This window comes from Trifolium pratense, linkage group LG1, assembly GCF_020283565.1.
Source record: "Trifolium pratense cultivar HEN17-A07 linkage group LG1, ARS_RC_1.1, whole genome shotgun sequence".
Lineage (NCBI taxonomy): Eukaryota > Viridiplantae > Streptophyta > Magnoliopsida > Fabales > Fabaceae > Trifolium > Trifolium pratense.
In genome coordinates, this window is record NC_060059.1 from 13,637,336 (window position 1) to 13,780,627 (window position 143,292).

Below are 143,292 nucleotides of genomic sequence, written 5' to 3' on the forward strand. Positions count from 1 at the left end.
TCAATGGCGGACCTCCGTATCCACAACAAGCCATAATAGGTTGTTTAAACCCTGCAAACATATAATCATACAATTTTAACTACTATCGTGAATTTTGGTGAGGCAATAATGAAATTTTGCTAGTTATACGTACCATGTTGTGAGTGGTTTGCAATGAGGTCTAATTTTATGGAAAAAATATCAACATATGTAACATTTACATCATGATATTGTCCCTGCAATTTACTGCAGAGAGCTTGCAGATGTAGATTAAAGGCTTTAGCAGCTTGGTTGTGCGCACGAAGACATCCTACTTTATCGAGCTTTGATGTATCCGCGCCAAATGTGGCAACATACTGAGCCAAGCATCCGACTGGACCCGTGTTATGTATCCAAAAATTCCTAGCCCCACTGTCATACAGTCTCTATCGCACAAATAAGAGTGTGGATGTTAATTTCGGCAAAATCATTTTTATATTCTGGAAGTTTAAGTATATTTTGAATAAAAAATGTAACAAATTCATTGTTCACCATTCACCAACCTTTATTCCACTTTCAAATTCCAATAGAATTGTTGGAATTAAAGAAAGTATTTGGTCCAAGTTTTTTGAATAAAATGCGCCACCAATATCGTTTTGGCCTATGTCAAACATGTATAGCCCCTTCTGGAAGTAATCTTCAGCCGGGACATATTCATCAAATTTCTTGCCTGAAACATTATTGTGAAAACTTTCTTTAACATCAATGAATTAGATAACCAGCACATTTGGTTTCGACACTAAAGTAATGTACCTGCAAGCAATTCAACAGTCCGAGCTTTGAATTGCAGAAACTGAGATACCTGAACACCAAAGCCGAATGGACTGATCGAGCCTGCATTTGCGGGAAGGATAGTTGAACCTGCTGCTGCAAAGTTACATCCGTGATGGAAATTCGGTGAACCCACTAAATTCAAATAGGCATTTAAGAATGGCAAGCCCATTGCATCCACTGCAACAATAAATCAAAATGTCATTAGTCTCGATTCTCAAACAATATGAGACTTTTTTTATATCCAGAACATATATATATATATATATAGTTACAATACTATAAGAAACTTTCATGATAGGATTAGAAATTTACTTAAGAAATCAACTATGAGACGGCCATCGCAGAATCTCCCAGATGAAGTTTTGAAGTAATTTTGTCCGTAAGGTGGGGGAAGTTGAAAGCCCTTGGCCGCAGCTAGTTCGCCTGTGTCTGAGTTTGAATCACCAAAGTTGAAAACTGCTGGGTAATTGAAGTGTACAGAATTTGCCACAACTAAAGATATGCAAAATAACACAACTTGGAAAGCAACATCATACTTAGAAGCCATGCCACACAACCAATATATACGTATCAGATAATAATTATTAGATACATATATAAAAGGATACTAGCTAGTTAGAGTGGTGCTTTTATGCAAGCTATTGCACACCAAGTTGGTTGCTTCAAGTTCATGCTTTTTTTTTTTTTGTATCACGAAAATGATATATATCTTAATAATATTTTATTTTAGATATGAGTATAAAATCATTTAAAAAGATATTTAGAGGATGGCATGTTATTCTCAACTAGCTTTGAAGTATCAAAATCAAAGAAGAAACAAAGAAAGGTTGGTTATGTCGTTTAAGAAAAAAACATGATTTATCATCTTGCATTTGGATGCACAATTTATGTGCATTTTGTCTTGACTTGCTTGCATATGCTTCACCTCCATTGTCTATCTCCCCCGTGAACCTTTTGAATCGACAATTAAATTTATATTAATATTGCTAAGACTCTTCCTCGTTTATCTTCTGTTTTATTATATTAATTTTGTATAATACATGAGCCAAAATACATAGATAATATATATGTCACATGGAAAGATAAGCTACAACACGATCCTTTTATTTATTTGGACTTCTCGTGAGTTTGTTGAGTTGCACCACATGCCAAGACAGTACCAAAAATTAATATATAGTATATAGTATATAACTATTAGCGATCATGAACTCGAATTTGACATGACAGTAGAAGTAAATCTAAGGTATCTGTTCCTCCTAGTAGATAGCTGATTGTATTATCTTTGTTCCAAAAGTTATGCGGGACTTTAATATGTACATGAATAGTTGCCTCCAAATTGAAGTTAAGAGAGGTCATGAGTTCGATTTTCACGATATATGCGGTCAATATTCCGAACTCAAGTCTGCAGTACCGTATTTTTGGAGGGAGACTTTAATATTTATCTGAATAGATGAGTAATTCCGGTATTTGACAACGATTAGCCAAAATTAGAGGTGGGAATAGGCTAGGCCGAGCTAGGCTTTGCCAAGCTTGAGCATGGCCCGTCAAAAAATCGAAGGTCTGAGCCTGGCTTGTCGCCTATCATAGGCTTATCTTTTAGGCCTGAGCCTGGCATTTTGAAAGCATAGTGTGTCATGTTAGTCTGTTTAAAAGCCTATTTCACATGAACATATTTAAATAAATAATTATATTTATTTTTAAATATATACTTATGAACTAATAAACCAATGTCCTTTTGATATTTAACGTGATATTTCCGAGACTTTGACTATATATGTCATCATATTTCAATTCTAGTTTATAATATATATATATATATATATATATATATATATATATATATATATATATATATATATATATATATATATATATATATATATATATATATATATATATATATATATTGATTTCAAATGCGTGAATGTTTAAATTAATTTTTTTTGTTAGTCTTGACTGTCAATTTGGATTACAGTTCATCTTTATTCGGAGCAAACTGTTTTATCTGCTTATTTTGAGCATCGGCTCACTTATCCAGAGGAGTTAGAAGACTCCTCAGTGTCGTATTTGAGGGAGGGCGAAGAGGGCGACGGCCCTAGGCCCCTAGAAATTAGAATTCGAGGAAGATGTTGAACACGAGAAAGTGGATGCAGAAATCGATGAAGTAGTTGCTGAGCACGAGAGAGTGCCCGATGACCTTGTCCTTGCTGAGCATGAGACAGTGGATGCAGAATTCCATGAAAAAGTTGCAGAGAAGGAGAGAGTGCCTGAGGTCCTTGCCCTTGCTGAGCATGATATAGTGGCCGAGGAGGAGGAGGAGGACCTTGCAAGAAACATAAGGTCACTTCACTTAGTTTATATCGTCTATGTCTAAGAGTTTCATACTAATTTATTTTTATTTTTTTGTTTGTCAGTCTCTGTGATTGGTAAAACTTTTGTTTCACAATCATGACGTTTTCCTTATGAGGAGGAGGTAGGAGCTACTAGTGCCCCGAAGGAAAAGAAAAGGTAATCCTCAGCCACTTTGTAATTATACAGTTTCAAAAGAAATATCCTACGCATAGTATAGTTACTTGTACAATAATGTATTCTGATTAAACAATTCTTTTATGTATTAATATCCTTGTACAATAATGTATTCCTTATACAAATAAACAATTGTTTTATGTATTATTATAAATGTGTCAAGATAGTTTATGAAAAAATAGCTTATAAAAATACAATTTATGTTACTTTGAACTAATAAATTAACATAATAAAAACTTATTTATTTGCTCATAGGCCACCAAAATCATAGAAACGGGTAGAAGAATCCGAGGAAAATGTTGAACACGAGAAAGTGGATGCAAAAATCGATGAAGTAGTTGCTGAGCACGGGAGAGTGGCCGATGACCTTTCCCTTGCTGAGAAAGGTGTGTATATATATTGTCCATGTTCTAGATGTAGATCGTTAACTTTATATTAATTTGTTTGATTTGAAATTCAATTTGTGACTATGCATCGGTTTGTTTATAGAACGTAGATCGGTGCCTTTGAATATTATTTCATTCTCTTTTTAGTCTTCACCGTTGATTTTGACTTCTTACTTTCTTTTCATTTCTTTTCGGATGATTATGATGGTCCTGATCCTGAAGAACATGACTATCCCTCTGAGAGTGAGGATGCTGACTTGATAATTTAGATCTGGATCTTGACGATGACTATTGTGATTGGCTTGAGTTTTAAGATCATGTTTTGGAGCAAATTTCAGTTGAATTTTTACATGAAGTTCCAGAGGAACCCCATATATAAATATATGTTGATTTCAAATGTGTGAATGTTTAAATTAATTTTTTTTTGTTAGTCTTGACTGTCAATTTGGATTACAATTCATCTTTATTCGGAGCAAACTGTTTTATCTGCTTATTTTGAGCATCGGCTCACTTATCCAGAGGAGTTAGAAGACTCCTCAGTGTCGTATTTGAGGGAGGGCAAAGAGGGCGACGGCCCTAGGCCCCTATAAATTAGAATTCGAGGAAGATGTTGATCACGAGAAAGTGGATGCAGAAATCGATGAAGTAGTTGCTGAGCACGAGAGAGTGTCCGGTTACCTTTTCCTTGCTGAGCATGAGACGGTGGATGCAGAATTCCATGAAAATGTTGCAGAGAAGGAGAGAGTGCCCGAGGTCGATCGTCCTTGCCCTTGCTGAGCATGATATAGTGGCCGAGGAGGAGGAGGACCTTGCAGAGAAACATAAGGTCACTTCACTTAGTTTATATCGTCTATGTCTAAGAGTTTCATACTAATTTATTTTTGTTTTTTTGTTTGTCAGTCTCTGTGATTGGTGAAACTATTGTTTCACAATCACGACGTTTTCCTTATGAGGAGGAGGTAGAAGCTACTAGTGTCCCGAAGGAAAAGAAAAGGTAATCCTCAGCCACTCTGTAATTATACAGTTACAAAAGAAATATCCTACGCATAGTATAGTTACTTTTACAATAATGTATTTTGATTAAACAATTCTTTTATGTATTAATATCCTTGTACAATAATGTATTCTTATACAAATAAACAATTGTTTTATGTATTATTATAAATGTGTCAAGATAGTTTATGAAAAAATAGCTTATAAAAATACAATTTATGTTACTTGGAACTAATAAATTAACATAATAAAAACTTATTTATTTGCCCATAGGCCACCAAAATCATAGAAACGGGTAGAAGAATCTGAGGAAAATGTTGAACACGAGAAAGTGGATGCAAAAATCGATGAAGTAGTTGATGAGCACGGGAGAGTGACCGATGACATTGCCCTTGGTATATCGTTAACTTTATATTAATTTGTTTGATTTGAAATTCAATTTGTGACTTTGCATCGGTTTGTTTATAGAACGTAGATCGGTGCCTTTGAATATTATTTCATTCTCTTTTTAGTCTTCACCGTTGATTTTGACTTCGTACTTTCTTTTCATTTCTTTTCGGATGATTATGATGGTCCTGATCCTGAAGAACATGACTATCCCTCTGAGAGTGAGGAGGCTGACTTGATAATTTAGATCTGGATCTTGACGATGACTATTGGGATTGGCTTGAGTTTTAAGATCAAGTTTTGGATATATATATATATATATATATATATATATATATATATATATATATATATATATATATATATATATGTGTGTGTGTGTGTGTGAAAAACTAATAAATTTATAATTTAATTAAAGTACAAATTCTAATATATAAATAATAATAGTAATAAAAATATTATTCATATTAATTTAAATAGGCCGGCCTAGTATTCTAAACGGCTTTTTTAATGGTCTGCAGCCTGACCTATTTAACTAAATAGGCTTATAAAAAAACCTTAGCCTACTCTATTTAAAGAAATAGGCTAGCCTGACCTGAGCCTATGTAGGCTAGACCTTAAGGCCATGTAGGTCGGCCCGGCCTATTCCTACCTCTGGCCAAAATACATCATGCACTTATTTAAGTTAGATGGTTGTTTGTAATAAATTAGTCTTTAAATTGAGCACTCCCTACAAAGTCAAAAACTACGGTGAAGAAATTGGGGTACAAATAGCAACTCCTAGTAGAATTGTTCAATGAAAACGAGAACAGGCCCAATTCAAAGATAAATGGGCCTAAAGTTTTCCAGGCCCACAAAATTACACATTCATTCATTCATTTCCATCTTCTAATAAAGCTTAAACCCTTGAAAAACCAGAACAAAACCTGTAATCGTTGTTTCTGTATATCGATTTCAATCGAATCAATAAAAAAACGTTCATCACTGATCGCTAACTGTAACTGTAACGTTCATGAAACGAATTTGAAGCAATGTCTTTGAAACGATTACAATTAGCTCGCACACTCTTTCGTTCATCTCAGATTCAACCAGAATCTTCATCCAATTTGTGAGTTACACTACCTTTGCATTATGCATTCCAATTTCATTTTTTCAATTTCAACACATTATGCAAAAAAATTCTTACTATGATTGCGTTGCGTTTGAATTTTGAATTTTCAGGTTTGGTAGCTGCAGAAGCTATTCCAATGCTTTAACAAACGGTAATCTCGCAATCTCTTTTGTTATCGATATTTTTCTCTGATTTTTTTATCTGTGAACATGAATTGGACTTTAATTTTCTGTGTTTTGTGTTTGATTAGGTTCTGATTGTAGTTTTAAGAGCTTCCATCCTAATTTGTTTAAAGGCAATCATGGATTTTCATCTGCTAGTGTTAAAAATTTGACACTTCGATCTACGATGGTAAATAGTAAAAGGATAATGTTGTATTAAGATTCGAGACTTCGAATTTTTGGTTTTTGGGGTTTTGGCTTTGATTTCCTGATTTTTGTGTGTTGTCTTGTTTGTTTTTTAGGCTGCGGAGTGTTCCAATTTCATGAATGATAGAAGGATGTCAACTGCTGCAACGCAAAGACCTTCTGCACAAGTGCGGGGTGTGGTAGGCTCTCTTAAATTTCTTCTTTTTTTATTTATAGTAATGATCAAAGTGTTTTCTATTATTCTTCGTCGGCTATAGTATATATTATGTACATTACACCCAATGTGTACTTTTTGTATTGGATTGATAAAATTTATAGAATGACTTTTGTTTTGTGGAGGATGGTAGCTTTTTATTAAGTTCTTACTAGTTATGGTTTTAAGGAAGATATTAGGTTTATTAAATTTATAGGATGACTTCTGTTTTCTATTATTTTTTAGGTTTAAGTTCAATCTAGTAATGGTTTAAGGAGATATTAGGTTTATTAATTTTTTAGTAAGGCAATGCTGTCATGTTTTCAGTTGATTTGTTACTATATCTTATTATCTCCAACTTATTCCCTTCTTGTATTCCATATTATGTATCAGTTATTCTTTTATATTTTAATTGACTTACTAGATTTAATATCTCATGTTTCTGTTCTGTTCAAAATTGGCAATTGAAGTGAAGGGTTTCTTCAAACAACAAGTAGTTTATTCTACAATTAAAGCATCAAAAACATTTTTTAACATTCTAATATTCTGAAACTTTTTTAAAAGATTAATAGCATACTAGCATTTTAAATGGAAAACCACATGAGAAGCCTATGTCTTTTCAAATGGACGGTAAAGTGGATATGCTAGATGTAAGCACATGCACCATATATGTGTATTGTGCTCTAAAGTCCAAAACAGTCTTCCAGAGAGTTAATGATATAGATGGTCTTTTAGGCAACCCTCTCATTTAACAATTGCTTTGTCATTATAATACTCTTTAAAATCAATATCGGTTGCTGCCAATGATTTTTTTATTTGCAGACCAGGTATTAATTTTCATGCTTTACTGACATATCATTATTGCAGGGAGCACAGATAGCCGTGTCAAGTCCCGGTTTTATCTATGAACCTTACGAACCTCGTGAGAAAATCCCATTTTGGCGAAGGTTAGGTCACAATTTTTTTTTTCCGAGTAAACCACCAATTTGGTTTCTGTCTCTGTAACTCGCTGTCAAACAGGTCCTCGACTCTTTCAACATCTCAAATTAGTCCCTGTCTCTGTCAAACATATTTCAATTTGGTCCCTCCATGAATATCTGTTTCACATACTGTCAAATAATTCCCTGTGGTCATCCACTTTCTATCAAAATAGTCCCTGACATTTTCACTCCATATCGGTGCATTTAACGGTGTTAGAAAACAGAGGAACCAAATTGAGAAACGTTTAGCGGAGACAGGGACTAATTTGATATATCGAAAGAGTTAGGGACCTATTTGAGAGCAAGCTACAGAGACAAAGACCAATTTGGTGGTTTACTTGTTTTGTTTCTCTATGGCTTTAGCTTCTTATTTCTATTATACATTCCTTCCTCTAGGTAGCCTAAAATAAATACTGCCATATATTGTTATATGATATGAATCTGTTCCCTAAAATGTAAGCTTGCATATCTTTTTGTGGGATTTACATCTTTTCTAGGTATCTTCATTTGCCAATATGATGTGTCTTCAAGACATGTATAGCATTGCAGTTACATATAGACTATTATAACTATGCATCCTGGTCTTCTCTATAATTTCTATGATATTTGATGTATCAGGATGTTCACTAGAAGTGGTTGGAAAAGAACGAAAGACGACATGATTCTGGAGGTAAACTATAGCATATTACTTTGTTACTTTCTGTTTGCACTATTTCCCAATTTTGGAACCAAACTATATCTATGTAATAATTTCCACTAATCCAATATTTTCATCCGCACTCCCTTTCTATTTTACACCCAATCTTGGAGAACTGCAGCATACTGTTTCTCTAAATAATAATATTATTTATTATAGAAAAAAAAATGAATTAAAGTCATGTAGAAAGTACCAAATCCTGGATAATGACAATGGGCCTTTCTTCTAATCAAATTTTGGTTTTTGCTCTGCTACAGCTCAAAAATGCTTATGCCATTGCAAAATTAAGAAAAACAGGATATTCAAAGAAACAGTTCTACAGAGAGGCTGTCAGTTTGTACAAGGAGGTATATAACTGCTATATTACGACATGTACTCTCTGCCTAGCTTTATTTTTTATTACTCACAAGAGGCGTGTTTCACAAATCAAACAAAGTCATTGTGTTCTGTCTATAACTCATTCTTCCATACATTAATAATATTTTACTGGTTGCCTGTTACTAATCTATGCAATTAATTAGAAATCAAGGAGGACAACATTGTTGAAATCCAAACTAGGGAACCAAAACCAAACTTATTTAAAACCAGAAGGATACAATACAGAAACAGCAGTCATATATTTTCCCATTAGGTGAGGTCAGCTAGTACCAATCAACTCCATGAAGTTGTCATGTTTTTGTTCCCAAAAGATAGACCATTTACCTCTAGATTTGAAACTAGAGGAATCAAAATTGTATTAATTTAATTTTCTACTAGTGAAAAACAATTCATGACAATCATGAAAGATAAATATTTTTCCTAAATGATACAGTTTTGAAACATACAAACTCTTTTAATTGTTCATTTATTGCCATATAGTGATGAATTCAAATCCTTAGCCATTTGAAGAGACTGTCAGTCTGATGGAGCAGATACATAAGTGGCATTTCATTGTTTGTTCAGTAAACAAATATTTGTGGCTTTGCCACACCTTTTGAGTATGAAGATTTGCTGCATTTTGTTTCTTTTGCAAAAATAGATTGGTAGAAACCATAAAATAGAAGCGAAAACTGAATGGAACTGATGCTGAATTTTTTTAATTCTTAATAGATTGATCTGTAATCTCTCTCTCTCTCTCTCTCTCTCTCTCTCTCTCTCTCAATTTTCCATTTCTCTCCTCTGGCTTCATAATAGGTTCATATATTTTTACCAGCCAGAACAATTTATCATGATTGGTTCTTGTTGATTTCCTTCTTTTGCCTTGTAGTATGCATTTCATTCATTTTGTTTTAACTTTCTTTTGCTCCATGATTTCATTTGGCATATTCTTTTTCTCGCTTCTAAAAGGTTTTTTTTTTCTGCAGATAAACACACTAATAGCTAATGGTGACAAAAAATTATTAAGGAAAGCAGTTACCGAGAAGATGTTTTCTGTATGCTTCAGTTCCTTATTGTGATTTTATCTAATGTGTATTATTTTAGCTAAGACACAGCTATGTACATTTTTCATCAATAATTTTCAGATGTTTGTTTAATTTCCAGACACTTAAGAATGAAATTAAACAAAGAGAAACTACTTGGAGCCAGGTTTATTGGGAAATGGTTGAGCCTATTGTTATGGTACGAACTCTGCGTGCTCGTATGGTGAGTATTCTTCTTCACTTTACTGTGTTTTATTTACTATTTTAGTCAAGATGATGTGGCAACTCCAAATACGAGAAAGAACACCTTCCTATACTGCATTGGCTCAACTTGTTTGTATGGATGTCTGTTTAACCTGTTAGGGCTATGCAGAAGAGCAGATATATATGATGCCGAATTGTACTAATATACATACAAGCAAGCACACATGCCACATTACATATTCTGAAAATAATAATATATATATATATATATCTTTTCTCTGTATTGTTAATTTATGGAGATTTCTTTGTCTTTACAGATTGGAGTTGACCGGAAAGACCTAAATAAAGTATTTTATCAGCTCACTCTTGAAATTTTGGCTAAACAAGTATGCTTTACACATTAAAATTAGTTTCATTACCGAAAATTATATACACTTAGTTTCATGAGTACTGGGACTTCAAAAACTTACGACGAATTAATGTTATTTTACTTGCAGAAATTTGAAGCATATGACTCAAAAGGTTCTGTTGTTGCTGGAGATAAAGACAAGGAGGTAAATTTACTCAATTGCTTTGCTTCCATCCTTGTATTGTAGTGTGTCTGGATATTCATTTTCTCTTTTTTATTTCTGCCAATTAGCAGAATGCATTAGATCATCAAGGCAAAGATAATCTGTTCTTTCTTTATCTTATATATTCTTCCACGATTATTGTATAAAAGGAATAGTTTATATTTACTATTTTGTGGGATGAATTATTCTATGAAATGGCAACCTGCTATAGCAGAGAGAACTTTATACCGTGGGTGCATCCATCAATTTCCATATTTTTACGCCAATATCAATTGTTTCTCAAGCTCAGTGTCCTACCCTTTTTTTAAGTGCCAGTTTTCTATGTTTTCCAGGTTCTTGTCCGTGATATATGGGTATTTGAGAAGTCTACGTTTCACCCTGGAGCACACTGGCGTCTTTGTGGACGGATATCTCCAAAAGCATCATAGCTATCTCCATGAAAGAAGGGACCAAATTTTATGGTAGTTATATATGTTCATATATTGTAACTTATTACTGTTGAGCTGATTTGCCACAGAAACCTTTTACTTTGTTCCTTTAGAGTCTTATCTTAGAGAAGTTTTGTTTTAGGAATAAAATAAAATATAGGTGTGTAAACCTATCCAAATTTTGTTTTTTGAATGAAATTGATTTGGAGATTTTTCCCCTTTCTCTTATTCTCCTTACAAAAGAAACCTTGAGGGAAAGGTTTTTGCTAACATCAGCATAGTAAGAATTGAAAAGTAAACGTGGAAGAATGGTCAAAGTGATGCTATTCTTCCAAACCCACGATTCTTTCCACAAATAGTAATTAATAATTCCATAACATGACAACCTTGCTAATGATTTGGAAGGATTAACTAAAACAAGCTTAAAACTTTTTGTTATTGTATTAGTGCTGATTAATTTCATTGCTCAAATGTTCCCTTCCCACGCTATAAACATAGATTATGGGAGATGCAAATAATTAGTAGTGATGCCTTTTTATATTCTTGCTTTCTACTGTCAGATTCAAAAGTAACCAAGACTTCTTGATTAACATCCCTTCCAAGAAAAGCAAAGGATATCTTCCAAAGATTTTCAATATCTATTTCCTAATGTAGCCATCTACATTCTTACTACCAAGATTGGGATTAATCTATATTTTTTTCCACCCTTCCCATTTTCCCTTTTGACACTTTTATTTATCTCTTGATAAAATTTTAGCAGATGGACCAAAGAGAACTCCATCTTCAACATCCGGGCATCTGCTACAAGCTCTATAATTTCATTACTAAAACTCTGGCTTCGCAAGTGTTGAAGACAGTCACTTTAGGGTGTTCAACGCATTATAGTTATACTTCAACTGCACCAAGAGCTTCTGATTCTGAAGTAGACAAGGTGGTAAGGTCAAAGACACCATATAATAAGGCTGAAGATAAGGATTCTCCATGCATGAAAACTAACGAGATGGTTAGAGACGACATGGCAAGATTGCCAAAAAGGATGTCTCTAAAGAAATCTGTAAGTATAAATGACAATGTGGAACATATTCTGCCAAATAAAAAGAACAAAAAGAGGAGCAAGTCCTTCCAAAAATCAAGTTCCCTAGATCAGGAAGAAGAAGACGAAGAACCAAAGCCTTTGCGATCAATTCTGAAAGTGAGTTCCGATCTCAAGGATTAATCCAATTAAATTTGTTGATTATATATTATATCGGTTGTAATAATATTAGCAGTAATAATATATGTTACGAAACAGCAGAGTAGCTGTTATGAATGTGGTGCGTGCGTTGTGGGCTTAATTACAATGTGAAAAGAGGGCTATGGTGTGAAGAGAACTATCTTGAAATAAGTAAACATCAAATGCAACATCATCAACCCTTAACTAACTTGAAATAACTAAATTACATTCACTTACGTAACTTAAGGGACCGATTTGATTTGTTTCGAAATTATAATGATATGACCACATTATTATTGCATGGAGAACAACAACACTTCGTAATTATTATGCATCCAACACACGAAACACCTTTGACCTTACAAAGAGAAGATAATCAAAGCTACAACTAACTTTGACAATTAAAGACTTGGAGAGTACATTAAAATGAAAATGCTATTGGTTCTACAAGAAGTGGTTCTTTCTTCGTGAGAGCAAGAGCGAATACCTCGCTCATATCTACATGTTGCATACTTGAACTTGTTTCAGGTAGCTTCCAATCAAACCAATAAAGAAGGCTAGCAAGCACAGATTTAACCACAGCTAATGCAAAATTACTTCCAGGACAACCCCTTCTCCCAAAACCAAATGGGATAAACTGAAAATCTTGACCTTTAAAATCAACTTGGTTGTGTTGAAATCTCTCTGGCATAAACACTTCAGGATTTTCCCAGTTTTTAGGGTCCCTTTGTATTGCCCATGTGTTTACATATACCATTGTTTTTGCAGGAATATCGTACCCTTTCAGTTTCACGTTAGATATTGTTTCTCGAGGAACCAAAAGAGGACCAGGAGGATGTAATCTGAGAGTTTCTTTCACTACACACTTTAAATAGTGCATTTGATTGATGTCACTTTCTTCTACTTGTAATTTATGGCCTACAACTCTTCTTATTTCTTCTTGTGCTTTCTTCATTATGATTGGATGTCTCATGAGCTCTGAAAATGCCCATTCTAATGTTGTTGCTGTTGTATCAGTTCCTCCCACAAGCATGTCCTAAAAATAGTACAGAATTAATTTTTCTTTGATGAAACCTTTTAATGCATGATTGGACAACTTGCAAAGGAATGAATGACGTACAACAATTAAAAATAAAGACATCTAATATAAAACAATTTTATAAAATAAGTGATAGATTCTCATACAAAATTAACTTTATTTTTTATTTTGTTTTGAGATCAAATTGGTTAGTTTATTTTTTTTGTTGGTAGATAAATAAATGACAAAGTCATTATAAACTCAAACTCATAAGTGAGGGAGTCGGAGTTCGAACCCCGACCAACAATTTTGATATTTTTATCAGTTGAGTTATGACTTGTGGACGGAATCGGTTAGTTTGTATCACTATATGAATGCAAATATGTACTTTAAATTTGAGTAAAATGAGAGAAAAGCTAGATAAGAGATAAACCTTTATAATTCCTTTAATATCATTGTTGGAGAGCTCAAACTCAAGCTTGCCATCCTCTCTTAGTTGAAGGAGAATATCAACAAACCCTTTCTTCTTGAATTCATCATTTTCTATCTTCATTAATGCCAAACGCTCTTCAATAACCTTATCAAACAAAGCATCTTGTTCTTGAAAAGACTCTTTAATTTTTCCAATTTTCCCACTAAGATTATCAACCCAACTCAACAAAGGGAAGTAATCTCCAACAAGAAATGCTGATAAATAATGCAAAATCTTCCTTGATAACTCTTTCACATTGTTGTCTTCATATTTTTTACCAATAGCACATTTACAAACAATATTGTTTGCTGTTGAAATAAACATGTCACTTAAATTCACACAGGCATTATTTGAGCTAACTTCACGTAGCTTATTCACCAATTCATCAACTTCTTCTTTTCTATTTTCACCAAATGATTGTACACTTTTCATGCTCAAAAGTTCTATAACACTTATTTTTCTCTTTTGTCTCCAATTTTCTCCATAATGTCCGAAAACAATTTCGCTACACCCGTACAAGATGATTTTTGCAGCTATATTTTGGGGTCGGTTTGAAAAAGCTACATCATGATTTTTCATCATTTCCATGGCTACATCTGCTGATGAAATCACTAGAGTTTGTTTTTGTCCGAATTGCAAAAGCATCACGCTGCCATATTTGAGTGATAGGTCTCTAAGAGAACGGTGTGGAAGTGTGCCTAGTTGATGAAGATTACCAATGATTGGTAATTTTGGTGGAGATGGAGTCTGATTTAAATTGGTTTTGGATTTTCTAATTGCAAGCTTAAACACAATCAACACACTTAAAAGGAAGAAAATAGATAAACAAAATGGAGAAGAGAAAACTTGTGTAATTTGTTCATGTGTCAATATTTTGTGAGCCATTGTTGCTTTTCCAAACACAGTCTCATGGATAATTCATTTTATAGCATGTTTTTGTTGGGTTGGGTATGGGTGCAGGCGTGGAGCCATGTGAAGCAATAAATTAAATGCATATGATAAAGAATTCTCCATCACATGTATCAATTTTTTTTGGGAAACACATGGACAGATCCATAAATGGATGAGACAGGGCCGAAAAATGTAATACTCCCTCCGGTCCTTTTTATAAGGAATAATTTGGAAAAAAAAATTGGTCATTTTTATAAGAAACAATCATTAAATTTATTCTTACAATTCCATTTTTACCCTTATTAAATTGTATCCATTCCAAAGTTATGCATTAATTAGAGTGATATATTCCTAAGGATAAATTAATACACCAAGGTTAGTTTTGGAATAGATTGTAAAATTTTAGAATTTTTATTAAGAAAGATAAGGTTTCTTGGTATGTGTGTTTTTTCCAAATTGTTCCTTATAATAAGGACCGGAGGGAGTATTAAATATTAAATAAGTAAAGTCTGAATTCAGTAGCAAGATGATTAAGTAAAGTTTGACAAAAAAAATTTCCTTCAAAAAATTAATAGTATAATTTTAAAAGTAGTGCATTCCATTTTTATTTCCTTAATCATTGCCCTAAAAACACTATTTAGCATGACCTTAAATATGACTAAAAAAGGAGGTAGTATAATCATTTTATTCAATATGACTACACATATATTAGTAGTATTGTAAGGCAATGAACAAGAGGGAGGGAGGGGCCCAAGTCCCTGCTTGCCCCTGCCCAAGTCCGTCCCTTACACATGTATCATATTTTTTTGGTTAACCATTGTAGTATGATACATGTTTATCATGTTTTTATCACGTTGTTTACGTTGGAATTTGGTAAACAACCGCTAGTTTAAGTGTTTAAACTCGCGAGATCAACTAGTAAATCTCAGGACAATTTTGTGTTTATTCGTTTTAAGAAAACTGTTTGAATGTTCGTTTTAATAAGGAAACAAACACTTAGGAATTAAAATGTTTTAAAGCATACAAGAGAAACTAATTCGAATCGCCTCGAAGTAGCAGTTTCTCGAGCAAGTATCTGAATTTAAACTTGGAGAAGATTACTGGAAAACAAATTGCATTGAATGAAAAGCAATTACAAATAAAGATGGTTCACAAAACATACATTTCTCTTCTGAATTCCGTTCGTTCGATCGCTGAGTACTTAGAATTTTAGAGAGAGTGTTTGTATAAAATTTTGTGACCCCGGTTCTGAATGAAAAACTACTATAAATACTACTACAAAGTGGTAACTGTTTCTTGATCATCTGGACGCTCCTCGATTTTCCACGTCGACCACGTTCTCCACTTTCATCTTCCCTTCCTTCAGCGCGCGCCAATGCCTTTTGGGCCGCTCGTTGTTTCGTCTTTGGGCTTGGCCCAACTCTCTATCAGTTCGATTTCGTGCTTTCGATAGCCTTCTGGCAAAACCAAAACTGGACGCGTTATCCATATCTCTCGAAGCGCTCTTTGGCTTCGACCTAGTTGGCTTTCGACGCCAACTTTGAAAGTTTTATTTTGACAATATCACCTCCAAATAAATATTGGACCCACCAATTATATTTAATTGATAAATACCAAATTTATATCCAACAAATTGCCCCCCAAAAATGCCATTTTCGGCTGTGTCCATCGCAAGAGGAAGTGGCGTTTTTGAAAGTATTAATGGATATCTTTCTTTTCCATTTATCTCTCCTATCGTTTAGACTGCCATTCAAAACTTTGGATTGGCTCCAAAACTTGTTTTTTCTTTCCACCTGTCAAGGGGTATGGACACTTGTCAAAAAGGAAGTTGAAAAATTTGTTATTTTCAACAGACCGCGTGCCTCTATAAATAGCTATATCCTCCCTTTATTGCGCTTTCTCCAATTTTTTGCTCTGTCAACTGTTCATCTTCTTCTTCATCTTCCGCGATTCTTTCTTGAATTCTTGCTTCCAAAAGACTTCTTGTTTTCACCTTTCTGCTCATCACCCAGTCATCAACTTTCTTTTCACTCGGATTTTCCTCAACTGTTTCAAACAACCTGTGATTCCCAAATTTAACCCTAATCACCATTCTTTTACGCCATCTTTATATCTTCATCAATGGCGTCAGGTTCAGGTGTTGGAAAATTCCTTCCTTACGCCGGTAAGTGGACCGCCGCCACTCTTTCCTCTTACGACACGGATGTGGTTCCAGAGCCATCGTTGCGTCTGGACTTACAAAAGTTTTGGGAAAATCAATTAATCTTTCCTTATTCTGTTGATAACCTTGTGCATGCGTTTGGGGGACCCAAACCAAGTGATAAAAGTCGGAATTCCAAGGTTCTGTCTATTTTTCCTGTTTATAAACCTTGTGCTCCTAGGGTTTTCATTAGTGAACCCTATAATTTTAGCTATATCAAGGCGCCTAACAGAGTATTTCGATCGGCTCCTTCTTTGAATGACCAATACCTTGGCTGGTTAGACAGGGTACAACGTGACAAAGCTGACATTTGGCAAGCTTGTGGTATTTATGACCTTATTCAACTTTCTCGGACAGGCCTTAAATACCAGCAAGAGATGATTATTGCTGCTTTACACTTCTTTGAGTCTTCCACCAACACTTTCCACTTCGAATGTGGCATGATGACTCCTACACTGCTGGATGTTGCTGCCATTACTGGCTTATCGCCTCTTGGCGACACTTATGATCCTTGCAAAGCTTCCGACACCATCAAATTTGACTTTCGAAACAAGTCTTACTCTAAATACATCGTGGAAAATCAAAAGACTAGCGATGAAGTAAGTGACGAAGAACACGTCGCTTTCCTAACCTTATGGCTATCGCAGTATGTCTTCTGCACTCAATCTCTCCAAGTAGCCAAGAAATTCATCCCTATGGCTATTCAACTACATGAATGTCAGCAATTCAACTTCGCTCGACTTATCCTTGGATGCCTTTACGAATCCATGAGGGATGCTTGTGAACACCTTAAAAGAACAGGCGATGGATCCACCTTTTTAGGTGCTGGCCCCTTCTGGTTGCTGCAATTATGGCTAACTGCCACTTTTCATGCTGAACTTGACCTTTTCTTGCCTGAGCCATATTATGAGGAATCAAGAACGCGCTGTCATACCCTAATTTTGTCCTACCCACTTCACATGCACACTCTCCATCTCATTTTTATTTTTTCTTCATTATTCCCACATTCCCTTATTTTATTAAGACATCCAAAAAAAAAAGTGTTTTTATAAAAATAAATAAAAACAACACAACAATAGCAAAAGCTGTGTTGCTGCATCCATCCCCCACCCCTTGTTGTTTATTTTTTATCTTATATTATTATTATTATTATTATTATTATTATCATCAAAAAACAAAAAAATGAAACAAGAAGGACAGCACAGTGCACGTTCCCTTTCCTCCATGAACAGTGCTGCGCCTCTCCCTACTCTGCTGCTAGCCTCACTCTCTTTTTCAACTTTTCATCAAAACCATGCTGAATCTTCACCAAATTCACAAGCAAGCATGAAGGACCAATCACTTCATTTCTTCTTTTATCTTTGCAAAACCAAATTTTCAGCCAAAGCATACTTTAATCAACACTCAAAATTATCCAATGGTCATAGGCATTGATCAATTGATCCTATAAATTGATCCAAACGAATCAGAACAAGGGGTGGACAAATTGAGAGGCGATTTTAGAAGGAGGAACAGAGACAGAAAAATAACCAAAAAACTCTTTTTTTTCATCACTTTTCCAAAATCCGAAATTGACTCAAACACCCTCTAACCTTCACTTTTCTTCACCCAAAAGCATCCAAACACTTTCAGTAGATAATAACCATCGAAAAAACGAAGGAAAACCGTCCAGAAAAGCCTACCCAAAACTCCAAAATTGCCAAGAAAAAGGGGTTAACAAACCCACTGATACAAAGCTCAGAACAAGTAGGTTTCTAAACGTTTTTTACTCATGAACACCCACTGAAGCTTTTCCATTCGTTAATTTTGCTTAAGCTTGCTTAAATCATATTTTGGTTTTTTGAGTTCTCAAGTTGTTGTTCCGTTTTTTCAAAATATAAGCCTCCACTGTGAAATCTAAGCATAGATTCATGACCAGTGCGAAAAACCGAGCAAAACGGTATATAAACTTTTAATTTTCGGAAAAGTTTTGTTGATGTTGTTGTGCAGGGCCGAGCTTCATTCGAAGCTTTAATGGCCGCTGTTGTTGTTGTTCTTCACGTGAAGAAGATGATGGGAGGTTGAAGACGATGACGTGGCGACGCGTCATTGGCTCCCTCCCAAATTTAAAACGCGTCCGTCAGATCTAGTGTAAGGCCGAGATCTGTTCTAGGATTTCATTAAATCCAAGCCACTTGATTGAATCAGAAGGCCCAGATCCGTGATAGCCTACCGTACACTTTAGTTCTGACGCTGCGCTAGATTGTTTTTTTTTTCTGTTCATTTTTTTGGACGAATTGGATCTCGGGCTGGGCCTGGTGTTGCGGTTTCCTATTGCTTCACCCCCAGACCCCAGTTTACACCCCCAGCGGCGGTTTATTTATTTTTTTAGTGCTTATTCATATAAGTGCTTATTCAAATAAGAGCTTGTTGTCTATACTTTTTTAGCTTGATTTGTTTCTTCTTCGTCTTGTTTAAATTTATTCAATACTAAATCAATAAATGGAATGAAAAAGGAAGGGACTGACGTATGACTTTCTCTACCCGAATGGTTTCGAGGCCCTGACGTATGACTCGTGTCTCGGACCATTCTCATTCTCAAACCTTAAAACACGTAAAAAACATCTCTTAATCTTTTCTTTTGATTTCGTTAAATCAAACTAAAACGACTTAAGATTAAAAGGATGAAAAAGGAAGGGACTGACGAATGACTTTCTCTACCCGGATGGTTCCGAGGCCCTGACGTATGACTCGCGTCTCGGACCATCCTCATTCTCAAACATTTTCACAAAAACTCATAAAATCAACTCAACACACTCAAACCTTTTTCACTGCCCTCGCGCGCAGTAAAAGTAAAACCCTCTTCACAAAACGGGTGACGTTTTCGTCCATTCTCCGTAATACAAACCACGCTTAAGCCTCCGAAGTGCGAGCATACAAGCAGCGTTTAATACGAGAATGCGACTTAGACGTCATGCGTCTAAAAGCAACCAACCCACAAACATTTTTTACCCTGAACTACGAAACCCTGATTTTCCCATTGCACCTGGGAATACGTAGGAGCAGGATTCAACATCTTGTCGGGCACAATAATAAAAAACAAAACTTTTTCTCTTGTATCCATAATCATAATAATAATAATAAAAAACAAACTTTTTCTCGATGAAGCAAGAAACGAGTAATCAAGCAAACATTAAAAAACACGTTAAAGCAAACAAACATTTCCCTCTAAAAGGTTCCCGTTGAGTACAACGGATGTGAGGGGTGCTAATACCTTCCCCTCGCATAACCAACTCCCGAACCCATTTCTCTACCCCTCAAGGTTTTCTCGATATTTTCCTTTCCCTTCTTTGGGATAAATAAAATTCGGTGGCGACTCTGTTACTTTTCGAGTGTTCACACTCGAGGTTTATTTTTCGCGCCGCGACAGCTGGCGACTCTGCTGGGGACTAAAACCTTTTGAGAGTTAAGCCTAATTTAGGGGGTTTTCGCTTGTTTGCTTTAATGTATGTTATTTACATTTTTGCTTTATTGCTTTTAATATTATATTGCATATTTGCTTGGATATTATCTGCTATATCTGTCTCTTCTGCTTCATCTCCTTTCTTTTTCCTTTTGCCCACTTGGGCCGGTTACTTGGTTACTGAGTGAAAAGTCCTATACCCGGACTTGAGGAAAACTTAAGACACATCGGGGGTTGATTGCTAGCTCGCCTGACGTATGACTCGAGGGTTGGCATGATACTCCCACTTGGGGTAGATTCGTCTTAGGGATATCGGTTCGCCTGACGTATGACTCGAGGACCGAAACGTTCCCTGGATGGATCCGTGACCTTGGGGACCTTTTTAAAAACCTATGACCTTGAACCTCTGTTTAAGAACCGAGTCGATGGTTGCGTTATGTTGACTTTCCCGGTTGATGTACCAACTTCACCTAGAGGAGGTTTATCTTTAGTAGATGTTTGTTATGAGCCGTTGCAACACGAACGTCATCTCCTAAAGATTTACCTATGAATTTAGGAACGGTGTCAAACCTAGAACAAACATGTGAGAATGGGATGGGTTGCAGGTAACTCTGAGCCATTGGCCTTCAAAATTTACACCTAATCTGTTACGGTTCGCTTGATCTGCTGCATGGAATACTACTTGCATTCATGCATTCGTAACAATAATCATGCATGTGCATTTTTGTTTTCAAGGAACTAAACAAACACTAGTTACATAAGCATAAAGTTCTTTCAATCATGGGAAGTAAAAGTTTGAATTTTTCTTATATCCCGGAACGCTTATGATAACAATGTGTCTACGGTTCACTTAAACCAAAATGACTAAAAAAAGGAATTAAAAATTTCGCATGCATTTTCATTCATAAATTGCATCTCATTCCATTCGTTCATATAACCAGTCATATTCCCGACGCCGGTATTTGACAAGAAACGTCTCAAGACTAGTCATGGAGAATTGGCAAGACCAGCACGATGCTTTGAAGGGCGAGGTGGCACAATTGACTGAAAAATTGGACAAGGCTCTTGAGTTGTTGATTAATCTGAACAAACTAGCGCAGCCAATTGTGGTTGAAACCGCGGTTCTCGCACCCCAAGGAGGAACTTCAGCAGTAAACACGGTTTGGCCAACTTTTGGTTTGCCCGTTGGGTATACTCCACAGAATCGGGTTGAAGTTCAACAGTCTCCTCAGAATACCCAGACTAGAGTCCCTCTGGTCCAACAAGGTTTTGTTTCACAACAAGAGAATCTGGATGATCCCATAAATGCTTATCAGAGTCTAGGGTTATTTGATGATGTGCCAAAGGTTAATTCTAATGTTCCTCAGCTAGAGGAAGCTCGACAGAAATTCAAGGCTATTGAAGACCGTCTAAGCATGATGGAAGGAGCTGATCCCTTAGACCTTGCCAATATGTGCCTAGTTCCAGACTTGGTGCTCCCGCTAAAATTTAAGGTCCCTGACTTCGAGAAGTATAAAGGCCTCAGCTGTCCAAAGAATCATTTGATTATGTATAGTCGGAAGATGGCCTCCTTTGCTAAAGATGACAAACTCATGATGCATTGCTTCCAAGATAGCCTCACTGGGGCATCACTCAACTGGTACATGCAACTGGAGGGGAACCGAATCCAATCATGGAGAGATTTGGCAAATGCTTTCATTAAGCAGTACCAATATAACATTGACATGGCTCCAGATCGTACTCAGTTACAAAACATGTCTCAAAAGGAGGGTGAGTCATTCAGGGTCTATGCTCAATGTTGGAGAGAGTTGGCTGCACAAGTATGTCCTCCACTCTTAGAAGCCGAACTAGTGGACATATTCACTAACACTCTGCAAGGGGCGTATTTTGAAAAGATGGTTGGCAGTGTTTCAACTGGTTTTTCTGATATGGTGAAGATAGGTGAGAGGATTGAAATGGGGATCAAGAGTGGTAAGATTCAAGCTACTGTGGGCAATCAATGTACCTCAAAAGAGCCTGCAAACAGTTTCACCAAAATGAAGGAGGAGGAAACTAATGCTGCCACTCCCAAAAGAAAGGTCTTTGATCTGATTCCTATGTCATATAGTCAGCTTCTTCCATATCTAGTGCATAATGGAATGGTAACTCCTAGGGCTCTAAAACCCATGACACCACCGTTCCCGGCTTGGTATGATGATAAAGCTAGTTGTGAGTTTCATATGGGTGCTGAAGGTCATTCCATTGATAACTGCATAGCATTCAAACATCTAGTACAAGAGCTCATCGACGGGAAGGTCTTGACTTTCAAGGATGGCAAGCCAAATGTGAAAGATAGTCCGCTGCTAGAGGCCGTCTAAAAGTTTAAAGGTTGCCAACCGGTCAAAAGGGAATCAAGCTCAAGGATTGATTATCATTAGACTGTTTTCATTTTTGTAATTTTCCTATTTGCAAGAGTTTGATTTGTGTTTAAACTTGTTTATTCGCAATAGTAATCATAATGGAATAATAATGCATGTTTTGAATTAATCTTTTCATGTCCATTCACTTTTCTCTTCTTCTCCACAAAAGCAAAAATATATATTTCACTCATTTCATTCATTATCGAATCTGTTTGAACAAAGATTGGAGGGAGGATGATGAAAAACGAAATAACCAAAATTGCTACAGTATGCTTTCGGATAAAACTTTGTTGATGATGTAAGGCATTGTTTCAAATCCCCAAACACCGGAGAAATAAGGAAGATAATCCGTAGTCACCCATGTTGAGCCTAGAAGTTGGTGTTTCTTTCTATACGAAAAAACCCGCAATTTTAACCCGGGGCAGGGTAGTGTTCAGTTAATTCGACCATGCGTTCGAGTTTCAAGAGAAGAACATCTCATTCGAGGATCAATCACATTTTCTACCTTGAACGCATCACACAATGTCAAGAAAGTAATAATAAGAGAGTCAAAAAGAGAATTTATTTTCCTCCACCATTGTCGAGGCAGTCACAATTCTCCAACAAAAAAAAAAAGAGAAAAAAAGCCTGCTAAGTCAAAACTCAAAATGACTTAGGCAAAAATTAGGGCATCCCGGTGGACTAAAAACTCAAAAATAGTTCAGGCAAAAATTAGGGATTACAAACAACAAAAAAAGCGTCACCAATGAAATCAAAGTCATATGACCAAAACAAAAAGTAAGTGACTGTCGCGTCAAAAGATATCATTGACCTCTAAGCCATTGTATCCTCATCATCACATTTCCAAAATCTCTTGGAACTTGAGAGCATAGGTTGAATTAATTGAACGTAGGACTGAAGAATATCATGGAGAATGAGGTGGGTTAAAATAAAATTTTGTGCCTTATATCCTTTTATTCAAAAACCGTGAACCAGACCACGTTACAACCCTCAAAAGACCTAATTGAAGCAAGGTTTATTTCGAAAGCATAAAATAGCAAGGTTGCGTTAACCTGACTCCCAAGATCTGTTGTTAATCATCAGTGTTCATGCTCTCACACCATCTCCCACAATATCCATCCATTATACATCAATTTCATCTCAATCTTGATTTCAAAACTAGCATACACATTGCATTAGAATTACTATTTCAAATAAACAGGTTTATCTGCAAATCAGTACTTAACAATAAGGAAGTTTCAGCTATGAGCAGTCACCAAGTGATCAGCAAGAAGTTCTGTCCAATCTGGGGCAACTATTTCGAAACTTCAATCAACCAAGAGGCATGTTCCCTAGGAAGGCTATTCAATGTGGGGAAAGTGACCCAAGATCACATCATGGCAAGCTGCATCAAAACCCAGGTGTTCAAAACCTAACGAACTGGTTCAAGATGTTCCTAATTAGGGGCAAACCACCTTGGGATCCTGACAATCAAGAGTGAACCCTTGTGACTAGGGGCACCTGAAGATCTCGTTGGTCCGGCCAAAACATTTCAAGAATGGGGCAATCAGGGTTGCACCTCCAAAATGCCAGTTTGTTCAAAGAACATACCTCCTAGAAAAGGGGCACCAATATCAGTGAGTTAGCTAATCACTTCAAAGATGCAATTGACTAGGGCAAGACAGGTTACACAGGGGCAACTCCTCCTCATACCTTCAAGGCGGCCAAGCCAAATCTAGCATACATCCGCAACTGTTGAGTCCGGAATGGGCGTCGGGATTATGTTGACACAACATCAGGCCACATTTCTACAAAAAGCCTTGAACATTCACCGGTTCTAAACCAATCCTCACCCACTGCAGGGGCATTCATAGTAACATGCAAATCATCGCATTAATCATCTTCATGCATTAATCATGTCATTTCATTCTAGCAAATCGACATCACGCATTAATCATGTCATTTCATTCATATGGTATGCCCCATACCACAAACTCAATAACCTCGAGACTAGACAGCAAATCAAATATCCTCAAGCAAAAGTCCAATTGTTATTGGCACCCATTCAAAAGTCCAATCGTTATTGGCACCAACTCAAAAGTCAATCGTTATTGGCACCAACTCAAAGTCCAATCGTTATTGGTACTAACTCAAAAGTCCAATCGTTATTGGCATCCACAAAAAATCCAATTGTCTTTGGTATCCCATCAAAAGTCCAATCGTTATTGGCATCCACAAAAAATCCAATTGTCATTGATATCCCATTAAAAGTCCAATCGTTATTGGCACACCTCAAAAATCCAATTGTTATTGGTACCAACTCAAAAATCCAATCGTTATTGGTACCCAGCAAAAAGTCCAATCGTTATTGGCATCCACAAAAAATCCAATTGTCATTGATATCCCATTAAAAGTCCAATAGTTATTGGCACACCTCAAAAATCCAATTGTTATTGGTACCAACTCAAAAGTCCAATCATTATTAGCACCCTGAAAGTCCAATCGTTATTGGCACCAACTCAAAATCCAATCGTTATTGGTACCCTTCAAAGCCCAACCTCGCTTGGCACCACCCACAGCCTAATCACCATTGGCACTTGTTTAAGCCCAATTGTCATTAGCATCCACTTTGCAGCCTAATCACCATTAGCATCTGTTTAAGCCCAATTGTCATTAGCACCCACTTTGCAGCCTAATCACCATTGGCAATGTTTAAGCCCAATTGTCATTAGCACTCACCTTGCAGCCTAAATGCCATTGGCACCTGTTTAAGCCCAATTGTCATTAGCACCAGTTCGTAAAAATTCAATTTCTACGCATCCCAATAATCATCACATGCACTAGTCATGCATTCCACTTCATGCATTTCATTACATGCACCAACAATGTGCCCAACAAACAAAGACATATCATGCATATCATGAGTCAACAAATTCATCTGCGTTAACTTTGCATCTTTAGGCATTAAAACATGCATAAACATTCATTGCATCATCCAAAGCATGCATGCATAAAAGCAGATTCAAAAGGTTTCTCCCCGCAGAGTACAACCTTCAGTTTTCAATCTCGAGCAAGGTAGAGTCACCTTTTCCCCAACAAGTCTGAATTGAAAGATGTCTAGCTTTCTCCCCAGCGAGTCTCTTGAAGAATCCTTAGATAGGATAGCTTGAAAGTACATCCCCAGCAGAATCTCCTAGAAGAGTATCTCCTCATCAATAAGGATCAACCTTCAGCAAAAGTGGTTGAACAAGATTGTCTTATCCTTAATGGGATCTCAAGATCACCTTACTTGCAAAGCTCTCAAAGCAGAGTCTCCAATTGCAAAACTCTCAAGGCGGAGTATCCAAGTTGTAAAACTCTCAAAGCGGAGTATTCAAGTTGCAAAACTCTCAAGGCGGAGTATCCAAGTTGTAAAACTCTCAAAGCGGAGTATTCAAGTTGCAAAACTCTCAAAGCGGAGCATCTCGGTTTCAAAACTTTCAAAGCGAAGTGGCGAACAAGTGTTGGGTTTCAAAACTTTCAAAGTGAAGTGGCGAACAAAGTCAAAGAGATCGACCTTCAGTGTGGGCGGCTGAATAAGATCAAAAGAAGATGGACCTTCAGTGTGGGCGGCTGAATAAAATCCAAAGAAGATTGACCTTCAGTGTGGGCGGCTGAATAAGATCAAACCAAGGATTGACCTTCAGTGTGGGCGGCTGAATAAGATCAGAAGTGGATCGACCTTCAGTGTAGGCGGCTGAATAAGATCAAACCAAGGATTGACCTTCAGTGTGGGCGGCTGAATAAGATCGAATCACGGATCAAAGGATTGACCTTCAGTGTGGGCGGCTGAATAAAATCAGAATCTTCTCTACCTTGAGTATCCGACTTTTCCAGGGAAGTGGATCTCATTCTTTATCATCATTAAATTCATTTTTCTCCATGGAGCAAAATTAGGGCATTTGTATTTAATTACCTTGCACCACAAGAATATGAAGACAAATGTCATACATATTCATGGGTCCAAGATAATTAAATAGGGGCAGCTGTCATACCCTAATTTTGTCCTACCCACTTCACATGCACACTCTCCATCTCATTTTTATTTTTTCTTCATTATTCCCACATTCCCTTATTTTATTAAGACATCCAAAAAAAAATGTGTTTTTATAAAAATAAATAAAAACAACACAACAATAGCAAAAGCTGTGTTGCTGCATCCATCCCCCACCCCTTGTTGTTTATTTTTTATCTTATATTATTATTATTATTATTATTATTATTATCATCAAAAAACAAAAAAATGAAACAAGAAGGACAGCACAGTGCACGTTCCCTTTCCTCCATGAACAGTGCTGCGCCTCTCCCTACTCTGCTGCTAGCCTCACTCTCTTTTTCAACTTTTCATCAAAACCATGCTGAATCTTCACCAAATTCACAAGCAAGCATGAAGGACCAATCACTTCATTTCTTCTTTTATCTTTGCAAAACCAAATTTTCAGCCAAAGCATACTTTAATCAACACTCAAAATTATCCAATGGTCATAGGCATTGATCAATTGATCCTATAAATTGATCCAAACGAATCAGAACAAGGGGTGGACAAATTGAGAGGCGATTTTAGAAGGAGGAACAGAGACAGAAAAATAACCAAAAAACTCTTTTTTTTCATCACTTTTCCAAAATCCGAAATTGACTCAAACACCCTCTAACCTTCACTTTTCTTCACCCAAAAGCATCCAAACACTTTCAGTAGATAATAACCATCGAAAAAACGAAGGAAAACCGTCCAGAAAAGCCTACCCAAAACTCCAAAATTGCCAAGAAAAAGGGGTTAACAAACCCACTGATACAAAGCTCAGAACAAGTAGGTTTCTAAACGTTTTTTACTCATGAACACCCACTGAAGCTTTTCCATTCGTTAATTTTGCTTAAGCTTGCTTAAATCATATTTTGGTTTTTTGAGTTCTCAAGTTGTTGTTCCGTTTTTTCAAAATATAAGCCTCCACTGTGAAATCTAAGCATAGATTCATGACCAGTGCGAAAAACCGAGCAAAACGGTATATAAACTTTTAATTTTCGGCAAAGTTTTGTTGATGTTGTTGTGCAGGGCCGAGCTTCATTCGAAGCTTTAATGGCCGCTGTTGTTGTTGTTCTTCACGTGAAGAAGATGATGGGAGGTTGAAGACGATGACGTGGCGACGCGTCATTGGCTCCCTCCCAAATTTAAAACGCGTCCGTCAGATCTAGTGTAAGGCCGAGATCTGTTCTAGGATTTCATTAAATCCAAGCCACTTGATTGAATCAGAAGGCCCAGATCCGTGATAGCCTACCGTACACTTTAGTTCTGACGCTGCGCTAGATTGTTTTTTTTTTCTGTTCATTTTTTTGGACGAATTGGATCTCGGGCTGGGCCTGGTGTTGCGGTTTCCTATTGCTTCACCCCCAGACCCCAGTTTACACCCCCAGCGGCGGTTTATTTATTTTTTTAGTGCTTATTCATATAAGTGCTTATTCAAATAAGAGCTTGTTGTCTATACTTTTTTAGCTTGATTTGTTTCTTCTTCGTCTTGTTTAAATTTATTCAATACTAAATCAATAAATGGAATGAAAAAGGAAGGGACTGACGTATGACTTTCTCTACCCGAATGGTTTCGAGGCCCTGACGTATGACTCGTGTCTCGGACCATTCTCATTCTCAAACCTTAAAACACGTAAAAAACATCTCTTAATCTTTTCTTTTGATTTCGTTAAATCAAACTAAAACGACTTAAGATTAAAAGGATGAAAAAGGAAGGGACTGACGAATGACTTTCTCTACCCGGATGGTTCCGAGGCCCTGACGTATGACTCGCGTCTCGGACCATCCTCATTCTCAAACATTTTCACAAAAACTCATAAAATCAACTCAACACACTCAAACCTTTTTCACTGCCCTCGCGCGCAGTAAAAGTAAAACCCTCTTCACAAAACGGGTGACGTTTTCGTCCATTCTCCGTAATACAAACCACGCTTAAGCCTCCGAAGTGCGAGCATACAAGCAGCGTTTAATACGAGAATGCGACTTAGACGTCATGCGTCTAAAAGCAACCAACCCACAAACATTTTTTACCCTGAACTACGAAACCCTGATTTTCCCATTGCACCTGGGAATACGTAGGAGCAGGATTCAACATCTTGTCGGGCACAATAATAAAAAACAAAACTTTTTCTCTTGTATCCATAATCATAATAATAATAATAAAAAACAAACTTTTTCTCGATGAAGCAAGAAACGAGTAATCAAGCAAACATTAAAAAACACGTTAAAGCAAACAAACATTTCCCTCTAAAAGGTTCCCGTTGAGTACAACGGATGTGAGGGGTGCTAATACCTTCCCCTCGCATAACCAACTCCCGAACCCATTTCTCTACCCCTCAAGGTTTTCTCGATATTTTCCTTTCCCTTCTTTGGGATAAATAAAATTCGGTGGCGACTCTGTTACTTTTCGAGTGTTCACACTCGAGGTTTATTTTTCGCGCCGCGACACGCGCCAAGTCGAAGGTACAAGGCTAGCAAGGATGGTTCCCAGGGAAAGAGGCCTTGGTTATGATGTGGCTTTCCAACAGTATTTTAATACTTTTCTCAACCTGAAGAAGTTCAAGCCTAGCTTTGCTCCCTTTGTGGATAGACCACTTGGTCCTCCTTGGTTTACTCACAGATTTCCTTCTCCACCAGAATTTGAGATGGTAACCAACAGCATTTGGAATGCTTATTTGATGCCTACAGTCTTGTCTTGTCGAATTGGTTTGACTTCTGGAGATTTTGGGTTAGTTGGCTATTTTCCGAACCTGGTGTCTCGCCAATTTGGCTTAACTCAAATACTCCCTAAGAGCATATACCTGGAAGAGAGGGAGGTTTGTTTAGGCAAGCATGGCATGACAGAACCACAGTTTCATTCATTCTTGAACCACTTCAATCAACCTTCTTATGAGCTTACCCCATTCGACTTCGCTCCCTCACATGCCTGCACTAGGGAATTCTTTACCTGGTGGTCTCGACACTATGAAGGACGCCTGGTTGACAAGACTGCCTTGCTTGCTACTATCTCTAATGGGTTCGACTCATCTATTTTGAACAAGATTAAGTCAAAACTGAACGCCAGAGGTATTCTTTTGGTTTTACTTTTACTTACATAATTTTTCCCTTGCGTGCTTTTCTCTTATGCGCACTTCTCCAATGCAGGGAGTAAGTCGAAGGCAGGTTCCAGCAATTCTAGCAAACCTCTTCCTCCACCACCTAAAGTCGAACTAAAGGTAAGCTTTCGCCTTTTTGTGGCTTCTCACACTTTTGTAAGATTTCCATATTAACTTTGATATGCCCTTTCCAGATTGCTTCACGCAAAAGGCCTCATTCAACTGAAACTCCCTCTGTTTCGAAGAAGCAAAAGCCTGCTCCAGCCACTTGTTCGAGTGCTCCAGATGAGGTATCCATTTATCTAAAGACTTCTATTTCTCTTGTCTTAAATGCGAACTTACTGAACTGTGGCCTGTAGGATACTCCTGTTCTCTCGACCATCCTTGAGCAAACTACCGTTGCCAACACTCAAGATCTCCCTCATAATGCTGAACCCATTACTGATGGGAAAAAGAAAAAGAAGAAGAAAAGGGAAGAACACCAACCCCACCAAGAAGGTACTCCTGAGCACAAGTCCTCTGAGATTGAGGCACAACCTGATACTCCGGCATCACCTGAGGACCCTCCTTTAGAACAATCGGAGAGGAAGAAGAAGAAGAAGAAAAAGAAGCAGAAAAAGTCTCCTGCTGCAGCTACTGTTGTCGAGGCTTCTGCTACTGCAAGAGAAACAACTTCACAGCCTGAAGCTTCTGCTCCCCCTCAAACCCAAGTAGGCCATTCTTACTTCTTGTTACTTCTTCAGCTCTTGATTGTATTACTCATTCTTTCATGGTTTCATTTGTTTCAGCCGATCGATTCTGCTCAAGATATTCCTCAAGATGAGCCTGCTCCTAGCAAAGCCGCTAAAGGAGTGGTCGAAGGACCAAGTGGTACGCATCCTGAAGACATAGCAGAAAAACCTCCATCTCATCAGCCTGTCGAAACGGCCATCCTTACTGAAACCTCATCACCACCCCAGGCTCCTGGTTCGCCTCATCGCGCTTTCGAAGATGATATCCTTAAGCCTGACAATGAAGAAAACCAACTCGATCAAAGCCTACCACAACAGAATCCTTTAACAAACCCTGCCCAAGTATTGGCTGATAATGATCCTCCAACCACCTTTCCAGCTGACCCTATTGCTAATACTGAACAAAGGCCAACGGTTGATGGAGAACACTCCACTACCAATCCACCACAACCAAGTGGGTCAAACCATGAGTCTAGTTTACCTAGTGCTGGCACTTTCGACTCTGATGATGGGAACTCCTACATTGGTGATTCACTTGGTGAAGGGGGAACTTCTGTGTCGAAGTCACTTCCTACTGTTATCTTGCCAGCTGAACTTGCCAAAGAGTTAAAAGATTTAACTCCAGTCGATGCACTCAACAAGCTTTTATCAAGTCATGGGGCCTCTAGCTCCGCTGTTGAGGACACAGGGGGTGAGGAAGATATACTTGAGCAAGAACAGTTTGAGCATGAAGTCAGGTTTAGGCGAGAAATTCTTAATGGGGATATGTTGGGCCTGCTTGAGCGTGACTCCTCTATATATTACAACATCAAAGCTCTTTTTCGCAAGCTGCAGAACCCTAGGACTGACGAAGCAATGTTCCTTCTAGTGACTCAGGCTGAAACCTTTTTAGAACAGTTCATTAGTCAATCTCAACTCCTAACCAGGACTAGCAGCCTTCTGACGTCTCTGCTCGTAACCCAGCAACACCATTTCGAACAAGCTAATAATTGCAATGCAGAGGTCACAACTATCAAAGCTGCCTCTGATGAAGCTCTTGAGCAACTTGTGGCTTGTGAGAACAATATTGCTCAATGGCAGTCTGAAATCGAAGCGCTAAAGGAAAAGGTTCGACAGGAAGAGGCTAAGATGGAAAAGCTAGCTGCAGTAGCTATCGAAGCACAAAAGGTTAAGCTTGATGAGCTAGCACGTGAAGGCATCCAACACTACAACAGTGGTCTAGCTGTCCAAAAGCGAGTTGAGCACCTTGCTAGTGATAAAGAAATGCTACAACGTAAACTGGCGTCCATTCGAACTCAGTATTACCAATTTCAAGCGGCCAATCGAAAGCCTCCTTCGACATCCCAGCAACAATCTTGACCTTATAAATTTTCCTTTTAGTCTTAAGTTTTTTCTTATTCTCTTTTGGATGTCGTAATTGTAAATCTTCTAACACTAGCAACTGTCAAACAATTTCGTACATGCTTTTTGAATGTATGCCCTTTTTGGCCTTTTCATGCTGCATGTTCATATATTGGCTGAATATTTTATTCCTTTATTGTTGCTTGCTTTCCTTCTTTTGGGTCATTATCCCAAGCCTCATTAATGGCATTTTGTAAGGAATGAAGCGAACATGTTTCCAAAGCAGTCAACATGATTAACTACACGGTTTTGGGCATTAATGCTTTGGCATTTCCCCATGCAAATTGACCATGGTTAGTTGTAACTGCCTAGCCATTAACGCGTATTAATCCTTTTGTAAATACCCACGCTTTGCAACTCTTTTGTTCATCACTTTGCACAAATAACGCATCAATACCTCTCCACAAAGAATGGATAACAAGACAAATCCTCCTTCTTCTACCCCGGGCTCAAACATGCTACGTCCTCTTGGAAGGGGACGAATCAAGATTCCAGCTTCCAAACCTCCACGCACTAGAATCCTTCGCCCTCGGCCGGCATCGGCTAAGGTAGTAGAAACCATCATTCTCTCTTCTGACTCCTCAGGCTCTAGTTCAGATGACGAAGATGAAGACTACCTCAAGTTCCTCAGTACCCTGGAGCCTGACGAAGAATACCCAGGAACTCCGACTCCTTCTTCTGAGGATGAAGACTCTCAGATCTCAGAACTTTCCAATTCTGATTCAAAGGATGAGGGAACTCGGGTTCAGGGTAAACCTTAAATGGTTATCTTTCAACATTCAACCATTTCTTGTATTTTCTTGAACATTCTTGAATGATTGGTTGTATTGTTGATTTTATATGAAATAAAACTTGATTCTTGGCATTTCCTTTTACCATTTCGCAAATTTTATTCTTGCGTTATTCATTTTTTATGGTTATTTCTTGCAACATTGGCTTGTATTTCTTTAAATATTTGCCATTCATGTTGACTGAACGTTTCTCAGGAGTTAACTCTTCAATCTCATAAGCTCCATTTGACAAAACTTGAGAAATCTTAAATGGTCCTTCCCAATTGGGTGACCACTTTCCAAAGACTCGATCTCGTCTGTCCATGGGGAGGATGAATTTCCAAACTAAGTCTCCTACGTCAAAGAGTTTGGATTTAACCTTTTTGTTATATGCTCTAGCAGTTCGTTCCTTTTGTCGAATCAAAGCATCTAACGCCTGCAACCTCTCCTCATCCACGTCTGTTAATTCATCTAACATTATGTTCCCATAGTGATCAGGAGGTAGTTCCCATTGCCTTTGCACTCGAATTGACTGCATCATTATTTCAACAGGTAACACAGCATCGTGACCATATGTTAGTCGAAAAGGTGTCGAACCTGTTGACTCTTTAGGAGAATTCCTACATGCCCATAGGACTTGGTCCAAGGTCTTATGCCAATTCTTTGGCTTTTGAGCAACGTGCTTCTTAATTAAACTAATTATAACCTTGTTGGCTGCTTCAACTTGGCCATTTGCTTGAGCATAATAAGGCGTCGAAGTCATTAGCTTAAAACCTAATTGTTCAGCAAAATCTTGCATCTTTCGACCAACAAACACCGTTCCTTGGTCCGTAGTGATCGTCTCAGGAAGCCCAAACCTATAAATAATATGGTTTTGGATAAAATTGATCACTGTTTCCTGATCCACGTTTGTTAGGGCAACGGCCTCTATCCATTTGGTAAAATAATCAATCCCAACTAGTATATAACGTTGGTTCTTGGATGACGCGGGCCTAATCTCACCAATTAAATCTAAAGCCCAGCCTCTAAAAGGCCAAGGTTTGATAATCGAATGCAACTCACTGGCAGGGACGTGTTGTATCCCTGCGTGTTTTTGACACTCTTGACAGCCTTTCGCATATTCTATGCAATCCTTAAGCATGGAAGGCCAATACAAACCTTGTCGAAACAAAAGCCATTTCATTTTGTGGCCTGCTTGATGGGCACCACAGGCTCCACTATGGGCATTTGAAACTGCTACATACGCTTCATTTTCATTTAGGCACTTCAACAAAACCCCTTCAGGAGTCTTCTTAAATAGCTCATTTCCCATGATTGTGTAATTCAAGGCTCTATACTTAACCTTCCTATTGGCTATACCTGTTGGATTTTCTATGTATTTAACAATGGGTTGTCTCCAATCCTTGTCAGCCAAATTGTCAATCACGAAGACTTCAGTCATTACTTCATCAAAGTGTGCATCAGCCATTTCGGACTCCCTTTCGACATTTAGCTCATTTGCCCCCAGCTGATGGGGTATTACCTCACATGAGATTAGTTTTTCTTTAATTTCAACTATCTCATCTAATTTTTTCCCTGTTACCTTATAACCAGAAGCAATTTGGGCTAAGTCATTTGCTTCTTGGTTTTCGATCCGAGGCACGTGTTGAATGTCACACGAATCAAATCGTTTTAGTAACGAGAAGGCAATGACAAAGTATTTCATCAAATGTTCTTGAATGCATTTGTATTCCTTTGCCAATTGTTTTATTACTAACTCAGAATCTCCTCTGATTTTAACATGTTTTGCCCCCAAGTCTAAAATAATCCTTAGACCTGCAATTAAAGCCTCGTACTCGGCTTCATTATTAGAGCATGTTCCATTAATCTTATACTTAAATTTTGTTGGAATCTTTAAAGGAGAAATGATTAAGATTCCAATTCATGTACCATGTTTGTGCTTCGAGCCATCAAAGTACAACATCCAAGGTTCATGTTCTACATATGTTATTGGGGTCTCAGCCACCGAGTGGTCAACAAGAAAGTCAGCCACTACTTGACCTTTTACAGCCCTCAGGGGTTGGTAAGTCAATGAATATTCAGTTAAAGCTAAAGCCCATTTCCCAATTCGACTATGCAAAATTGGTTTTAATAACATATGCTTAATGATGTCAAAATGAGAATAAACATAAACATGAACTGGTTTGATATATTGCTTAAGTTTGGTACAAGAGAAATACAAACATAGACAAAGCTTTTCAATTGGACTATATCTAGTCTCAGCATCATTCAAGATTCTGCTTAGATAGTAAATAGCCTTTTCTACGCCATTTTCATCCTCTTGTGCGAGCATGCTTCCAATAGTCGAATCTGATGCTGCGATGTACAACTTCATTGCTTTGTTTCGAATAGGAGGCATTAAAGTTGGAGGCTTCGACAAGTATGCCTTGATATCATCAAATGCCCTTTGTTGTTCCGTTCCCCATTCAAATACATCACCTTTCTTGAGCCTTAGCAGTGGAGAAAAAGGTTGAGCTTTGCCACTTAGGTTTGATATAAACCTTCTCAAGAAATTGACCTTTCCTAGCAAAGATTGAAGCTGTTTCTTCGTTCCTGGAGGTTTTGTCTCCATGATAGCCTTTGTCTTATTTTGGTTAATTTCTATGCCCTTCTTATGCACAACAAAGCCAAGGAAATCTCCTGCATGTACACAAAAAGCACATTTCAGTGGATTCATTTTTAATCCACATTTTCTCATTCTTTCGAACGATTTTTTAAGATGTTCGATATGTTCATCCTGGGAGGAGGATTTCACAACAATATCATCAATATAAACCTGCATAAATATTTCGATAAAATCATGAAAAATTAAGTTCATGGCTCTTTGGTACGTTGCTCCAGCATTTTTCAATCCAAAAGGCATCACCACCCACTCATAGGTGCCTAAAGCACCAGGGCAACGAAATGCGGTTTTTGGCACATCATCTTCGTCAATAAAGATTTGATTATAACCTGAATAACCATCTAACATACTCAAATATTCATGCCCTGCTGCTGAGTCAACTAACATTTCGGCTACAGGCATGGAATATTCATCCTTAGGTGTAGCATTATTCAAATCTCTAAAGTCTATGCAAACCCTAAGTGATCCATTTTTCTTAATAACAGGAACAATATTAGCTAACCATTCCACATACCTGGTTGTTCGAATGAACTTGCATTTGAGCAACCTTTCAATTTCTGCTTTGATCTTTGTCATGATTTCCGGTGCAAACCTCCTTGGAAGCTGCTTTACAGGTTTCTTATCTGGTCGAAGGGGTAGCCTATGCTCCACAAGATTTCTGCTTAACCCAGGCATTTCGTTATAGTCCCATGCAAAGCAGTCTCTGTATTTCTTAAGCAACTCGACCATTTTTTCTTTTAGGGTTGGGTCTATATTGGCACTAATGTAAGTTGGCCTTTTAACAGAGCCATCCCCAATATCAACTTCCTGCAAAGGATCTTGGGCTTGCATTCTCTGAATCGAACTATGTGGATCTTTCTCAAAACCCAAAGGCTCATCATCATAGATGCAATCTAACCTTTGCTTTTTCCCATCATTTACTTCACTAGCCTCCAAGGCCAGTTTGTCCCTTAAGTCATCATTGGCTTCGACAGCCATATTTTCTTGAACATTGATGGCCTCAAGAGCCATTTTGATTCTATTCTCGGCTGCGTAAGCCGTAATTCGATCCCATGCTGAGGACTCAATCATCAAACTCATCATGGTTGACCCATCCAGACACTGGTGGGTATGCATCCTCACACAAGGGTTCCTCTATGTCTTCCCTTTCCCAACAAAAGCCATGGGTTGGATGCAACTTAACTGAGTGGTATACATTTTTTGATACCACTTCATTTGGATCGAAGGCAGCATCTTGCTCACCACAAGGAGCAATCAAAGCCAGGTTTTTGTCGAAGTTCTGTAAAGTCACAGTGCCTGTCTCTGAAACATATGCACTTTGATCTGCTTCTACATTCTCGACTAAACCATCTTCTCTCCAGATGATTAATCTTTGGTGCATGGTTGAGGGAACAGCTCCAACACCATGTATCCATTCTCTGCCTAATAACAGATTGTAATTAGGTTTGGCAGCTATGACCATGAACAAGGTCTTTCGAACTGTACTACCAACACAAACTTCCAATTGCACTGCCCCCAGGGAATGCCAGTTTTTCCTTCATAGTTGGCCAACACCACATTGTGGGAATGAAGGTCTGTGTCATAGAGACCTAATTTCTTCAACATGAAGTGTGGCATGATATTCACCACAGCTCCTCCATCCACTAAGACTTTATTGATTCCCACATTATTGACTTTTGCCCTAATGAACAAAGCCTTCAAGTGGTTCTGCATTCCCAGATCTGGCTTTTCGAAGACAGCTTTTTGCTCTTCGACACAACCATTTTGCATAACATAGTAACACATTGGCTTATGATCAGCCAAATTAAGGGCTTCGAAGTCCTCTTCCAACTCATTGACTTCAGTAGGCACATCATATTCTAGTGGCAGAATAGACACCACATTGACCATGACATCAAAATCAGACCCCTCATCTAGGAGATCATCATCCTCCATGTCATCCTCATCTTCTGCCCCTCCTTGGGCATTTTCAGCTATTGGCTCTTCCAATATTATGGAAAGCCTCTCCTTTACTGGCCTCTTGGCCATTTCAACCTTTCCAGCCTTCTGGGTTGCAATAACCTTGCCCCAGCCTCAGCCTCTTTTGCTGTCAACTTTTGTTTCCTCTGGAACCTTCGCCACTGAGTGCGGGTCATAGGATTTTTTCCTTTATAGTTATTCCTATAAGAGTATTTGTTGACTTCAGTGGCAGCATTCACTGTTTCCTTCCCAGCTACCACTTTTGAACCCTTGGGTTCAGCTACAATGTTCACGTTAACATTACTAGAGCTTCCATTTTCCATCATCCTTCGATTAAAAGTGACGTACTGTCCACTCACCCATTGGTTAACAGGTGCTCTCCCAGATGGTTTGAAAGTGTTTTGGGGGCCTAGCCTTTGCTGGATCGAAAGGCCTTTGGTAATAGGTTTTCCCCAATTGGCCCCTTTGTAAGGCCAAGCTTTTTGATTTGGCCTAGATTTTGGCCATTTTCTCTTGTTTTCAGCATAAGGTACAACACTTTGAAGGCCTGCAGTAGCCTCTTTGTCGCACACAGCACTGCATCTAGGGCAAAGCATCACTTCAGCATTCTTCAGCTTGCACCTATTTAGGAAGTCCACCAATTCTTCCTCAGTATTGGGGTACACCTCACGTACCCTCTTTTCATACTCCTCTTCAGGCACAACCTTGATTGGAGCAACAGCATCTATCACTTCAACCATGTTGCAGTCATAGACTTCGACATAGGTAGCGTCTGCAGGTGGCAAGGGGTCTGAATCTACCTTCATTGGAGGCTTTGCCTTATCAGCATACTTCAGCCTTCCTTCATTCAGCGCTTTTTGCACCAAATCCCTGAAAACAACACATTGATAAGTTTTATGTCCCAAATAATTATGAAACTTATAATAACCTCTTTTCTTTCTTTTTTCTATTGGTGGTATTTTCATATCTTTTGGCACAATAATTTGGCCGTCAGTCACCAATAAATCAAAAATCTCATCACATTTAGTAATGTCGAAAGTATAAGTCTTCGTAACAAACTTATCATTTTTTGGTTCGATAGGATTTTTTCCATTCGACGGCCTCAACAATTTGCAAGTGTAAGGAGGCCCGGGCTTTAATTCCGCCACATTAATATCACTATCATCGAAATCTAAGTATTCATCACTCATTTCATAATCAATTTCATTATCATAGGAATCAACAAAACCTATTTCTTTCTTTTTCTGAAACTTAGAATTTCTAACTTTTTCAGCTTTTAACCTTTCGATTTGTCTCACTCTGTCAGCCAACTGTGACATGTCTCGAAGGTATTGGGTATCCAATTTCTTTCGAATTGAATAATCTAACCCACCAGCAGCCATTTCCACTAGCTCGTGTTCAGGCACTTGAGTAAAGCACCTGGACTTCAGCAAACGAAACCTATTTAGATAGTCATCAATTGACTCTTGGTTTTTTCTTTTTACACTGGCTAACTCTTTCAGACTTATCTTGGTTTGGCCCATATAAAATTGCTCATGGAAAGTCCTTTCCAATTGGGCCCAACTATGAATCGAATTGGGAGGCAAAGTTGTAAACCAAGTAAATGCATTCTTGGTAAGCGAATTAGGAAAATATTTCATTCGCAAATTTTCATTATTCGCCAAATTCCCAGACTCAGCTAGATACCTAGCAATATGTTCTACGGTTGACTCATTAGTGTCCCCAGCAAACTTAGTGTATTTTGGGACTTTCCAACCTCTTGGTAACTCGGTTTGCAGCACGTATTCAGTGAAGGCAGAGACAAAGTTTGGCCTTCGACAACCCGTGTTTAGGCCGTTTTGGGCCAAAATCGTTTCGACCATGTTAGCCAAATTGTGTTGGCCAAGCAAATTATTGTTTTGCACCTCTCGCACTACCTCGTCAGGATCCTGGTTCCTCCTAACCATTACCACTGGGGGGTTCTGATGTACCACTTGTGGATTTGGGTTCATAACAGGAGGGTTTTGATTTACTACTTGAGGCATTTGATTAACCTCGTGAGGATAATAGGTTTCCTCTTGTACAACTGGCGTAGGTGTTGGGTTAGGAACTGTTTCAGTAGCCACATAAGTTGGCCTTTGCTGCACTGGAGTCGAAGACATTGCAGGTAATATTACTTGTGGAGTAATGGGATTTACTCTAGGAGGTGGTGGAGGTGTCCCAAAAAAATCTGCAATTCGACTCATTTGAAATGCCAACATTTGATAACTCTCGTTGGTATTCTGAATTAATGGATTAAACACAGTACCAATTTGTTGTGTTAAGAGATTAACCATTTCATGGTTGCTCTCGTCCATTTGCTGTCTCAAAGACAACACAGACGCAGTCGTTAAGGGTGTGGCAGTTACCCTTGACGAAGTATACCTATCAGATTCGAAACTTGGCATCCCTAAGCCAAGTGTAGGGGGAGGCCCATACATAAAACCCTGACCTGATGGTGGTTTCGAACGTCCAAAACCAGCAGTCACGGACGGAATTGCCATAGTTGGTATTGGCAAAGTTGGAATAACATCATGCACAGTCGAAATGGTTGGACTGGAGAATATTGGAACATTCACCAACTCAGATGTTACCAAACTTTGTGGAGGTGGATCGACTCCACCACTCGAACTTGCTTCGCTACTCATCGCACTAGAATTTGGAGTTTTACTAGGATTAGATCTCTGAGTAGTTTTAACCATAACCTAACTTATCATCAGTTATATGCAAGTAACAAGTTTTTATTCCACAACATAAAAATAAACACAACTTTAACAAACACAAAACCAGTCCCACCGGGCGTGCCAATTTGTTTACGTTGGAATTTGGTAAACAACCGCTAGTTTAAGTGTTTAAACTTGCGAGATCAACTAGTAAATCTCAGGACAATTTTGTGTTTATTCGTTTTAAGAAAACTGTTTGAATGTTCGTTTTAATAAGGAAACAAACACTTAGGAATTAAAATGTTTTAAAGCATACAAGAGAAACTAATTCGAATCGCCTCGAAGTAGCAGTTTCTCGAGCAAGTATCTGAATTTAAACTTGGAGAAGATTACTGGAAAACAAATTGCATTGAATGAAAAGCAATTACAAATAAAGATGGTTCACAAAACATACATTTCTCTTCTGAATTCCGTTCGTTCGATCGCTGAGTACTTAGAATTTTAGAGAGAGTGTTTGTATAAAATTTTGTGACCCCGGTTCTGAATGAAAAACTACTATAAATACTACTACAAAGTGGTAACTGTTTCTTGATCATCTGGACGCTCCTCGATTTTCCACGTCGACCACGTTCTCCACTTTCATCTTCCCTTCCTTCAGCGCGCGCCAATGCCTTTTGGGCCGCTCGTTGTTTCGTCTTTGGGCTTGGCCCAACTCTCTATCAGTTCGATTTCGTGCTTTCGATAGCCTTCTGGCAAAACCAAAACTGGACGCGTTATCCATATCTCTCGAAGCGCTCTTTGGCTTCGACCTAGTTGGCTTTCGACGCCAACTTTGAAAGTTTTATTTTGACAATATCACCTCCAAATAAATATTGGACCCACCAATTATATTTAATTGATAAATACCAAATTTATATCCAACACACGTTTTCAATATTTGAAGAACAACTAATTTGAACTATACATCTTCGCTTCCGGTACAGGTACACTATATATTGAGGTTTGAGGGTAGTTTGACAATTCCTATAGATCCGTAAATAGTATTTAATATAGAAAAATTAGTAAACATTATTTGTAAATTTATCACAATTGTCTACCTCAGCAAATGTACCGATACATAATTTAAATAAAATCTATACCGAAGATTCACCTCGATTAATAGAATATCTTCTCCGATTTTAAATATATGCAAAAACTTTTTTAAAAAATCATTGAATAATTAATAAACTTAGTCTATAAATCAGTTGTTTTAAGGGGAATATAATCCAAATTTATTAATTATTCAATGTGTCTGATTTTTTTTCCTTTCTTATATTTGAAACTGGAACTGTTCTTGACCATTTATGTTAAAGGCATAATACACCTTGTGATATAACTCTCCATGGTACCAATAGTACATACACGTCTCCTATTCCACTCATGTAGTAGAATCACCACTTTTCATGCATATTCATGCCACGGGTATGTTGGGATTCGCGAAGAGCAGCACCTTAGGATGTTAATGACCAATCGTATCCTGACGTACATGTAGGTACCAGAGGAGATCGCTATGATCGTTACTGTATCCGTATTGAAGAGATGCGACAAAGTTTGCGGATAATTAATGTTGCAATGTCCTAATAAAATGCATAGTGGCATGATCAAAGCCGATGATCGTAAGTTATGGCCTCCATCATGATATCGAATGAAACTATCCATCGAATCGTGCGCCATGTGAAATGTAGATCATCGTCGTTTTAACCGAGACTCAGGTTAAGCTCCGTCTCGGAACCTAGTGGGGTTAGGAGTAAAGCATCTCAAGGTTGGCGCATCTCGTTGGGCGTGGAGAAGCATTGGGAATCTCCATTTCTTTCTTCCGAGTCGTTTCTTTTCCCGTCCCCCCGTCCCGGCATAGCACTTCGCTTCCGGTTCTTCGGAAGAATCAACTGATTTCTCCCTTCTTCATTGATCTTGGGGAAAAGGAATCGTCTACCGGTTGGCAAGCTAGAAATCAAGTAAGTGTCTTGATGAGGATAACTAAGCTGACACGCCGGAGTTGGCTGCTGGCACAACAGGGCGGGCGGACCACTGTCGTCCCATTCTTGAGTGAGCTAGAGCGTAGCCATCTTATCCACCGAACTAGCTAGAAGCTATCGCTGCTTTGCCTATAAATACACGTGCATATCCACAATCAAGGTACACACATTTCACCCAATTCATACACATTTCCCTTGAGCAAATATTGACTTGAGCGTTGGAATTCTAACAATCTTACAGATACCTTTCTCCTCTATGCCTGAAGCTCATCACCGCTACAAGCAACGCCTTGATCTGATCAAAAGAGTTGTTCCGTTCGGAGCTGAAACGAAAAGTGTATCCTCAATTCATTTTGTTTATGGAATGTGGCAAATATCGTGTATGCAATATTATTATTAACTAGGATAGTTGTGTGTAACAAATGGATTGTGACTATGTATTTGATTGTGATTAATGAAAATCAAAGGTATTTATTTTCTAAATTCCAGAGCATGTCGAAAGCAAAAAAAAATAAAAAATAGGACATACTATAGCGCTTTTTGCACGGTCGCTATTAAAAGCTTACCTAGATTATTTAAAAAGAGGACATATAATAGCGCTTTGGGACACGGGCGCTATTAAATATGTATCTATGACAGCGTTTGTAAAGGAAAGCGCTATTAAAGCGTCGTTTCAAAAGATATCCTGGGCAGTGTTAAACAACATACTATAGCGCTTTTTACTAAAAGTGCTGTTAAAAATACACATTTGATAGCGCTTTAAAAACGCTATTATAGGCACCCAGACTTATAATAGCGGTATCAGTAATAGCGCTTTAAAATGCTATCAAAAGTCAAAATAAGCGCTATTAAAGGGGCTTTTTTGTAGTAGTGATTGAAGCACATGTTTTAGCGGTTGAAAGGTTTTATTGTAAGTAAGAGATGCAGGTTCGATGGCAAATCTGTATATTTTTAATATAAAGCTGCAATAAAAAGAAAGAGAAAATGAGGGAAAAAAATTTGGTTTAGGGTTAGCTTATGTTAGCAAGCTTATAATATAAGAGATTATCGGTTTTTAATTGTTTAAATTGTGCAATGAAAATTGATGGTGCTTAATTGTCGTATGAAATCTTTCCTATGAAAGTTGATGGAGCTTAACACTTTGTGGACATAATTTAAATCACAATTGGTCTGCTAGTGCATATTATATCAATTGATCATCGGTTAATATTAAATCTGCAATATTAAAAACAAAATAATGAATGTGATTAGTGACATGACTATGGTTGTGTTTGGTTGTATTGTAAAAAAAATTGATTTAGTAGAATTGAGTTTGATAATAACTTTCCAAATTACACGTGATAATAACTTTCTAAATCTCACATGATAATTATTCTCTAAATTTATGATCCGGTAGAAAAAAAATCATTGATCAGGAAAGACATAAAAATATTTCGTGATGAATAATATAGTCAACAATAATTTTGATATGATATACTTTTAAAATTGATGGTGCTTATCAATTATTGCACATAATTTTAATCATAATATGTATATTTGCCGTAATGGTTGGAAATATTGCCTTGCATTGAAGGGTTGTCGGTTCAAATCCTAGTCAAGACAAAATTGTATTATTTTTTAATAAAAATTGCAAGATAAAATGGAGGGAAACATGGAAAACAAATTAGGGTTTAGAGTTTGCTTGTGTATACAAGCTTATAATATAAAAGATATTTAATTGCCATGATTTTAACAACTTCATTGTTTTTTTGAATCATTACTATTTTATTGGCAGCCCACTTTTATAGAACAGAAAAACATACTTACAATCAACAAATGAACATGAAAAGAAGCATGGAGAAATTAGGATTATGATCATAGATTCATAGTGGCGGTAACCCTATAAAGTGTCTGTTAATATACCATCAACAAAATTAAATAAAAGACAACAATATGCTTGTTTTAATATTTTTCATTTTACATTGCTAAACTACAAAAAATTGTTATATGAACTGAGTTTTACCAAGTCTTGATAAGCATGAGTTGCCTTGTGTCTATTTTTTGTGTATTGATAGTTTAAATTTGTTTATAGTCGAGATAATTTTTGTGACAATATGGCTCCGGTTTAAATTTTTCAGCCATCCACAACAATAACATTATCTGCGTATAATATATTAAATTCAAGATGTTATGTTAGTTTTGCATTAGAGAAGGACCTATTGAATCTTGAAGATTTTGCACATATATATACAACAGATAAACTCCTAAGATCAGTCTTCGTGGCGCCTTTGGTTATTATGTGACTTTTTTGTAGGTTCGATTTCTAATTCATGTGCAGCAGTATACCGTACATTTTTTTTGCCGCCAGAAATGCTTAGTTCTAATGTGATTTGAGGATTAAAGACAACTTTTGCTATAGTGACTACATTGCTAACCTTTCATGTCAAAAAAAAAAAGACTACATTGCTAACCTTAAAGTGACTCAGTCAAAAATGAAAATAAAAAATGTGATTTTTTTTTCATAAAGATAGAAATTAAAATTCGCTATTTTTATAGAAATAAAAAACACATTTAACCTAGATAAATATTTACTAATATAAGAATTATAAATTTAAGTCATTAGATTTGGTCAAGTGGTAAGGAGTTTGGGTAGTACGCTATAGGTCTTGGGTTCGATTCCCAGCTCATTGTGAACATAAAAAAGAATTATAAATTTACAACGGCTATTTTGTGGATGCAATTTCACATTATTTTCTTTCCAATCGAGGAATCTAAATACAAATTGGTTTTTTTTGACAACTAAATACAAATTGGTTGTTAATGATATTGTTAAGTAAAATGATAACTAGTGTTACCCAAGCACTAGTCAAGAAACTAAATATGATATGATAAAAGTGTTTTAGAACTTATGTATCCTACTTTTAAAAATGTTAAAATTGTTTTTTTCGACGTAAATCGGGTCCTCTGCAAGAGATTAAGAGTTTTAATACAGCTGCATTCTCAAGTTAGAGATCGAACTCAAAATTTTAGTTAAGTTACTATAAACCCACGTCATATCATCTAAGTGCTGTTAAATTAAAAAAAAAATAATTTGTTTTTAATGTAAAATTTATTTTGCTTTAGTGTTCTTAAGACGGACACAAAAGCAAAAAAAAAAAGGCTTAATTAGTAAATTGGTCCCTTAAAGACATTTTTGGTTTCAAATTGGTCCCATAAAGAAAAAAAGTTTCGGTTTGGTCCCTTAAAGATGCACTGTTTGCCACAATGGTCCCTCCCGTCCATTTTGTCCAAAAAATCGTTAACTATTGTCAGGACTGTGTAAGGTGAACCACTATAGATAGTGGTACATCGTAGACCTTAATAATATTTTAAATTTCAACCCTTCGATTTTTTTGACAAAAACAAGACTCATTAGATCTTTGTTGGCCTATTATATTTAATAGTGAACCACCAACATATGATAATTTTTTCCTTCTATTCATCTTCTTCCCCCATTCTTCATTTCTTCTTTATCCCCATGGATCTTCAATCAACCTTTATCAAACCTAGAAAAAAAATTCTCAAAATTACAAAATCATAACAAAATTGAAACAAAACCAAAAAGGAACAAACAAAGTAAAATCCAGCATGTGTGTAATTGAAAGCGAAGTATCTTAACTGGGATAAAGCAAGAGTTGCTTTTTCTTTGTAATTTGAAGGTTTGGATCGAAAAGCAACAGTAGCAACCATGGAAACAAGGTTGATTACTTGATTTGATTGTTGGGTTGAAGAGAGAGATTAGAACGTTGATTCGTGGGTAAGTGGATCTAAGTTTATGATGTTTGTGTTGTGCGTGGATAAATGGAATCCAAATTGTGTCTTTGAGGAAGAAGTGGATCTAAGATTATTGTGCAATTTTGAAATATTTTATTTGGATTTGTTTTGAATTCTGAAGGTTCTAATGGTGAAGTTATGAAGAATATGATGAAGGAATCGAGGGAGAAGATGAAGGAATGGAGGAAGAATTTGTTGGTGATGGTGCGCTCTAAGATTTAGTGGACATGTAAAATCTAATAGTTGTTTTGTTTTCAAAACGATCCAATGGTTAAGATTAAAAAATATATTGTGGTATATGGTGGACCACCTTCAATGTTGGTCCACCTAATACATTTGTGGTTGATAAATTAACGGAAGGGACCAATATGACTAACGAAGATGTCTTTAAGGGACCAATCCGGACCTTTTTTTCTTTAAGGGACCATTATGAAACCTAAAATGTCTTTAAGGGACCAATTAACTAATTAAGCCAAAAAAAAAAGTAAATTTTGTTCACTATTAGTATTCGGCCTACTAGACCGCCTAATCTTGTTTTGGGTTAATTCTGGCAAGCATCATGTGGTTCCAACCCCTGCCGATCGCAGTTGTAGGAGATCGAACCGTGATCCTTCCCATCACATTTTGCGCAAATTACCACTAAATCAACTATCAATCTCTATCCGAAAAAGTAAAAAAAAAAAAATATTCTAATCATGCAATGGATAAATGCACAAATCTAATTTTACAATCAAATTAATTAACACATAAGGAATCAATCGAAGGTTATCTATTGTAATCTCTACTAAATTCTCAAATTCTTCTGTCTATTGAAATTTGTTTTCAGTTTTCAATTCTTCATCATTCTATGCTATACTAAAAGAATTTAGTTAGCTATTAGTTTCATTTTCAGTTTCACCTTCATCTTCATCTTGGTTAGCTTCATCATCATCAGATTCAGATTGAGTAAGAGGATCAAAAAAAGCATCAAGATACCAAGAACATTGATCATTCCAAGCACCTTTAGGTGCAGTTGCACGCCATTTCTGATCAGCAATCATATCAGGTGACAATCCCCACTCAAGCATCTCTTCCTCTGTATGATGAACTGCCAAACTATACTCTCCACCAGTCCCTTGCTGCATCACACGAAACTCACAGTTTCCGAAATTGTTTAGATGTTCAAATTGCTCAACCGTCCATTTGAACCACTTCATCAGAAAAATCCTTGACGTTAATCCGTGTGAAACTATCACCAGATTCAAATCGTTTGATTGATCGATGTGAAGCCGATTCAAATCAATATCTCTCCATAACGATTCAAAAAAACCTAACAAATCAAATCAAATCAAATTATTCATATGCTGTGATTAAATTAAATTTTCAGATTCAAATTAAGATAATCAGATTCAAATTAAGCGGTTACCGGAAATGCGATCGAAAACATCGGCGGCGGATTCACCTTCAGGAAACCGATAAAAGAATCTACCAAAGCGTTCACGAGTTTCCTTGATGATTTTCATGCGTTCTTGAACTTGAAAGTTACCGAAATCTTGTTCACGAACACGCGATTCTTCTCTGACACCGATGACGCGTTTCTTCGAGAAAGATCGGCCGAGTTCGCGAAGTGTAGATCGGGTGCGGGCGTAAGGAGAGACGTAGAAGTAGAGACGCCAGTCAGGGGAACAGCCTTCGCCGGAAACAACACGGCGGAGATTATCGCCGGCGAGGCGGGCTTGTTGGATGCCTTGTGGTGTTAACTGAATGCTGTGATCTGGTGTGGTGGTGTATGCTGACGTGTCAAGGTTTCCTTGAGACTCGCCGTGACGCATTAGTATTATCCTTTTTGGAAGAACACCCATCTTAATTCTTTGTGGTTTTCTCTCTTCTTATGTTGATTTCAATTTTTCATTGTTTTTTTTGCTTCACTCGATTTATAGTTTTTTTTGTTATTCTATAACTGTTGATGCAATCCACTCTCTGTATGGGAAACCATTTTGAGAAGCGATTCTGGTCAAGCTGCGGCTGCTGTAATGGGTAAACGCGGACGAATAATTTAATCCACTTTTCAACATTCAAACTCAATTGTTTTTTTAATTTATATGATGATTATGGCATTATGCTGTTTTTTAAATTTCAAACAACTATTTGTCAAATAAAAATTGAAACAGTTAAATGTAGTAAACAATTCTTGAAATTTTTGCAATTAACATTTTAAAAATTAAATTTGTTATACTATTTAATTTAAAATTTCTATATTAACATATGATCGTGTAGACCAGAATGATGCGACTTCGCCGGCGTTTTGCGGTGGTTGAGAGCGTTTGAGACCCCTGTTGGAGCGGAGGGGGGTTGTGTACCTGCAGGCACTCCGACGCTCAAGTCAGTATGTGTGTAAGGTTTTCTTAGCTATAAAAATGCGTACCTTGCAAATGGAGTGGAGATGCATATATATAGCCCCCAGCGCTGGGCTAAGGCCCTTGATGGCATTAATGGCCATCAAGTGGCTGCCGGAAAACGGCTTGGAGGCCTTGATGTGCAGTAAATGCTCATCATTCCGGTTTACGGCCGTTACAATACGCAAGGGTATCTGACCGTTAGGACGTGCTCGGATGATGTATGTGTCCGACACCCTCTGATGCTCGAGCTCTAAGCTCGGCCCAGAACAGGAGCCCCCCAAGTCGTTATGCTCGTAGGCGAGGGTAATGACTTGAAGCTTTATCGATTCATCTCGATTTGCCGAACGTACCAGATCCGAGTTGGGCAGCTGAATTTTCGCAGTGTCCCTGTGGTCAAAGTCAAGCTTTGGAAAGGGAAAATCGTTTATTCCAAGTGGTCAATCCTAGGTTTCTGTAGCCGCCTCTCACAGTTATGGGATGTCAGGTGTGGTGACTGGTCCTTTGGGTGGCAAGTTTTGCTATAAATACTTGCTTATCCTTTGGCTTCCCATGTCCTGAGTTTGAAGGCTAGCGATGGATAATAGGGATTCCAAGAAGGTTGTTGCTGATGGCTCTGAGTCTCGAAGAGGGAAAAAGAGAGTGGAAGTTCCTAAGCCTGCACCGGCTCGTTCTCAAAAGGGGAAAGAAGCTAAGGTGATGTTCCCTTCCTCGGATACTTCTGATACCTCAAGTTCCGACGAATCGGCGGATTTCATTGGGGCAATCGAGGAGTTCCTGAGGGCTCATCAATCTCCCCACCTCTATCCTCCTGGCCCTGCCTCTGGTGAAGGAGGGTCCCAGGTTGGGAAAGAGGCTAAGATATGGCCAGAGGAGGTGCTGTGGACTGATTCGGATTCCGCGATTAGCTCAGGTTCCGAGCACGAGGATTAGGTGCTCAGATCCATTTGTAATCCTCTTCCCTTTGTAATGGACTATCATTAATAAAATAATTCTCTTTTGATTTTCCCGAGCATAATTTATTTGCACTCATGCTTTATGTATGCTCTTGATTTAATAATGATGTCGAGCTCATATTCAAACGATACCAAGCAGATTTTTCGATCGAAAACTGTACTCCCTTTTCGAGCATGTTTTCGATTTTACCAATTTGTCGAGGATCACGGTGTTCCTATTCGGTTGTTGCGGCCTTCCCCGTATTTTTAGCAAAGAAGTAAAGGGAATGGAATCCGAGGATCTTGCATTACCTTATTTGGTTGCGATTTTCTCGGGATGTGGTGTCTTGGATTTCGCGAGATTTGCGCGAGCAGACGGGTGTGACTTGAAAGGACGAGTCGCTTCGTTTCCTTTCGCCACGTGTAAAGGCTATGAAACAGCACTCGAGTGGCTATTCTTTGAGATTTGAACTTCGAGGTCGTTTTGGACCGTTGGATTTTCGCGCCTTTTCGTTTCTCCTGAGATCACATCTGGGCCACTTGATCGTGATTGATCCGGACCGTTAGATCGATCCTGTGGTTCAGATGGAAGCGGCGCGAATTTTCCCGTACGGATGCGTTGGCCTATATATAGGAGGGAGGTTTTTCGTTTGAAACTTTACAGTTTCTCACTTACTTTCTCTATCATTTTGCCTTTCCGGTTCAAGCTTTCTCTGGTGGTTTTCTACTACAAACTCCTCATTCCTATCTTCATTTGATCAACAAGTAAGTGTTTTATCCTTTTAATCTTTGAAGATTTTGTTTGGATTTTACTTTGGATTGTTGTAGATGGTTCACGCGGTGTAGGGCTGTAGTATGTTTCCTGTGTAGTCTGGGTAGTCTTTTTGAAGGTTGTAGGTGGTGATTAGCACCCTTTTCCCCCCAAAAGAGGGGTTTTTCGTGGTTTTCCGGCGAGAAATCGCTTGTTTTCACCAACTGATGGTTGGGTTTTAGCTTAGAACAGTGTCGAGCACCATATGCATTTCGTGCTCGGTTGTCTACATGAATTTCGCGTTCGGAGAGATGATTTGTCGCTTTTAGTTTCCGCGTAATCTTTTGTTTGAGATCCTCGCCCTTTCGCTTGATTTGGCGGTGGAAGGGTGGATTTGAATGTCGAATTCATTTTTCCTTCCTCTGCTTTTTCAGGTTTTCTAGATGGCTGAGGGATCTCCAAGTGACTTCGCGTTCATAGATCAACCGCCTTCCTCGTCGATTCGTATCCGAGCCGACGTTTCGTGGGTGGCGGATGAACCTCGAAAGACGGCGTCGGTTTATCAGGACTGCGAGAGTGACATCCCGGAGACGATGTGCACGGATATACAAACTCCTCCCACCGAAGATTTCGAGGTGCGGATTCCCACTGCTCGCCACCGGATCTGCGGCAACTGGGCTTGGGGGACGATTCCTATGTACGAGATTGCCTTTAAGCATCTGGGAATTCGGTTGCCCTTCACAGATCTGGAGGTGTCTATCTTTCGCCATCTTCACTTGGCCCCTTCTCAACTTCATCCGAACTCGTTGGCCTTTATCAAGGCTTTCGAGAAAACTGCAGAGTATTTGGGCCTGGGCCCCACCTTGCCTTTATTCTTTTACCATTTTGGCCTTCAACGGAGCTGTCCTCGGGGGGAACAGGCGAAAGGGAAGCTCGCGAAGGGAGCCCCAGTACCGAGCACCAAGCATGGATGGGTTTCTTTGAGGCAACGGAAACGCCTCTTTGATATGTTCGACGAGTCGGTACGAGGGTTCAAGTCCGTGTTTTATGGAGTTAGGCCAATCACGACGAAAGGTTGGAACAATTTCGTTCGTAGGGGGCATCGCATTGATGAGCTTGGGCAGGAAGTTCTTGACGAGCAGGGTCTCCCTATAGAGGAGGATTTCGCTAGATTTCCGTTCTATTGGCGCAGGGATCATTATTCCATGTCGACCAAAGAATTTGTTTTTACGCTGGGAGCGTTGTCAGCTGAGGAGAGAGCTGATTATAAAAAATTATTAGAGTTTGTGGAGGGCTTGCCTCCGTTCCTTCTGAGTGACTCGAATGGCGAGCCTTTGCTTGGGGAAGATGGTCGAAGATTGACCTGCCCGAAGGTGATCGCTACGAAAGAGCTGCTCGCTTGCGACACCTCGGAGGAATTGACCGTTTTTTGGAGTATGCTCGTAGCTTTCTTTATTTATTTTCTACCAACTGTTATTGCTTTCTCTATTTGCTCGCCTTCTGTTTTGCTAACTGATGCTCTGATTTGTGTAGGTACAATGACTAGTGGATCTGCTGCTCTTCGCAAAGCTCGTGCTGCCAAGAACAAGAGGGAGGCGAGCAGTGCTGCTACAACTTCTTCTGCCCCTCAGTCTCCCACGGCTTCCAACGTGGATCGCTCGAAGAGGACTCGACTGGAGGAGGAAACCTCTTCTCGTCAGGATCATGTGGTTGTTGATCTTTCTGGTCAGGATGATCCTCCTCTCCCCGGACCTCACAGGTTGACTGCTGGTGTCCCTGCTGAAAATTTCGTCCTTCCTCCACTTTACGCTCATGAGAGACTGCTGTCCGGAGAGACCAAAGTGAAGGTTGATCCGGCAGATGAGGCCATCCTCTCGGATATGGGTCCCGAGGGTCTCCGGACTGAAATTGCCGCTCAATCGATGGCTCTGCTCAAATTAGTCGGGGTGGCGACTTTTTTGAATGGCCGGGAATGCAAGTATCTGGAGGAAAGGGACGAAGCTCGCAAGGAGTTGCCGTTGTTGCAGCGGAGGTTGGCAGAATCCGAGGCCTCCTGCGAGGTGTTCAGGGAGGAGCGTAAGACCCTCTCGGCCAACCTTAAGGAAGCGGAGGATAGGCTCAAGACAGTTTCGGAGGAGAGGGACAGCGCTGTGCAGAAGGTTGAGGAACAGAAGGCTATGATTGGCGAGTTGACAGGGAAGTTGGAGAGGCTTCAAGTCACCGGGGTCGTTGAAGATCGGGAGAAGGAGCTCGATCCTCAAGGGGAGTATGCTTCCTCCTCTCGTGCTGATATGCTCGCCAAGATCCAGGAGCTTGAGTCGAACATGGTGGCTGCTGCAGCTTTTAGCTTTAACAACGCAGTAGCTCAGCTTAGGATTCTCAACCCCGGTTTGAACGAGGAGGGTTTAGATGAGGAGAAGGAGGTGAGAGATGGAGCCATTGTCACCCCTCCTGATGATGATGAAGTGTAAATTTGTTTTTCTTCTTTTATTTCGTCCGGGCGTTTGCCCTTCTGATGTAATCGACAATTATGGCCCCTCGGGGTCTTTAACTATCAGTATTGTAATTTATCCACCTGCTCTTTTACCTTTATCTCGTCTAGATTTAGGGTTTGTATGGCGACGTTTTTAATTTCCTCTGAATGTTCGAATCGATCGTTTATACGCTCGACGCTTTTAAGCTTATGCTTTGATTGTCTTTTTGTTTGCGCTCGACCAATTTTGAGGTTTTTAACTTGGTAATTTTCCAAACATTCTATACGCCGAACTATTTGTTTCTTCGCGCTAGTGTGTGTTTGGATGGTGGTCATCGTTGTGGTAGCTGGTACCATTAGATGCCGGGCTTAGAAGGTGCGGGGAACCATTCTAAGTGTTTGGAGATGTTAATCCAAACTAACAACGAGGAGAGGGGCTGTTGTTAAGCTTTCCTCCTCGGGGTGTGAACATCCCATCGCGAGCTGGGGTTCTACCGGGCGTGTACTATGACGATGGTGCTCCGTGGTCTAGAGCTTTCCTCGCCAACATCATCGAGCTCAAAACGTCTCGACTTTGTTTTAGATTTTAAGATTCATGCCCGTACCTAAGCACTCCTCCGTTGTATAGGCGCGCTTCTCATGGGCGAAGACACAGCCTTCGTTGAGAGACGGTTTTGAACTTCTCTCAACTGTAGTATTGTTTGAGTTTTTCGGCATTCCAAGGTCGGGGAACTTCTTTTCCGTAAAGATCTTCCAAATAATAGGCACCGTTTTCGGTTTTGGCTCGAACACGATAAGGTCCCTCCCAATTTGCCGCGAGTTTACCTTCACGAGAATCTTTTTGGTTGCGTCGGAGTACTAGTGTCCCAACGTCAAATTCTCGTTTGATGACCTTTCTGTCATGCCGTTTTGCTATTTTTTGTTTCAAAGTAGCTTCTCGGAGGGCTGCGCCGTCTCGGAGTTCTTCCAAGAGGTCGAGCTCCTCTCTGAGCATTTCATGGTTGTTTTCCCCTTCGAGGGGTACTTCTGTTCGGAAGGAGGATGCTCCGGTTTCTACTGGAATTACGGCCTCTGTTCCGTACGTCAGTCGGAAAGGCGTTTCTCCCGTTGTAGAATGTGGAGTGGTTCGGTAAGACCAGAGTACGCTGTGTAGTTCCTCTGTCCATTTTCCTTTTGCTTCATCCAACCTTCTTTTGAGTCCTCGTAGTATAACCCTGTTCGCAGCTTCGGCTTGTCCGTTCGTTTGAGGGTGTTCGACAGAGGTGAAATGTTGGGTTGTACCTATTTTTTCCATAAATTCTCGCACTTTCTTGTCCGTGAATTGAGTCCCGTTATCCGTAATGACAACTTGAGGGATCCCAAATCTCGCAAGTATATTGCGTTTGAAGAATCGCAACACGTTGAATGTTGTGATGTGGGCGAGAGGTTCGGCTTCGATCCACTTCGTGAAGTAGTCGACAGCTACTATTAGGTATTTATTTTGTCCTGCTGCCGTTGGAAACGGTCCTAAGAGGTCCATCCCCCACCAAGAAAACGGCCACGGGGACGATAGCGTTCTTAGCTCGTTTGGAGGGGCCAAGTGCATATCCCCGTGACGTTGGCACTTGTCACATTTTTTGACATGCTCTTTTGCGTCTGCTTGCATGGTAGGCCAATAGAATCCTGCTCGCAAGGCCTTTCTGGCCAAGGAGCGTCCACCGATGTGTTGACCGTTTATTCCTTCGTGGATCTCGCCGAGGATCGAGGCTACCTCGCTTTCCTCGACACACCTTAGCAGAGGGATGGAAAATCCTCGGCGGTACATTTTTCCATTTAGGATTACATATGCGCAGGCTCTCCTTTTTACCTTAGCCGCCTCCTTCTTATCAAGTGGGAGGTTTCCAGTGTTCAGAAATTCGAACACGGGTGTCATCCAGCTGTTGGCGTCGATCTCGCATATCAGGAATACCTCGGTGGGTTTTACTATGCTTGGTTTGGATAGCGTTTCCTGAATAAGTGATTGATTTCCGCCCTTCTTTTTCTTAGTGCTTGCGAGCTTTGATAAAATATCTGCTCTTGCATTGTGTTCGCGAGGAACGTGCTTGATTTCGGTTTGTCTGAATTTGGTTAATTTTTCTTTGATCAAGTTTAAATATTCCGTGAGTCGCTCGTCTTTTGTTTGGTATTCCCCGGTTATTTGTGATGCGACGAGCTGTGAGTCCGTGAATATTTTAATTTCCTCGGCTTCCATATCCTGAGCCAACCTTAATCCTGCCAAGAAAGCTTCGTATTCGGCTTGGTTGTTTGTGGTTGGAAAGGCGAGCTCGAGTGAAACTTCTATGAGCGCTCCTTCACCGCTTTCGAGTATGATACCCGCACCACTCCCTTGTGGATTCGAGGATCCATCTACGAAGATGGTCCATTTGTTTTTGTTCGGGGTAGATGGTGTGGTCATCTCGGCTATGAAGTCTGCTAGCACTTGGGCTTTTAAAGCCTTTCTGCTTTCGAAAAAGATTTCGAATTCGGACAACTCGAGCGACCATTTTAGCATTCGTCCTGTCATATCCGGCCTCGCAAGGAGTTGCTTGATCGGTTGATCAGTTCGAACCACGATGGAATGAGCTAAGAAATAGTGTCTTAGCTTCCTCGCGGCCATGACTACTGCTAAGGCCGTTTTTTCAATCTGTAAGTATCGGAGTTCTGGTCCCTGCAGAGCCTTGCTCACGAAATAGACAGGTTTTTGCCCTTGCTCGGTTTCTCTTATGAGAACGGCGCTGATGGCCTCCGATGCTACGGCGAGATAAAGATATAAGGTTTCCCCTTCGTTGGGTCGCGTTAGGACTGGGGGTTCGGATAATGCTCGTTTTAAGTGTTGTAGCGCATCCTCGCATTCCTTTGTCCATTCGAATGCGGATTCTTTTCTAAGTAATTTGAATAAAGGTAGCGCGTGTTGAGCGGATTTTGCGACAAAACGAGATAAGGCTGTGAGCATCCCGTTTAATGATTGGATTGATTTCTTTGAGTCCGGCGTAGGGAATTCAAAGAATGCTCTGCATTTATCGGGGTTAGCTTCGATTCCTCTTTCGGTTAAGTAAAACCCGAGGAATTTCCCAGCTTTTACACCGAACGTGCATTTTTCAGGATTGAATCTCATGTTATACTTTCTCGCTTGGTCGAACACTCTTTTTAGATGGGCTGTATGATCGACTTCTTCTTCGGATTTGACGATCATATCATCCATGTAGACCTCGAGCATGTCACCGATTTCATTATTGAAGACTTTGTTCATCATCCTTTGGTATGTGGCGCCTGCGTTTTTAAGCCCGAAAGGCATTACGTTGTAATAATAATTACCGGATTCGGTCATAAACGCTGTTTTCTTTTTATCGATTTCAGCCATTTTTATTTGATTATAACCCGAGTACGCATCCATAAACGATAGTAATTTAAATCCTGATGAATTATCTACTAATTTGTCTATGTTAGGTAAAGGGTAAGCGTCTTTAGGGCAAGCCCTATTAAGATCGGTATAGTCAACACACATGCGCCATTTTCCATTCGATTTCTTAACAAGTACAACATTGGATAGCCAGGTGGTGTACCTGGCTTCCGAAATGAAATTTGCCTCGAGGAGGTCTTTTACAGCTTTTTCGGCAGCCTCCGCTTTTTCGGGAGACTGCTTCCTACGCCGCTGAACAACGGCACTAGCCCTAGGATCTAAAGTCAGCTGGTGACAGGCGACCTCAGGGTCGATACCAGGCATCTCTGCAGCGCTCCAGGCGAACAGTTCAGCATTGTCCTTAAGGCAGGCGATCAGCTGCTTTTTGACCAAGTCGGGGAGTCCAGTTCCAATCTTGATTCCTTTGAGGGGGTCTTCGCCCAAGGGCACCAGTTCGAAATCTCCGTCCGGGATGGGGCGGTAGATTTTCTTTTCAGCATCGGCGAGATCCTTCTGTTTTTCTTCTTGATGCTCCTTTTTTGTGAGTCGAGCATCGATGTCGACGGAACCTCCAACAGTGTTTACCCCCGGATTTTTCTTTTCAGTTTTCTTGGGGGTTGCCACGGTGCTCAGATTCTTCGCTGCAGCCTCGAAGCATCTCCTCGCAGCGGCTATGTCGCCGTTGATGGTGGCGACTTGGCCGTCCAGTGTGTAGTATTTCAGCTTCAAGTGAACAGTGGACGACACAGCAAATAGCTCCGCTAAAGTAGTTCTGCCGATGATGCAGTTGTATAGCGAGGGACAGTCGACGACCATGAATTGCGTCCTCACGGATTTCATAGCCTTTTCCTCGCCGAAGGTGACAATGAGGTCCACGTATCCCCAAGGTTTGGTAGTCGACCCATTGAACCCCTGAAGGTCGGGTCCTACGTATGGAACCAAGTTCTTCTCCGACAGCTGTAGAGTTTTGAATAGCCCCGAGTACATTACGTCGCACGAGCTCCCCTGATCTACGAGGATGCGGTGGACGTCGAAGTTTGCCATGCGAGCCCTCACCAACAGTGGTATCTGATAGTTTGGTGAGCCCCCAGGAACTTCTGATTTGTAGAAGGCCAGCGGGTCGGAGTCTCCCTCAGGTTTGGTGACGGTGATGGGAGTCACCGAGCAAACGTTTTCCAGCTCCTCGAACTTTCTTTTTACCGATCCGAGGGTGATTTTGTTTAGCCCTCCACCTGTTATCACCAGTGCTTTTGGGAAATTTTCCCATGAGCCATTCAGGTGGGCGTTGAAATGCCTCAGGAGCGCTCCCTCGTCTGACCCCGGGGATGGAAGTGGAATTTCAGGAGCTGAGATGGCAAGCGCCTGAGGGACGATGCCTCTGTTTTCCTGCTCGGGAACATCAATGGCCATTGCGACCTCTTGAGGCTCCCGCCTTTGTTGTTGTTGTTGTTGTGCTTGTTCATCGTTCTGAACATATCTTCGGGCATAACCCTTTTGTATCAGAATCTCGATGGCATCTTTTAAGTGGACACAGTCCTCAGTGACGTGTCCATGGCTTTTATGATAGCGACAAAATTTCGTCCTATCAGTATTTGCCTTCATGGGCTGCTGTCTCGGGAAGTGGATCCCAGCCTTTTTGAAGTCCGCAGCGGAGACTTCGGCGAAAATGCGATCTCTTGACGCATTCAGTGGAGTATATGTTGTGAATTTTCCTCGAGGAGGTTTGGAATCTTTTATCCTTTCCTCCCTTTGCTTTTCGTTACCTCTTCGCGAGGTTCCAGCTTCGTCCTTTTCATGGTTCCTGGTTTTTTCTTGACTTTTCGGCCTTCTTATATCTTTGGCCCTTTGTTTCTCCTCGTAGGTAATGTACTTCTTCGCTTTTTCGAAGAATGCATCCAGCGTTTTCGGCTCTTCGATACCGACAGCTTTAGCAAAGTCGCTGTCTGGATGTAATCCCCTGTCGAGGAGGTACAGCTTCATGCTCTCATCGACCTTCACTTCAACGGCTGCCTTGTTGAACCGTTCGAGGTAGGCCCTTAGAGGCTCGTTCTCGCCTTGGATGATGGCCTCGAGGGTTGCTTCAGTTTTTGGGTGACGCCTCGAGGAAGTGAAGTGAGCCCGGAAACGGGCGCACAGGTCCGACCAAGAATCTATGGATCCTGGCGCCAAGCTCTTGTACCAAGCCATAGCGCCTTTCCTCAGAGTTGTGGGAAAGAGCTTACACTTGATAGAGCCTCGTACATTTCTGTACTCGAGGAGAGCTTCAAGATTTTCGATGTGCTCGTCCGGGTCTGTCGAGCCATCGTAGGTATCCATTGCCGGTGGTTTTTCGAGTCCGACCGGTAGGGGGAGTTCTCGGATCCTTCGGGAGAGGGGGCCTTGGTGATTGTCTCTCTCTTCCGGGGATCGGTTCCTTTGGCGACGAGGAGGGTTGTCCCTTCTAGGGGAATGTCTCCTCGGCGGGGTGGAGTTTCGAGATATAGCCTCGTTTCTCCTTTCGCTTCTGTGGCGAGGTGGTGAGCGAGACCTGGAGTAGGTTCTGCTCCTCACTGGTGTGGGTGAACGGCGAGCTGGGCGAGCTGGCGCCGTGATCCTCGACTCGGCAATTGCGTCGATGCGACGGCTTTGTTGCTCGAGCCTTTGATTCTGCTGCTCGAATCGCTGGTTCTGTTGCAGCAGTAAGTCCGACTGGCGGTTGATTGCATTGACCAGCGCAGCCATCATTTCTTGCATGGGAACGCCCGGAGGGATAGCCGCTGCCGGAGTCGCCTGTGGCGGGGTAGCCACAGGGATCTGCGGTTCTTCTGGGTTGTAGGGCTCGTAATGCGCGTTTTGCTCTCCCTGGCCATCTTCCGTTACGGAGGCGAATTGGCCGTCCCCTGGGTGGTACGCTGCGTAGTCCATCGGTGATCCATGGTTCTCCGCCACGTGCTCCGGGATTTGGTGGTTGTTAACGCCAGCCATTGGTCGTGAAGAAGGTGTTTTGAGGAAGTTTTTTAGTTTTTGGTTTGAATAAACAGGGAAACTATCGTTCCCACAGACGGCGCCACTGATCGTGTAGACCAGAATGATGCGACTTCGCCGGCGTTTTGCGGTGGTTGAGAGCGTTTGAGACCCCTGTTGGAGCGGAGGGGGGTTGTGTACCTGCAGGCACTCCGACGCTCAAGTCAGTATGTGTGTAAGGTTTTCTTAGCTATAAAAATGCGTACCTTGCAAATGGAGTGGAGATGCATATATATAGCCCCCAGCGCTGGGCTAAGGCCCTTGATGGCATTAATGGCCATCAAGTGGCTGCCGGAAAACGGCTTGGAGGCCTTGATGTGCAGTAAATGCTCATCATTCCGGTTTACGGCCGTTACAATACGCAAGGGTATCTGACCGTTAGGACGTGCTCGGATGATGTATGTGTCCGACACCCTCTGATGCTCGAGCTCTAAGCTCGGCCCAGAACAACATAGTTTAATATGTACTATAGGGACGTGTTAGCATTATTATTTACTCCTTATTTTATTTTACATAAATCAGGTATTCTCTGCGTGCAATTATAGAAACTAATCTTTCAAGTTTTGTGAGATTCAAATGAGCGGTAAATTCTCCTTAAAATTTTTAAGAATGTTGCATGTCCAAGTCAATAATAGAACCCAAGATATTGATTAAGTTAAAAAAAAATTATGTTATTAACTAGCATTTTTTTATTTTATGTAGCATTAGTGCTATGATGTTTTTCTTTTTTGTTATTTTATGATGTTTTTATATGAAGGTGATAACGAAGACAACTGCCTTAAACCTCACATTTATTTATGCTTTAAATTTATTTTATTTAATCATAGTTAACTTAAAATAAAATCCTATAGTAAGACTTTTTTTTTTTTGTTGAAGCATCCTATAGTAAGACTTATGAAATTGAAATTCAGCTTTTTCTTACAATAATATTTATGAATTTTTACATGAATATTTATGAGTTTTTAATGAGAATAAATTGTCAATGTTTCATAAAAATAGGATAACATCCTCTTATTATCTTAGTCAAGGCTAAAAGGTGAGAATCATGATGCATAAAAAAATTATAATTTTATTTCCAATGTAGTCTATATTTTATACAAATAAATTTATCTGTCACAATGACATCACATTATGTCAATATACTATTATTTTAAGGAATGTCAGACTCAAAACAAAAAAAATTGAATACCCTAGGATTCATTAAATTGGATGGACTTTTGCATTGGTTATTGACCACTTTAAATAGAATGCGTTTGAAGTATATAACAACAAGTCGATATGTCCGAGTGGTTAAGGAGACAGACTTGAAATCTGTTGGGCTTCGCCCGCGCAGGTTCGAACCCTGCTGTCGACGTTTTCATTTTTGTTTTCTATTACTCTTTTTTTAATACAACCAAATCTCTTGATGTCTGTTATTTTCGGACTTCTCTGACTTCCTCTTAGGCTGCTACATAAAACTCCCTCTAGAAGCAATAGTTTTGGTAGAAAAAATTATATTATTTCTTTTCTAAACAAAGTATATAGACTCATTTCTAATATTTGTACCAAAAAATTATATTGATCGCTCCATTTCTTTGACGATTTTATACAAGAAGGATATCAAATGATAAGTATATGTAAATTTATCATCAAAAAGAATGTTTTCAATAGTTTTCTTGTTGACAAAATACATTTGGCAAAAAAAATGTTAAGGAAGGAAACAAAAGAATCTCCATTTTACGATAAATTTGGTCCGATGGCTGTCACTAACCACAAGGATATCGAGACTCTAATCACTCAATATTTCATCTTCGGTGCCATTGCTGGAGTGATGGGCACATGCTTCTCGGTATTGATTTGTATAGAATTAGCACAACCCGACGATCAAATTCTTGGTGGGAATCATCAACTTTATAATGTTTTAATAATGGTTCACACTTTTTAATGATCTTTTATGGTTATGCCGGCGATGATAGGTGGATATAGTAATTGGTATGTTTCGATTCTTATAGATGCACCTGGCATTACCACGATTAAATAATATTTCATTCTGGTTGTTGTCGCCAAATCTCTTGCTCCTATTAAGCTCAGCCTTAGTAGAGGTGGATAGTGGCACTGGGTGACAAATACATCCATACATTTATAAAATGTTGAACAAATTATATGTTAACTTGTATTGTTAATGGCGGCGGAGCCAAAACACTGAATTAGGGTGAAATTTTTTTAAAATGTTAGCAGAAAGACAACACTAACATATATGTTTGTCTTCCTTTTTATTGTGCTTAATTGTATATCTAGTTTATTACACCTAATTATAAAATTCAAATTTTTGAAGTTCTGAGCATGAATTCGTTCTCCAAGGTCACTAATTTTTTTTATCTGCTCATCTATTTTTTATTCGATTCTCCAAGTACACTAAGTCCAGTACAAACCCACTTCATTCTGGTGGCTTCCCATGTAGGCTCATCTTGTCAAAGTGATAGTTATAACTGTCTCCCTATATATAAGGACAAGACTTTAACGCAATACACAATTCAATCACTTCTCGATTACAGCACATCTTGCACTTGTTGTTGGTCGGCCTTAAATAGGAGCTTAAGGTGTACCACTCATATCATGAATTCATCTTTTGTGCGGATGCTTTAGTCAATATAGAGTGTGAGATTGATCATGAGCCAAGTTTGATTGTGTATCAGCATTATCCTAGTCTTGTTTGATAGATATTTTAAAGATCTCCATAAAAAATTGGTTGGTGCATTTAGTTCTTTTTTCAACAAGTAAATCACATCGATCAAAATGCCTTTTATTGATATGTACAAGTCAAGTACAACATAGAACCTATGCTAGTTTTTATCAACAAGAAGAAGAAAAAAACTTTGTTTAGTATTCTGCTGTGAGAAATTATACAAGTTAGAAGTGTGAACTGTGAAAGTTGAGACACAGCACTAACATGAAGGAAGCAAAATAAATAATCAGTTACAAATATATATAGTTAACTTTCATAATTGAAAGTTAAAACAAATTAATTAAAATGAAGCCACAATGTATCATGCAATACCAACTCCACACATGAGCAGGTTGTTATGGCTTCCATGAATATGACTCACAAATTCCTGATGACACTTCCTTCTATACTGTTTATTCCACTCTCTAACCCTATCATCTTCCTCATACCTACTCTCTTCAACCATTTTCTCTTCTGATGATTCTGATTCTACAATAGTACTTTCTTCTTCCTCTTCTTCATTTTCTTCTTCCTCATCAGACTCCTCTTGTTCCATATCATCTATGTAGCATTGATCTGGAACAAGATACAATCTCAACCGTCCATCTTCTCGACTAGCGTAGAGAGGTGTAGGTCTCTTTACTTCCACTTTGTTGAGTTGTAACATTCCGTTCTTTCTCACCGGTAATAGAATAAAACTCGGTTGACCGTTACCACCTAACGAAGAAAGTGGTGGTGGAAATGTATTACTACTATTTACACCTCTCTTCTTCGTCGGACAATATTCACCTTCATACTCATCATTTTCATCAATGTTCTCAAATCCAACACTCTCGGTACAATTAACAAATCGTTCCATTTCACGGATCTTGGGCTGTCCTGAAATAGAGATAATAGGCTTAGGTTTTGATTTGAATGAAACTGAAGGGTTAACAAATTTTAGATTATTATTGTTATTGTTGTTGGTTGCAACACCGGTAATGTTGATCAAGGTAAGAAGAGTGATGAAAGAGTTAAGGTGCTTTTTGAAATTGAATAGATGAAGAAGAAAAGAGAAAGCAAACGAAAGAATGATCTGAAAATACAAAGAAAAAATCATAAGAAAATGTCGTAGGTAGAAAAAGATGGAGGAAGAGGGCGAGGATATTAAGTACCCCCAGCCCTAAAGATAGAGATCTAAAGAGAGTTACATATGGTAATGATGAAACTTATTATCAAAATGAAAATGGTTGAAGAGAGTGAAAGAAAAAAAATGTAATAGAATGAAGGATGATATGTAGTGATGGTGATGGCCTATGAATCCTCCCAAAATGGCACATTGCCCTTTTTCTACCGCATTTTTTAAGACCATCCTCATCCTCACTTTTTTTATTGGTTGCTACTGCATGGTTTGTGTAAAGAGTGTGCATATGTGCGCGCGTGCGATGGTACAGAATTGTGAGCTGTAAAATCTCTAGTTATTTGTTTTCAGCTAATTTTAGCAAAATTATCCACTTTGCTTTCTTTCCAAAGAGATATCATAAAGAATATACCATTTTAATCGTATATTGTCAAAAATATATATATATATATATATATTTTAGTCATATCTATCCACCGACAACCACATGATTTTAAGACTTTTAATATTTTTTTTAAAGATGTTCACAACGGAATTCACACAGTCACGTATTAAGAGAAATGAAAAATTACATGTTTGAATCCTTACCTTAATATATAAAATGTCATATATTCTTTTACCATATAAATTATACTCACTCAACTAAAACTTCAAATATAAAATGTCATATATTCTAAACTGTCCGAGATGTCCCCAAACTAGTGAAAGCATCCTTCATTGTTTTAGGGACTCACTGCCCACTAGTTAAGCATTTATGGATTGCCCTCGGTTATGACAACATAAGCTTTCTCTCAGAGCTTTCGGTGGTAAAGTGGATCAGACGAGGTGCTCTTAGTCCAAATCAGATTTTTTTTCTTAGCTGCACTATGGTGGATATGGGTATGCTAGAAACCTGCTCTGTATGGAGAATGAGATGGTTCCAACTTTCACTTTGAAGGTTAAAATGTATAATTTGGCAGCTCTTCTTAATTCTTCGTTCATAAATATTGCATCGCCGACAGGAGGAGGACGTTGGGTTACTTACTTGGCATCCAGAGGAGAGCACAACCACTGTTCTGAATGTTGATGGGAGCAGTTTAGGTAATCCAGGAATTTCTGGATTTGGTGGAGTAATTCGGAGGTCTGACGGTACTTGGATATATATGGGTTTGCTGGCAATGTTGGTATAACTACAATCATCCATGTATAATTTATTTTTAGCGATATATCATGGTTTAAAGGCGGCATGGGAGAAAGGTTTTATCGATGTTATCTGTTATTCCGATTCAGCTCTTGCTATCCAGCTAGTTAACAACATGGATATGTTTTAACGAATTTTTTTTTTATTTGAGGAAAGAACAAGACTAGCTGGATATATCAACTATAAAAGTCTTGTTCTTTCCTCAATGCTTTTGTATATCACCCGTGGATATGACCTGTCACATAATTATCTTATGATCGACTTGACTTATAAAACATATCATGGTTCAAATGCATAACTATGGTTTTTCTCCTTCTTCACTTGATTTGAGTACTATTAAAACATTCAAATCCATATAATGCTTTGTTTCTTTGATATTAAGCAAGATGTGTAGCACATCATAACTTGAGAAATAATGTGAATGCGGTTATTTTTCATGTCAAGGGTGTTATGTTGACATAAATCGAAGCCAGATCAGTCTCTTACGTATGCCATTCGAGTTAGACGAAGAGATTTGATTGTAACAATTGAAATAACGTGAACAGAGGATTGTAACTACTGCAGGAGGAGCCACCGTTCAAGGCACAAATTTTTATTGTGGGGGTTAGATTCTTATGGTCTTGAGGGTAAAAGTTGTTCAACTAAAAATTGCATTGTTAGTTTAAACGAACGGGAAATTTATAATTTGCATAGGGGGCATGCATGTGTGTTTGATTTTTTTTTTTTTTTTTGTCATGTAGCTTAGTGGCTAGAAAATCTACTATGAATAAGTGGAGTGTCCGGGATTCAACCCCAACTCTGCACATATAGTGTAATGTTTATGCCAACTGATCTAAGCTCACGGTGACTGATTTTGTGTTAATGTAACAATTCTCATTGGACAAGTAATAAAATCCAAACAAAGATTCTAACATGGATCAACAACTGATTGTATTAGGCACGGCACAATATTCAAATATAGGTTAATTATTTATAATTTTATATTAATCATAATCATATAAATAATCACAATATGTTAGTAAAAATGCCAAAACCGATTAAAAAGAAATTCCAAAATTAATAAGCACTTAACTTGAGATGCACGCATGAGTGAATATAGATAATCCAAAATAATAGTATTATCCCAAACAAAACAAAACAAACCCAACGGTTCTTTCCTCCTACGTCGTCCACTTTTAACCTTGGTCGAGAGCATAACTCGCTATAAAGCTTTTGTTTCTGCCACGTGTCTCTCTCTAGAGAATCTACCAATTCATCATCATCATCATGTAATCATGTAACAAAAAAATGAATTAATGTCAATTTTCTGTAATTCATCAATATGAATCACATTAATCAATTTTCACTTCAATTTCTAAATTATAGAAACCTATAACAAAAAGAAACAAAAACAAAAGGTGCTTAGTTTTCATGGCAAATGTGGATGATGCTCACCAGCCAGATAATAGTTTATGGTATGCATGTCTTTCCCTTCATATTATTATTATTATTGTTTATAGTTTATCTATATAATGTCATTGTATTAATCATATATGTTCATTGTAGGAATGTTATGACAAGTTTTGATAATAACTCAAAGAACGGTACTACGGATGAAGCTTTTAATAATAAACATAGGACTCTAGGATCTCTCTTGGCTAGTTCTTCTTCTGCTCAAGGTTCTTAATTTTTAATTGCATCTATTCAATCCATTTTTTTTTTAAAGAGGCTAGGAGTGAAACTCGCAAACACAAAGTGTAGAGAAATGGGGATTCCAGGTTCAAACCCGCGCCCCAGCATATCTGTATTTGGTGCCCCGTAAATGGGCAATGGGATTGATCTCTTCGAATAGTCGGTCCTTGGACCAGATACTGAGTTTTAAAAAAAAACATATGAGGTGTATTTAGGGGACTTATCAATTCCAATTTAATTGTATAATTAATGTTTGTGGTATGATTTTCATTTTATGAAATAGACTTGAGAAATATGGACCTTGAGAAAGAGAGAGATGACGAGGCGTCTCCAAGAGGAGTCTTAGAGGCATGTGTTAGAGGCTTTGATGCTCAGCAATCACCAGAACCGGAAACCAGTTGTTCAAATTCAAGGGCACGGTCGCATTGGGGAAGATTTTTCAAATTGTGGAAGAGAAAATCAGTTAAACGCTTAGCTTCTATCTCTCCTCTTGGTGTGCCAAAGATGCCAAAGTGGAGAAGCAAAAGCACTAGAGAAAATATTGTTATAAGTAGTAATCTACAAAATTTTAGGTCTTCATTGGTGACTTTCAGCCTCTCTGACCTGAGAAATGCAACTAACAATTTCAGCCAAGGTATGTAATATGATGATGACAATACTTACCTCAGTCAATTATATCATACTCCGATCTTGAATTATGTTAACGTGCTGAGACGATCTTGTAGAAAATCTTATTGGAAGAGGTGGTTTTGCTGAGGTTTACAAGGGTTCTCTTCAAGATGGACAACTAGTAGCTGTGAAGAAAATGACTACAGGGAGCACAGATGAGAAAACATCTGGATTTCTATCTGAGTTAGGCATTATTGCTCATGTTGATCATCCTAATACTGCAAAGCTTGTTGGATGTTGTGTAGAGGGAGAAATGCACCTTGTCTTTGAACTCTCTACACTTGGAAGTTTAGGATCTGTTCTTCATGGTTAGTAGTTAAGTTTGAACTCTCATATAAGTGCTTATGTATAATATATTTACAACTGCGCCACTAAACCTTGATATACAAAAAGGTTTAGCAGCACAGCTTGTTGTCCGTCTACTTTTTGTTCATGTGTAATTATCTTATATATAACATGCATTAGCTTGACAACAAAAGATAAAATAAAGTCAAATTGTTTTCATACAAATTATAAGCTGGTTTAGTAAATTTTCTTGGAGAGCTTAGTGGGATATAAGCTGAAAACAGCTTATGAAGACATGTCATAAGTTGTTTTCATAAGCTCTTCCAAGCAAATTTATGACAGTAGATAAGTTCAAATAAGTAAATTCAAACAGGCTCTAAACATATTTAGTGTTTGTTCTCACATGATGTACTCCAGGTTCAGATAAAACGAAAATGGATTGGAGTAAAAGGTATAAAATTGCTCTTGGAATAGCGGATGGTCTTCTCTATCTTCACGAGAATTGTGAAAGGCGAATAATTCATAGAGATATAAAGGCAGAGAATATTCTGCTCACAGAGAATTTTGATCCACAGGTTTATATTGAACTTCATTGGACTGGATGATGAAATAATTTATCTGCAGTATTTTGTTGATACATGTAATGTACTGTGTTTTGTTTTTTCTTATTCCTTTATTAATCAAGATTTTATCCAGATTTGTGATTTTGGGCTTGCAAAGTGGTTACCAGAACAACTGAGTCACCATAATGTGTCCACATTTGAAGGCACATTTGGGTATGTAAACCAGAAAATACTAATGCTAGAGTTTTGTAGGTTCTTATGGTTTAATATATTCTACTAATTACTCTATTGGCAGGTATTTTGCTCCTGAATATTGCATGCATGGCATAGTGGATGAGAAAACTGATGTTTATTCGTTTGGTGTTCTACTTTTGGAGATCATAACCGGGCGCAAGGCTGTGGATGATAATCAGAGGAGTGTTGTGACATGGGTAAATCATCTTCCTAAATAACTTATATCTTATACGATCCAGGAAAAAGACATTCTATCTTGTTTAATTGTATGAGATTAGCCCTTTAAGTAGAATAGGTCCTTTAAGTCTCATTATGCGTACATTGTTACCCCTTTTCACACATTTCGTTACAAAAATACACAGGTGTCTTTTATTTTACTTGCGCAGCAGGAATGGAGTTCGTCGCTTATCCTATGTAGGATAAGTGGCCAACCGTGTTTTTGTCAACGTCAATAATATAACGGACACTTGTAATTTTTCAACGAAATGTGTGAATAAGGATAACAATGCACACGTATTGGGACTTAAAAGGGTCTATGTGAGACAAAAAAACACTAATTTGATACAATTAAATAACTTAAACGACTGCAACATGTATTTCGTCTATTATCTAATGTGTCATAACTTGAGAGGCCTCAGAAGTGTGTTATTTTTTATGTATGGTAGGCAAAACCTTTGCTTGATGCTAATAATATCAAGGACGTTGTTGATCCATCTCTTGGAGATAACTTCGACAAAGGACAAATGGGATGTCTTGGTTTGACTGCATCAATGTGTGTCGAGCAGTCTCCTATCTTACGCCCTCGCATGAATCAGGCAAGTACACAATATGAGCTAGATAATTACACACTTGTTCATTTGAATTGAAATTTCACTTAGCATTACCATCATTAAAATGCAACGAAACAAATCTGTAACATGTTTGGTAATGTGACACCGCCATTTTCGTTAGGCCAAGTAACAAGTTAACTGAGAAATATGAAGCCTTATAAAATTAAGATTGATGATATTTTGTTTTGATGAGTGCAGGTTGTAACATTGCTAAGAGGGCAAGATGCTGTCCTAGCTGCAAAAGCATGCAGCAGGAGGCCTCTCCAAAGAACATATTCAGAAGAGTTACTTGATGCACAAGAATACAACCACACAAAATATTTAAGAGAACTCAATCGACATAAGCAAGTTGCCTTGGATCTTGAATGCATGTAAATGAACTATGTACATTCACTATTACCTCAATTATACCAAAAATTTACATGGACCATACCAAAAGTTACATGGACCAACTTGTATATATAGTTGTGTTGGCAACTTAGTTTTATATAGTTTCCATCTGTAATATTCATCAGACTGCTAGAACTGATCATATAGTTCTTAATCGGGTACCTTTAATTACCCAAATGTATTTGTAAATTGTAATGATATTGTGGATGAGTACAACTATATAGTGACTGAATTTTAATTTTCTCAACAAAAAAATTGACATTTTTTTTATCAAATGGACTAGTGGCTAGACTCACTTTTAAGCGTTGAAAAGTGAGAAATTTCAGATTCGATTTTATGCCCTTGCAAATTGATGTCTCTTATAACTACCAATTAAACTGCAGTTACAAGAAATTGAACTTGAACAACTTCTAAAAAAAGCTATATTGTACAAGCACTGTTAAGCTTGAAACAAACAAACACAAAATTGAAAATGGTAAACATATTCACATCTATGAGGGAAGATCTATAGTAATTATTCACAGATATTCATAAACCAGAAAATGTCATATATATTATAATTTGTTTACTCTAATGTTATATATATTATTGTTGAGAGTGAAAATTATCACTTCGAATAAATAAAATCAATGATCAATCTAAAACTTGAATTAGATCATTTTATTAGATTCTTAGTTTATAGGTTTATATGTTTAAATTGTAACTTCAAATGCAAGTAAGAAAAAATGTCTTCAGATCATTAGAAACTTCTGTTTTAAATTTTCTTGTATTTATAGGGAAGGAAATATTTGTGCAAAGAGAGACTAGCTAATGCAGATTATTTTATTGATGGGTTAGTCTGATGGGATCAATTATCAAGTTGTTTCTAAAGAGGCTTTCTTTAGAGATAGAGTTTGCCTAATTATCGATTTCGTTAATCTTGTTATGGTGAGTTTGGTTTATGTTCCCCCGTCCTTTATTTATTTTATTTTTTTAAAATAATACTTTTTGGAGGGATGGTAGTGGTTTATATTGGGGTGCCAATATAATTTGAATGTCAATATATTACCATGATTTCATCCTCTCCAAATTTGAAGATGTTATCCTTGAGTGCGGATGTGTACATGTTTAGGCAATTTTTTGGAATAAAAATTGATGATTTTTTGGTAAGTGTATCAGATTTGTCGTTCAAGTAATAATATTATAAGTTCGTCTTCACATGGATTGTGTGAATTTCAATAAAACATTAAATTGGAGGTTTTGCAGATTGGTTGTTTAAAACAAAAATAGTTAAAAACGAGAACTTAATTTGACGGCTACATTGACATCATGAGATTTAAATTGGACTCCTACATTGCAACTCTTTTGAATTGATTTCTTTGATTGATGTATTCACTATGATTTGTGCGGGCTCTAAATTTGACGGCTATTATCACGAACTACCTTGCATGAAGCATAAAACTACTATTCATAGAGGAAATCAAAAATGTCTTCTATTATGCATGAATGTCGTGTATCTTCTAACTTCCTCATAAAACTTCTTGTAAGTTCATTTTGTTTTTTCACAATTATTATTCGTCACTTCTTGTCTTCCTTTGAAATTCTTTGAAAGAGGCTTCGTTAAGTAGCTTGACAATCTTCTTCTACAGGTTTCTGCTTAGATTGAAACATAAATTTTCAAATCCTTTCAAAAATTTCTCATTATTTCAAACCATGTCTTTTAGATATAAACATTTACACTAGTACAGAAAACACTTTTTACATCTGACCAAAACCCCATTTTACATCTGACCCCAGTCAGAGGTAGACGTACAAGAAGTAGTAAGTTTACGCTTTTTACATCTGACATTCGCTAGATGTAAAATTATCCCCTTTTACCTCTGTTCTCGTGTTTCAGCTGACCAATTTTATTTTTTTTTATAATTAAATTGGACCTTTTACATCTGACCAAGTCACCAGATGTGAAATAGTAACTTTATTTAATTTTTTTTCTTTCAAAATCCTGCGTTTTTTTTTTTTTTTTTTTATATTTTAAATCCTATTTTGTAATTAAAAAAAACCAAAATAATTACAATTCAACATTCAACCAAAATACAATTACAATCAACCAAGTCATTACAATTCAAATAAAATACCAAGTCTTACAATTCAAGCAAAATACAAGTCATTACAATTCAAAACATCCTAATTAATGTGAATCCATTGTAACATCACAGAAATTAACCTAGCTAGCTCCTAAGCCTCATCATCGGCAACATCATAATCTACCTCGGGATTGTACAGGTCAAGAAAACAAGTAGCCCAGCTGTTTCGCAATTCATACAGCTCCTCCTCGGTTAATGACATGGGATCATCGAACACCTACAATATGTAATATATAATTACTTAAACATACATGGCTCAAATTCATTACGTATACATGATCAACTTATTCATATATATATATATATATATATATATATATATATATATATATATATATATATAAATTAACATACATTCGGGTAGTATCATACTACATGATCTAAAATCGAAAAAAATGCAACACAACGTGAGCTAAAGGCTGCTGCCTCGAGCGCCCCAGTAATGCAGAAAAAATGCAGAAAAATGCAGAAAAATGGATGAAGTTACCTTCAGGAAGCATTGGATCCAGCTTCTGTGATAGTGAAAATTTACTTGAATTGGATCCAGCTTCTGTGAATCTGTTGGGCTACTCTCAGATTTTTTGCTAAAGTCTTCTGAACTCAGACGCTCACGACATGCCAAAAGGAATTGAACAAGCTGTTGAAGAAAGAATTGAAAAATAAAATGTTAATTCAAAATCAACTAGAACCAAAGGGTGAACAAAAGATAACCCCTATATTTCTATTGAATGAACATTGATACCAGAATGGTCATATGGTGAAATATGATGATTATACACTAAAGACGAAGATAAGCAACTAATTCAAAATTTGTTTGTGCACCATACTTACACTTACTTTGGGAAAAATCCATGTAGCCTTCTTTTTATTACCAAAAGTTGCCAATTGATGAACTTTAAAAGCACTAGAAAAATTTAAACATCAACAAAGTTTTAATAGGCAGTAAGTGGACGAGGTAGCTCCCATTGAACAGAACTTGAAGCATCAAAGTTGAGTACTGAGGTAGCTCCAAAAATGTAACACCCAAACCCGTTATTTAATTAACTCTGCCTTTATAAAATCTTTTTCGAAAATACGCAGCGGAAAAATTGAAAATCTGATTTATAAAGCGCTGGTTTGAATATCACAAACTTCATTCAAAGATAATACTAATACATTTATCTAGTAAAATATTCGAATGAACTAAAAACAAAACCTCGCATCGAACGATGCGTTATTAGTTATACAAACCGGATACTTTTCAAATGAAAGCTTAAGACCAACAGAGTATACTAAGAGGACTACATGCATATACATATAAAAACCCCTTTTTCCCGTGTCTCAATCAGAGCAGAGCTTCACCATTGCACTCGGACGAGGCTAACACATAACCTGTCAACCTGGACCCCCAAAGGTCCAGCAATTAACACAAATCAGAGAGTTAGAAAACATAAACATAAATATATATAAGTGTGAGTAGTATACTACACACTTCACACGCTATCATACATTTCTAACTCACGCACATACATCGTCAAATACGACTACCAATTAATCATTCATTTACAAACACATCAATCATATAGTTTCACGTCTTCTCGGACACTACCAAAGTGTACATTTTATAGTCATGACGGACTCTACACTTGTTCATTTTATAGTCATGACGGACTCTGCTCATATACCAAGACGTGGCAACAATCACAGTATTAAACAATTAGTAAATACCAAAGCTTAACACGTACGGAAAACACATTACAATCCAATCAGATAATGTCACATAACAATTATCAAATACATGTGCATTTACCCTAATGCATCTAATGCCAATTATCCAATGTCATGTCATCCCTAGACACGACTAATGCATGTGGTACCAATTTACATTGTTCAGATTTCAGTCATGACGGACTGTTCAGTTTTCAGTCATGTACGGACTGTTCAGATTATAGTCATGTACGGACTGTTCAGATTATAGTCATGCACGGACTCTACATCAGTTTTACATCATGCAGGATGCTGCTATTCACCTCATTTAAGATGAACCCAGTTTTACATCTTGTTGGATGCTGCTATTCACCCCATTTAAGATGAACCCAGTTTTACATCTTGTTGGATGCGTCGGAACTTACCGAACCACCTTATCTCCCTTGGATAAGCTCAATAACAGTTTTATATCATGTAGGATATGGTTATCATCAACCATCTCTCCCATAAAGAGGAGTCACACAGTTTTATATCATGTTTGGATATGGGTTCCAGATCTCGGATAACATAATCATATCTTCGACCACTTTTCATAAACATAAACCATTTTCATCAATTATTGGAATTCACATGATTCCCATAACACAATTATTCATGAATGCATGATTACTTTTAAACACATCAAATACATGACGCTATCTAGCTCGAAGCTATTCATTCACTGATGCGGAAACACAATTCCAACATCTAACACATTAGGATAACACAATATCCTATCACTCTAATCATAATTATTCACATGATAATTATCTGCATAACCATGTTTTATACACATAAGTTTCATTTACACTTATGTCATAAAACACACATCATTTCCTTAACATTGCAAATTAATGCTAAAACATCACATTGCTCACTTTAAGCTACAACTTATTGCATACGCGTTTATCAATCATATAACGATTACCAATAAGTATTAACAGTATCAACATGTATCAATAATCATGTAAGGATACCCTTAAACCATGTTACAAGTGTCTAATTACACTTACGAACATCAACAAAAATTGTTGTCACAGAGGCCTTCGCTAAGCGAAGCCTTAGCGAGACATGGCGAACCACAATCCAGGAAGTCACCTGCTCATGGCGAGCATTGGCGAGCTTCAACGAACTGTTCGCTGAGCGAAGGCTTAGCGAGCCTACGCGAACCTCACCCGGGAATCACCTGCTCATGGCGAACAGATAGCGAGCTTCAGCGAACACGTTCGCTACAGCGAACTCCTGGTCGCTTAGCGAACTACACCAGAAAGAAAATATCTGTTCTTGAGTTTCTAAGGCGGTTTAACATGAAATCCACTCAAAAATCCATCTAGACATGTTATAAATTCTTATAAACAGCTAATTCAAGCATATATGGTATCTATGAACATTAATTAACACTCACAAACACCCACATACATCACACTTACAAATTCATACCAATTTCTTGCATTTTAAGCAAGTTTAACAAAACATGCAAATCATTGATCAAACATCTACATATTCCCACTTTCAACTCCCCAAAGTTGTTTACCTCATCTATCATGAGTTCACTACACATGTTAGGATCAAAAGAATCCATTTTCCATTAAGAAAATCACCCACAAAACCCATAAGAAAATAGAGTGGAAAGAGTTTGGGAGTGGAGGAATCGACATCCTCCCCTCTTCCGAATCACTCACGAATATGTAATCTAACTCTCGTACCTTAGCTCGACGAATCCACAAGCTTGCTCTTCTCTTTCTCTCCCACGAGCTCTCCCTCTCCCTCATGAGCTCCTCCTCTTGCTCTTTCTCAAGAATTGCAACTTATGAGACTATTCATGGTTGACTTGCTACTTATAGCTCTCTCTATTCTCATGGATCAAAGCCCACTTGGCTTAGGCCCAATGCCTATTCCACGCCCAAAGGCCCAAACAACATAACTTCTCGCTCATTAACTTACGTTCTCGCTAAATGATTATTCGCCGCTTAATAATTTAATTATAAATCACGCCCTCGCGTAATAAAATAATTAAATAACGAATACTAAATTTTGGGTCGTTACAATTCTCCCCCACTTAAAATATTTTCGCCCTCGAAAATGGCTCGACTAAGAACAACCTCGGATGAACTCTCTCATCCGACTTTCTAATTCCCAACTTGCATTCTAACCAACAAAACATACAAACTCCAAACCAAACCAAGTTTGACAAAATCAGTCAATCCCAATCGACACAATCTCGTCTACTCATCAACAATAGATCAAGGACAGCTAATCCCTTGATTTGTCGATAGATAGTCAACAATCGTGATGATGGCATAAACCATTCTCATCAAACTACTTAAAACTTTCTCTTAACATCTTACGGTACTCGCAGCACCACTCCAAAACAAAACCACTTAACCCAAAATACTCCGAAAGACCCTTCCGTTGCATACTTCACAACTTTTCAAATTCCATAAGTTCTTAACTGCGTCGAATCTCACTCCCACCATTCATTCGGTAGCACAACTTCTACACTCATTTGTTGTCCAACTTCTCAAGGTTCTTAACACATTCCAAAAATATACTATCTCCAACCGTCAAATTCTTTTCCTTCGCAATTCCCAAATCGTTGCGTCGAACCCCATCATAACTGTTTTATTTTCCAAACAATCTCTTATCCAAATTTCTAGGTTCCTTAACACGACATTTCCAATGTCACTTTTCCGTCGAGGTACTTTTATCCAAAATATTACCTTAGGTCACTCGTCGACTAACTATCATTTCATCGTCCATGATGAAAATATCCAAAATATTTTATTTCCTTACCACATAGTATTACTATACTACTCCAACATATACGATGTTCCCAACATCACTTAGTCTCCACCGACTTTTTCCATTCCATAAATAATTTTCCAATTGCTACAAAACATCTCTGATACTTACTTCAAGCATCACTTCCAAATTCTCAACACACATTTTCCAAACACAACAATCACTTATGTGTGAGATAGTCCTTTCCGCAAATTCTTACTCGACATAAGTCACTTTCTTACGTCTCTCTAATACTCGTGCTCGACACGTTTCCAAAGGCTAACTTTCTTATCCCCAAACATCCAAAGGTAACACTTCGCACTTAGCTTCTCATCAACCTCTAAGGTTTCATCCAATCTTAGACACTAGTTGTCTGATTATCGTCCAAATGGATTCATCTCCTTCCTCTATAAACTTCTTATGAAATTCTTCGATTTGTTATCCCACTTCCATCTTGGAATAACTCTACTACTTGTACAATCATATGCCACCTGATAACTTAAAAAGTTTGCTAATCTTATTATGATATCTTTATAACTTCATTCTCATTCCGTGGTTAACTAACACTAACGGTTTACAAGGCTCCACCTCTATTTCTAAGCTTCTCAAATCCTTCCAAGAAATGACTACTCGGTTCAAACATACTCAACCTTTATAAATCCTTCCTAGGCTCTTCTTGATCACCTAGTAATTCTGTATTTAAATCTCAGCTACTATCAAAAGTTGATTTCCAAACAACCATGATCTCCGTCTTGTTGATTCCAACACAACTCTCATTAGATTCCTCTGAAAACTTTTCATCAACAAAGCTTCCATCTTTATCACTCTTCCTCCTCTTTGAGGATGAACCATCAAGTGAAAGACAACCAAACAATGGAACATTCTTGCTACGAGTTTCGCTAGAAACACCAACAGTCCCACTTATTGTAATCGGGTTTTCAGTCCCCTAACCACACCTTCCATCCTTGACATCAATCTCCCACTTAACTTAACCCTCAAGGTACCCACCATTCGCATACTCGTCGTATGATCATCACTAGGTTTTCTTACCCTCGACGTACACGTCTTCTCCGTTTCCCAGCAACGGTTTTCACCTAACATTCAATCTGCTCCATCGTTCCCCAATGGCCACATTCTCCCTACGGCTAAACAACTTCATTCCGACTCACTCTGAAATGATCATCTGATACTTCCTCCAAAATATTCTCCAAATAAGAACTCCACTTCGAACAATGCTACTCAATCTTAAACAATCCACTTCAAGAACATCTCTATTCGTCCTTACTTCTCGCGTTCGAAACATCTTGGAGAGACAAAATCTTCTCCCCCACTTATCTCAAACCCACCTTTACACTTCCACTAGAACATTCGGTGCAAGCACCTAACCGTCCTATCGATTCCAAATCTATTCCTCCCAAGAGAAATCTAATACCGACAGCATTCACATGCATGTCGTATGCAAAGGGTAAACATAAGGTAAGATATCTAAGCATCTACTCAAAACCCCGGTGCAGTCCTTTTGACATACACACCACTACAAAATACATAAACACACTATTCCCATCTATGCTAATGTAACAACCTACGTAACAACTAGCATACATAAACACAACAACATGTCAATACATATATTTATAACTAAAATATATGTAAGACAACAAAACATCCATGTACACAAGACATCGAGTCAAGTACATGCATTACATTTCATTTGCCCGCATACTTACAACATCTACTCAAACATGTATAAAACATAGCATGTTCTAAAACAAGTTCTCATCATGAGAATACATTCACATAGTTCAATTAAAGAACCACACTAAGTACTAGTAATCAATCTACCACATGTTATAAACAAACATATAACAACACACATTAGGATCTACTTACATCCTACTCCTTTCTCACTCTAGTGAAAAATTCATTTTCACTTACTCAAAAGAAAATAATCTTATGTTTTTAACAAAATCTTCATCACATGCAGTTTTACATCATGCTGGATCATTAACAATACAGTTTTACATCATGTCGGATCATCCACTATTAGCAATAAGCATCTACAAACCAAAAGTTCAAACCACACAAATTTTTAAAACTTTAAGCATAAAAATACTCAACCACTACTTGACTTGATAACTTATAACAATGATAAGTATCAATCGCATCAAGTACACACAACAAGAAAAGACAGACACAACTGGCACACACGCTCACTCGATCTGACTGCACAGACCGGCTCTGATTGACACATAACCTCACAGTCCGAAGACAACTGCTCTGATACCACTTTGTAACACCCAAACCCGTTATTTAATTAACTCTGCCTTTATAAAATCTTTTTCGAAAATACGCAGCGGAAAAATTGAAAATCTGATTTATAAAGCGCTGGTTTGAATATCACAAACTTCATTCAAAGATAATACTAATACATTTATCTAGTAAAATATTCGAATGAACTAAAAACAAAACCTCGCATCGAACGATGCGTTATTAGTTATACAAACCGGATACTTTTCAAATGAAAGCTTAAGACCAACAGAGTATACTAAGAGGACTACATGCATATACATATAAAAACCCCTTTTTCCCGTGTCTCAATCAGAGCAGAGCTTCACCATTGCACTCGGACGAGGCTAACACATAACCTGTCAACCTGGACCCCCAAAGGTCCAGCAATTAACACAAAGCAGAGAGTTAGAAAACATAAACATAAATATAAGTGTAAGTAGTATACTACACACTTCACACGCTATCATACATTTCTAACTCACGCACATACATCGTCAAATACGACTACCAATTAATCATTCATTTACAAACACACCAATCATATAGTTTCACGTCTTCTCGGACACTACCAAAGTGTACATTTTATAGTCATGACGGACTCTACACTTGTTCATTTTATAGTCATGACGGACTCTGCTCATATACCAAGACGTGGCAACAATCACAGTATTAAACAATTAGTAAATACCAAAGCTTAACACGTACGGAAAACACATTACAATCCAATCAGATAATGTCACATAACAATTATCAAATACATGTGCATTTACCCTAATGCATCTAATGCCAATTATCCAATGTCATGTCATCCCTAGACACGACTAATGCATGTGGTACCAATTTACATTGTTCAGATTTCAGTCATGACGGACTGTTCAGTTTTCAGTCATGTACGGACTGTTCAGATTATAGTCATGTACGGACTGTTCAGATTATAGTCATGCACGGACTCTACATCAGTTTTACATCATGCAGGATGCTGCTATTCACCCCATTTAAGATGAACCCAGTTTTACATCTTGTTGGATGCTGCTATTCACCCCATTTAAGATGAACCCAGTTTTACATCTTGTTGGATGCGTCGGAACTTACCGAACCACCTTATCTCCCTTGGATAAGCTCAATAACAGTTTTATATCATGTAGGATATGGTTATCATCAACCATCTCTCCCATAAAGAGGAGTCACACAGTTTTATATCATGTTTGGATATGGGTTCCAGATCTCGGATAACATAATCCTATCTTCGACCACTTTTCATAAACATAAACCATTTTCATCAATTATTGGAATTCACATGATTCCCATAACACAATTATTCATGAATGCATGATTACTTTTAAACACATCAAATACATGACGCTATCTAGCTCGAAGCTATTCATTCACTGATGCGGAAACACAATTCCAACATCTAACACATTAGGATAACACAATATCCTATCACTCTAATCATAATTATTCACATGATAATTATCTGCATAACCATGTTTTATACACATAAGTTTCATTTACACTTATGTCATAAAACACACATCATTTCCTTAACATTGCAAATTAATGCTAAAACATCACATTGCTCACTTTAAGCTACAACTTATTGCATACGCGTTTATCAATCATATAACGATTACCAATAAGTATTAACAGTATCAACATGTATCAATAATCATGTAAGGATACCCTTAAACCATGTTACAAGTGTCTAATTACACTTACGAACATCAACAAAAATTGTTGTCACAGAGGCCTTCGCTAAGCGAAGCCTTAGCGAGACATGGCGAACCACAATCCAGGAAGTCACCTGCTCATGGCGAGCATTGGCGAGCTTCAACGAACTGTTCGCTGAGCGAAGGCTTAGCGAGCCTACGCGAACCTCACCCGGGAATCACCTGCTCTTGGCGAACAGATAGCGAGCTTCAGCGAACACGTTCGCTACAGCGAACTCCTGGTCGCTTAGCGAACTACACCAGAAAGAAAATATCTGTTCTTGAGTTTCTAAGGCGGTTTAACATGAAATCCACTCAAAAATCCATCTAGACATGTTATAAATTCTTATAAACAGCTAATTCAAGCATATATGGTATCTATGAACATTAATTAACACTCACAAACACCCACATACATCACACTTACAAATTCATACCAATTTCTTGCATTTTAAGCAAGTTTAACAAAACATGCAAATCATTGATCAAACATCTACATATTCCCACTTTCAACTCCCCAAAGTTGTTTACCTCATCTATCATGAGTTCACTACACATGTTAGGATCAAAAGAATCCATTTTCCATTAAGAAAATCACCCACAAAACCCATAAGAAAATAGAGTGGAAAGAGTTTGGGAGTGGAGGAATCGACATCCTCCCCTCTTCCGAATCACTCACGAATATGTAATCTAACTCTCGTACCTTAGCTCGACGAATCCACAAGCTTGCTCTTCTCTTTCTCTCCCACGAGCTCTCCCTCTCCCTCATGAGCTCCTCCTCTTGCTCTTTCTCAAGAATTGCAACTTATGAGACTATTCATGGTTGACTTGCTACTTATAGCTCTCTCTATTCTCATGGATCAAAGCCCACTTGGCTTAGGCCCAATGCCTATTCCACGCCCAAAGGCCCAAACAACATAACTTCTCGCTCATTAACTTACGTTCTCGCTAAATGATTATTCGCCGCTTAATAATTTAATTATAAATCACGCCCTCGCGTAATAAAATAATTAAATAACGAATACTAAATTTTGGGTCGTTACAAAAAACACAACATCTTGTGCTGTCAAGAAATCAAGTCCAAAGCACATGTTCCTAGAACCTATTATTGCAATTTTAACCTGAAATGCACATGTAACTATCAAGTCAAAGTAAGTCTAATAAGAAAAGGAGAAATAGTATAAACTTATTTCTATGATGCAAGTGACGTGTAGCACAAAATGCACACAAATACTTGCAGTAAGACACAAAAATAGAAACTATGATAGTAGAAAACCAAGTTCACTGCAGACAAAGCATTGTTAAGGGACAACCAAGTTCACAGACTAATGCAAACACCAACACTTACAAGATATTGACCTGAAGTATATCCCTGACATGCTTCTTTACTAAGTTTGTTCTGCTTGAAAAATAGTTCAATTCTTCCTCTCATTTGTGAAAACATACATGTATTAAACTTTTGTCAACAAGTTGCTGCCAAATGGAAAAAATATTAACAAGACCTGAAATAATAAAGTAGAAATCTATCATATAACTATGTCACCAACTCTGACATTGCCATAGGTAACTCAACTTGAAATTACTTCAGTACCATATTGAATGGCAGCAACATTCCATAAATAACAACACAATTAGAAAAATCTTTGAAATAGAGCTTACCTCTAAAACACACTTCGAAACAATTTGCAACTTTTTAGGAGTTCAAGCTTACCTCTAAAACATGTTGTTCTATCCTCCATGAAGGCTGGATATCTCATGAAAGCACAATGCATTCCTCAAAACTATATGATCATAAAGGGTTGATCGAAATAGCCTCCGAGATCCATGTAATGTATACCTTCTACAAAACCTCAAAATGACCAGGTTGTAAAACCTCAAAATGTACACCATCCTCATTCCTCCCTTTCAACTCTAATACAATCCAAACTGAGCCTGATATAAAAATGATGTGCCAAACTTGTCACAACTTATTCAATTCAATTCTGTTACTCTATAATTATGAAATAAAACACATAAACTCAATTTAAAAGCAGGGTATATAATGAAACTATATACTATAGCATTACCATCTAGTCCCCAACCAATGTACAAGAAAGCGATACTATAGCATCTGAGATTGAGTCTATCCACTTCAAGCTTTGCACCTTGTGATCGACAAGCACTGCTCAAAAGCCATTTGTCATGGATTCTTTGTAAATCTCGATTTTCTGCCAACTCCAAAATGGCAGTTGACAGGTCAACCGCTAATGGTGAGTCTGGTGGAAAGGCCTGAAGACAAATTGGAAGATTGATTTCATCAAATCGAAGAAATTCAATCACTCCCTGTTCAAACTCGGCACTTAATCTACTAGCTTTCATCCAACTACGATCCATACCTATGTTGTAAAATTAAGTTAAAACATTGTAACACCAATTAAAGTATTGATTTCGTACCCGATGGGAATATATCATAATCTTACAATAGGAAACAAAACTAAAAAGAGACTAAAAGATGAAAATAATAAGTGAAAGATGGAGGTATTACAAAGATGGTGACAACACATAAAACGCACAGAATCACAGTGAAAAACGCACATAAAACCCAATATACATATTCACAACCCCAGAATCACAGTGCAAAAAACGCACATAAGCGCACATAAAACCCAGAATACATATTCACAAGCCCAGAAACACAGTGCAAAAAACGCACATAAAACCCCAAAAATTACAAACCTTAACCAAACAAAAAGAAATTAAAAAATTGATAATAGAATCAGTACCTGTTTGTGTTTTCAGTTGTAGGGAGAAAAACGATTTGAGAGAAGCTTCAATTTGTTTCACCCACCTTCGATTTGGGACCTAGGGTTCGCGAACCACCGAGAGAGATGACGAAATTGAGAGAACGAGTGAGAGAGGACGAGTGAGAGTGAGGGATTGTCGTGATTGAGAGAGTTTCGAATCGAGAGAGGAATTGAGAGTTTGTTGTTCTTGAGGATTTGGGAAAATCGCGTGAGTGTTGTTGACTGTTCTTGAGGGTTTGTTTGCGAAGATGTATATGAATCGTACGCGTTTCTCACTTAAGCACTTAACACAGTTTGTCCAAATTTTTTTTTTTTTTTACTCAACATGACATCTTACATCTGACTCTAAATATGGTCAGATATATATTTATTTTAGATCATTTTCGCCATAATTACAATATTGCCACCGCATTCAGTTTTGTTTCTGGTGATATTAGAACCAGATGTAAAATGTTATGTCTATATATTTTTCCCTTCAGTGGATATTAGTACCAGATGTAAAGGCTACTCCATATAGCGTTTTACATCTGACATATGCTCGTCAGATGTAAACTACTAGTGTAATATGTCATATTTGTACTAGTGTTAGTAAATACTAATCGCTTTTTGAAACATTATGATACACACCATTGTTTGGAATCTCAAATACTTTGCAAATACCCCAAACAATTTAAATTCGAAATTTACGTATAACCGATTATATATTATGTTAATGTGTATATTAAACTATTTAATTAAAATTTTTTATGGAATAAAACTACTATTTATAGAGGAAATCATGTCTTCTATTATGCATGAATGTCACATATCTTCTAACTTCCTCCTAAAATTTCTTGTACAAGTTCATTTTGTTTTTCACAATTAATATTTGTCACTTCTTGTCTTCCTTTAGAATTCTTTGAAAGAGACTTCATTAAGTAACTGGCAATCTTCCTTTACACGTTTCTGCTTAGATTTCGAAACATAAATTTTCAAGTTCTTTCGAACATTTCTCTTTATTTTGTACCATGTCTTTTAGACAAAAACATTTCCTAAATACTACCGTTTTTTAAAACATTATAAATACACACCGTCATTGAAATCTCAAATACGTTGCAAATATCGCAAACAATTCTAACTCAAAAATTTAATGTGTATATAAAACTATTTATTAAACTTTTTATAGAATAAACCATTTAATTAGTAATGTTTAAATGATATAAACCAAAACAATAATTAAAATTAGAGGAAAAATTATTTGACCAAAAATAATAAGATTATAAGTTTATTTTTTTTATAAAGATTATAAGATTGTTAAACACAGTTTTAAGTCAAAATTGAGGATTTAAAGCCTGTCTCACGGATTCACCAAAAAAGAACCCTGTCTAACACGGTTTTCTTTATATATTCACACGGTTTCTTGCGTCAAAAAGAAAAATTCTCATGGTTTCTTTATACTCATAGCCTTGTTTTCTGTTAGATTGTTAATTTGTTATGATGTTGTGTGTACAATATTTGAAAGTAAAAGCCATTAAGCCAATAAGAAAAGGTTTCACGTTACATTTGCATCCACTCTAACTCCACCTACAATTACGACTCAATCATTATCATTTTCTTGGTGAACAAGTACAGGTTGTAACTTTGTAAGGCCATTTCAAACATATTTAATATTGGTTCGCATCTTAGATTAAGATATTCCCCTTCCTTGCTTGTCGTTTCTAATCAATATTACTATATGCCTTGTGCCCTTCATTTTTTATTATTCCTCTGACCCCTTTCTCTTCCTTCATAATCATATCTTTTAAAAATAAAAATAAAAACTAGTTTGTTCTCTTCTCTTTGCGAGCTTAACTCAATTAGTAGGAACATCGTATTATGTGTATAGGAGCCGGAGTTTAAACCTCAACACTCTACTTATTCACATTTAAAGGTGATTGATTAGTGTTGGCCTTGCGATTAGAAAAAGACTGAAATTATTTGATGTCAGAACTGATCATGAACCATATTAAACGGTCAAGTAAACCGATGAAAAAAAATAATATTGAACCACCGTATGTAACAAAAGAAAATTAAACCACCCTATCAAAATTCTCAATTAGGCCCCTAGTTTCATTTCATTATCCCAAAATAAAATACCACACGACACCCACGTGCTTTCCAAGTATAATATCCATCTTACCCCTCAAACTCATCAACCAATGATTCGCTTCAAAGCATGAAAACCAGCCACCAATCCCACCTTACAAATCGAAATTGAGATAATGAGAACATATACACCATAATTAAATAAAATATTTACAAAATAGAACAATGCTCGCTAAGGGGTTTGATGGTAATTTTGAAAGGTGGAGCGAAGTTGAAGTTTGAAAATATTGGAAGAGGACATAGAAGACATTATCGAAAATGTCACGGGATCTAAATGACAATTAAGCCAACTAAGACTTGTGATTAGAGCAGAAAGAAGAAACAGAATCGCGGCACTGTCTCTAAACTTGAAAGAATAACCGTCTTCGTTAAGGTCAAAAAAAATTCTTCAACAACCAATTAAAACTGAACACCGGAATTTTCTATCGCCGCCGTGTAGGGCAAATTCTGCCGTCTCTAACTCTTATGCTATATCCGATCGATTGCGTTCCGCGACTTTCGTCGTCGGCGGGGACGGAATTCCCGGTAACTCACCGGTGGCCTTTAGAAAATCAACTAGTTTATTGTTATTATTATGAAGAAGCAAGGAAAGAACAGTTCCAAGAGCAATGGATTTGTTCCTTCTTCTTTCAAATTCATTTCGTCTTGCATTAAGACTGCTTCCTCCGGCGTCAGAACTGCCGGCGCTTCCGTCGCTTCATCTATCTCCGGCGATGGACACGATCATAAAGATCAGGTAGCATTTGATTTTTGAATTTGTGATTTGTTAATGCTGTTTAGGAATGAGAAGTGAAATACACGTGAATTTTGATGAGGAATTTTAGTTCATGAAAAAAGTTGCTAATTCTAGGTTGCTGAGTTTTAACGCCTCTGTAGAAACGTTGTTCTTATTGTGAAGTGATGAGAGATACTGTATTGCGTGATATGAAGTATGAAATGATCGGTTTATCGTTATTTCTTATGTTTTGCTTTGAATATTTGATTTAGATTTATTTATTTTGGATTATTGAATGAAGATGAAGATGTAATCCAGTTGGTTATGGCTTAATTTTTTCGATATGTAATTCAAATTGGTGTTTCTGATGATGATGGAGTGGTTCGACAAGGATTGAACTCCTCTTGAGATAGTAAAGTAAACAATCTCAAAGGTCGATGAATAAATCAACAATTAATATTACTTGCACTTGTGTGGCAATAGAGTACGGAAAAAGCTATTTGGGACGAAGAGATAGATGTACGAGTACGAATGATGCATGAAGATAGTTGGCAGCTTTTAATTGTATTATCAGTTACCCACTTTCGTGTTTTTTGACAAGAATATGTTATAATTGGTTACTACTGTTTCGTCACATATTGTTTTAGACTTTATTGTACCAAATAGTGGTACTCATAGAGTCTTGCTATACGTCTTATAATTGTCGATACATCTTATTATTTAGACTAGGATTAATATGAGACTGGTTTGTTTGCATGACAGTATAGTACGGTTGGTTGATACGTCTTATAATTGTCAATGTGCTGCGATAGAGTACTGCATCGATTATGGCGTCATGTTGGCTACAAAACAATTTACTGACCCCGGACTGTAGTGGTGGACTTGCATTATTTATAAACCAAGATGTCAGAATTATTGACATCTATTTTTTGTCAAGCAGGTGCTTTGGGCTTGCTTTGACAGGCTAGAGCTTGGTCTGTCTTCTTTCAAACATGTCCTCTTACTCGGTTATTCCAATGGCTTTCAAGTTCTTGATGTGGATGATGGCTCTAATATCAGGGAACTTGCCTCAAAACGTGATGATCCAGTTTCGTTTTTACAGATGCAGCCTGTCCCTGCAAAATCAGAGAGCTGTGAAGGATTTCGAGCATCACATCCTTTACTCTTGGTTGTTGCATGTGATAAATCAAAGATACCTGGTACAGAGCAAAATGTCAGAGATGGCCACAAGGAAGATCAAGCTGAAAATATTATCAACTCAGCTACAACAGTTAGATTTTACTCACTAAGGTCCCATACATATGTACATGCTCTAAGATTCCGTTCAACTGTCTACATGGTTAGATGCAGTCCTCAAATAGTCGCTGTGGGTCTTGCTACTCAAGTAAGTTTTTGATTCAAGTATGTTTGCAATTGGTTTTTAGTACCTATACTTTTTCAATGCTTATTGAGGAAATTGAGTTTATAATTGTTTTCGGTTAACATTGGGTAGGTGTTACCAACTTCCTCCATTGGGTAGGTCTTACTCCACTCTGTTAATTTTAAAATATCCAAACATGTGCTTAGACATATTACAAGCTTTCTGGATACTGATACTTCATGAGGCCGAATGGATTACTTATGGTTCTGTTTATAAATTTATCGTAATATACAGGGACTAGTTTTTATTGACATAGCTTATACCTCTCTAATTTGTTATTTTCATTTTTAATTTTCTTGCAGATATACTGTTTTGATGCTCTTACACTTGAGAATAAATTCAGTGTACTCACTTATCCTGTGCCTCAGTTGGGTGGTCAAGGAATGGTTGGGGTTAATATTGGCTATGGTCCAATGGCTGTAGGGCCACGTTGGTTAGCTTATGCCTCCAACAACCCACTATTATCAAACACAAGTCGCTTAAGTCCTCAAAGCCTGACTCCTCCTGCTGGCAGCCCATCAACATCACCAAGCAGCGGAAGCCTGGTAGCTCGATATGCCATGGAATCTAGCAAGCACTTGGCTTCTGGGCTGATCAATCTTAGCGATATGGGCTACAAAACATTGTCTAAATACTATCAAGATCTACTGCCTGATGGATCCAGTTCCCCTGTATCACCAAATTCAAGTTGGAAAGTTGGTCGATTTGCTTCAAATTCTACAGAAACAGATACGGCTGGAGTGGTGAGTATTCTGTTTGAAACGCAACACATTATATTTGATTTTCATTTGCAATGATTCTGGACTGCTGACCAGATATTTTCTTTCTTAAAGTAATATTGGCATATGTATTACAATTTACATGAGATCGTCTATTGGTTCAGCGTAGCCATAGAAGAAGGATTTTCTAAGGTAGATGATAGTTTATGTCAGTGGCAACTGGAAAATAATCATTCTATATGGTATTCATGTTGACTACTACTATTTGCTAATCTTCTGCAGGTTCTTGTCAAGGATTTTGTTTCTAGAGCTGTTGTGGCACAATTTAGGGCCCATACTAGTCCTATATCTGCGCTATGTTTTGATCCGAGTGGAACACTTCTAGTTACTGCCTCAATTCATGGTAATAACATCAATATATTTCGAATTATGCCTTCCTACTCAAAGAATGGATCAGGTTCTCAAAGCAATGATTGGAGTTCTTCTCATGTCCACCTTTACAAACTCCGTCGTGGCATGACATCTGCTGTATGCTGCTATTCTCCATTTTTCTTTAAAGCCTTTGTGTTTTGAGCTTAAATTTGATTACCTGTTTCACACCATCATCTAATGATGTTTTGACACGTTAATAGAGAGTTAACCTTCCTAGCCAGTGGTATTGTTAGTCAAACTTATTTTTGGATTTGGCAAGATATATTTAAATGATGGTGTAAAGAACAGGAGATCAAAATTAAATCCTTATTTTTCTATTATTGCAAAGGATTTTACTCAATCATATATATTATACAGGTAATACAAGATATTTGTTTTAGTCATTACAGTCAGTGGGTTGCCATCATTTCCTCCAAGGGAACTTGTCATATTTTTGTCCTTTCCCCTTTTGGTGGTGAGACAGTTCTTAAGATACACAATAAGGATACAGAAGGACCTGTTCTTTTGCCGGTTTCTCCTCTACCATGGTGGTTCACTCCGCGTTTTACTGTAAATCTGCATCAACAGCTTTGCCACACACCCCAACCTCCTGTTTTTCTTTCTGTGGTTAGCAGAATAAAAAATGTTAATGCTGGATGGCTCAATACGGTTAGTAATGCTGCATCTTCTGCAGCAGGGAAAGTCTCAGTTCCATCTGGTGCTGTTTCTGCTGTTTTTCATAGTTCTGTTCCTCTTGATTCACACAATGCATACGCAAAAGTTCATGCCATGGAACACTTGCTGGTTTATACCCCTTCTGGTCACTTAATTCAATATAACCTACTACCGTCATTGATGGCAGAGCCTAATGAAACTGCTTCAAGAACAGCCCAAGTTCCTTCTCAGATGCAAGAAGAAGATTTACGAGTGAAGGTTGAACCTGTTCAATGGTGGGATGTCTGTAGGAGATATGACTGGCAAGAAAGAGAGGTATATATATCAGGGAGTGCACCTGGTGGACCGGAAGCTGCTGAAATGATATTGGATGTTTCATCTTGTGAAAATTATAGTGTTGGGAATGATGATTCTGTAAAACTTAATCAGGATTGTCACTTCTCAAATGCAGAGGTTCATATAAGTTCTGGGAGGATACCAATATGGGGGAAGTCTGAGGTATTCATTTGATTTATGCCCTGAAGAATCATGTTTGTCTCCTTTCTCAATATTATTATGTTCATTCAATCGAACTATTTCCTCATCAATTTTTAGGTGTCTTTCTTTGTGATGGGTTCTTTTGAATCTGGAGAGCTGAATAAATGTGAATTTCTAACCAATGGAGAGATTGAAATAGAGGATGTTCCTGTTAATGAGGTTGAAATAAGACAGAAGGTTTTGTTACCCGTCTATGATCATTTCCACAAAATTCAGTCCACTTGGGGTGACAGGTAACAGTCCCTTATTTGCCTTTTTGTTGTTGGGTCCACTGGGCAAGTTTTCTATTAAGTTTCCACTCAGATAATTTTCATTCTAAATATGGGAACACTTTCAATTAAATATCAAGTTCTCAAAGTTTTTATACTGGTGAATATCAAGTTCTCAAAGTTTTTTTTTTATACTGGTGAATATGTTGAGTCACCTCTTCAGGGTTATTTAGGATTATTTTTTAGGTGACAGTTTGCATATGGCTGTACTTTCTACATCCTTGCAATTTTGAGTTGAAGTATGGTTCTCCAGTTTACACTTGACTTCTTTTATTTGCTAGGTTTGTTTAGTTTCTTTTCTGTCATTAAAAACACAACTCTACTTTATGTTCTAGAGGGAAATGCTTTATTTGAGTTTATTTAAATATTACAATTAAGAAATCATGGGAGTTTCTATACCTTGTTTGTGTTGAGGAACTATTTTATTATTTTTCCTATGCATTGGCATCTTACTTTTACATGGTTTATATATAGGTCTAATATGAATCGTTTCTTAGTGGCAGTTTAGACTTTAAAGTTTCTCTTTTCCTTGTTCATCCCTTAAAATTGGAAGGCTGCTTATCATCTTTTTCCTTATGATGAAATTTTAAGAACATCTGTGTAACTGTCCTTATAATCACATTGTAACAAGTTCTACAATATTTTTCAGAGGTCTTGTTCTAGGAAGATGCTCTAGCTCTTCATCAGATTCACATGCAACCGAAGAGAAGTTGTCAGAAAATGCTGCTATTTCCCATCCAAAGTTAATAGCACCTGGCTTAACTGAAAAAACAAATGTTGGTAAGATAAGCAAACCTTTTGAGTTACCTTTATAACTGTTGAAGTTATGGGGTTTTAGATAGTGTGGTGTGTGTGTGTGTGAGTGAGAGAGAGAGAGAGGGGGGGGGGGGGGGGGTGGGGGGGAGCTTTACCCATATTCTTATCGGTACAAGACTCCTAATCCTAATTGAATAGGAATGAAAACCAAGATAATAATCGATTATAAAAAAATTTAAAAAAAAAAAGATAATAATTAACATGGAAATTAATTTTCAAATAAGAAAGTAATGATATGTGATAATTATAAGATATTTTTCTAATATTCTATCACTCCTTAAGTTTGTTACAAATATACCTTTTAAAGATGAAATTAATGCCAAAACCACAACAAACCTTCATGACATGATCAGCAAACAAACCAAACTGCAAGTGGAAGACAATATCAAGATATTATAAGATACATTTAACACTCCCCTAAAAGCTAAAGATTACTACTAGCTTTAAGCTTGTCAGAAATACACAGAGAGAAACAAGCACCAAAAATATAACTAACTTTCATGAACAACAAGCAAACTCAAATTGCAACGATATTAACCCAGCACTTATCGCTGTCAAAGACCTATATGGAACGATTTGAAACCAAACATATTGGGCCAACGCTGACAGAAGCTGAAGCCATAATGAACCAAGCTGAAATAACATTGGGCCAATGCTTATGTTATTGAGTGAGACATTGTCCTTAGCTTGAAAGAACCAGCTTAAGTGGGATATCCGGATATGTCATTTGTGAGAAAGAGACTACCAGAGACTATTAATGGAGTGTTAACTACTAAGACCAATGATTAGAGAGTGCCATTGGAGACTACCTTGAGACAAAGTACAAAGCACACTGGGATAACCATGACCTTAGACATTTGGCTAGCAAAAGCTGACAGAGAAGATGTCAATGAACAACTTGGAGGTAAAAAATGTTCAAAGTCGGACTACATAGAATACATAGAAATGTGCATTAACAAGCAGAAACAACACATAATAGAGGTAGTAGAATAGGAGGCTTGACATTGCTGAGATCACTTCAAAAAATCTGAATAGGCAGCTTCTGATGGTTGGGATTTCATAAGTGACAGAAAGTTACTAGGCAAAGATGAGCATATTTTCTAATATAACTGTTGGAAATTCCGCCATCATTGCGGTCCGCCCCCATCCACCTAATTGCGGCATTTGGGTTGCCTTCATTGCAGCCTCCAACACCTTCATTGTGTTGGGTGTGAAGGGGTGGATTTAGTCCCACATTGCTAAGAGATATGGCCTGTGTAACGTTTATATAGCTTGGGCAACCCTCACCTTACAAGCCAGTTTTGTGAGGATGAGTTAGGCCCAATATAAAATTTGACAAGTCCCAAAATTACAGTCCCAAAATTTCAGGAACTCGGCAGCAGAATGCTAATGAGACAAGTCACGGGGAGGATCGAACCTGACTTAGATACCATATTGATAAAGTAACTTGATAGTAACTTGTTACAAAAACTAAACACTAACATCTTTTTATAGGGATACAAGCTTCTAATTTTAAATAAATAGAAAAATCAGAAAACAAATCATAATAATAATAACAAAGTAATATAGAAAATAATTCTATGAGATAATCTAAGATTACAAACTGATTTTAAACTAAGATACTATAACTTAATATCATGATACTATATGATAATTTTAAACTAATTATTTCTTCATAGATCACTTCAAAAAATCTGAATAGTTTACTATTTTTTCTAACTTATTTCATAATTAGTTTAAAATTTGAATGCAAGAACAAAGTGGTAGTTGTAGTTGTGTTGGCATCACCTTCTATTGGAAACTGTTAACACAATTGAGGTTTTAGCAGGTGCCTTGAATTTCACTGATAGTATAACGAAGGTTAAATCATCAGAACATGGTGACAGGTTCAATTCAAGTTTTAGTGGTTGTGATATGAATATGCATGTTACTTGCGAGGAGTCAATACGTGACTCGCCGGACTACGAGCAATTTTTTCAAGAGGGTTATTGTAAAGCATCAGTTGACTGTCATGAATCGGCAGAAGTTACTACTGACGTGGATTGTAGCAGTCCCTCTGGCAGGGAGAAATCTGATGAAGATGGTGACGATGATGACATGCTTGGTGATATATTTGACTTCTCCGAGGAAGGTATGAATCTGAAACAGTTAACCTTTTGATTTTATATAGATTCAGCTTTAGTACTTTGTGTGTGTGAGCGCACATGTATGTTTAACACTTAAAAATGTGTATAAAATAAACAGAAGGTATTGAGAACAGTTTATTCTTCTCATCTTGCCTGCTTCATTCATACTTTTCCTTAAAACTACTGTTGCAGGTTGATGACTGCTTTATTTTATGCTTTCTTCCCGTCTTCGAATTGATGTAAATTTGTGGTGTAAAGGAATTTAATTAACAAATGCAGGTGATTTCCTTGCAACAAGCTAAATGCTACTGACCATTGATTCAAGGAATTTACTGTTCTTCACTCCCAATATTCCAAGTCCAGTGATTCTTCTGACCTTCTAATTTTCTTGTAAATGATGTATATTGAAATTCATAACTACAAATTATTTGTGTGAGCACTGGGTGGGTTTCTTTATATGTTTTTATTCTTGTTCATAGCGTGGGGGAAGAAAAACCATGATTATGAAACTGCTCCTTAGTCATGACTCTGCTCTTCTGTGCACTCATTCATGTGTGTGTGTGTGTGTCTAGTAGCTACACCATAGTTGGATTCAAGAGATTTTTCTGTAATTTTTTTTCTGTATTATTTCGATCTTTTATATTATGAATAAAAAATAAATGATCGAAATAATACAAAAAAATTACATTGTTTGTTACTAGTAAGATGTTGACACTTGACAGGAGTGGGAATATGGCAAAAGGGGCCATTTATTATTTTTCCTACCACTGGATGATAGTGCAGCAGCAAAAGCTGCCCTTACATGTGATATTGATGTGGATTTGCATCCTCTGGATCCAAAGCCCCTGCAATCTCTTTCAGTGAATGATTAAAATTATAGGGAAATTATAGCATAGGTACACAGTTAAAAACTAAAAACTGTGTATTGACAATGGCACATGATCTCCTCACACCAGGCATAGAAACGGAGCAGATTGTGGATATGTTTTGCCTCTTTCGCCCTTAAATAAAGATGAGAAAACGTTTTTAACAACTAAAGTTAGACAATTTTTGCTACAACTTTTTAAGTATTAACATTAGATCAAATAAATGGTTAATTACGTTTGGTAAATTGTTAATGACTACTATTAAGTGTTGAAAACTCATTAACTATCAAGTATCAAAGTAACTTCATTAATCACAAATTTGAATTTAATTAGCCATAGATATTCAACTATTATGTGAACTTTATTGCACTTTTACCATTCAGCGTATCAACCTCGGCTTGATCATCTAGACCGTGTTTGAGCTTCAGCTTTAGCACATCTAGCTCAACTTAATCATTTAGGTTACGTTGAACTCCAACGTCAACATGTCTAACTCAGTTTGATCATTAAGGTTGCATTGATCTCTACTTTTAGCATGTCTAACTCAACTACACCAAGCTCGGTTTTGGTTCAACTATGCAAGCTCACCTTGTGGTCCTCCTCAGAAGTGTTTCATGTCATGGCATGTCATGTGTCCTGTAGTCTGTACATACAAAGTAACGTGAGCAACCCATGCTCCAACTTCACATACCTTGCGGTGATGAGTGATGTGAGTTGCACGTGTTTTGGCTCCACGTCTCATGTGCAGACAAAATGTGCATGGATCTCAAAAGCATAGTTTATTGTGCATGAACGTCGAAGGAAAAGTCTGTTACGTCAAATATGGATGAACTATAAAATAAAACACTTAAAAAATAAAATGGGATCAATTCATTATAGGACAAATAGTATATTCTATCTTAATTATTTTCATAGTACTCTTAAAATTTCTCCTAAAGCATTTCCGATAACATCTCATCTCATCTATTGTACCTATCTTATATTTACATACCGAACATGATGTTATCCCATAGAGGTAATCAAAGCCAAGAAAGAAACTTGAAAAGGCATCAACTTAATTCATACTTGATTCAATTTTCCTAAATTTTATCCAATCAAACAAAAGGTTTATATACCTTCAAAAAATTGCCCCCGCCACACAGAACTGTAGCTTCGCACGCGTGTACATCAATCATATAATGATATACGTTCATATATTTTGTAAAATTACAAAGGTCATAATATTTTTTTGTATAAAAATCAACATTGGTTGTTTACTCTATTACTTGACTGTAACTTGTCGCATTCTGAATGATGGTAGTAGAGCAGTAATTCATGGAAAATGTAATCCAATCAAACATTGAAAGCAACATTATTTATTATAAAAAAAATATTAAAAAAAAACATTGAAAGTAACATAATTTAAAGTGATGATATTCTTGCTTGGTCACTTGACCAACAAATCATATTTGTTACAAATTTTAAAAATAATGATGTAATATGACAAATTTAAAGGGATGATAAATTTTTCATCTTAACAAATATATTGAATTTTAGTTTTAAGTACAAAAATACTAAAAATATATTATATTCGTCCTCTCAAAAATATATGTTATTTTTTTGTTCTTAGTAGGCATAATAGGGAGGGTTTTCCTTCTATAGGTTTTGCGTTTTTGTTGAGGATTTGGTTTGGTCCCTCTCTTTTGTAATGTAGATCAACACAATATTATAAACGCTTATCAACCAAAAAAAACACAATATTATGGACACATCTTAAGCCAAAATCGATTATAACTTTGATATTAAATGGATATAAATTGGTCATGAATGACCAAAAACAAAACAAAATGTTTTGAAAAAGAAAACATTCTTTTTTTTTATTCTGAAAACATTCTTTTTTTTCATTTTTGAAAATTAAAATTTAATATATATTTAAAAAACAAAAATCTATTATTTATATGTTTAGGAGTTTCTCTCTCTTGATCACTTTCATATGTGGCATCCTCTCATTTATCATAATCTATGTGGCAACTTGTGAGAGCATCTTTTCCTATGTGGCAACCTTTGAGAACTTCAATAGTATGTACTCATATAAGGATTTTTTTTTTTTGTGTCCTTCTCAATCAAAATTTAATGTTAATTCAAAAATAATCATTCAAAAGGAAACAATTGAATACATTTCAAATTTTTTAATGACAATGTCAATTTTTACTTTTTTTTTGGTGTCCTTCTCAATCAAAATTTAATGCTAATTCAAAAATAATCATTCAAAAGGAAACAATTGAATACATTTCAATTTTTTTAATGAAAAGTCAATTTTTACTTCTAATTTGATTATTTGATATTTTATTCATTATTATTATTATTACATTATTATTATTATATTATATTTTAGAAACAAAGTCATTTTGTCCCATAATTTGTCAATTAGATAATTGCTATTAAATGACATTTATAATTTCGATCTTCATTGACTTCATAGATTATAAAAGGAATATAAAAGGAATGAAGTAATTAATTGACTTCATAGATTATTTTTCTATTTTATTTTATTATTTTATTAATTTTATTAATAAAAAAATGTTACATAGTGATTTATACCAAACATAATATTACAATAGGGGGTATTGATCAAAAAATAATCTACATGGAGGTATTAAGCAAAAAATAACTTACACAGAGTGGGACATACATTTGTAGATTTTATTATATAAAAAATACGATAAATATCAATTGAAAGTAAGGAAAGTAACAATGATTTTATATATAAAAAAAGAAAGAATTAAAAGTAATAATATCATGTATTCCTTTGTTTTTATTTTCCAAACATCACTGTAAGATAAACAAATAGATATATTTTTTAAAATTTGTACCATTAACAAATGAGATATGCATAAAAAAAATGATATTAATTTTTTGGCAAAATTACACTACAGGTCCTTTATCTTATTTTTTTGTAACATTTTGGTCATTTATCTTTTTTTTGTAACAATTTGGTCCTTTATCTTTTTTTTTTGTAACATTTTGGTCCTTATCTTATTTATTTATAAAAAATAAAGGACCAAAGTGTTACAAATAAAAAAAAGATAAAGGACCAAACTGTTACAAAAAAGGGACTAAAGTGTTACAAATTAAAAAAATAAAGGACTAAAGTGTTACAAAAAAAAGATAAAGGACCAAAGTGTTACAAAAAAAAAATAAAGGACCAAAGTGTTACAAAAAAATAAGATAAAGGACCTGTAGTGTAATTTTGCCTAATTTTTTTTTGTGTCAAGCAAATGATAAATAATTCTACTGTTCATTACACAAATGTGAAATTTTTTCACACGGGGACATGTGCTAAAATACTCCAGAAGAAAACAAATGTCTAAAGGAGACGATTAAGAACTAATATATATTAACCGTTAGATTAGTTTTTGCTTAATGACCTTTTTTTATGAAAATAAAAGAACAAATATACGAACATGTGGGTTGGGAACGGGGAGTGAAGTATCACTCTTCGTTCTACCATTTCTCCTTAAAATATCCAAAATTTGGATCATTTATCATATTTAAATAAATTATTACATTAAATATAAAATTAATTTTACAAATAATTAAAAAAACCACAAAATATTAAAAATTTAATAATCCATATTTTTCATGTATCAAAAAAATATCTATATTTTTCATTGAACAATTAACCAGTGCAAATACCCGTGCATTTGCACGGGTAAGTTATACTAGTAGTTATTTAACTCTTATTATTGAGAAAGTCTTACTTGGGCACATACTCAACACATGGCATCTAGGCACATCCAATTAAATTTTGACAGCACATATAAACAATGATTTTAAAAAAAAAAAATTAAAAGTTTTTTTCTTCTCCCATCTCACTCTCAGTTTTCCGTCTTCTTTCTCCCAATCCCTGCAACAAACAAAATCCATTTCTTCCAAATCTATAAAAAAAAAAAAAACATATATCCAATCAACCTTCTCCTAGAGCTATCTCCAATCTCACTAGAAAAAACCAAAATTTCATAAAATCAACAAAAAATTTAAACAGCAACAACACAATTAAATAAAAAAAAGTTTGGAAAAAGTAAGATCCATTGAAGATGGAACCGAGTCTACATCTCGAAGAAGAGGAAAAACGTAGTGAAGATGGAACCGAGTCTGCAATCTCTTCTGCATCTCGTTCTCGTCTTGTCCCTCGGGTTGCTTAGTATGACGCAAAAAATTAGTCATAAAATTGAAATAGACTTTTTTTTTCCTTTAGATTTTGTTGTTTATTTATTTATTAATGATGATGAACGCGAAAATGAAGATGTAATAGAGAAAACATGTTGAGGAGATAAGGAAGTTGCAGAGATGTTGGAAGAGAAGGAAGCTGGAAGACTGGAGAGAGAATAAAAAACACTTTCTATTTTAATTTTTTAAAAATAATCAATGTTAATGTGCTGTCAAAATTTGATTGTATGTGCCTAAAGCCCATGTGTTGGGTCTGTTCCTAAGTAAGACTTTCTCCTTATTATTATCTACCAAAAGTAACTATTTAAACATTTTCACTGTCTCCTCAATGACAGTGATCCATGAAGCAAGTGGATTGTGTTACCAAGAAAAAAGAAAGAATGTCACTCCCATAATTGGGGCCCTCTACAAGTTGTAAGCCAGTGATATAGTCTCGTCTCCTATGTTCATCTCTATTTGAAGGTTAGATTATTGGCTTTATTTGTTTTAAAAAATTAGATCATTTTGGCTTTATGGTTTGTACGTACTTTGTTGTTAAAAAGGGTCACGTTAATTTATTTTATTTTTTTGACGCAAAAGGGTCACGTTAGTGCCTATGAGGCTTGTATAATGAACTTAAAAAAAGAAAGAAAAATATTATTTTTTTTAACAAGCCAAAAAGAAAGAAAAATAATTGAAAATACAAGTTAAATATTTGTCAAAATAATAGATACTAGTACTTCTTTATCATTATATAATTCCGCAAAGATTGAATAGCATTTCTTTAAAAAAAAAGAGTAGGAAGTTAATGCTTATTTTTGGCAAGATTTTGCTGGTAAATGGAAACTCTAGGAGTCTATGGAGAAAAAAGTGATAATAGTCCATTACCCAATTCAGCCATAACCTAGGGCTAATGTGTGAATTTTTTTTAAGGCAAAATTATTCTTATATTTTAATTTAACTTTAGTTAATGATTTAGACATTTAATTTTGTTTAATGTTATTTTAATCTTTTTATGTTTGAATATTAATTTTAAACTTAAAAGTTATGAGATTTTTTTTCTCGTGCACTCTTAATTATAAATATATGTCATGTTAAATCACTAAGTTTGGTTTGGTAGTAAGAGATTTGGCTAGTATGTAGAGGTTTTGGATTCGATCTTCAGCTCTATTGTAAGCAAAAAATATAGACCGGAAGCTTAAATATTCAAACACGGAAAAAGACCAAAATAACTTTATTAAAAATAAATAAATGACTAATATATTACCAAATTAATGATTATAACTGGTTTCGCAGACCAGTCTCTTTATCAGGAGAATGATCTGTACAACTGGTTGAGGATTGACATATAAGGCAAGTCCATCTTTATGTTTTTTGGCTGCAGTTTGGTGATTATGGTGCGCCAAGAATTTTTTGTGCTTAGCAAATGAGTTGGTGTCTCCAATTATTCTTAGGTTGTGGATGAAAAATTATGCGCATTTGTTGTTTAAGTGCTTCTTTAAGCAAACTATGGTTCCGAAAACTAGGTGGGTAATGTGGAATGTCCATCGGGGTATTGGTATAATCTTGAATGTCGATGGGAGTAGTCTCGAAAATCTTGGTATCTCAGGTTTTGGGGCTTAATTTGAAACAATGATGGCGTGAGGATTCATGGTTTTGCTAGAAACATGGGACGTTTGACATTACTATGCAGCTATTCTTTATAACATAAATGAATTTCTCGCTAGAGATTGGAGGAATCATATAGTTCACACCTTCCGGGTGGGGAATGTTTGCACTGACAATAAGTCGGTAACAGCCCAAGGCCTCATCTTAGGCGATTCCGACACTGCCACCTCATGATCTTCTTCACCCCTCTCTCTAATAGAGTTTTTGCCTTTTGTGTGAATCGAACTATGCATCCTAGGGTTAAAGTACATGTTCAATTCATCCTCACTACCACTTGAACTAGTAGCTCAAATTAATTATCGATAAAAAAAATTTGAAAAAAATGGAAAGATGAATGACACGTAGCATTAGTTTTAGATCCAGTCCCGTAATAATTAAACCACTATTATAAAAGGTTAAGCTGTCGTTTGGCAATAAGTTGGTGAAGAAGCAATGAATAGAAACACAATAAGTGACTTTTTTTTTTGTCAAGACCCAAGTGACTTACTTTAAATAGTAAACACCGTATTAACAGAAAAAGTAAAATAAAATACACTCTCCATTTTCTTATAAAAAAAAATACACTCTCCATTTCTTTATTATTTGCCACTTTTGTAAAAAAAAAAATCTATTTACTCATTGTTTTTAAATATTTTATATAATGACAAGTTTTTAAAATTCAATATAATATTGCTTATTGTTTTGCCTATAATATCATAGTAATTATTTATTGTTTATATCAAAAAAATCATAATTATTAATTGTAGAGACAAATAAATAGAATGAAATAATAAATATTAAGAAAAAAGTCATATAAAAAAATTAATTAATTATTTACCTTACAAAAAAATTATTATATTATACAATAAAACAAAAGAAATATCGGATTTTTTTCCTATTTTTATTTAACCGGCCCTTCGTTAATATGTTAATTATTAAATTGTTAATTTTTGTTAAAGATGAAAATCAACCACACGTACACTTTACTAACTTTTTCACTTCCGTTATCAAGTCATCTTTATAACTCTCGTATTTTTTTCTCTTTAATTAAGAACAAAAATCACATTATATAAACTGAGGAAATGTGTACCTAACCAAGATACTAAGTGTTGGTTTAAAATCTGAGAGTAGAAGAACTAGTAAAATGGATGGTAAGGTTCAGCTTCAGAAACAACTTTTTGATTATACTGCTTCCCTATTCCAAGAGGTAAATTAATCAATTTATTTAAGCATATGCTCTACAAGTACAATTGAATATTACATTATAGTTATAAAGTAGAGAGGAAAGCCTCATAATAAAGCTATATATGTTTCTTTTGTATTACTAATATTCTTTGGTTTTGTATTTCAAAAGGGATTTCTAGATAATCAATTTAACCAGCTTGAACAACTTCAAGATGAAAGCAACCCAGATTTTGTTGTTGAAGTAGTCACTCTCTTTTTTGATGATGCTGAGAGGATTCTTAATGAGCTCACAACAACACTGTAAGTAATTAGGACACAATTATTAATTAACAATTTATTTATTTTTCAATTATGTCTTTATCTTAATTAACATTTCAATATTGATTCTTCATAAACAGAGGCCAAGAAAAAATTGATTTTAAAAGGTTGGATGCTCATGTTCACCAATTGAAAGGTAGCAGCTCCAGGTAATAATTTTTTATATAACTATTTTATCAATTAATTAACCTCAAACTTTTTTTTAGCCATTTAACCTCAAAATTAATAGTACTCTACTATATATATATATAACAAAATTTTGATGGAGTTGTGAAATATTTTCCCCTACAATTTTCTTTTTTTGTTTGTAGACTAAGTGGTAAATATCATTGAAACTCACACACAGACAATATCGACATTGTCCGGTTGGCTAGGACTTATGGACTTTTCCCTACACTTTTTCTCTATCTTATTTACTCTTGTCACATTATATAATGTTTTTAGTTTTTACAACTATTATGATGATTATTGGGGAAATTATGCAGCATTGGTGCACAAAGAGTTCATGAAGCCTGCATTCCTTTTCGCAACTTTTGCACGGAACAAAATGTTGAAGGGTAAGCATCTTGACAATTTCATATCAAAATTCTTACATGCAATGAATATGATATTATGTATGAATCTTGTCAAAATTGATTGTATGACTTGTGTCTATGGAAAATTGATTGTATTTAGGTGTTTGAAAAGCTTGCAACAAGTAAAACATGAGTATTCCTTGGTGAAAAGCAAGCTTGAGACTCTTTTCAAGGTAAGGAAATGAGAATTTTGTATAGCTGTTTAGATTGACTTATTTGAATTTATCTACTAACATAAGCACTTATGAGTTATGAAATTATTTGAGATAACTTACGGATACAACTTATATCATGTCTGTAAGTTGTTTTCAGCTTATTTTCATAAGTTTTTCATGATAGCTTATATAAAAACAGTTTGACTTTATGATAAGCGTTTTTAATAAAACTGTTTATCCAAACGGGCTTTAACTCGCTTTAAATAGCTTAATCTGTCTGTATATTTGATTGTAGATGGAGGAAGAGCTTTTGGCCTCACGTTTAGCAGATCTCAAGGTAGTGTGATATAAGAGGCACTGATGTTTGCTGCATTTGTGATATGCAAACAGCACTTGGAAGAAACCATATCTTAATGTTGTATTTTAAAGTTGTTTTAAGATTTTGTTTTGTAGATCTTGGTCTTTAAATTCGATTTATCATATAAGCCAGAATTGATCCATATATCTCTAGTTCAAAAGCAATGTGAATAGCTCATGCTTCTGTGGTTAATTTAATGTGCAATATAATTAAGGACTTGGATTAAGTGAATTCAAAAAGTGGTGCATTCATGCGGTTATTTATAGGTTTTAGGTTATCTCAGAATTTTATGTTAAATAAAAAAAAAAAAAATTGTCTTAAAATTCAAGCTCTTAAATTGTCTAATAATCAAATGGTTCTAAGTCGCTGAATGCATGGAGTCACGACTTCACATAATCCAATTCCATATAATTAATTATCTTTATCTTTTTGACTTGTTTCATTAACTGTGGATTTGAATTCTCTACATTCAAAAATCATACATTCACCTACATTTAGTTTATTTTTAAGGTTAATTTTATGGTAAATATAGACGAATGTTTGAATTTTGAACGTAGAGAAGTCAAATCCATTAACTGTCTGTAACTATAAATTAATATTCACATTTGAGTGTAGTTGTCATCTTGCACTTGATGCAATCACAAGTAGAAAAATGAATCATTACTCAATCTATATATATGTAATGTAGTTTAACATGTACAAAACGTGAATCCCTCAAAATCGAAATAAAAAAATTGAATATATTATAAAATTTCAACTGCTAATTAATGGCTTTGCAAGTGTTAATTACAAAGAAGAAAATCCACTTAGGTGTGGATATGAACAATAGTATTTAGCTAAGATTCAATGAATAGGGGTGTAGTACTATTTTACTAGCTAGGTCAACTTCTACCATATACTTTATTAGTTAATTAAGTGAGATGTCTCCTAGTCAACAGTTCATTTGCAAGTTAGCTAGCTGTAATGTATTGTGTGTCTAATGAGTAATGAGAGAGTAGTTGATGCTAATATATTTGACCGAGGAGCGTTATGTTTTAAGTGTGAGTGGTTAAGTTCTACATCGACTATAAATGAGAAGAATACTGAATTTATAAAAGATGTGACTCATTAATTTAATGTCTTAAAATTTTTTGTGAAGATGTGACGTCTCTCTCGTCGTCCTAGAGGATTTGATATGATGTTTTTCCCGAACTTTCTCAAACTCCCAAATACCAAGTACTAACAACAATTTACAAACATGTATTTTTACTCCAAAAATCTATAATAATATTAGAGTATCTCTAACCTTTATTGGATCACCTGTTATCTGATTTCCGTTATCAGACCATTTATAAGTAGAGATGATTCTCACATTAAAAACTGATATAAAGTAGAGTAGGACTAATCCAAAAATCTAACATTCATAAATTACTTCATCCAATGTTTGCCAACAAAATTTGTGGCTATATATAGTACAAGATTAATATAAGCATGTGCATGAATGAATGAATAAATATGTAGGAGGCTACAATGTCCCATGCAAATGCAATGCAATGAAGATACATATAATTTTTTTTATTTGTTTTTGAAAACAAGATACATATAAATTGGATTCTTTTTTAATGAATGAATTGATGTGGTAACAGCCACGTGTTGGTAAGAGAGTTAAACGTGGGTGTCCATATCAAATCATATTCAACAACTGACAATGTTTAGGCAGCATCTCCATTGTGTATGTACTTGTAAAAGTCAAGTACTACTTAAGCTCAATTATTGAGTATGCATGTAATGTAAATATATACAGTTTTAGGATAGGACTTTATTCTAGATCTAGAGTTTCTCCCTCATTCGTGTCGTTAATGTGAGTGGTGCTTTGTAATCAAATCAACCAATATAAGATCAAGATAATAGAATATGCACAAGTAGCTTAAAAAATATGATCAGTCATGCTTTTTTATAGAAGAATTAGATAAATTTAGGTTAAATGCATTCAAGATTCTTTTGAGTTCGCGTTTGTAATAGTTAGGTTTTTAAGGTGATAAATAGATTATTTAAATTTCTAACTTATTACACTGTTATTGTTACAATTATTTTACATTTACAAAAATACTGACGTGATCATTTATTTTGATGTTAACCAAATTGAGACTCAATCTGATGTGAACTATGAGGCCCAGACAATCGAGGCCCAACTGAAAGGAATGATAACTAGAGAAGAGCAACGGTGCAACAAGTTAGAAATTTAAATGACCGATTTGTTAACTAAAAAACAAAAGGCTTAAATGCAGTTTTGGCCCCCCAAGTTTCACAATTGCTTGATTTTAGCCCCCTACATTTCAATTGCTTGATTTTAACCCTCTAAGTTTCACAATTGCTTGATTTTAGCCCTCCAAGTTTCAATTGCTCGATTTTGGCCCCCCAAGTTTACCCCATTTTGCATTTGCTGGCCCCCATTGACTTTTTTGACAAAAAATTGCTTATGTGACATTTAAAAAAAAATTAAAAATATGTTTTAATTAAAAAAATTAAAAAATAATAATATTTGCTTTTATAAAAATGTATTAAAAATTGTTTTTTTAATAAAAGGTTTAATAATTATTTTTTATTTAAAAAAAAGTTTACAAAGTTTTTAAAAAATAGTTCATAAAATGTTTTTTTTACTTTTTTATATAACAAAATTATTTTACAAACTACATATAATAAGAAAAATATTTTATAATTTATTTTTAAAAAACAATTTGTAATTTATTTATTTATTTTAAAATACTTATTTAATTTTAAAATGCTACATAACCAATTTTTAATCAAAATATTCAACGGGGGGCTAGCAAATGCAAAATGGGGTAAACTTGGGGGGCCAAAATCGAGCAATTTAAACTTGGAGGGCTAAAATCAAGCAATTGTGAAACTTAGAGGGTTAAAATCAAGCAATTGAAACTTGGGGGGCCAAAATCAAGCAATTGTGAAACTTGGGGGGCCAAAACTGCATTTAAGCCAAAACAAAACTAACCTATTTATTATTTGAAAAACTTAAAAACCTAATTGTTACGATCGTGAAACTTACTCATGAATGCATTTGATTATAAATCTAATTTGGTGATCGTGATTAGTTTTCTAAGATACCAATAGTATAAATAAAGGCATAGATTAATATAATGACTATCAAACAAATAAATGAAAAAATTAATTTTATTAGTAGTTTTTTTTAGTCTCTATTAAAAATATTTTTCTTTATCGATCGTTAGTTGGTCTAGTGGTGATTGACACTAGACTTGGAAGCGAGAATCACAGTTCGAGCCCTAACAACTGCGATGAGGGGTTGAAACCACTTGATGCCATAATTGATTTTCAAATCAAATTAGACGATCCAGTGAACTGAATACTGATGGTGATTGGTGAAAAAAAAATCCTCTATTGAAAGTTGTTCATTACATGCTTCTTTCTGAGTAGAATTTTTTTTATCAAATAATGGAGTATTGTTGGATTTGGATCATGTCCAATTTTTTCTCATGTTTTCTCTCATTTTTCTTAATCCAAGAGTTGGTAAATTACAAAGAATAAAAAGAAGAGAAAATCAACCATTGGATTAAGAAAACATGAGGAAAAATTGAAGAGAATCCAAATCCGAGTATTGTTAAGTATAATCGTTCTGAAACCATCAAGTCCACAACATTGCGTTCACATGAATCATTTTTAAAAAACTGCACTCTGCACCCCCAATTATTTAACGTTGCACCTCCTGCACTAACCCAAGACCGTCTAGGATGAATTTTTCACTCTTAGTAGTGAACCTAAAAGTGCTGCAGATTACAGTCCACATGTTATCATTTACTTTCAATGCTTTCTCTCCCGACACCCCGTGATTTTTTTATATCCCCAAATATTCTAATTTTGTCCTTACAGAAAAATTTGGTTCGCAGAAACCAAATTTTTTCGAGTGCAAATTCAGAGTAAATTTCGACCGAAATTTGTTTTCAAGGCAAAAAAATTGAAAATTCATATGATATAAAAGAAATACGGGGTCGGGGGGAAAAACATCTTTACTTTCGCCATTTTCTTAAGTTATTTCATGCCAAAATTGCTGCGTGTAGGTGAGGAAGGTAACCGGGTTGCCCATGAAGTTGCTAGGTGGGACAAGTGGAAACCAAATGGGGATTGGGCCTCAGAAATTCCATTCTTTTGAATTTTTCTCTCCCACCCCCCCCCCCCCCCCCCCCAACGTCTCTTTTCTATCCCCGAAATTCTATTTTTATCCTTAAATAAAAAATTTGGAACATATTTTTTTGAAATTTTCTAATTCAAATTCGGAAAAAACGTTCTGAAATTTTTATTCAAGGCCAAAAAATTCAAAATATACGTTCCGAAGTTTTTATTCAAGGAAATAAATGAAAACCGGGGGAAGAAACTTTCCATTCTTTTGTATCACAAGTTTTTATTCATTAATTCAAAAAAAAGAAGTTTTTATTCAAGTGAAAAAAAAAATATCAAAAAATGCATTCTGAAGTTTTATTCACGGACAAAAATAAAAACGGGGAAAAGAAATTTTTCATATCACATATCCTTAGAGATATGCCTGTGTAACCCTTTTGTCCTTTAATAAAACTTTTGTTTAAAAAAATTTAAATTATTTAGCAATAATAATTGATAACCATTGTAAAAATGTTCAAAGTAACGGTTTATATAATTAAATTTCATTTAGTATTGTACCAAAAAAAAAATCATTTAGTATAAAAAAAAATTAAATTTTCTTTATAAAAGATGGTCAGTGCATCGATGTCAAACGAAGTGATAATGTGGTATATTTGTTCGCCACAACGAAGAGATAATGTGGTATATGTGTACATAATGAAATGAGATAGTTTTTATATACTTTGTTGATAGTTAACCAACATTTAGAGAACTACATGCTTTGATTCCCTAATCGTCTACGAATACGTAGGACCGGAGACCCTCCCTGTCGAGCTATAATTTCAGTAACTCCATATTTTAAATAAGTATGTTTGTTATAATGTATTAGACTTGCCAAGCTAAATATAGGGGTAGTTAGTGGTGCTCTATGCGCCGCTCATGACCAAAGATTGGGTCGTGACAAAGTAACTTCCATTTTTGAATTGATACTCTATTTGTTTCTTGTTAAGTGTCGATTTTGACTACTGTGTACTATTCACATAATTTATTTTGACCTTGAATTTTAATTAATATATAAAATCAAATGTTAACATATAAGATATTGTTCAATTTATCTCAACAAGTATCTCATCTAGGGGTATAATTAAAAAATCGATTAAACCTATAATCCAATTTGAAAAAAACCAATCGTTTTTATCGGATGAAAAACCGAACCAATAAAAATTGAAGTGATTTGATTAGGTTTTTGATTTTAATATTATCGTATTTCTGTGTAAAAAAATAATATTATAGTATTTTTTTTTTGAAAAATAATAATTATAAACCCATCAATCGAATTGAACCTAACTGATTCAAACTAGATTGTTAAATTTGGTTTATCTTTTGTTGGTATTAACCCTCTGATTTTAAGAGGAAGGAGCTCGATAATCTAAAATTCGACGGAGAGACAAATAAATGAGTAAACTGTCAAATACCCCCCTGAAATTTAGAAACAGGCAAATACATTCTGAAATTTTAAAATTCGTCAAATACCCCATGAAATTTGGAAATAGGCAAATACCCTCCTGAAATTATAAAAAGTCAATCAAATTGCCCCATGACACTACCAGTCAGAGTCCACGTCAAGGGGTAATTTGATTGACGCTTTATAATTTCATGGTGTATTTGCTTATTTCCAAATTTCGAGAGATAATTTGACGAATTTTAAAATTTCAGGGAAGTATTTGACAGTTTACTCACAAATAAATTCTAACCAAGAATTATTTCTATAAAAAATCGAATTTGAGTTATTCCGAACAACGAACCAACCAACACCCCTTGGTCTCCCCTGAAGTTTCACAAGGTGGCCAACAAAATCAAGAAATCTTTGAAATTGAAACTTGAAATGAAAAAATGAATTAAAAAATGAAAAAATAAAAAATAGTACTAGTATATAAACATCGTTTTCATTTTAGGGTTTGGACCCCAAAAATTTGAAATTCGAATAGCAGCAACCCACACACTACACCACAAAACCTACAAAATCTTTATTTTCTTACCTCTTCTATTCTATCTCTAATCTCTATCCCCCATTCATTTCACACTCACCTTTCAATTTTCATTTCATTATTACATTACATAGAGATAAAGAATCAAAAACCCTCATCCTCATTTTTTTTCACTATAAATATGGCCAAAAAGAGAGGGCAAACAAAGCCCAAAACCGTAACCCCACCACCACCACCAACACCACCCACCATTGGTGGTGACCCTTTTGTTCAGATTCAGAATCTCAAAGAACTCAACGGCAATCTTCTCAAACAAACCACCGAACAGAGAACCCGCATTCAAGATCTTCTTAACTCTAATAACCACGCCGCCATGGAAATCTCTGATAAAAATCTCGCCTTGGAGGTTGAAAACTCTGTTTTCTTCATTTTCGCTAAGACCCAGATGGCGGAATTAGGGTTTCTCTTTGATAAGGTTGTTGAAGAGAAAAATGAGATCAGTTATGAGGTTGCGGCTCACAAGGAGAAAGTGGATAACCTAGCGTTGGTCCTGGAGGATGAGAAGAGGAGTGTTGAGAAGTTGAAGTTGGATGCACGGAAACTGTTTGATGAAAAGGCTGAGAAAGAAAGAAGGGTTCAAGAACTTGAGAAAGATAGGGATTTGGCTGTGAAGAAGTCGTATGAGTCGGTGAAAGTTATTGATGAGTTGAAGGAGAAGATTGATATGGTGGTGAAGGAGAAGAATGAGGCTGAGGGTGTGAACAGTACTCAGAGGACAAAGATTTTGAATCTTGAAATTGAGCTGCAGCATGTTAATGATGTTTTGGAGAATTTGCAGAATGAAGAGGCGAAGATGCGTGCTAAGGTTGGTGAACTGGAAGGAAATATTGGGTTGGCTGTTGAGAAGGAAAATGAAATGATTGTGGAAAACAGCAAATTGCTTGCAGAGAAGAAGGAGATGGAGAAGAGTATTCAGAGTTTAACTGAGGGGAGGGATAGTGTTAATAGGACTCTTGATATGGTTCGGATAGAGTTGGAGAATAGGCAGCGTGAGGTTGATGAAGTGAATAGAGCGAGAGATGAGATTGAGAAGGTTAAAGTTAGCTGCGAGAATGAAATTGTTGAGTTGCAAGGTGAAGTGAGTCGACTGAGGGGTGTTGTTGATGAGTTGAAATTGTCCTGTGAAGAATTTGAAGAGAAAAACAATGGATTGCTCTCTCAAGTTCATCATTATAGGAATGCTGTTGGGGAAGTGGAGCTTGAGAGGGATAATATCAGAAAGGAATATGATGAGGAGAAAAACAAAGTGGAGAATTTGCAGTCACAAGTAGTGGAAATGGAGAAAAAAACTGAGCTATTACTTGCTGAAGTTCAATCTTATAGAAATGCTGTTGGAGAAGTGGAGCTTGAGAGGGATACCATCAAAATGGGATATGATGAGGAGAAAAACAAAGTGGAGAATTTGCAATCACAAGTAGTGGAAATGGTGGGGAAAATTGAGCAAATACTTGCTCAAGTTCAATCTTATAAGAATGCTGCTGAAGAAGTGGAGATTGAGAGGGATAACATCAGAAAGGGATATGATGAGGAGAAAAACAAAGTGGACGACTTGGAATCACATGTTGCTGAATTGAAGCTTAAGAATGATATCATCATGAAGGAATTCAGTGGGGAGAAGAATAAGGTGGCGAATTTGGAGTTGCAAGTTGCGGAACTGAAGGAAAAAATTGAGAATGCTGCAGCTGACTTGATCAAGATGAGAAGTGAGAAAGATAAGGTGAATGAGACAAACAAGGAGCTGGAAAGTGGTCTAGATGTTACACGTCGTAGCCTTATCGCAACCGAACAAGAGCGGGATGATTTGAGAGCTAAGTTTGAGTCATCTTGCGTCAACTCAAAGCAGGCCTTTGAATTGTTAAAGAGTACTGCTGCACATCTGTCTAAGGAAAGCTTGGAACTGACTCCTCGCAGTGAGAAGAAGCATGAGGAAGAAATTCAGTCTTTTGCTGAAGAATTGGAGGCAATAAAGGAAGCATTCAAAGTTAAGGATGAGATGGTGGATGATATGAAGAAACAAGTTGTATCACTACAGAGATCTGTATCTGATGCACATAAAGGTAAGAACATGTGGACTGGGATATCCTCTGCTACTGCTATTTTGGCTGCTGCATTGACTGCTTATATTGCTAAAGGACGCTGAAATGTTTACCTTTTATCTTCTATGATGAGTTTTTTGTAATAGGATCAAGATATACCTTGGTTTAGCTTAACATCTTTGATCTTTCTTAATGAATAACTTTTGTTTAAAGATTTTGATCTCTACTTGGTCTATATTGACATTTGACAGAAAGAAACTAGTAGAAATGTGTTGGCTAACTATAATAAAATGATATGCTATTTGGTCTTAACTTGTGTTAGATGTCTACATTTTAGAACTGTTATAGTACATTTTGGCATTCTGCGAATTTGAATAAAAGTATCGGAAACAAATGGTGGCTAATTCTACTGTGCATTGCACCATTTATAAGTTTGTTTTCACCATTCAACCAATAAGTTTCACCCTCTTACAAATCTTCTACCCTCCACATCTGTTTACACTGCTGCCTCGCATGGTGGCCTCTTGTTCTGGTTGTTTTTCACCGTGGTCAGCGCCACAACTTTGCACAAACATGACTATAGTCTTCTATTGATTCACATCGCCCACACCCATTTCCATGATGACCACTGTCTCTGTCATTGCTGAGGATCACCACAACCGTGGAGTTGTTAGTCGATTCATTTGTATCAACACGTTCAGGAATCACCGAATCAGGATCAAACATCTATATCAACCAATACCTATTGATATTATTGTTAAACATTATGATTTATTTGATTTGATGATATTTTAGTTTTAATGACAATATTTCAAAAGAATGAAACACAATAGTTGTCTTATATTATGGTTTTTTATTTTCAGCACTAATGTAAATAAGTTCTTAGCAACCATAATTTTTTAACTGACATATTATGGCTGGTATGTGCAACTTTAGCATAATGCAAAAGTGTCACGAACCATATTTAAGCCATCCAAATGCCCTCTTGAGTGCACCTAAATTCACCATGCATGGTCCTGCTTCCAAAATAATAAAGTTTGTGGATGGTCCTTGCTTATATTTGTAGGGTACTTGTTGGGAGTGAAAAAAGAAGCTCATATTTGTGTGGCCTTTTACTTTTACAAAAGAGGCAATTCACTCCAATTATAGTATTATCTTATGTCTTCATAATTTCTAAATTATTACTAGATTCTCGATTCTAATTAAATATTTTGTTTTGACTGGCTTTAAAGAGAACTTTTCAAACAAATACTAGATTCACGCCTAATATGTTTCTCTCAAACAGGGTTTAAAGGTTGGATATTTAGTATTTATAGTAACATAAAATAAATAAATCATAATAATACAAATTGAAAGAGATGTAATTTATCAAAATTTACTAAATATGATGAAGGTCTACTAACTTACGACCATATTGATGCATTCCCAAAATTGTATATCAAATAATTATATGAAATGTTAATAAAATTTCAGTCTCATCTATAAATTTCAAAAATAGTATTGACATGTGTCTTAGGTGTCTTATATTAATTGATGGTAATTTTACTGACATGGTATGTTAAGTATTATGACCTTTATCCTCTACAGTTGCAATATGGTACTGCAGTTGTAGAGGATCCAACGTGATAGTTATGTTTGCTCCCTTTCTTAATCCTCATTCTCTCCTCCATCCTCTTCTCCTGTTGCCCCCTCCATCTCCACCTCTACACTCACTCCAGGTTCAACTTCAAATGTGTTACCCTTGAATTATGATGTTTCAACTATGGTGGTCGCAATGCAATGAAATTAAACCACATCAAATTTGCAATATGAGTAAGGGTTCAATTGATTCTACACCTAACGTGAAGAAGATTTTGTGATTATAATTTTTTTGAGTTGAAAGAGGTGGAGATGGGTTGCAAAGTGGTACGACACAACATTTGTCGGAAGGTGACAAGTTTAGTCGTTAAGGACAAGGATTCAAATTTATCTCTTAATTTGACTATCTCTTCTATTTTAAAAATAAAAATAACGAAGAGAAATAGTAACATTAAAAGAGAGACACAAAATCGAGAGCGATGCATAGGAGAGCTATGTAAAGGAGATGATCCAAGTTGAAAAGTGAAAGAGTATCACAAAGGGGTAGGGTGGGAAAAGAGGAAAGTAGAGAGAGCAACACAATACAAACTGAAAAATATCTTATTTTTTGACAAACTGAAAAATATCTAATGCATACATAAAAAACACAATACAAATACAAACCCTACCATTACAGCAAAAAGTAAAAAAAAAAAAAAAAATCCATTTACAATTGCAAAGACTGTCCATTGCCAAACAAGGAGGACAAGTCAAGACACAAGAACATAAAATTAGCAATATAGAGAAAAGATGAACAGTACTAAAAGCACATATACTAGGATAACACAAACGTATATATAATCAAACAGCACCAACATATATGATTGATACTTTCCCTATCAGAGTTCCCAAATTAGTTATATATATAACACTTGCCTTATAAGGACAAGCCCCACTGATTGGCCATCAAAGATAAGAAGCCCTTAAATAGAAAACATTGTCTTCATCTCTTCTTTTTGGCTGAAAGTCAAAGTAGGTAATCACAACTTTAGTGGTTCCCATAAACATGGCCATAGCTCCCCTTTTTGTCCTAAAAAACTTTCAGTTATCTGCAACACCCACTTTCCTGATGATGTGTTCCAGAAAACATAATATAGCTAGCTATATGCTGATTACATTACACCATTTCTTGCAACACAAGTAATATCATATAAGTAGTACCTACCTAATCATGGGAGCAAAGTCATAAAAGAGGCCAAAATGTAAACAAGTTAATAAGCGGCGTAGCTATTACCTACACAGTCTTTCTAAAAAACCCTTCATGTGTGGCAAAAGTTAAGCCTATGAACAGTCAAAGTTGACAAATTGTTTTATCTCATCCATGACAAGAGAGAAATGCTCATTATTTGGCAGCAAGTAAAATCCAATCGTGGCTTGCTCTAGAAATAGTAACTTCACATTTTGTCCGGCTTTCTCAAGCCCTTTGGCGTAACCCAATTGCCAATCTTGAACAAGATCCAAACCAGCAACCACGACAAGGCTCTTAGGAAAGGTAACCCCTTCAAGGCTTCGTCCCTTGGGACCAAAAGGGTTACACGCGTGATGATCTCTATCTTCCCCTTCGGGAAGAAAAGCTCTCCAATACCAGTCTCTATCTTTAACTCTAACAAAATACCTCCCATCGAGACGCTTTTCAGATTCTGTCCTTTCTTCCCCACCAAACAATGGATTGAGCAGTATATTCCCCAAAACCTGAATTTCCGAATCTAAAGCTTTCAAGGCAACATGGTGCACAATGTTCCCGCCCGAACTATCACCAACCATGTAGATGTGAACCTTGTTATCCTTTTTGCTCTGCAGCCAAGTTCTAGTACTAACCCATTTTAGAGCTTTCCACCCATCTTCATAAGCACAAGGATACCTATTTTCAGGTGCACGCCTATAATTCACAGAGACAACAACGGCATTACAAATACCAACCAATCGACGACACAAGGTATCATATATAGCACTGTTAGCCGAAGAATGTGCAAAACTTCCACCATGGAAGAACACAAGAACAGGAAGAACCTCAGCAGTAACAGGCTTCTCAAGATCAACAATGTTCACATGATTTTCATCTCCCTCAACAGGACGGTAGATTCGAGTAAGGAGATTAGTTTCCCTATCAACAATGACATCAAATGAGAAAACTCCATCCACAGGGTTGGCATTTGCCGGAACTTTTCGATCAAGAAACTCTGCCAAGTCACGGTTGAATGTCCCGTCAGGACGACGGAGAAGATTGTATGCTAACTTAAAATTGGAGATCAAAACCCACATGTTCAACGGAACCACCATCTGCATCAAATTTCATTTATTTATTCATTCATTCATTTATCTAATTAACAAAATTACAAACATAAAAATCTCGTGATTTTAGCTCAGTTAGCAGGACATTGCATTATATATGCAGGAGCTGGGGTTGGAACAAAAAAAATTGAAATTAAGAAACTATGCTACTTGACCAAAAAAATAAAATTACAAACATAGAATATCTAAAATGAAATTTTAAACCCAATAAATATAATTTATTGAAATTAAGAAACCAAACCAAATAGACAAACCCTAAACATAACATAGACACAGTCAAAGATAAAACAGGGAAACGATCCAACCAACCAACCAACACCAATATAACTAATACAACAAACTTCAATCCATAAAAACAAAACAAATTAAAATGAAAAGCCCAAAACTAATAAAAAATAGAAAATTATTATACAAGAGGTAATAGCATAGAAACCAACTCAAAGAGCATAAAAAAACAAAAGAAAAGGAAGAATAAATGTAATAAGCGTTGTTACCTTGGAATCGTTGGGGTTGAGTGGTTGGTTACTTCCAGCCATTGGATTGGTTTTAGAGCGCAGATCCGTAGGTAAGAAGATTGGTTTGATTGATTGTTCAGTTCAGGAGGATGATGAGAAATTCATCAAGTAAGAAGAAGAAGAAGGAGAAGGAGAAGCATTTGAGTAGAGTAGAGTAGTGTAGTGTAGTGTTGAAGATCGAAGGCAGAAGAGAGTGGAGAGTGGTGGTGAAGGATAAGAAAAAGTGCGCAGTGTAGAAAATGCTAAAGTGATACACACACACACACAGAGAGCATGCCCAATCACACCGCACCACAGCCACAACCACAGCCCAAATACTACACACCGTTACGTGGCTCCCACTACAATCACTTCATTTAATTCTTTTTCTCTTTTCTTCTTCACTTGCCATCAATTGCGAAATAAGTAAAATTTATTCAATTAATGATTATTTTACTTTTTTATTAACACTCTGGTTTTCAAGGGAAAGTCTCGGTAATTTAGAGTTCAATCGTGAGGTAAATAAAGTTTGGTCAAAAATTGTTTCCACAAATAATCGAACTTATTCTCTCGAACAATTCATCCTAGCGAGAACTTATTAACCACGTTCAATGTCTTAGATTGTGATTATTCTCACAAAATAAAATTGGAGTTCGCTTAAACAATTTGTATTTCTCATTAATAACTTTATTCTAATTACGTCATCGTGAACTTAGCTCAGTTGATAAGTACATCGTATATCGGCACCATATTATATTGTAATTCATCCTATCTCTTTATAAAAAATAATTTATTTTAAATGCATTAAATAATTATTGTATTTCGGTGGCGGATAGGAGGGGGTGGGGAGTGGGGGAAGCGTGTCGGAGATGGCAGCTGTGTCTCTTTGTGTGAGAGAAGTTGCATATGGAGCGTTATGTCGCTTTGGATTCTATTTTCTTGCAGGACGCTACACAGGACGCTACACCAGATCGGTGGAGATGGTTGTCTGATCCTAATGCAGGTTAATTGGTCTACGGAGCTTATCATTTGTTAACTCACATCGTTCCGTTAGCGATGACTGCTCATAGTGACGTTATTTGGAACAAAATTGCTCCCCTGAAAGTGTCTCTTTTTGCTTGGAGGTTACTCAATAATCGGCTTCCAACAAAAGATAATTTGATTCGCCACGGAATGACTCATTTGAATTCAACATTATGCGCAGGTGGTTTTGGAGTCGCTGAAACTTCCAACCATTTGTTTTTAATTAGGTTGTAATTTTTCTCATTTTCTCTAGAATAAAATTCTTCATTGGTTAGGTGTGTATGGTCCATTATCAAATGTTGTTGGTGACCACACTTCACGATTTTGTAATGCTTATGTTTTTCGTAAAGAGGTTCGTTCAGGTTTACAAGTGGCTTGGTTGACTTGCTGTTGGATTCTCTAGAAGGAGAGAAAGAGTAGGATTTTGCTCATAAAGATTTTTTGGTGGATATGTTGTTTGACAAGGTAAAAAGATTATCATTGTGGTAGTTTTTTTTTTTAAGGAAATCATTATGGTAGTTGAAGACTAAAAGGAAAGTTTAAATTATGATTTGAATATGTGGTGGTTAAATCCATCGTCTTGCTTATGATTTTAATTGAACTTCTAACTATTAACTATTAATGTTGTTGCATCTTTTGTAATCTTTTTATAAACTCCTTAGTTAACCATATATATGCCTAACTATATTTCAATTTATAGTATATTTTTTTGGCTTCTTCAAAAAAATATATTATATTTAATCTATAATATAGAAAAGAACGAAGAAAATATGTCAAGTGTCAATTTGTAAATGGGACTACAATTTTGTTTGGTTGCGGATTAGTTTATTTAAGTTGGTCTCCTGCTTTAATATCATTTGGATTTTTTTCCTTGTATTTCTGTAACATATAGTATGGTTCTACTAGAAAAAGTAACATAGCACGATTCTATTTGAATAAAAAAAGAAGAAAAAAACAACAACCATTTATAAAATATGATTGGTGGACTCCAATTATGATGAGCACTTATATTTTAAAGCTATATTTTAATCTTTTCCGTAAGACCATCCAAAAATAATAAAATATTACTTGAGTCATTTTATTTAATTTAATAAGTTAAAACTAACAATCTTCTTATTGTCAAAAAAAAAAAAGAACAAAGCTTCCTTACAGTTGAAAACGACATCATTTTGGTGTCTTACAATACAACAGTGTTTTCTTTTTTTTGGTACAATTACAACATGCTATTTTATACAAATATAGTATGTTTTAATGTAATTTTAGAAATTTATTTATAGATTTAGGTTTTTTGCAAATAGCATGTTAGCGTTGCTAAAAATAAATATGGAGTGAGTTTGATTTTTTTAGTCAAGTAGTTTCATGGTTAAAAAAATTCAATATTTGAAGTAAATAAATGAAAATTTTCAATTGTCAAAAAAAATAATTTCAAATTCGAATTCCGACCTCTTTGTATATAATACGATGTCTCTATCAAGTAAGTTTCATCTTTAATAAAACTTGTTTGAGTCATCCAGCATTGGAATTGAATCTATTAATTCTATTGATCCAATCCATCATATTTAACAAGTTTTATTAACAAGTTTTATTTGCAGTATCCATTGAAAAAAATCATACGCCTATATCAATAAATTGATCTAAATGATAAGAAATTTAATCTCTTTAAACATATAATGAGGAGTTTCATCATTAAATCATGCGTGTAGAGAAAAATTAAGTTGAAATGAGAAAATGTTAAAAACTAAATCGTATGTTATATAATCCAATTTTGCATGGTTCAATCTGTATTCACTCTATTTTTAAATATTATTCTCATATTCCAACATTGTGGAAGGGGGAAAATGGCCAAGAGAAAATCTCACTGAAAATCGTTAGTCAAATTCTTCAATAAAAATTAGTCATCCATAAAATTAACGGGTATTTCGCACCCATAACATGGTTACCAAAAACTAACATAAGATATGCTCTAAGTGGCTCAAGAAAACAATACAAATAGTATTTCAGTGACCAAATAACTTTTTTTTTTACTAAAAAGTGACCAAATAACATAAATAAGCAATAAGATGCACATATCAGACCATAACAGGTAGCAGTAGCAGACTCCTCAATGCTAATGCTATTCAACATTGATGTTTCACATCTGCTCCACAATAAGCTACAATCACAAACATTGAAATATTTTAAAAATACCCACTAGTTCTCCACTCAACCTGTTCTAAACATGATCATACCCAACATTGATCCTTGCTGACATGGAAACCGAAAGTGCACCAGTCTCTTCTTATAACATTGGTTCCAGACAGCATTTCATTTCATTCACTTAGTCAAACCACTGATCATGTACAACATAAAGAGAATAACACCACAGTCCACACTCCCAAGTCACTAATATTTGAACACTATCTTATACTCTCAAAAGACTAATAATTACTAAAAGGCACAGAGATCTCATAAAAGATATGGAAATAAATCTCATCAGCAAATAATCATCTACGATTCTCAAGTCACATCCATTAACATCACAATGCAAATGCCACTTTGGGGCCTATATGTTTTGTATTATCCAATATATTGAGGGGGGAGGAGATCCTCTCATCTCTCTTTTTTTTTTTAGCAGCAGCAAAAGAAGATAAATATATTAAAATAGGGGCACAAGGAATGCCAAATCTATTGTACAACAATTCAGAACAGCAGGCTTCAACTATAATTAGGGGTGAGCAAAATATCTGGTCACGTGCATAAAACTAGGGGTGGACAGGACCCGAAAAACTGGCCCAATCCGTGTTAGCCCAACAAAAAAAACCGAACCGGGTCGGGTTCAAGCAAAAAACGGGTTTCGCGGGTCTAAACATCGGTTTCATATGACTAGAGATGGGCGGGTCCGGTTTTGGTTTTGTCAACCACGGATAACCGAACCGACCCATCATTTAATATATATATATTTTTTATTACTAATAATAATTAATAACTATAATGACGCCGTTTCATCGTTTGATCTATTCCTTTTGTTTCCTCTCCCACTCACACTTTGTTATTTTTCCAAACCCTAGCAGAGTGAAACACTCAGCCGCCGTCCACTCGTTCCTTCGTTTTCTCAACTCGTTCGTTCGATTTCCCTCCACCGCCGTCAAACTCAAAGTATCCACCATCTATCTCCTCCATTTTCTTCGTTTTCGATTTCTTTATTGGGTTTTTCGTTTTCGATTTCTTTACATAAGAAGAAAGATATAAAACTCCTCATGGCTGAGAAACAAAGAGGCTACACTTCTTTGCGAGGTTGAAGGCGTAGACAAAGGTTAGAGTTTTGATCTGTTTATTTCGTTTTTTGTTAAAGTTTTCAAGTCTTCTCTGTATTTGACTAGCATTTTGATCTGTCGTTTTTAATCTTTAAATCTACATGGTAAATAATAATCTTCAGATCTACACATTCCTCTTCAGATCTACATGGAATGTGGAACCTGAGATTTTTTTGATGGAATCTTGTTTTTTTTCTGGTCTGTAGACTTAGCCTTTGATGTAGCAATTTTAGTTGCAATTTCCTTGGCTTTTGCTGTTCTGTTATTGGTTTTAGTGGGTTTGGTTCAGGAAGAGCTTTTGTCTTCCTTGCCTCTCCCTTTAGTGGGTTTGCAGTATTAAAAAAAAAGATCTACATAGTATCTTATTTTTATTTGATTTATGATTTATGGTTCATTGAAAGGTAATATAAAATTTGTTGTGTAAAATGTTGGATCCATAAATCTGTGAACTTGTATATTGACTATTGAGATAGGTAGTGATATTTATATTAAACTCTTATAATTTATTTTTATCATTTTATTTGTTGTATCTTAATAATTATTTCCCTTTTGCAGAAATAACATCTCCGTGCTTCTGGTTTGAGGATCCTTAGTCCTTGTTTTAACTATAAAAATAGATATTTATCCCAGGAAACTCTAAGATTTGGAGGCTTGAAGGAAGAACCATCATCCTTTTATTGTTGTGCAGGAGTTACATCAAGAGTAGAGTGAAAATGAAAATTGAAAAGTGATGTTGGTATTGAAATGAATATAAATCCCAATCTAGTTCTTCAAGTGTTTATGGATTATTCAGTCAAAAAATAAAGTGTTTATGAATTATAAGTGTTGTAATATTTTTTATTAGTGTTTTGTTGAGTATATACTATTGTTTATGTTTATAAATGTATTTTATATATTGTGTGTTAATTTAATTGGACTGAAATTAAAATGATACAATAAAAATGATCCAAAAGTAAAATAAGGGCCTAATTTGTAGCATGAATGAGACAAAACAGCCTAATTTCAAAAGAAAAGTGGCCCATTAATGTACCAAAAAAAAAAAAAAGTTTGGCCTAGATACAGCCCAACCCGTAACAAACTACCCGTCTGACCCGTTATCCGCTTAACCCGAACCCGCTTTACCCGAACCTCAAAACCAGATTGATTTGGGCCAGTAGATATCACCCGTGGATTGGGCCGGTTTGAGGTTTTGGGCCCATACCGACCCAAACCGGCCCGTTGTCCACCCCTACATAAAACCACATCCAAATCCAAAATCATATCTAATTAATCGGTTATTTACAAACAAATATAAACCGGTCTATCACAAAATGGTTGGTCATCCGCTTTTATAAATCCAGTTTTTATTTGGGATGTCCAGATCTATAACCATATCCGTTGGATCACAAAAAATGTAGAGATCTAGATAAATACTCCATCTTTCATCACCACAATTTTCTATTAATAAATCAACCCCTTGGGTCCAAGCAACAGGGAACTTTAAAACTAACCCCACTACAAAGGATACAACAGCAAACAGATTCCATCAACACAAGAGACTAAAAAAGGTTCCATCCGTCCCTTAACATAGAATAAAACCTGATCAAGCGTGAACGTTCAAACAAGATCACCTCGGGATCCCGGCCCTTGTCACGAAAGCAAACGGAAACGTGCAGTGAAAGGGACTGCAACCCGCAGCTACTGAACAAGGAATTTGGGATGTAACCGACGATTCACGATGAACTCACACTTTAGCAGGATATTCAGAACAAGTGCAAAAATCGGAACCGAAAAAAACACTACAGATGGTCCATATTCCCATCATCAAGATCAGTTTTTTCCACTGTCAATGACCTGCATAGTTACCAGCAAGAAAACAGCACACCAGAGCCATGATATAAAATTAAAACTAACGGAAACTAGCCAACACTCATCCTTCCCGCGCCCATACAAACTAACGGATTCAAAATCCATTCATAAAGATTACAAGAGAAATCTTTGGCCCGAGCTTTTAAAGTTTTCCACGCAGAGATTTTGATCTCTTCCACCACACTCTCCCAGTTAAATCTAGCTTGATTAAAAATCATCGCATTTCTAGCCTTCCAAATTGAGTTAACAGTAGAGAACCAGATAATGTTTAGCCTTTCCTTAGTTTTCGCCCTGCCACATATTTAAGTTTTTAAACATGAGCAGATACACGTACCCCCTTCCACGTAAGCTATCGAAATCCCTAACCATTTTGCGATCTCGTTCCAAGCCACTGACAGTATAGGACAATAAAATAAATAAATGATTCTCCGTTTCTATGATGCCACAGCCACCTACGCAAAAATTTGATGAAATAATATTGATCCCTCTCCTCCTAAGGTTCTCTTTTGTAGGAAGTCTTCCTTGAAACAGTCGGCACGCTAAGATTGACAATTTCAAAGGAATCAACGGACTCCACACCATACTAGCCCATATTGGTTCTTCGTCCTCCCCTAAGATCCTCTCATCACATATTAAGGGATATGTACCAACAACCAATCATAATTCGCTAACATAAAAAAAATTACCAGTATGCATTTGTCTTTTATTTAAAAGTTGTAAATTATGATATAGCAAATTAAGAGTTGTGATTGAATGTCAGTGAAAAACAATTTTACACCGATAGTAGTAGTCGATATCCCTTAAACGCCGGGGAAAATTAACTTGGCTTAGAGGCAATCCTCCATACGACAGCAAATCGAGAAATTATAGTACATAAACACACAATTAAGGAAGGGCAAACCACAATACAAGATTAGGAGCTAGTTGTAAAAAAACATTAAGACTAGGATAAATTCTAGATTACACAAGGTGTGTAGGAAGAAAAAGATATACATGAGAAAAAGTAGCACCTTTAAGGAATGGATTTAATCAAAAACTTGAGGAATTCAGTTTTTCCTCCACTGTTTAATACTGGTGTTCTTACCCCTCACTAGCCTAACATGCCATTATTCATACCTTTTCCCTTGAATCTTTCTCAGCTTCAAATATCTCAGTTGGCAGGGCAGCAGGATCAAGTTCAAAACAACCTCTTGGAACACCTTCCCTTTCGTTGCCGCTCATCTTATATGAAGGAATTTGATGTGAGAATCTGTATAGCTCATTCGGTAGAATACAAAATGTATTCTCTCCATTCTTCCCAGTTTTCTCAAAGAGGCTAACAAACCCGTTCACTTTGCCTAGGTAAGCTACTTCAATGCCAACATTTTCAATAAAATCTGATAGGATTTCCACATAAGCAAATTCACGCTTCAAATAATTTTCTGGATTATAACTCCATTTGATATCCCAATTTCTGAAAATTGCCCAAGTTTCTCCCTTCTTGGGAAACACTAGGTAAGAATCTTTGTTGTTTCCTTTTATAAACTGCATCTGATGTGAGAACATACCTCGATCTGTAGTTCTCTGAGAATTTGCAAGTTTGAATTTACCACAAGCAATAGGCAAATCTGCATTATACCAAGCAACCTCATCATCCTCATCATCCTCATCTGGGCCAGCTTCCAACCAAGTGATATGCAACTTGAAAGGGAATGTCACTTTCTTGATAAGAGCATAAAACCTTGGCATAGCATCAGTGTTATCATAAATTGCCCATAATTGATTAGCAGCAAAACAATCATCTGCCTTGTCGTTCTCAAAATTATTGAAATCTGGATCAGGACAAGTAATGATCTCTGGACTGGAAGGGATATTTGAATTCGGTGGAGAGCAGTTTTCCTCATTTAACATTTTAGAATCAATATCTGACTCCGATACCTTATCTTCTTGAAGGTCAGAATGCTTATCTCCGCTTGTATTACTCAAAACTGTGTCTTCAGACACATTCTTTTCCTCAACTTCATCAATGTTAAATGATTCGTTTTGTCGTGGCTTTTTGGAAGGAACATCAAAATTGTCATCTGCATACGTTTCCACATATGAAACATGTTGCTTTTGTCTGGAAGACCTTCTAACATTCAATCTTGAAGGATCAGCATGATTTTCTTGAACATTGACATCTGTATTTTCATCAACATTTCGAGTGTTGAATCTCTGTTTGGAACCTGGATCTGGTTGTCTCACTCTCTTGCTTCCAACATTTTTTGAGGCTTGTGACTCCATTGGTTTGGACACAGGAACATAGCCAACCTTACTCTTTTCATCTTTATGTTCCTTACCAACTCCAGTGGCACATGTTTTCATATATGAAGGATATGACCGCATAAAAGTATCTGCATATCCACCACCAGGGGGTTTTCCACCATTACTTTTAGAGGCTGGTTTTGGTGGAGCCTGCATTGGAGGCATTTTTGAGGAAACAAATGGTACAAATGATGGAGCAGCCGGTTGACTGGTAGCATAAGCTACAAAGGATTTCTCACAATTTCGACATCGTAAGGTCATATTCACATAATTAAAGTAGTACTGGAACCTGGTATTACAATGTTGGCACATTGTCCAGAATGTCAGTTGTGCATTCAGATGAGGATTCCGAGAAGGGAAGTTTGAAGAACTTTTATTCTGAGATTTTGTTGCATTTGGAACTTGATTTGCAGCAAACACGTTCCCATTTGAGTGACAGGACGAGGGCTTAGGTACTGCAGCTCTCGCATGGGCTTTAACCTTCATGTCATGTAAAGACCGCTTTGCTTGGTCACTCAACACCCTATTGGCTTCCCCGATCAACTTGAAAGCAGCTTCTGCACCAGCAAATTTATTTTTATCAGGATGAAGTAGCAGTGCCAGCTTTCTATACTGTTTCTTTATGATCGCTTCTTCAGAGAGTCTTTCTGTCTGAAGAATTCGATACCAGTCCATTTCAGAACAAGAGAGTTTGTTCAATGCAGCAATGTGAACCTCACAAATTGCAAAGATCTGAGCAATATTATCAACATCGGCATACAACTTTTTGGCCTTGTTAGCAAACTTGAGTGCCTCTGCAAATTGACCCTTTTGCATTCTACTTTCTGCCAATTGCTTAGCCCTCACAGCCTCGTCCTTGTTGCACTCCATTAGTAAATTGATGTCAAATATCCAATCACCTCAGCTTCCTAAAAATCGCCCAACAAGAACACCTCCTAGTACTTGTATCTATTCAAATTCTACAAGCAACACTTTGTGTTCCACCTAATTGACACAGAATAAACAAAGTTAAAATCAAGCCAACTCATCGCTACTCTATGAAGCACCAACACAGACACTATTAAACACGACAATGACAGATAGACATAGGTATTAATTTAAAATAAATATAAATACTTGATTTCACATATAAGTATAAAACCCAAACTTAAATTGGGCACTACAAAAAGTTTTCAAGAATAAAACATGAATTTAATTGAGAAATTTAAACAAATAAACATGTCAATCAAGTATTTAAATCTATGAAGCATAAACACTTCTCAGATTAGACATATCCTAGTGTCAAACACGCGTAGATGTCTAACATGATACAGACGCATATGATTACATTAACTTATGTAATTTGGTCAGATTATTATCGGTGTCAACATATTAGTGTCTATGTCGTGTCCGGTGTCCATATTTGTGTTAGTATTTGATAGATTTAAATACAAAAAAAAAAAAAAAAAAAATTACAATCGCAGTGAATTTAGATCTACAGTAACATGCATAGAAGTAATCAAGCATAAAACACAATTGAACCAATACCTTTTCAAAATAAACCATTAAAAACCTCCAATTTATTATTCTACCATACACATTTGTCACAATAAATAACTACAACTAGATAGAGAACAACACAGTTTTGGTTCTGTAGTGATCTAAATACGAGGGAATTGAAATCAACAAATACGAAAAGTGAAAACAAAGTTTCAACATTTTTCTATTTACCCTAAATTCCAAAACATTTTCCCTTAATTTCCACCGATACTACAAATAAACAGTGTTATTATAATATTAAAAAAAATGATAAATCGAAAATAGGAATAATATGATGAAGAAGAAGATGAAAGAGTATAGAACTTACTTGTAAGTGCGAAGTAGAGGATTGAAATCGAAGTCGCACACGCTACACAGTTAGCACGGATACAGAGAGAGAGAGAGAGAGAGAGAGAGAGAGAGAGAGAGAGAGAGAGAGAGAGAGAGAGGCACAAAGTGTTGAAGTGAAAGTGTTTAAAATGAAAAGTGAAGAGTGAGAGGAGGGAACATACAAAGCGGGAACTCAAAATTTTCACAACTTTTCATTTTCTTCCAACAAAAAAAGAATTTAATTTAGTCAACAAATTAATTCCTACCAATTCTATGTTCTCAAGAATAAGTTATTAGTAAACGTCAAAAAAAAAAATTATTAGTATGAGCATATTAATTAAATATAAAATTTTTGGTCAAAAATGTTAAATATTTAACATATATTTTATTTCTTGATATTAATTATTACTATTTTATATGATTTATTTTTCACAAAACTACATATAGTAATGTAATTGGTTCAATGAATGTCCATGTTCATAGCAATTTCAATTTGTACTCTTTTTTTATTATTAAAAAAAAGGCTTAATTAGTCTTTTGGTCCCTTAAAGATATTTTAAGTTTCACAATGTTCCCTTAAAGAAAAAAAAGGTCAGGATTGGTCCCTTAAAGACACATTCGTTTCTCAATTGGTCCTTTCCGTCAATTTTTTACAAAAAACGTTAGTTTTAGTAGACTGAATTGTGAATGTCATTAAGTGTAAGTGGTCCACCAAAAACCTTATTAATTTTTAAAATTTTAACCATTGAAATTTTTTGTTATATTTGGAGTTAAAATTTAACGGAAAGGACCAATATGGCACAAATATATGTCTTTAAGGGACCAATTCGGGCCTTTTTTTCTTTAAGGGACCAATCCAGACCTTTTTTTCTTTAAGGGGCCATTGTAAAACCTAAAATATCTTTAAGGGACCAATAGACTAATTAAGCCTTAAAAAAATTATGTAAATTGGGTCTTATTATGTGTTTGTTTTGAGAGAAGTTGTGAAAAGAGAATTGTCAGAGAAGTTGGAGAGAGATGTTGATCTTCTTTTGTTTGGAGTGAAGAGAAATGACAAGGGGAGGTTGAAAAAACACAAGAGAACCATTTGATGTCGAACTGACCCCGAAAAGAAAGTAGAATGAGGGAAATTATTACACTCATTTTTTCGTTAATGCCCACCTCCTAGAAATCATTAAGGCATGATGAGGCGGGACGAAGACGGATTTTGTCTTCCTCAACCTCAAACCCATAAAGTTCGGGTATTTTCAAACCTGTCTCATTTCTCAACATTTCTCAACAGGGATAAAATGTAGAATCCCAAATCCATTATGCTCCACCACCATATGAACTTAGGTTGAGTTTTCGTACTTTTTTTTTTAATTAAAAAAACGGGTAAAAATCGAAAACTATTTTGTTTCCATAATAAGATTTCTTAAAACAAAAAATATAAAAAGAAAAACAATTTTTTAATACTCAACTTAAAAATAAAAATAAACATATGATTTAGATCGGATGCCTCAGAAGTCAGAACAGTTATTGCGTGCAGCAAATCCCGTCTTTTTCCTAAGAGAGAATGAAAGAATTTGAAAACGTAAAGATAAGGGGGTGTTCTAATTTATTCTTAGGTTATTATTAACATCATATGACCTAAAAGTTTCTTTCAAATTTCAATGTCAACATTTTCCTATAATTATATCGTTCCTAATTTTTTTAAAATCATATATATATATATATATATATATATATATATATATATATATATATATACATGTGATCTGTGGGAACGCACGAGCATGCAATTTAATATGAATATAATTTAAGACTTTGATTAAGAGCTTATAATTTAAGGGAGATAAAATGTAATTAGATATAAGTGGGGCGGGTTAGGGTGGATATTAATGTCCTGGTTTACCTGTCTCACCCTTGTTTTTTAAAATCGAGGAAAACCGAAACTCATTCAATTCGAGTTTTCGCTGTTAAAATTGGGGCGGGGGCGGGCAGGTACCCGCATATATGGGTTATATTGTCATGCCAATAATTAGAGATACGAAATGTCTTTAGATAGGGTTTTTTTAATGTCATTTTGTTAAATCACTACAGTTTGTGGAAGACTATCAACCCATGGAGGATGGTTTCGTTAGGACACAGTTATTATGAATTTCAGTTTACTTCATATGAAGATATGAGAATGACATGGTCTACGGGCACAGTTAACTTGAAGCCCGGCGTTCTACGTTTATCAAAATGGACCAATGATTTTAACTCTTCCAATAAAAAACAAACCCATGCTCAGATTTGGATTTGGCTTATGGAATTACTGCAAGAGTATTGGCGACAACATACTTTATTTGAAATTGCGAGCGCAATTGGTACCCCCTCGCCTTAGATGACGCGACTTGAATCAGACTTCTCGTCATTATGCGCGCATTTTGGTTGATATGGGCTTGTCAAAATGTCTATTTAATGGTATATTGGTTGAACACGATGGTTATGTGTTCAATCGTGCGGTTATTGGTCATCACATCACGGCTTGCAAATGGTTACATTCCCTGCGAAGTGATAACAAGGAAGCGAAAGAAAAGAAGTTGCAACCAGAGGTAGTTCATAAAATTATTAAAGAAGAGTACGTCGCCAAAATTGCTCAAAAATCTCAACAACAGACACCAATATCCACACCAGAAGGGGATAAAAAACCTCAGGTTGAGACCGCTCACGATAATGCGCAACAGGTTCACTTAATGGTCCAGGAAGTGAAACAACTACATGACTAGGCACTTAAAGGTTGTGCATCCAGTGCTAAGCAACAAGCACAGTCACCGATTGTGACAACACCAATAACAGATCCAAAGATAAAAAGCAGCACTTCTATGCAACTAACTTAATCATCATTTGTGACAACACCGATAAAAGACCCAATTCCGAAGGTAAACAACAACACTTGTTTTAGTTTTGTGCCGCAGAATGTGACATATGTTGTAGCCCAGGGCGAATTATTTTCTTTGATTCCGATTATACAATGTATCCAGGATGAGGATACATATGTAAGTGCATCAAACATTATGATGAATTTGATGAAGAGGTGCAACATGAACTAAAAGTTGTAAAACAACTTTGGACAGACATGGATAATGATAAATCTTTCACGTTTGTTGTCTCCAAAAACCAAAAGAAACGGAATAAGAAATTAGCTCGCAGCACGGGGTAGCTATATAACACATGTTCACGAGGTGCACCGTCTCATTTGTCTTTTTGACCACATATATAGGGAGGGAAATTCTTGTGCGGAAAAAATTGCAAATCTCGGTCATTCCTTTGTTGATTTAAAGTGGTGTGGATTCCTTGCTCCAGAGCTTAGAGATTATTTTTTACGTGACTAGCTCGGGATTTCATGCTTATATACTATGTAGTTTGCTTTTTAGGCAATCTTGTTGGAGTGTGGATTAACTGCAGTTCATTTTTAACTGCAGGGCCCTGCTGTACACATATTATTATTATTATTACTATTATTATTATTATTATTATTTACACTACACATATTATTATTTAAATAATAGTAGGATAAGTTTGGTCTATTGTGTGACCCTGCAATTGAATTCAACTACAGGTGATCCTGATCCGTGATCCTGATCCATCTTGTTGGGGTAAGGTGTCCCCTGTTAATTTTTTTAATTTATTTATCTAATCTAATATAAGATATAGTTGGGGTGAAATCCTACTCCATTAGTTCTCTTCCTTCAAAACCCTTATTTTCACCTTTTGAAAGTTTTTTTACGTGAATCCTATTTTCTCCAATCTCTTTCTATTTATAGGGAATTAACTAGATTTGTTTCTAAATTCTAGTAATTAATCATAAAACAGACCTACTACTTGCACCCCCACCCACTTTCTTAGTTTTACAACTGATCACAATTCAGTCCTACTACTCACACCCCCACTCCCTTAATTTTACTTAAAAATTCTATATTATATTTCTCAACTAAATCTTCCACAAAACAATTCATATCTCTATATTCTATATTATATTTCTCAACTTGTTAAAAAAAAAAAAAAAAATAACCTGGAAAATAGAATACTTTCCTACCATGGTTCATGAATAAGAACCTGGATCTCTTCCCTTCTCTTCATTTCACATAATTAAACACTTCCACATACACAACAAAACAAGAATCTTCTGCCCCAACACATAAGAAAAGGAATAATGAAAAACAAAATCCCTCTAGCTTCACTCACATTTCTCATAAGCATTTACCTTATAGTGTTGACTCATCATCAACAGTATTGGCCAATATAGAACCAACTAAGGAATCACCAACACCAGTTTTATCAACTGTACTAACATGTAACATGTCCACTGATACATGAAAATTTTGGGGGAAAAAAATGAGAAAAATTAACTTGGTGGTTTCAAACGAAGATATCCAACAGAAGACATGTCTTTTGTTGTGCATAGTCAATCTTTCGAGAAAATTCCTCGAACACGCAATTCACAAATGATAATGAAGTAGTAAATAACTAAATACATAACCTATATATGAATAAAACACTTCAAACACAACCTATGATTTGTGAGCTCCAACACAATCATGTTTGTTAAATTTTCATCCCGCAAATTTTGTGAGACTTAATTGACTCGAAAATCAAATCCATGTTATAAAAAAACACGAAATTTTATTATATTCCTCGCTAAAGTGAAGCACAATTCCACGTACTATGGAATCAAGAATTGTTCGGCCGGTTCGTTGATTGCCATCCATGTTATAGAAATGGAATTCCCTCATTTGGCAAACATTTTTACGGATGAAAACATTTGCACACAATATATGAAAGTATAGAACTTTTAGTGCTATTGGATTGTTAGTGTCTAACACAAAAGACATTCAAATGGCTCTAACCAGCATGGATACTCAAAGCCATGTATCCAATTCAAGGTCCAACTCATGAAACAAAAACACCTTTCCCATTTTCCAAAATTGAAAATAGCTCATTAGGAAAAGTCAACATAAAGCTATGTAAATAAGAAGAATCAGCAGAATAAACAGAAAACATAAGGAAAAAAACATGAGAAATCCAAACGGAAAATGACACGAAATGTATTCAACATTTCGGCCAAGCATACTAACCTTCAAATTTAATTGACAAATAAGTTCAGCCTATAACCACTTTCCCTTTGAATTGGCCGAACTTATCGACACATATTTCACTGCAAAAAGAAAGTGGAGGACAATCATTTTTTTCTCATACAGAAACTTTCAAATATAACTTTGTCATAAGAGGTAAGAGTTAGCATACAACTGATCAAAACATCCAGTAAGAAAAAAGTTAACTGTTGAATCCTCCAAATAGTGGTCACAAAGTATTCATTGTAGTAGAGAACATGTTATGATTTACTCCATTGATCCTCATGCAAGCTTACTTATATGACATAGATACAATGAGAAATTGTTCAGACTTTGTTATGATTCGGGTTCGAACAATTTCTCTTACGGAACTCCATCATCGTAGCAAATGAAAAAACTGTCTTTTGAAATATTTGGTGCCAAATAGGGTCTTGGGACAGAGCATGCTTACTCAATCAAGCTATGCATGCAGGAGATAGAATGTTTTTGAATAGTCAAAAATTACCGTGGCAAACTAAAATAAATAGTATCTTTCAACACAATGGTACTAAAATAGGGGCTTGGGACAGAGTACGTTTTCAACTATAAAGAAATTCAATAAAATTGAAAATAAAAAACAAACATATAGACTGTTAAACCGCTTGCTGTCGATACCACACTTACAGTTATTGAAAAGGCAGTTGAAAGGAACAGTCTGCTATGAACACCAAACCTATATATGCCGGTGTTACCTCTTGTATGCTAAGTTGCTAACCCTCATCAATTTCATCATTTTCCTCCTCAACAAATAATTCAAGTCATCACAGAGAAAATAAATCTAGTACTACTAGTATGCGAAGGCCAAAACTTGTTTTGCAGAATTACGCTACATAATTCACAACCATGTTTGAACTCATAAAGCCAAGACAGACAACTATAATGAAAAAAAAACTTGGAGAGTTCCATATCATCAAACTAAAGTAAAGCTACAAGCAACGAATTGCACATCTTACACCGAGACTCAGTTTTATAATTGTTGTGCTAAGATCATATGGCTATATAATTTGGTAGAGAATACTAAGCATGATAGCATATCAATTTGCAGCAAAGTCTTTACTTAGAATGAGGATTATTAGTTGTGAGCTTTGCATATATTGTCATGTCCACCGACCACTAATCAAAGGGGGAAGTTGAAGACATAGTATACTACTACGGTCCCATTCTCATGTTCAAGCTATGCAGAACATTCTGACATTATGATTTAGAAGAATTAGCATACACTTCTGTTGAAATATGCCTTGAAATCTCATTTACAAAAGTCAGGAAAAATCTGGTGTGAATCTGCCTGCTGCGCGAGGCGCAGGCTTGTTTTGTTTTCAGGATTTTGGCTTCTGCCTCCTGCGCGAGGCGCAGGGAGGGCTGCGCGGGGCGCAGTGTGTGACCAGAATTTTGCATCTTTGCAGATTTTGTGAAAAAATATCTTTCTTGGAGGACACTCTGACTTGGATTTGTTTTATTTTAAAACAGATTTGTTACTAGTTTTTTGGCATATATTTTTCTATAAATAGGGATCACTTTATTCATAGAAAAATAAGAGAGTGAAAGGAACAATAAGGATTTGCCACCATTAAAGGCTAGGGTTTTAGAGAGAGAACAAAAGGGTTTTCTTTTGGTATAATTCTAGGGCAAAGGTTTATTGTTTGCTTTGTTCACCTTGGGTAGATTAGGTCAAATTGAGTTTCTTCATCACGGGAAGGAATTCGGGATTTGGGTAGAGTTAGAGTTTGTTAATTCTTGTAACCCAAATTTGGGAATTGCTTGTAAGTGACTTATTTGATTCTAGTGGAACGGAGGGCTACTCGCTCACCAGACTAGGTTATTTTAACCGAACTGGGTAAACAAAGATTTGTCTCTTCTCTCTTTTATTTGTTTACTTGCTTTTGGATTATTATTATCATCATCTCTATCTACTCTTTGATATTGGTTGCTTGACTCAATTGCTCCACACATCAAGTTTCGTATTGGTGTGATTTTTATTAACGAATTCACAACAACTTCTATCTTAAATTTGAGACATGGAATCAACAACAAAAAAGGCACATGTACGAAGTATTTGAAATACGAAAAAAAACACCATTCTGGCAATATTTTCAAAGGAGTTGCAAACGGATCCGCGGGTTCCCCAATCATTGATGGTTCGAGAACCGCGTATTCAAAACCCAAGCTAATAAAAGAATGTCAGTTTGCCCGGTAATTATGCAATAACTACCTCCATGAACTTTCATATGATGTGCCAAAATTTAGCAAAGTAAACCTCGGGCTAATAAAAGAAGATTCTAAAAAATAACCGGTATATCTACCATAATCCAGAGCTCATAAGAAACCGAACTGCACCAGTAATTATTTAAGAATTGCATTTAACACTTCCAAAACGAGCTCTTATTTCTTGTTCTTCTTTTCAAAAAGGCCAGATATTTTAATATATAAAATCCCAAAACGGAGTGTCAAGCCTGGACACAAAAGTCGCAGTGCTTATTCAAGAAACACCTGCAGACCTGCTACATAAAAGTATTTTCCGAAAGAACTATCACCCGTTATCACAACAAGTTTGTGTGATCAATTGATTCAATTCTGCAATTGTTGTACCCACTTATATGAGCTCACCTGTATTAAATTCTTAAATCCAATCCTTGCATTTATAATTATCAAGACAGATATAGTGCTATCTGATTCTTATAACAGCACACACCAAATTTTATCAGATTTTCATAATAGGTCTGTAGTAAAAAACATCGACAGACACAACCTTGTTATGGTTTCCTCCGTTGATCACAATGCAAGCAGGGACGGATCTAGACCTAATATATTGGTGTGGCTAAAAAAATTATGTTCACAAATTTTATAGTTAAAAAAAAAAATCAGGCTTGCAGATTGGTTGAAGAAATAGTTTTACCTCTAGAAAGCACATTAAAAAATAACAAAATAACAAACAAAAAAAAATTATATTTGTAGTTGTAGAGTTGAGAGGAAAGTAAAAGAATAAAATTTAATATGTTATTGAGATCAATTAAAATTAAGGCAGAATTACACTAAAGGTCCTTTATCTTATTTTTCTGTAACATTTTGGTCCTTTATCTCTTTTTTGTAACGTTTTGGTCCTTTATCTCTCAATACGTGAACACTTTGGTCCTTTTCGTCATTTTCGTGCAGAAAATGATGACGTGTCTATTTTACTACTGACGTGGATTTAACACCGTTTAACACCGTTAGATAAGTAAAAAAAAAAAAAGGCACTGTTACAAACAATTTGATTAAGCGCTTAAGAGTGAACCAGAGGAAGGGAATTAAGGGTTTTCTCAAAGCGATTAAGAGATTGAAAAAGCGAACCAGAGGAAGGGAATTTGAGAAAGCGATTGAAGCAGAGAACCAAATCTGTATGAATCGATTGAAGCAGAGAAAGCGATTTAGGGTTTGATTTAAGTAAGGTATGTATGAATCGATCTCTCATTTTCTCATATGCGTGTGTTCGTTCATCTGTTTTAGGGTTCACCTGTTTCATAGCAAGAATCCTAATATCTGGTTCATCTGGTTCATCTGTTCATCTGTTTCATAGCAAGGAATGGAAATAGCTTTTATTAAACAAACTGCTACTTTGTTTCATCTGGTTCTACTTTGTTATGGTTTTTTGTGTTTATAGATGTAGTTTTTTGTGTTTCTGTCACTGTCATCTGCATATATAATAATCCATCTGCATATAAAATTGCGAAAGGTTGATTATGCTGTATTAAATTCTTAAATCCAATCCTTGCATTTATAATTATCAAGACAGATATAGTGCTATCTGATTCTTATAACAGCACACACCAAATTTTATCAGATTTTCATAATAGGTCTGTAGTAAAAAACATCGACAGACACAACCTTGTTATGGTTTCCTCCGTTGATCACAATGCAAGCAGGGACGGATCTAGACCTAATATATTGGTGTGGCTAAAAAAATTATGTTCACAAATTTTATAGTTAAAAAAAAAATCAGGTTTGCAGATTGGTTGAAGAAATAGTTTTACCTCTAGAAAGCACATTAAAAAATAACAAAATAACAAACAAAAAAAAATTATATTTGTAGTTGTAGAGTTGAGAGGAAAGTAAAAGAATAAAATTTAATATGTTATTGAGATCAATTAAAATTAATAGTATTATCAATAAAAGTGTATAAACCTAGATGATATGAATTTTAAATTTAACATAAATTTTTTAAATTTTATACTCGTTAAAATGTTACCGGTATAATTTAATTTCTCTAATATATATATATATATATATATATATATATATATATATATATATATATTTACAGCTGTTATAGAATTAGTGATTGTAATTTATTAAATTTTGGAATCCGAACTCATCCTTCTCTTATAAAAGGATGTTTCGTTCATTATGTAAAGCATGCAAAAATTTTGAGAATCAAAACCTCAGAAGCTTGTTTTGCCTCTACTACTGTAAGAATTTATGAAATAAAAATGTTTTTATCAGATAATTTTTATTTTTATCTTTACGTTATTAAATTCATTATATTTATCATTGATGATTTAACAATATTTATTAATCTCTTACCTTTGTTTTCTTCATGCAATACTTTTATTATTATTATGTTTTACCTTTCCGCATTATGGTATGGGGTTCTCTAACTTAGACCCTAGTTAGGTCTAAGTTAGCAAGGTGCACCTTTTCAATTGGACCAAAATACCTATTCTTTTTAATTAATTAACCAAAATACCCATGAATAGACGCGGATCCAGTGTCGCGCGTGTACCGAAGGACCATGGTTACAGACCGTTGATTTCCATCAGACAGCCAAGATCTGATCTCATCAAGACTGTCTGATCAATCCGACAGCCCAGATCATCCTGATCCATCAGATTCCAGAGCGTGCGCCACACTGGATTACACCCTGGAGAGAGAAAAATTTGCTTTTTAAAAAGTAGGACACGTGTCACACAATGGTTGGCCGGACGTGATTTTTGTTCATTTAATACTTTGAACTCAATTATTTCGTTGTAAATTAATTTTTTATTTTTTTATTTTTATACCAAAATTCATAATTTTTTTTTTCTACAAAAAGAGACTTGGTTCGTTTGATTTGGACACCGAAAAAAAAATGCAATTTTTCACTACCTTAATCTCATTTTTTGTCTACTAAATACGTTACTTGTGTGTTGTAATTTAACACGCACCACTCAACCAACTCACTGAAACCATTATACCAGGAAAATAATAGATAATATTCTGGAACTTTTGGTATATTTTATGAAATTTTTGGAGACCTGAAACTATTTTTAGTTAATTAAATGAGATAAAACGGTAATTAAAAACTAATGTTTGCTTCTGAAACCATTTTACTGGTAGAATGGTTGCACATAGTTGTATTCTGAAACCATTTTACTGGTAGAATGGTTTCAATGAGTAATTTATTAATTGTGTTTGCTTCTGAAACCATTTATAATGGTTTCAGAGAGTTGTAATCTGAAACCATTTTGCTGGTAGAATGGTTTCAGTAAGTTGATTATTAGTTATTTGCTTCTGAAACCATTTAGCTTGTAGAATGGTTGCACATAGTTGTACTCCGAAACTATTTTACTGGTAGAATGGTTTCAATGAGTAATTTATTAATTGTGTTTGCTTCTGAAACCATTTTGCTGGTAGAATGGTTTCAGTAAGTTGAATCTTAGTTATTTGCTTCTGAAACCATTTAGCTGGTAGAATGGTTTCAGAGATTTGTACTCTGAAACCATTTTCCTGGTAGAATGGTTTCAGTGAGTTGATGTAAGGTAGTGAGAAATGAGATTAAGGTAGTGAAAAATTGGGTTTTTTTTTTCTGTGTCCAAATCAAACGAACCAAGTCTCTATTTGTAGAGAAAAAAAAATTATGAATTTTGGTATAAAAATAAAAAATAAAAAATTAATTTACAACGAAATAATTGAGTTCAAAGTATTAAATGGAAAAAAATCACGCCCAGCCAATCAGACAGCGACACGTGTCCTGCTTTTAAATAGTAGATTCTTCTCTCTCCAGGGTGTAATCTAGTGTGGTGCACGCGCTGGAATCTGATGGATTCGGATGATCTGGGCTGTCTGATTGATCAGACAGTCTTGATGAGATCAGTGCTTGGCTGTCTGATGGAAATCAACGGCCTGTAACCATGGTCCTGCGGTACGCGCGCGACACTGGATCCGCGTCCATTGATGGTAATTTGGTTAATTAATTAAAAAGAATGGGTATTTTGGTCCAACTGAAAAGGTGTACCTTGCTAACTTAGACCCAGTTGGGTCTAAGTTAGCAGCCCCCTATATATATATAGATCACTTCTTTATAAAAAAAATTACCACAACTATTATTCTTGATTCTTTGTAGTTAACTAGCAACAAGGCAACAATTTCTTTGTAAGAAAAACAAATTAAAAGCCAAAAAGCAACCTATAGGACTTGAACTGAGGACCCTTGAATAAATGGGAGGATACATAACCACTAAGCTAAAAGCATAATTGTGATAATATTAGTAGTTATACATATATATACAATAATTCTGGTGTGGCTATAGCCACAATCAGCCCCTACATGCATCCGTCCCTGAATGCAAGCGTCCTTATATGACATAAGTGTTCTGCATAATGCCATATATGCCAGCTAAATAGTTTAGACTCCAAAGAGTTGGCTAATCCAACACAAGCACGACTCCATTTTGCATTTGCAAAATTGCAGTTAGGGGCAAGGGTCATCGAAGCACAAATGATACCATCCATACCTTATATTATGAATGAAGTATATCAGTCTTATTGTTGAGTTTGGAATTAGTGGGAACATATATGCCATACCACCCTTTACAGATAAGTCATTAGAAAACACAAAATACTATGCATGCTTTGAGTAAAATTTCGTATTAAAAATGCTTTGAAGGCCACCATCCATCAATGCAGTTTTCATAATGCAGTTTACTCAAAGGTCATTGAGGCATCCATCTCTTACAAAATTATAAAACATTAGGGACTAGGGTCATTAAGTTCATAATGCAAAATCACTTCTAATTGCAGTTGCAAAATTGAATTTAGGGACTAAGGGTCATCAAAGCATAATAGATATCCATCTATGCATTATGAATAAAAATTCATATTAGAATTGCATTTAACTTTTAAGGCAACAACAACTAGCTTTCACATTCAGACAATCCAGCATTTTTGAGCATCAAGACATTCAATCCATTATGAAAACCAAGTAACAAAGAATATCCATCAATCCGTAGTTCAGATTTGCATCGAGCATCATAAAGTGACAATTTCATATGAAAATTGCATTATCGCCATCAATTCATAATGCATTTTACTCTTAGGGTCTCATTGAGGCATCCCTCCCTTAATTCATAACTATTTTGAAAGCAAGTTGATAAAGGCAAACATTCGTAGAGTAAAGAGCCAGAATTGAAACTCAAAACTTGTAGAAGAAAATGACATAGTCATGAATCATTGAGAATCCACTCCCTTAAAAATAGGGAATGGTTCCGCAAAAAAAAAAGGGGAATGGTTAGTTAAGGAAAAAATTAGCACCTTAACTAAACAATATGTAATTTTAGGCACAACTTAGGAAACATAGTGAGAGTCAGGAATAGAAACCTTTCCTCGATGTATTGTCTTTGAACAACGGAAATCAGACAGCAAGTCAACCAATTCCAATCTGCTGACGAGCTGAATCTTGATACTAAATAGAATCACCTCAAATCCAAAAACTTGTATTCATGAGAATAAGATCAAAACAGATATCCATACATAAAGGCATTTCCGACAACCAAATAAACATGTCATGACTAAAAAAGGATTTGGTAACATGTTTCTTCAAAATAAACTCCAGATAACATCCAACCATAGAATTCTGGACATGCAAGATAAACACGTCACATTGTGCATTATAAATTAAGAAAGATCCTCAAAGTACCATCAACTCTATAGCTAAACGAAGAACCATTACCCAAAAGGGAAACAAAGAAACTATAGAGCAAAGACACGGGGACAAAAGTATCAACTAAACGCCACAGGTTCTTTGGAACATACATGTTTCTATGTACGTATATATATGTAGCAGCAGTCAAACCCCAGCAGCAATGACAGTCAATTCAGTTCATGGACTACGAGGAGAACGAGCTCGGACTGGTGTCTTTGACGGACTTACCCTGCATAGTGCGCATACCAGACATAAGAATGGTTCATAATTCAGATGGCATTATAAGAGTTCCATGAAGGACAGATAAAATCAAAGATAGGCAGCGCACCCAAAATCACGCCACTGCAGCATAGAGCAACAATTGCTCTCAACCTGAAAGAATGAAACATTAGGAACTAGAGTCATAAAGTTCATAATGCAAAATCACTTCTAATTGCAGTTGCAGAATTGAATTTAGGGACTAAGGGTCATCATCAAAGCACAATTGATATCCATCCATGCATTATGAATAAAAATACATATTAGGCATTTAAGGCAACATTTAACTTTTCAGATTTGAAAAAATATTTCATCTCTCAGTGACAATTCACTGTTCAGATTTGCATCAAGGGTCATAAAGCGACAATAGTGCCATCCCTTACATCATGAATACAATTTCATATGAAAATTGCATTATAGCCATCAATTCATAATGCATTTTACTCTACGGCCACTGAGGCATCCATCCCTTATAAAATTTATGAAACAAAGTATATTCACCGATTCCAACATTCATATTTGGGGTTTAGGGACATATACTCCACCCCTTTTTTAGATAATGAAAAAGGGGTCATCTCATAATGATCCACATTCTTTCAAAAGATTGAATATTCTTGAATTATCAACAATGAAAAAATCTGTATCGCATCAGTTATCAATAATCGTAAGCTGATATGTTGGAATGAAAATTCCAAAATCACTGTAGCAAACAAAAAAAGTTATCATTCAAAATATTGGAACCAAATTAGGTCTTGGGACAGAACCCAGTTGCAGAAGATTGAATGTGTAGTTATTAGGCTCATATATCAGTGACAATTCGTAGTTCAGATTTGCATCAAGGGTCATAAAGCGACAATTTCATGAATACATTTTCATCTGAAAATTGCATTATAGCCGTCAATTCATAATGCATTTTACTCTTAGGGTCATTGAGGCATCCATCCCTTACAAAATTTATGAAACAAAGTATATTCATCGATTCTAACATTCAAATTTGGGGTTTAGGGCCATATATACTCCACCCCATTTTTGGATAATGAAAAACATTCCAATTCACAATGATCCACATTCTTTCAAACGATTGAATTTTCTTGATAATTTCACATAAATGAAATGCAAACCGACAATAAGTTGGACGGCTAACCCTTTTTGAAGGAAAAGGAAAAAGTTTTCTTTCAAAATATTGGTTCCAAAAACTGACCTAACAAAAGTTATTGGGACAAAACACTTTTGCTCAAATAAGATTTCTTTTGTTTTCTTCTCTCAAAGTTTCAAACAGAAGATTACCGTATGAAGCAAGCATGTTCTGATGTTGCAAGTAATAGAGATGATTGAGTGACCCAACATTCACACAATGCAACATAGGTTCTGATCAGTTTCATACTTTGACACAGTGCAATGAACAAACCGGTTCTGAATTCTCATGATGTTGCGATGAACATTCATAGTTCAGATTATCCCTGACAATTATAGGTCAGATTTGCATCGAGGGTCATAAAAGGACAATAGACACCATCCCTTACGTCGTAAATACAATTTCATATCAAAATTGCATTATAGGCACCAGTTCATAATGCATGTTACTCTAGCGTCATTGAGGCATCCATCCCTTATAAAATTTATGAAACAAAGTATATTAATCGATCACAACGTTCATATTTGGGGTTTGGGACCATATACTCCACCCCTTTTTTAGATAATAAAAAAAATATTCCATCTCACAATGATCCACATTCTTTGAGAAGATATTGAATATTCTTGAATTATTAAGAATGGAAAAATCCATATCCCATCAGGTATATCAATCGTAAACCGATATATTGGAATGGAAATTACAAAATCACCATAGCAAACCAAAAAAGTTATCTCTCAAAATATTGGAACCAAATTAGGTGTTGGGACAGAGCACATTTGCAGAAGATTGAATGATCAAAAATGGGTATCCCAACAAGTATATCAAAACAAATACATAAAATTATTATCTTTCAAAAGATTGATACTTCAAATAAGGTTTTTTTTTTTTCCCCCTCAGGCAGAAGATTGAAAGTTCTTGAATAATCAAGAATGAGGAAAAAAAATAGGCAACATTATATATAGGCAATATTTCACCTCAGCGACAGTTTCACAATTAGGGTCACAAAAAGACACAAAATACCATGCATGTTTTCAATAAAATTTCATATTAAATTGCTTTGAAAGCCACCATCCAACTTATCATTATGAATAAAGTGTTCATAATGCAATTTACTCAAAGGGTCATCGAGGCATCCATCCATTACAAAACTTATGAAACATTAGGGACCAGGGTCATTAAGTTCCAATCATGAATTTAGGGACTAAGGGTCTTCCAAGTCCCAACCATGCATTATGAATAAAAATTCATATTACAATTGCATTCAAGGCAACAACTAGCTTTCGCATTAAGACATCATCCAACATTTTTGAGCATCAAGACATTCAATCCATTATGAAAACCATGTAACAAAGAATATTCATCAATGTAGTTCAGATTTGCATCGAGGGTCATAAAGCGACAATTTCATGAATACAATTTCATATGAAAATTGCATTATAGCCATTCAATTCATAATGCATTTTACTCTTAGGGTCATTGAGGCATCCATCCATATTAATCGATTCCAACATTCATATTTGGGGTTTAGGGCCATATACATACTCCACCCCTTTTTTAGATATGAAAAAGAGTCCATCTCACAGTGATCCACATTCTTGCAGAAGATTGAATATTCTTGAATTATCAAGAATGAAAAAATCCATATCGCATCAGGTATCAATCGTAAACCGATATATTGGAATTGAAATTCCAAAATCACCGTAGCAAACCAAAAAAGTTATCTTTCAAAATATTGGAACCAAATTAGGTCTTGGGACAGAACCCATTTGCAGAAGATTGAATGTTCTTAAATAATCAAAACAGAAAAAAATTGAATCTTTCAAAAATTGGAACCAAATTAGGTCTTGGGACAGAACCCATTTGCAGAAGATTGAATGTTCTTGAATAATCAAAAATGAAAAAAAATTGAATCTTTGAAAACATCGGTGCCAAACATCTTTGCTCAAATAAAGTTTTGATTTTTTTTCTCAAGCAGAAGATTGAATGTTCTTGAATAATCAAGAATGAGAAAAAATAGACAAATTTATACGCAGAAGATTGAAAGTTGTTGGATAATTCAAAAAAAATTACCGTTTGAAACAAGCATGTTCTGATGTTGCAAGTAATAGAGATGAATGAGGGACCCAACAATCACACCAATGCAACATAGGTTCTTTCTGATCGGTTTCATAGTTAGAGTCGGTGCAATGAACAAGCAGGTTCTGATGATGTTGCCATGAACATTTATACTTTGGTTCTCTCTCTCACACACACTTTGGTTCTTTTCTTGTTTTTGATTTTTGAAGAATAGCGTAAACTCTAAGTTGTGTATGCCACGCGCTAATAAACCCTATCTCATCACGGGCTTGTATATTCGGCCCAACACCGAATTAGTAATTCAAGGATTTTTTTTATTTTTTTTCTTAATCATTCAAGGATTTTCTTGTATATATAATATATATATATATATAATTCAAAAAATTTCTTTTTTCTTACAACTTTCGAGTCAAATTATGTGTCCTTTGACTTTTTTATTTTTTTTTCATGTTTAGTACATTATGAATAAATTGTCTCGTAAGTTTAATTCAGTTGACAGAGACGTAGCATTATATATATATAGGGGTCAAGATTCGAATCTCAGTCATCCCACATATTCATCTTAAGGGTGTAATTTCTAGTTTCTAAGCTACACGACCAAAACAAAACGAATCATTTGAGAGATGTTTAAGTTATACTACATTTCCCTCTTATGTTAAAATATACACTCCTCTCATCTCTTATATAGGATATATCAGAAAAAAAATTACACTATTCTCACTTGAAAAAAGCTTGAATTTCATTTTCTTCCCCCTAATATTTTTTTGGTAAGTTTCTTCCCCCTAATATGAAAACCTACATTTTTCTCTTTTAATAAAACTTCATTTTAATATAATCAAATTTCTAATTCAAATATTATTACTATTATTATTAATTATTATGTTTTACGCACATCATTAACATATAATGTTCAATAATTTTGTGAATTATGAAACTATACAAATCTTGGATAAATTATTAAACTTGACTAATTTCTTCAAAGACAACTTAAATTTTTTTTGACATAAATTTTATGAATTATGAAACTATACAAATCTTGGATAAATTACTAAACTTGATTAATTTCTTCAAAGACAACTTAAATTTTTTTTGACATAAAATGGTGATTTAAAGCTAAGGGCAAATAGTCATTTTAGTCCCTCAATGTGTAACTCGCTGTCAATTTAGTCTCTGACTGAAGAAAAAATACAAAATAGTCTCCGACTCAATCCGTTAATCATTTTAGTCCCTACCGTTAAAATTAGCCATTAACTTTACAAAAAAAATGACATGACATTTTTGGAGACACATGATTCGCTGAGTAGACATTAGCTGGCCAAATGGCCCGATGACATGGCCAGGACCAAATTGACAATCCTTTTTTTCTTTTTCATTTCTTCGTCTTCTTCTCATTCTTCATCTTTTTTCCATTTTACCAAATCTTTCCTTCTATCTCTCTTCCTCCACCAACCACTCTTTCCATCTCTTCCTCCAACACAACTACCATCTTCATCACCACAAATCCAACCAAAACTACAACAACAACATGTTTCTCTTGGGAGAGACTTGCAATGATCTTGGATTGAAATGACCTACAATTTGCATTTACATTTTGTATGTTGTTCTCGGATCTATCTAAAAATACATTCCTTCTTCTCAAATTTATATTGCTTTTATTAGTTTTGACAGACCAAGTGTTTTGTATTATTTGCGACAGAAAAATTGATATGAAACTCAAATATGACATGATAGTTAGGTAGTAAAGACATGGATATTGCTGCTGCTGTTGATTTCAGTTTTGTCACTCCCTTAATTTTACTAAAAATTCTATATTGTATTTCTCAATTAAATCTTCCACAAAGCAATTCATATCTCTATATTCTCTCAGATAATTTCTCAAACCAAATCCTAATGAAATCTTCCACTTTGTCCTCATTAACCAAACAAATTCCCAACAAACAATCTCATCCTAACCCACATATCTTCATCATATCTCTTATTATTTCTATTTTTCCCCTTATTTTTTGACAATTAACTTCTTACCACACTAATTATATTATTTTTATTTCCACCCCTATCTTGCCAACAATTTTATTTTCTACTTAAACTACTTTCTGCCATTTTTCTTTCGTAGTTAATTTACTAAAATCAAATAAAAGTATACTTTAATTTTTTTGACAGAAAAATTATACTTTAATTCTAATTATTATCTTCTCACCAATTCACCACTTCTATCCTATTTAATTGGGAATTGATTCTCTCAAGTGTAATTTATTCCTTAATAATACCATATGAGTAAGTATGTAGGAAGATGAAATCCTTCTTCCTTGGTGTTAGAGGGAGAAAGTTTGACGGTCACAAAATGAAACTAACAGACGTTTGAATAGAGGAGTAAAATACAGCATTTTTTGCAAATTTAAGGGAGGCAAGTGAGATTTAAAAAAACCTTAAAGGAGGTAGATGTAATTTATCCTAAATATTATTACACAGTGAATATAAAAATTTCTACTCTTCATCCTCCTAATTATCATACTCAAATGAATCAACTGGAACTGCATGTGATGATGTAGATGGCGGTGCCGGTGGCAGTTGACAGTTCATATTGGATAACAAATTGCATAATTTGTCCTTACCATTTTCTTCTCCTTTTAGCTCTCTGCTGCGGCTTAAACTGGTCCATAATTCCCTTCTTAATTTTTAATTGCACTTTTTTAGACTGCAGTTTCTGCACTATTCTTTCTAACTTTTCCCGCACCTTAAGGGTTGACGCTGCAAATTTGTTCCCATTTGAGTGATGGGATGGGGTCTTACGCTTAGATACTGCAGTTCTCGCTGCAAATTTGTTCCCATTTGAGTGATGGGATGGGGTTTTAGGTACTGCAGTTCTCGCTGCAAATTTGTTCCCATTTGAGTGATGGGATGGGGCCTTACGCTTAGGTGCTGCAGCTCTCAC

At 36.1% G+C, this 143,292-nt stretch overlaps 12 protein-coding genes, 3 long non-coding RNA genes and 1 other non-coding gene across 23 annotated transcripts in view; 7 read left to right on the forward strand and 9 right to left on the reverse strand.

Moving 5' to 3' along the window:
- LOC123887297 (GDSL esterase/lipase At1g54790-like) overlaps positions 1-1,467 on the reverse strand; it is a 1,848-nt gene extending 381 nt beyond the window's left edge. The window contains exons 1-5 of the mRNA XM_045936896.1: positions 1,105-1,467; positions 772-969; positions 522-688; positions 134-404; positions 1-51 (exon numbers count right to left, since the gene is read on the reverse strand). The exon at positions 1-51 is cut by the window's left edge and continues 381 nt beyond it. Coding sequence (XP_045792852.1) covers positions 1-51; positions 134-404; positions 522-688; positions 772-969; positions 1,105-1,339 — 922 coding nt within the window. The 5' untranslated portion in view covers positions 1,340-1,467. The remainder of the gene's footprint in view (positions 52-133; positions 405-521; positions 689-771; positions 970-1,104) is intronic.
- Positions 1,468-5,977: 4,510 nt separating this feature from the next.
- LOC123901583 lies at positions 5,978-12,097 on the forward strand. Of its 3 annotated transcripts, none has more exons than XM_045951673.1 (13): positions 5,996-6,192; positions 6,306-6,346; positions 6,446-6,546; positions 6,659-6,742; positions 7,624-7,703; positions 8,355-8,406; positions 8,691-8,780; positions 9,777-9,845; positions 9,955-10,056; positions 10,355-10,423; positions 10,535-10,591; positions 10,942-11,070; positions 11,795-12,097. In XM_045951673.1, the coding sequence occupies exons 1-12, from the start codon at positions 6,116-6,118 to the stop codon at positions 11,035-11,037; spliced, it is 918 nt and encodes a 305-aa protein (XP_045807629.1). In that variant the 5' UTR covers positions 5,996-6,115; the 3' UTR covers positions 11,038-11,070; positions 11,795-12,097. The 3 variants fall into 3 exon arrangements, with proteins under 3 accessions (XP_045807628.1, XP_045807629.1, XP_045807626.1); XM_045951670.1 differs by having other exon boundaries at positions 11,798-12,097; XM_045951672.1 differs by lacking the exon at positions 11,795-12,097 and having other exon boundaries at positions 5,978-6,192; positions 10,942-11,249.
- A 130-nt stretch (positions 12,098-12,227) lies between these two features.
- On the reverse strand, positions 12,228-14,686 carry LOC123901567 (phenylacetaldehyde oxime monooxygenase CYP71AN24-like). Its single transcript, XM_045951669.1, has 2 exons — positions 13,702-14,686; positions 12,228-13,286 (listed from the first exon to the last, which is right to left on the reverse strand). Exons 1-2 carry the CDS (start codon positions 14,623-14,625, stop codon positions 12,672-12,674), a joined length of 1,539 nt encoding a protein of 512 aa, XP_045807625.1. The 5' UTR covers positions 14,626-14,686; the 3' UTR covers positions 12,228-12,671.
- A 31,809-nt stretch (positions 14,687-46,495) lies between these two features.
- Positions 46,496-47,896, reverse strand: LOC123902337 (phosphoglycerate mutase-like protein AT74). Its single transcript, XM_045952029.1, has 2 exons — positions 47,223-47,896; positions 46,496-47,126 (listed from the first exon to the last, which is right to left on the reverse strand). Exons 1-2 carry the CDS (start codon positions 47,656-47,658, stop codon positions 46,687-46,689), a joined length of 876 nt encoding a protein of 291 aa, XP_045807985.1. The 5' UTR covers positions 47,659-47,896; the 3' UTR covers positions 46,496-46,686.
- A 12,148-nt stretch (positions 47,897-60,044) lies between these two features.
- On the forward strand, positions 60,045-60,126 carry TRNAS-UGA. Its single transcript has one exon. It is a non-coding gene; the product is annotated as a tRNA-Ser (tRNA).
- Positions 60,127-61,798: 1,672 nt separating this feature from the next.
- LOC123888753 lies at positions 61,799-63,779 on the reverse strand. Its single transcript, XM_045937914.1, has 2 exons — positions 63,621-63,779; positions 61,799-62,551 (listed from the first exon to the last, which is right to left on the reverse strand). The coding sequence occupies exons 1-2, from the start codon at positions 63,777-63,779 to the stop codon at positions 61,799-61,801; spliced, it is 912 nt and encodes a 303-aa protein (XP_045793870.1).
- A 1,122-nt stretch (positions 63,780-64,901) lies between these two features.
- Positions 64,902-68,693, forward strand: LOC123902647 (receptor-like cytosolic serine/threonine-protein kinase RBK2). Its single transcript, XM_045952425.1, has 9 exons — positions 64,902-65,230; positions 65,322-65,434; positions 65,731-66,081; positions 66,173-66,424; positions 66,819-66,976; positions 67,098-67,177; positions 67,260-67,395; positions 67,864-68,013; positions 68,227-68,693. Exons 1-9 carry the CDS (start codon positions 65,187-65,189, stop codon positions 68,401-68,403), a joined length of 1,461 nt encoding a protein of 486 aa, XP_045808381.1. The 5' UTR covers positions 64,902-65,186; the 3' UTR covers positions 68,404-68,693.
- A 1,782-nt stretch (positions 68,694-70,475) lies between these two features.
- LOC123902649 lies at positions 70,476-71,550 on the reverse strand. 2 transcript variants are annotated; one of them, XR_006807692.1, is made up of 3 exons: positions 71,373-71,550; positions 71,029-71,178; positions 70,476-70,758 (listed from the first exon to the last, which is right to left on the reverse strand). It is a non-coding gene; the product is annotated as an uncharacterized LOC123902649 (long non-coding RNA). The 2 variants fall into 2 exon arrangements; XR_006807691.1 differs by having other exon boundaries at positions 70,477-70,758; positions 71,379-71,550.
- An 8,506-nt stretch (positions 71,551-80,056) lies between these two features.
- On the reverse strand, positions 80,057-82,400 carry LOC123902648. The gene is made up of 5 exons (XR_006807690.1): positions 81,808-82,400; positions 81,112-81,420; positions 80,757-80,977; positions 80,394-80,547; positions 80,057-80,166 (listed from the first exon to the last, which is right to left on the reverse strand). It is a non-coding gene; the product is annotated as an uncharacterized LOC123902648 (long non-coding RNA).
- Positions 82,401-83,501: 1,101 nt separating this feature from the next.
- Positions 83,502-92,166, forward strand: LOC123902650 (autophagy-related protein 18h). Of its 4 annotated transcripts, none has more exons than XM_045952430.1 (9): positions 83,502-84,688; positions 85,608-86,051; positions 86,390-86,830; positions 87,089-87,334; positions 87,596-88,390; positions 88,487-88,662; positions 89,348-89,478; positions 91,343-91,645; positions 91,833-92,166. In XM_045952430.1, exons 1-9 carry the CDS (start codon positions 84,527-84,529, stop codon positions 91,835-91,837), a joined length of 2,703 nt encoding a protein of 900 aa, XP_045808386.1. In that variant the 5' UTR covers positions 83,502-84,526; the 3' UTR covers positions 91,838-92,166. The 4 variants fall into 4 exon arrangements, with proteins under 4 accessions (XP_045808386.1, XP_045808384.1, XP_045808385.1 ...); XM_045952428.1 differs by having other exon boundaries at positions 84,055-84,688; positions 91,920-92,166; XM_045952429.1 differs by having other exon boundaries at positions 84,123-84,688; positions 91,340-91,645.
- A 7,235-nt stretch (positions 92,167-99,401) lies between these two features.
- On the forward strand, positions 99,402-101,076 carry LOC123884465 (histidine-containing phosphotransfer protein 1-like). Its single transcript, XM_045933563.1, has 6 exons — positions 99,402-99,548; positions 99,696-99,826; positions 99,925-99,993; positions 100,330-100,401; positions 100,520-100,592; positions 100,870-101,076. The coding sequence occupies exons 1-6, from the start codon at positions 99,486-99,488 to the stop codon at positions 100,918-100,920; spliced, it is 459 nt and encodes a 152-aa protein (XP_045789519.1). The 5' UTR covers positions 99,402-99,485; the 3' UTR covers positions 100,921-101,076.
- A 6,132-nt stretch (positions 101,077-107,208) lies between these two features.
- Positions 107,209-109,227, forward strand: LOC123888760 (early endosome antigen 1). Its single transcript, XM_045937925.1, has one exon. It carries the CDS (start codon positions 107,209-107,211, stop codon positions 109,225-109,227), a length of 2,019 nt encoding a protein of 672 aa, XP_045793881.1.
- Positions 109,228-111,290: 2,063 nt separating this feature from the next.
- LOC123881725 (gibberellin receptor GID1C) lies at positions 111,291-113,941 on the reverse strand. Its single transcript, XM_045930458.1, has 2 exons — positions 113,527-113,941; positions 111,291-113,020 (listed from the first exon to the last, which is right to left on the reverse strand). The coding sequence occupies exons 1-2, from the start codon at positions 113,566-113,568 to the stop codon at positions 112,022-112,024; spliced, it is 1,041 nt and encodes a 346-aa protein (XP_045786414.1). The 5' UTR covers positions 113,569-113,941; the 3' UTR covers positions 111,291-112,021.
- Positions 113,942-117,307: 3,366 nt separating this feature from the next.
- Positions 117,308-118,661, forward strand: LOC123923841. The gene is made up of 2 exons (XR_006814500.1): positions 117,308-117,841; positions 118,398-118,661. It is a non-coding gene; the product is annotated as an uncharacterized LOC123923841 (long non-coding RNA).
- Positions 118,662-120,474: 1,813 nt separating this feature from the next.
- LOC123903026 lies at positions 120,475-123,893 on the reverse strand. The gene is made up of 2 exons (XM_045952886.1): positions 123,820-123,893; positions 120,475-122,957 (listed from the first exon to the last, which is right to left on the reverse strand). Exon 2 carries the CDS (start codon positions 122,841-122,843, stop codon positions 120,801-120,803), a length of 2,043 nt encoding a protein of 680 aa, XP_045808842.1. The 5' UTR covers positions 122,844-122,957; positions 123,820-123,893; the 3' UTR covers positions 120,475-120,800.
- An 18,815-nt stretch (positions 123,894-142,708) lies between these two features.
- The window catches only part of LOC123884658 (dnaJ homolog subfamily B member 12-like), a 2,518-nt gene continuing 1,934 nt past the window's right edge, over positions 142,709-143,292 (reverse strand). For both annotated transcript variants that reach the window (XM_045933807.1, XM_045933815.1), the window contains exon 2: positions 142,709-143,292. This exon is cut by the window's right edge and continues 467 nt beyond it. In XM_045933807.1, coding sequence (XP_045789763.1) covers positions 142,969-143,292 — 324 coding nt within the window. In that variant the 3' untranslated portion in view covers positions 142,709-142,968.

What these genes read in the sequence shown, in the direction of transcription:
- LOC123901583 (XM_045951672.1), top strand. Translation starts at nt 6,116, where the DNA reads ATGTCTTTGAAACGATTACAATTAGCTCGCACACTCTTTCGTTCATCT. An exon ending in CTGCACAAGTGCGGGGTGTG is followed by an intron (nt 6,743 to 7,623) that starts GTAGGCTCTCTT and finishes TCATTATTGCAG; the next exon opens with GGAGCACAGATAGCCGTGTC. An exon ending in TTACCGAGAAGATGTTTTCT is followed by an intron (nt 9,846 to 9,954) that starts GTATGCTTCAGT and finishes TTTAATTTCCAG; the next exon opens with ACACTTAAGAATGAAATTAA.
- LOC123901567 (XM_045951669.1), bottom strand. Translation starts at nt 14,625, where the DNA reads ATGGCTCACAAAATATTGACACATGAACAAATTACACAAGTTTTCTCT. An exon ending in ATATTAAAGGAATTATAAAG is followed by an intron (nt 13,287 to 13,701) that starts GTTTATCTCTTA and finishes TACTATTTTTAG; the next exon opens with GACATGCTTGTGGGAGGAAC.
- LOC123902337 (XM_045952029.1), bottom strand. Translation starts at nt 47,658, where the DNA reads ATGGGTGTTCTTCCAAAAAGGATAATACTAATGCGTCACGGCGAGTCT. An exon ending in TGTTTTCGATCGCATTTCCG is followed by an intron (nt 47,127 to 47,222) that starts GTAACCGCTTAA and finishes TTGATTTGTTAG; the next exon opens with GTTTTTTTGAATCGTTATGG.
- LOC123888753 (XM_045937914.1), bottom strand. Translation starts at nt 63,779, where the DNA reads ATGGATGATTGTAGTTATACCAACATTGCCAGCAAACCCATATATATC. An exon ending in TGCTCTCCTCTGGATGCCAA is followed by an intron (nt 62,552 to 63,620) that starts GTAAGTAACCCA and finishes TTGTATTTTCAG; the next exon opens with ATCATTCTTTCGTTTGCTTT.
- LOC123902647 (XM_045952425.1), top strand. Translation starts at nt 65,187, where the DNA reads ATGGCAAATGTGGATGATGCTCACCAGCCAGATAATAGTTTATG. An exon ending in ACATTTGAAGGCACATTTGG is followed by an intron (nt 67,178 to 67,259) that starts GTATGTAAACCA and finishes CTCTATTGGCAG; the next exon opens with GTATTTTGCTCCTGAATATT. An exon ending in AGAGGAGTGTTGTGACATGG is followed by an intron (nt 67,396 to 67,863) that starts GTAAATCATCTT and finishes TATGTATGGTAG; the next exon opens with GCAAAACCTTTGCTTGATGC.
- LOC123902650 (XM_045952427.1), top strand. Translation starts at nt 84,527, where the DNA reads ATGAAGAAGCAAGGAAAGAACAGTTCCAAGAGCAATGGATTTGTTCCT. An exon ending in AAACAGATACGGCTGGAGTG is followed by an intron (nt 86,831 to 87,088) that starts GTGAGTATTCTG and finishes AATCTTCTGCAG; the next exon opens with GTTCTTGTCAAGGATTTTGT. An exon ending in CAATATGGGGGAAGTCTGAG is followed by an intron (nt 88,391 to 88,486) that starts GTATTCATTTGA and finishes ATCAATTTTTAG; the next exon opens with GTGTCTTTCTTTGTGATGGG.
- LOC123884465 (XM_045933563.1), top strand. Translation starts at nt 99,486, where the DNA reads ATGGATGGTAAGGTTCAGCTTCAGAAACAACTTTTTGATTATACTGCT. An exon ending in AATGAGCTCACAACAACACT is followed by an intron (nt 99,827 to 99,924) that starts GTAAGTAATTAG and finishes CTTCATAAACAG; the next exon opens with AGGCCAAGAAAAAATTGATT. An exon ending in AGCTTGAGACTCTTTTCAAG is followed by an intron (nt 100,593 to 100,869) that starts GTAAGGAAATGA and finishes ATTTGATTGTAG; the next exon opens with ATGGAGGAAGAGCTTTTGGC.
- LOC123888760 (XM_045937925.1), top strand. Translation starts at nt 107,209, where the DNA reads ATGGCCAAAAAGAGAGGGCAAACAAAGCCCAAAACCGTAACCCCACCA.
- LOC123881725 (XM_045930458.1), bottom strand. Translation starts at nt 113,568, where the DNA reads ATGGCTGGAAGTAACCAACCACTCAACCCCAACGATTCCAAG. An exon ending in TCAACCCCAACGATTCCAAG is followed by an intron (nt 113,021 to 113,526) that starts GTAACAACGCTT and finishes AATTTGATGCAG; the next exon opens with ATGGTGGTTCCGTTGAACAT.
- LOC123903026 (XM_045952886.1), bottom strand. Translation starts at nt 122,843, where the DNA reads ATGGAGTGCAACAAGGACGAGGCTGTGAGGGCTAAGCAATTGGCAGAA.